Raw genomic sequence first — 144,179 nt, forward strand, 5'->3', positions numbered from 1 at the left:
GAGATCATGCTGTGTTGTTTGATTCACCTCTGTCAGAAATAAAGCAAAGAAAGCTATTCATGCTTAAGACATTTGTATCAGTTTCTTTGCAAGTATGACTCTTAATTTGTATTACCCCAAAACATACAAAGATATATTGGTATATCTCAGTTTTTAAGCATTATATTACTCCAGGTCACTAGTTATAGACATTCCAGTTGTTTCCAATGTGTTGTAAATGGATATTTGATGCTAAACAAATAACGTTACAATAAAACTCCTTTTTAATAACTTGGCATGCTTTTAAAAGTATATTTAGGATTGAATTTTGAGATTAATGGTTGAGTCAAATCATATGTATGTACACTTTAAATTTTGCTCCATATTACCACATTACCATACAAAAGTTAGAACAATTTATAATGCCACAAATAAGAGTAAGAGTGCTTATTTGCCCACACTTTCACCAAATCTTCATTTTATAAAATGTTTTCAAATTTTTCATTGTAACAGACTTATCTCTTTTATCCTTCGCTGTGTCTAATTTTCTTGTTTTTTTTTTAACAGTGTTATTTTAACAGTGTTAGCCACAGATACGTTTCTTTGGCTCTAGAATTTCTCATTTAATTTTAATCTCTCTCTCTCTTTTTTTTTTTTTTTTTTTTTTTTTTTTTTGGTTTCCTTCATGGGTTCTTATTTTATTGAATTATTGTTCTGACTACATTTTTCTATAGAATTATTCTTAGGGCATTTTGTAATTTTGCTTGATTCTATTATATAATGAATTCCTAATCTACTGCTTGCATTTTTTTTATATTCTTTTGTTGTCTTCTTACTGAAAATGATTTTATATTTAATCATGATTTTTAGGCTTTCCGACTTAAGAGAGACAGTTCTTTCACACTGATGTATTGTGGGTGAATTTGTCACCACTTTTTCACATTGAGCTACAATTTGAGAATTGTGTTTTAAAATGTGCCCACTTTTTCTTTAGAAAATTTGGTTTGCAGCCTTGGTTAAAGAGCCTAGACTCTTGTTTTCACATCTAAATTTTTATTAAAGCCCCGATGTAAGGGCTTGCTCCATCTTTGCAGGAGGAAGTTTTATTTCCCTGGAGAAATAGCCTTGGTTTTGAATCACTTCTCTAATTTAGCACGGAGACACAAGTCTCTGCTTGTATCAACAAGCCATCTCAGACATTTCCATCTCCCCATTTTGTCAGTCTTCCCCCTGCATTTTCTCCCTCTATTTCCCCCTCCAAGCCATAGTGGAAAATAAAGATTTGGTTGAAAAGGAGTATGATATCTTATCTCGTGTGCCAGGACAACCTGTTTTTCCAAAGTTTTATGTATTTTTTTCCCTCTTAATTATGCTATAAACATAGGTTCTAAGAGTGTTTATGATGGTCCCTCATTTCTTCTCAGCTGTTTTACCAGCTTGGATACATACATCAGAATGATAAGCTGTCACTACTTTCCTGTTTTTGATTGGAAATGAAAGTTACTTTTTCATGGAAATTATCAGGTGTCTCTCAGGCTGCCCATGTAAAGCCTCATTTTACCTGTCTTGAAATAGAGGCATTCATGAGATGTTTTCTGAATTTTGTCTTACGAAACAAAGATAATTGCCATACACTCTTTCAAAAGCACATCCCCCATCACTATTTCTAATATAGCCTGAGTTTGAGAATTAGAGCCCTACTTGGACACCGGTTTGAATGGAGGCATATTTTTTTATATTCCTTTGTAAGCTATTGCTGTACATCACCTAGTACTCATTAAAGTGAACCCCAAACTGCCATTCCCTCCTCTCTTTGCTTCCCACTGAAGTCCAACCTCTAATAGAACTGCACATACCCTAATTTGAGTATATTGAAAACAAAAGCAAACCCACAGGAGACAGCTATCAGAATCATTCAGAACTTGTTTCGAATCCCAGTTTGTCATCTGCTTCTTGTCTAAAATGAAGCAGATTACTTCACAATTCTGAGAATATTTCCTTAAAAGCCAAATGAGTGTAATGATATGTACTTCACAGAAATTTTGTTATGGGTAAGTGAGATATTTTATCAAGGTAGTGATAAACACTTGAACAATTAACATGCTTTCCCATATTTTCCATTTCTCTAAGCCAATTAATTTTTCTGTACTATATTTCATATCATATGAACACTACTTTCATTTTATGTAAACATTTGTATACACATCATACATTCTGAGATGTACAATGGCTTGTGATGTATATAACTTCACCTTAAAGAATCTAGAGAGATTTATTATTTTCTTTTATTCTTATAATCTAGTTGGTATGAATAAAACTTAGATAGATCGAAATGAATTTTACTCTAATCCACCTATGAAAAAACATCTGCAATTTAGTAAACGTCAAATCTCAAGAAGGGTGAACTCCTCTGCCAAGTACCTAAAAGAACAGATACTTGGGTTGCAGACATTGACAGAACACTGACATTATTTGGAACTCAAGCATTTGATTTCCAAGCAAATGTCACTTTAAGTTATGCTTTCTAATGTCTTGGAGAATATTGCCAGGAGGGGCTAATATTTTATAGCAGATGTTAAAATTTTATTATTTTATTACACGAAGCTTATTTTATTGCTGTGTATTTTAATTTAATTCATACTACAGTTACATATTTGCTTCCATCAAGGAGAGAATATTAGAAATTAGAATTTTCACTATAATTTTCTTCTTTAATATTTCAATATTGTTTAATTTTCCAGAAATTACTTTAGAAAACAAACTTTTTACATTTTATTTTGTACTTTTTGGACTATGTTTGTTCTACCTTTCAGAAATTCTCAAAATGGTTTAAGATTGGTGCCTTAAAGATGTAAGATAAAAAATAATAATAGGTTTCTTGTTATCTTTAAAAAATCTCTTGAACCCTGAGGTAGGGAGTTTCTGAAATTAGATTTTTTTTCCTAAGAAAACAATATACTTGTTATGCTGCCAATAGATTCATTTTTACCATGGAAAAGTGAAGCTGTATCTTACAAAGATCTAAGAAATATTGATGGAAAATCTGGTTATAGATAACATTTAGGCATTTTACATTTTTAGTTTTGGTACCTCACCTTAGTAGGATATGGTTACTTAAAATACGTGCACACAAAATTCTGAGTGTCATTTGCTTTTAATATGAAAATTTAAACCATTTACAATATTGTCGTGAAGTCTAAGTTTGGTTTTGGTTCTCTCAGTTTGTTATAAGTTCTTTCTGTTTTCTTTTGCTGTATATATTTTGTTAGTCTTTTTTTATGTTCTCCACTCATTTTACTGTTTTATTATTATTAATTACTCTTAAATAACTTTGCAAAATATGATTTTCAGCAAAGAATTTAGTATTGCTTTTCATTAATTTACCCTCATTTCTCAATGTTCTATTATATTTTAGAGTTTACAGTCAGATACATTTATTAAATTTTATATTACATGGTTTATATTTCATCTCTCAAATATTGTATAATATTTCTGCACTATTTTTACCACTTAAAAGGGCACTCATATCCCTCCTACTTTCCCATCTATTTACCCAGGAATAAGATATTTTGCATTTACTGTACCACTGGAATATTTCTAGTAGGACCATCATTAAATTTATTTTGCACTGCCAATTCTGATCTTTCTCACACAATTATAAATATTAATTCTTCTGTGAGATTTATTATATTTCTTGAAATTATTTCTGATGTCATTCACACCTCTTTCCAATTTATCCTACTATGTATTCTTCTTTCCCTTATTTTTTCCTTGTATTTCTGCTTCAAGTTTATTGAGGCCACATATTTAATTATTAAACTTTTTCCTAAAATATTTTTCTGATAAAGCATTTTCACAATCTTGTTTTCTGATTGAGTAATAAAAACATGTGTAGTGTTGTTATCAGCACTAACCTATTGTGTGTGTGTGTGTGTGTGTGTGTGTGTATGTGTGTGTAAGCTTATTTTTGTGGCTAATGTATTTTTATTTGCATTTCAAAAATTACTATATACCACACTGGATATATTTTATAATAGACAGGGTGAAAAGTTAGTATATTTCCCTTTTGTTCAGATGGCTTATGATATGAAGATCCAGAAGTGAGAAAAAGCTTTGCTCATTTAAATATTTCTATCACAACTTCTTTCCAACTCTTGCATGGCACCAAGTGGAAAAGAGAGGACTAATAAGTAATTGGAAGTAAATGATCTAATGACCTGAGATAAGTCATTCATTGAGAGTATGGGGTTATATAAGTCATAGTGGAGAAAGACAGATAAGTAGATCAAATCATAAGGGACATGGTAAGATAAATTAAAGATAACTATAATTCATTTTAAGACTAGGTTAGGTAAGGGAGTGACATAATGCCTGTGTATTTTATGCAAATTACTCTGGCTGCAATTTGAAAATACTGGAGAATGGTGATCAGTTAGGAGGTGAGCATAATTCAGTTTAGAGTTGATGAAAGGCCAGACATAAACAATGTAAAGACTATTAGGGAATTCTCTGGGCAAAATGGCGGAATAGGAAACACTGTGTTTGCCGCCTCCCATGACCACATTAAAATTACAACTAAATTACAGAACAGTCAACCTGGAGAACCATCTAAAAACTAAATGGAACCCCTATAACTAAAAGATATGAAGAAGAGGCCACATCAAGACTGGTAGGAAGGGTGGAGATGCAAAAAGGGTTGGCCCCAAACCCACATTTGGTGGTTGAGCATTGGAAGGAATACTTCCCTGGCAGAGGTCCTCCTGGAGAAGCAAGGGGCTCCAGGTGCACTCTGGGCTCCCCAGTCCAGGGTCCCAATGCTGGGAAGAGGAGTCCCCACAATATATGGCTGTGAAAATCAGCAGGGATTCCCGCCATCCAGGCGAGATATATAAAGCTGCTGAAACCCAAATAGTCCGTCAAAAGACTCACTTGCTGTCAGGCACTCACCCTGGGCTCCAAGGGAGAGATGACAATTCAGTTTAGAATTGCCAGAGACATACAGGGAAAGACTGCATTTTGTGGCTTCAGGTTGAAGGCTAGAGGGACAGCCACCATTGTCCCAGTGTTGAGCCCTCCTCCCATGTAGCCTACAGCTGAGCACCATCTTTCCTGTGGTGAGGCCCCCTCAATATGGCCAAATCTGAAACTGCATTAGCCTGGTGAACTCCCCTAGCACTCAACCTGGGTGACATCCTGGGAACCCTCCCTGCCAACTCGAAGAACCCCTGAGGCACTTTTTGTGCCTGAGCAACCAGCCCACGTGCTGCAGGAGGCCCTTTCAGAAGCAAACAGCCAACCTTGGTTTGTGTATTGCCTGAGGCACTTTCAGTTATGGGCAAACAGCCCCTACCACACTGTAATCTTTCTTGGGGGTCTGTAGGCCCAAGGTGGGTGGTGGCTGGCCTTGGTGTGCTCCTGGCATTTTGAGGAGTGGCCCCAGGCTCAACACTAGCACTAAACGTGAATCTGCATTAAACTGGTGAACAATCACCCTACCCTAGTGACTACCTGCGACCCTGCCTCACCCAATTCATGCACTGCCCAAGACTCTTATAACAGCTGAACCGTATGGCAGCCGACACATGGCATCAGGCCTCGGCGTGCTGTGGGTCTTGTGCTGAGTTACCCCAGGCCGGGTATTGGTGGAGCCATCTTTGGTTCTTAGCATGGCCTCTTCCATGCAATTCCAGGTCCAGCACAGGCAGTGACTAACCTCAGACTGCTTTGTAGCTCCTACCAGGTAGTTGTGGGCTGGTCACAAGCAGTGGCTGAACTTGGCCTGCACAGGAGCCCCTCCCAAGAGGCCTCAGAACCAACATATGTGGAGGCCAGTTTCAGATCACAAACAGCACTACCCAATTAGCCCCACAAGCAGCAACCAAAGGGTGGTTTCAGCAGGCAAAAGAGTCCACTGAGGCAAATCCCTCTCCATGGGGTAAGCCCTTTGCATAGCAGCCTGTCAGATGTGCATGTGTCAGCCTGAAGAACAGTCCCACCCACTGATGTGCCAAAAGCAATCAAGGCTCAACTACAGCAAGCAGGCACACACAACTCACACAAGAGACACTCCTGGAGAACATGGAGCTAGTTATCAGAGAAACTGCTCCACTGGGCCAGACAGGGCATCTACGACAAAAAAGCACCTGGCAAAGACTGAGAGACATTAGAGATCTACCTAATACACAGAAATGAACACAGAGAGGAAGCCAAAATGAAGAAACAAAGAAGTACATCCCAAATGAAAGAACTGAAGAACATTCCAGAAAAATGGATTTTTAATTCTATTTTAAAGATTTCTTTCAGTTTTCACTTATTCCCTAGTCTTTAAATCAGCTGGAAGAGGTTGTCTTAGGATACATTAGTCATAAGTTAAACCCCTTTGACATTAAACATTTCTTTTTTTTTTTTTAATTAAGGTTTATTGGGGTTACAATTGTTAGTAAAAATACATAGATTTCAGGTGTACAATTCTGTATTACATCATCTATAAACCCCATTGTGTGTTCACCACCCAGAGTCAGTTCTCCTTCCATCACCATATACTTGATCCCCTTTATGCTCATCTACACCAACTCCCCCCTTACCCTCTGGTAACCACTAAACCATTGTCTGTATCTCTGAGATTTTGTTTCTGATTTGTCTTGTTCTTTTATTGTTTTTGGTTTATATACCACATATCAGTGAAATCATACGGTTCTCTGCTTTTTCTGTCTGACTTATTTCACTTAGCATTATAATCTCAAGATCCATCCATGTTGTCACAAATGGTCCTATTTCATCTTTTCTTACCGCCAAATAGTATTCCATTGTGTATATATACCACAACTTCTTCATCCATTCACCTATCGAAGGACATTTTGGTTGTTTCCATGTCTTGGCCACTGTAAATAAAACTGCAGTGAACATTGGAGCACACTTGTCTTTATGTATAAATGTTTTCAGATTTTTTGGATAGATAGTCAGGAGAGGGATTGCTGGGTCATGGTAATTCTATTCGTAATTTTTTGAGGAACCTCCACACTGCCTTCCATGGTGGCTGCACCAGTCTGCATTCCCACCAACGGTGTATGAGGATTCCTTTTTCTCCACAGCCTCTCCAACACTTGTTACTATTTGTCTTGTTGATGATAGCCATTCTAACTGGGGTGAGGAGATATCTCATTGTGGTTTTTATTTGCATTTCTCTGATGATTAGTGATGTTGAGCATTTTTTTATATGTCTATTTGCCATTTGTATGTCCTCTTTGGAAAAATGTCTCTTCAAGTCCTCTGCCCATTTTTCAATTGGTTTGTTTGGGGTTCTTTTTGTTGTTGTTGAATTGTATGAGTTCCTTGTATATTTTGGATATTAGCCCCTTATAGGAGGCGCAGTTTGCAAAAATCTTCTCCCATTCAGTTGGTTGCCTCTTTATTTTGTTTATGGTTTCTTTTGCTGTGCAGAATCTTTTAAGTTTGATATTTCCCCTTCCTTTATTTTAGCTTTCACTTTCCTTGCCTTTGGAGTCAAACTCATAAAATGCTCTTTGAACCCAAGGTCCATGAGTTTAGTACCTATGTTTTCTTCTCTGCAGTTTATTGTTTCAGGGTTATATTTAGATCTTTGATCCATTTTGAGTTAATTTTGGTACATGGTACCAGATAGCAGTCCAGTTTCATTGTTTTGCCTGTGGCTTTCCAATTCTCCCAGCACCATTTATTGAAGAGGCCTTCTTTTCTCCATTGTATGTGTTTTGCTTCCTTGTCAAAAATTATCTGTCCATACTTATGCGGGTTTATTTCTGGGTCCTCAATTCTATTCCATTGGTCTGTCTGTCTGTTTTTATGCCAATACCATGTTTTTTTAGATTATTGTTGCCCTGTAGTACCAGGTGAAGTCAGGAAGTGTGATACCTCCAGCATTGTTCTTTTTTCTTAGGATTGCTTTGGCTATCCGGAGTCTTTTGTGGTTCCATACAAGTCTGATGTTTTGTTCTATTTCTTTAAAAAATTCCATTGGGATTTTGATGGTCTACCCTGATCTTTATTTCCTTCCTTTTTTAACTTTGGATTTAATTTTTCCAGTTCCTGTATGTGTAAAATTAGGTTGTTTAATTTAGATCATCTGTTTTTAAATGTAGGCGTTCATGTATAATTTTCTTTGTTATAACTGCTTTTAATGCACCCCATAAATTGTGGTATTTTGCCTTTTCATTTTCATTTGTCTCAATATATGGTTTGATTTCATTTTTAAATCATTGGTTGTTCAGGCGCATGTTGCTTAACTTCCATGTATTTCTGAATTTTCCAGTTTTCTTCTTGTAATTAATTTCTAGTTTTAGACAATTATGTTTGGAAAATATGTGTGATATGACTTCTTTTTTTCTTTTGTTTATTTTATTTTTCAATTACAGTTGACATTCAACATTATATTAGTTTCAGGTATACAGCATAGTAGTTAGACATATAATTACAAAGTGATACCCTCGATATGTCTGGTATGCACTTGGCAACCTATGTACTCATTATAATATTATTGACTGTATACCCTATGTTGTACTTATATCCCTGTGCCAATTTTGTAACTGCCAATTTGTACTTCTTAATCCCTTCACTTTTTACCCAGCCCCAAAACCCCATCTCATTTGGGAGCCATCAGTTAGTTCTCTGTATCCATGAATATGTTTCTGTTTAATTGTTCATTTATTTTGTTTTTATTAGATTTCACATATAAGTGAAATCATATGTCTTTCTCTTTCTGACATATTTCACTTAGCATAGTACCCTCTAAGTCCATCCATGTTTTTGCAAATGCTAATATTTTGTTCTTTTTTATAGCTAAGTAATATTACATTGTATATATATACCACATCTTCTTTATCCAAATGTCTATTGATAGGCCCTTAGGGTGCTTCCGTATCTTGGCTATTAATATATGAAATGTCCTTCTATGTATCCTGTTATAGCTTTTGTTTTAAAATCTATTATGTCTGATATAAATATTGCTACCCCAGCTTTAATTTTTTCTTTTTCATTTGCGTGGCATATCTTTTTATATCCCTTTACTTTCAGTCTCTGTGTGTCTTTTGATTTGAAGTGAGTCTCTTGTAGGCAGCATATGTATAAGTCTTGTTTTTTCCTCCATTTGGCCACTTTATGTATTTTGATTGAAGCACTTAATGCATTTACATTTAATTATTGATATATATATATATATATATATATATATATATATATATATATATCATTATTGCCACTTTATCATTCATATTATTGATATTTATTTCTTCTTCTTAACATTTCTTGTAATACTGGTTTGGTGGTGATCTACTCCTTCAGTTTTTTGTTGTCTGGGAAACACTTTATCTCTCCTTTGATTCTAAATGATAGCCTTGCTGAGTAGAGTAATTTTGATTGTAGGTCCTTGCTTTTCATCACTTCAAATATGTTGTGCCATTCCCTTTGGCCTGCAAAGGGAATGGCAGGCCATTTGTTGATAAATCAGCTGACATCTTATGGGAGCTCCCTTGTAGGTAACTAACTGCTTTTCTCTTCTTACTTTTACCATTCTCTCTGCCTTTAACCTTCAGCATTTTAATCATGATGTGTCTTGGTATGTGCCTTTTTGGGCTAATCATGTATGGGACTCTCTGTGCTTCCTGGATTTATGTGTCTATCCCCTCAGCCAGGTTAGGGAAGTTTTCAGTCATTATTTTTCAAAAAGTTTTTCAATGCCTTTCTTTCTCTTTCCTCCTTCTGGTACCCCTGTGATGCAAATGTTGTTATGCTTGATGTTGTCCCAGAAATCCATTAATCTGTCATTTTCTTATTCATTTTTTTCTTTTTGCTATTCAAATTGGGTGTGTTATGATACCTTGTCTTCCAGATCGCTGATTCAGTTCTATGCTTTGTCTAATCTTCTGTTAGTTCCATCTAATGTATCCTTCATTTCAGTTATTGTATTCTTCATTTCTGACTGGTTCTTTTTTACTGTTTCTGTCTTTTTGTGTAAGTTCTCAATGAGTTCATCTATTTTTCCCCTAAGTTCATTGAGCATATTTATAACCAGTGTTTTTAACACCATCTCGGTGCCTCCATTTTTTAAAGTCTTTTCTTGAGTTTTCTACCTATCATTCATCTAGGATATATTTCTTTGTTTCCTCATTTTGGCTGCCTTCTTGTGTTTCTTTCTATTTATTAGGTAGATCTGCTACATATCCCAGGTTTTGCAGAATGACCTTATGTAGTAGGTGTTCTGTGGGGCCCAGTGTCACAGTCTCCCTGGTCACCTGACTCAGGTGTCCCTCATGTGTATTGTTGTTCCCTCCAGCTGTAGTTGAGCCTTGATTACTGTTGGCACATCAGTGGATGGTACTGATCCTCAGGCTGTCTAGCTGTGAGTATTGACATTGACTACAATAGATAAGTTATTGTGAGGGGCATGACTCCAGTGAATGGGATTCACTTCACAGGGCTCTGATGCCTGCCGAGTCTACCTTTGTGTGTGTTGTTTGTGGAGCTAATTGGGTGGTCCTCTGTTGTGGTCTGAAACTGGCCACTGGGTGTGCGAGTTCTGGTGCTTCTTGGGAAGGACTCATGTTCAGGCCTCAGTCAGATGGTGACTGTGCAGGGCCCAAGGCCACTTGGTAGGAGTTACAAATTGATCTGAGGTTGGTAACTGCCTGTGATGGGCTTGGAGGTGCCTGGGAGAAATTATGCTGTGAACTGAGGCATACTGCCACTAGTGCTATGGACCACTTAGCAAGAGGTCCAGGGCACGCTTGTTTCGGATTTGAAGATCTTTCAGATTTTAGAGAAGTCCACATCATGGGCTATGGCTGACCCCTCTGAGTAACAGCTTCTGAAAGAGATTTAGGTGGTGCATGGGTTGGGTGGGGTAGAGTCTCAGGGAATCACCAAGGTCAGACAAGTGGGGTTAGCTAAGTTGATGGAGACTCAGATATGGTGCCCACCTGTGACTACTGTCTATATAGGGAAGGGCTATGCAAAGGAAATATGGTCTGCCTGCTATGTGGGTGGAGGACTGAACAAAAGAACAATGGACCCTGACAGCACTTCTCTCTGTGAGAAAGCTATCTGTCCAGCCTTTCTTGCCATGAAGCCAGACAAATCAGGTTCTTTCCGAGTATCCTGTTGCTTTTGAGCTGCTTTCTCTTTGCTGGAGTTTAGGATAAGTGTTTGTGAGTGAGTATGTCCATGTGGGGGCCTTTTAAGAGGACACCTTAGTGTATAGTAGCCCTCCATCTCACCCAGATGGAATCCCTCTTGATTTTCATAGATGTTGTGGGAACTCCTCTTCCCAGCACTGGTGCTCCAGGATGGAAAGACAGATGTGGGGATGGGACCCTTAGCTTCTCAGATATCCCTCTAGATTTTTAACTGCCACACATAGGTGTTGGACAAGTCGGTTTTGTGTTTCCTTCCCTCCTACCAGTCTTTGCATGGTTTCAACTTTATATCATTGGTTATGGAATTTCTGTTTAGTTAGACTTCAGATGGTTCTCAAGAGTGCTTGTTGTGTATTTTATTTGTAATTTTGATGTGGTCATAGGAAGAGGTGAGCATGACATTTATCTACTCCACCATCTTGACTGGAAATCTTGATATAATTTCAGCCTTCTCATATTTATTAAGATTGGTTATGTTGCCTAACATGTTATCTATCCTTGGGAATATTAAGTCAGAAAAAGAAAGAAAAGCATTCCAAACCAGAAAAGAAGTAATATTGTCTCTATTTGCAGATGATATGACATTATAAATAGAAAAACCTAAAAATACCAAAACATTTTTAGAACTAATGAACAATATTAATAAATTTGCATGATACAAAAGTAATATACAAAAATCAGTAGTGTTTCTATAGGAAAACAATGAACTATCAGGAAGAGAAAGTAAGACAACAATCTCATTTACAACAGAATAAAAATAATAAAATACTTAGAAATAAATTATCCGAGGAGGTGAAAGATGCATACACTGAAAATGATAAGACTTTGATTAAAAAAATTAAAACACAAATGAAAAGATAGTCTGTGTTCATGGATTGGAAGAATTAATATTGTTAAAATATTCATACTATCCAAAGTAATCTACAGATTCAGTGCAATCCCTATCAAAATCCCAATGTCATTTTTTACAGAAACAAAAAACACCAATTCTAAAATTTGTATGGAAACACAAAAGACGCCAAAAAGTTGAGCAATCTTATCGAAGAAGAACAAAGCCGGAGGTATCAAATTGCTTGATTCAAATCATCTTACAGAGCTATAATAGTTAAAACAGTACAGTCTCAGCATATAAATAGACACATAGATCACTGGACGAGATTAGACAGCCCAGAAATAAACATGATTAATTTTTGACAAAGAAGCCTAGAATATGAATGGAGAAAAGATAGTTTATTTAATAAATAGTGTTTGGAAAACTGGACATCCATATGTAAAAGATTGAAACTGGACCCTTAGTCAAACACAACTCACAACAATCACAATTGAACATAAGATCTGAAAACCATAAAATTCCTAGAAGAAAATATAAGAGGTAATCTCCTTGACATTGTTTTTGGCAATGATATTTTGACTATGACACCAAAACAAAGGCAACAAAAGCAAAAATAAACAAGTGAGACTACATCAAACTAAAGAACTTCTGCACAACAAAGGAAACCATCAACAAAATGAAAGTTCTACCTATGGATTGGAATATTCACAAACCACGTATCCAATAAGGGGTTAATATCCAAACTATGCAAGGAAATCATACAACTCATACATATATATGTATATATACATACACACACACACACACACACATACAAGTAGCCAAAGGTATATGAAAGTGTGCTCAACATCACTGATCAAAATGCAAATCAAAACCTCAGTGAGATATTCCCTCATTCCTGTTAAGGTGACGATGATTAAAATAAGAAATTGCAAATACTGACAAGGATGTGTAGAAAAGGGAACCCTTGTGCACTGATGGTGTGAATATAAACTAGTATAGCCACTATGGAGAACAGTATTCCTTATGAAATTAAAAAGGGAACTATCCTATGAGTACATATTCAAAGGAAATAAAGCATGATGTCAAAAAGCTATCTTCCCCCTCCACTCATAGCAGCATTATTCACAATAGGCAAGGTACAAAAACAACTTAAGTGTCCATTCACACTGTAAATATGTAAAAGCGCATGACCAACCTGAGATCTAGAGTGTAACTACCGTCAGAGGCTACAGTGCATTAGCTGTGCTCCAAGTCCGGTGTGGGGAGAGTAGCTTTTCCCCCTGAGGCCTGCCATGTAGAGCCTTTTTAATCATCTAAGGTTATGCCTGAAATATCACACATAGGTTTTTAATCTGGAACCAAACTCCTCAGTATTGAACAATTGCATGCCAATATATTTTGGAAGATATAGGCAAATTTCTAGAAAACATAATTTACAAAACTGATAAAAATAGTATATTTAATCAGTCCTATATCTATAAAAGAAATTGAATCCATACTTTAAAATGTTTTCAGAAAGAAATTTCTAAAGCCTAGGTGGTCTTTAGTAACAACTTCTTCCAAATGGTTAAATAAATAAAGTCTTTTAAATAAAATTATTAGACAATCACAAATGTAGTAAATAATTCAAGCTTGTTTTTATTGGGTTATCATTATCTGAATAACAAAACTGGACTACAATACTGCCAGGGGAAAAAAAAGTTACGAATAGACCGTTCTCAGGAACACAGATGATAAAATCCCAAATCTAACAACATATGAAAAACTTAAAAATTACAACCAAATACATTTAACCTAGGATTTTATAACTGGTATAACATTAGACATTAAACCATTGCAACTAATCATATAAAAAAAAAGAAAAAAATTTATTTCCAATAAATTGAGAAAAAAAATGTTGCAAAAGATCTACACCTATTAATTAGACAAACTACTAATCAGAAATAAAAATGTTGTTATTCAATAAATAGTACCTACAAAACTGTACAAAAATTTTATGCTTATTTTTCAAATTGAGAACTTTACCCTGGTATTGAGAATGAGAAAAAGATGCGTCTTATCACCACTTGATATTGTATTTGGAGTCCAAACCATCCATGGGATAAAGAGGATTAACAGATAAATAGATAAATGGATGGATAGATGTTGGAAGGAAGAAATAAGATTGTCATTATATTTACATTACCCAATTGTACCTTGACAAAAAGTCTTAAGACAGATACAAAGTCATTTAGTAAACAAAGTGAGTGAGGTGATTATTATATGAGATAGATTCAAAGAGGGATTGAATATAGTTAATCCAGAAATGAAAAGATCAAAGAATGAGTATTTACATGAAAGTGGAGAAGAAATAGTTTGAAAGCATCATCGAAGAGCACTAAGCAAATTTGAGGTGTTTTTTTGTTTTGTTTTGTTTTAATTGGGGAGCAGTGTGTTTCTTCGGGAACCATCAGCTCTAAGTCGTTGTGGAGGACGTAGCTCAGCTCCAAGTCCAGTTGCCATTTTCAATCTTTATTTGCAAGGGGCACAGCCCATCACCCTATGTGGGAATTGAACCCGCAACCTTGTTATTGAGAGCTCGCCACTCTAACCAACTGAGCCATCTGGCTGCCCCTCTGGAAGTTCAGCTGCAGCTCGTTGTTTTCAATGTAGTAGTTGTGGAGGATGCACTCACTGGCCCATGTGGGAATCGAACTGGAAACCCTGTTGTTCAGAGCTCACACTCTAACCAACTGAGCTGTCTGGCTGCCCCTGAGGTGTTTATTATACATAAAAATCATCAAAATTTAGTGGAATATTTTGGATAATCCTAGGATATTTAGATAAAGAAATGTGGCATATAAAACAAATCATGGTAGTTGGAATTCATGTAAGTCCTCTCCATTTCACAAAATCAATATCTAAAAGGAATATTGAGGGGCTCCCTTGTTTTAAACATCAAACTTTTGTTTTCATCATTTTGAATGTCAATTTTTCTTTATTGGGTACATACTATATAGTCTTTTTGAAAAGTATACCCTATAAATTAAATTCAGCCAATCAGCCCTTACTTCATAACCATATATATATATATATATATATATATATAGTTTTATTTTATTTTAAACAGTTTACATTTGTAGAATACAGAGCCCTCCAATATTTGGCTATTTTTATACAGGTATGCTATAATTAAAAGTTATTGGTTTTATTCCTTCTATGTTTATTCAATCATAGAATCCTATGATGAGTTTATTTTAAATGATAAACTGAGACACATTAAATTTTCAAGATTTTGAGAATACATTGATACAAATTAGGCAAAGCCAAACCAAAAGTGTATCACTCCCTGATAGGACCTAAAGGAGAGATTTTTTTGTAGAGAAGACTCGAAGGAAAGCAAGGAAATTACTTGATTGACTGTAGCTTAAGTGGTAGCCTTATTTGAGAAAGCCTAGTTCGTTGGTTGGTTGTTATTGGTTGTTCGTAAGTTTCGTTTTCTCAGATTTGAGTGCACTGACTTTGGCTTGGGTTTAGGTGTGCTTATGAAGGCTGCCTAGGCATTAGAGCCACCCCAGTCTAATGGCCTCCTCTTTTAATTACTTTAACAACTGCAATGCAACTTGACCCTCTCAATAACTCTATGCAGAAAATCCATTCAAAGTGGATTATTTATATAAATATAAAAGAAAAATAAATCTCAAATGCATCTAGAAAATGTTAAGAGAATCCATTCCTTAATTGTGGTGTAGACAATTTCTCTAAAAAGGTATATATAAAATACTATCCATAAAAGAAGGGAATTAATATATTGAATTGCATTTAAGTTAAAAACTTCTCCTCTAAAGACAGCATTAAAAAGAGTACGCATGAAAGCTATGGACTGGGAAAAGGTGTTTGCTATATATGGAAACAAAAAATAACTTAAATCAATAAAACCATTCTGGATCTCAAACGCATTTACACCCGAGGTCAAATTTTACATATTTTAAAAGTTTGGGAAGAACTCTTATTTTAACTTAACTCCTTCAGCTCTCCTAAAAATAGATCAGAAGTAAGAGTGCAGATTAATCTGTACAATGAGCAATTAACTCAATAACTTTAATGACCATAAAAAATGGATATGTTGATTTTTTTGAGATACCTCCATACTATTTTCCACAGTGGTTGCAATCCCATCAACAGTGCATGAGAGTTTGTTGATTGTTGTTTGTTGATTTATTGATGATAGCCATTCTGACAGGTGTGAGATGGTATTTCATTTTGGTTTTTATGTGCATTCCCTTAATGATTAGTGATGTTGAGCATTTTTTCATATGTCTGTTGGCCATCTGTATGTCTTCTTTAGAGAAATGTCTCTTCATGTCTTTTGCACATTTTTTAACTGGGCGGTTTGTTTTATTGGTGTTGAGTTGTATAAGTTTTTCTATAAATTTTGGATATTAACCCCTTATCAGATGTATCATTGACAAATATCTTCTCCCATTCAGTAGGATGCCTTTTTGTTTTATTGATGCTTTCCTTCAATAATGTTGTAAATATTTTGTAGGGTGGCAGATGGGCACTTGTCTTCTTAGGGAGACCACTTCATGGACTGTGTAGATTCCTGTCCATTGTGCTGTACACCTGAAGTTGAAGGTGAATAATATTGAATGTCAACTATAATTAAATATATAGGAGGTCTGACAATTAAAGTCGCATACTTGTTGCAACGATGTTGCTAACCGTTTTTTGATATCAGAGGGATTATTCATTATGAATTTGTACCAACTGGGCAAAAAAGTTAACCAAGTTTAATATTTGGAAGTACTAAAAAGGCTGCATGAAAAAGTTAGACAACCTGAACTTTTCACCAACCATTCATGGTTCTTGCATCACGACAATGCATCAGCTCACACAGCACTGTCTGTGAGGGAGTTTTTAGCCAGTAAACAAAAACTGTATTGGAACAACCTCCCTGCTCACCTGATCTGGCCCCCAATGACTCTTTCTTTACCAGAAGATAAAGGAAATATTGAAAGGAAGACATTTTGATGACTATCAGAACATCAAGTGTAATACAATGACAGCTCTGATGGGCATTCCAGAAAAAGAGTTCCAAAATTGCTTTGAAGGGTGTACTAGTCGCTGGCATCTATGCATAGCTTCCCAGCGGGAGTACTTAGAAGATGACTGTAGTGATATTCAGCAATGGAGTATGTAGTACTTTTTCTAGGACGAGTTCGCGAACTTAATTGTCAGACCTTGTGTGTGTGTATATGTGTGTGTGTGTGTGTTTGTGTGTGTGTGTGTGTGTATGTGTGTATGTATTCATGTGATGTGGAGTACAGCATAAGGAATAGAGTCAATGGAATTGTAACAGCTATAGACCATGTCAAAGGGCATTAGAGCCACCCCAGTCTATTGAGGGAGTGGGGTTATCATTTTGTGAGTGGTATAAATGTCTATTACATTGTTTTGTACACCTGAAACAAAACAAAACAAAACAAAAACAGAAAAAAAAAAGAAAAAAAGGTATGTGGATATGTGGATATGTCCAGGACTCTGAAGCACAGTCTCATCCAGGGTCATAAAAGTCATTTTATGTGTTGTCAATCTCATGGTAGATGTGACATGTGTCCCCTGTCCCAGTCTTATCTGATTGCCCTTTACAATCAGTGAGGTTAGTATATCTTCCCTATAAATCTCTTGCCTATTTTGTAAGAAATGCAGATAAAGACAGATTGTGAACTAAATACTCACATTTGCTACTATACAGATATTTACTCAATCCCCTTTATCTAAATATCATTAAATTAAAAATGATCTTATGTCAAATTCTTTCTGTTCTTAAAAAACAATCAACCTTATGTTCATGACGGTACATTTCAGGTCAAAAATTTAAGTTTAATCCCATGGTCTTGTAATCAAATATTATTCATTCTCACTAACAATATGGGAGAATGACAAATTAATAACTATATGAAATTTGTTTTAAAGGCATGAACACTTCTGTACATAAACAGTTTAGTCAGTTAAGGGGAAAAACAGTATCTATTTTACTCTGTATAATGTCTTTGGTTATTTCACTTTGTATGTGTCAGCAATGCTTATGAAATTAAGCTAGCAAAACAAATGTGAACATCTGACACACAAAAATCATACTGACAATTCTTTACCAACCTTTTTCCTCTGTTAGTTAAATACAAACATTCCATTTACTATAGGAAAAGGATAATTCTTTAACGGTTTCAAAGTATATATCCTAAATGGTGAAAGAAATCTGTTTATTGGCTATTATTTCCCATAAAATCTCTTTAACTGTTGCTTATTATAGCTACTACTTATGATAATGCAGTTGTATGCCTTATTACAACCCTGTATTTCCAGTAAAATGTCAAATAAATGTATTTTAAAAATGCATTCTTTTCTAACTGCTTGAGATAAAATGTTGCTGTCATTTTACTGAACTGCACAAACACATAAATATGGCAATAATAAATGTTTTAAAGTTTCTAAAGCACTGAATGGTAGGAAATTAATCTGCATCATCACAACTTCTTTCATAACATTTTTTAATGAGTCAGATTCATCTACTCCATTTTGATGGCAAAAAGTGGATCGTTTCTTGAAGAGATATGTCAGCACAAAGAGCAAAATGAATTTTCCCTGTACTTTGAAGGTCTGAAAATAGGGAGTAAAACTTTTCAATTTAGTTCAGAATATAACTCTTTATCTACCTTGGTTTCTTCCAAGATAACAGATTCATCATTTAACCTAGAACTAGAAGTTCTAAATGAGAAAAGGGAAGGAAGCATTTTAAAATTAATGTTACAAAGTGGTATTTGTTCCAGTGAATTTAAAACAATTCACTTAATCAGCATATGTCCTGATTTGACTGCTGCAAGGATGAAATAGAGCAACTGAGATCCTAAGAAATAGTACTATTTATCACATTACACAGAGATTTCAGGACAAGAATTATACTCCTGACTAAACTCTTCTAGTATACTTCAATATAGTCACATTATATAAGGTCTGCATAGTATTTTTAGTCCTTTGCCTATTTGGAAGTAGTCCTTTATTTTCCTGATATGTATTATAATTTCTTCATGCTTTTTTAATGAAATAATTCCTATTTATATAGCATATAAAACCTGAAGTGGTTTATCTCTGTGACTAATGCCAGCGTTTTAATGAATACTGTATTTACTAATGATATACAGGTATTTGTAAGTAATTATGTATTGAAAATAAAGCTCATATAGCAAATCTGGAATATGAAGTTAAAGGAAGACCTGGTGTACCTTGTACAGAGGTGAAATTCAACTTAGGCATTTTATTTAGTTTTGACAAATTCAAAGCTTTTATATATAGCCTTTATTGAGGCTATATTATATGCCAAGAGATAGTCTGTGCATTTTGAGTACCAAGTGATTTAATTCTAATAACAAAATTTTGCTGCATATTACTTTTATCTACATTTTACACCTGAGAGGAATAAGTTACAAATAAATTAAGTAATATGCTCAAAGTTACAGAGGAATAAATAACAGAGCTAATATGGAAACTCAGAAAACTAGTCCCAGAATCCATACTCTTAACCACTATGCTATACAGCTTTGTATAATAATATATCTACATATGTCTCTGTGTCTGTGTGTGTATGTGTTTCTCTGTGTTTATATATGAATTACAAAGTTTTATATATCGTTCTTGCTACTAAAAAATATCTGATATACACAAGTAAGAGCAATAGTAAAGGTAGCAAAAATAAGTGATGGACGGAGGCATATAATAGTGTACTGCTAAATGTAACTTTTAAAAAACATATACCTAAACATGACTAATTTTTTGTTGTGACATAATGGTACTATCTACATCTCCTAATTTACCACCAGAAGAACAAAGAGGAAGTACAAAAGAAACCTAAGGTAGGTAGATTTACTATGTTAAATCTTCATGACTGTGGGGAGTGTGATAGATATACTTGAGTTATCAAGCATCTCCTTATGAATAAAGACAAAGGTTATTTCATCTTAAACAGATAGCAGTGAGCACTCTGCTTGTAAAGAGCGCTTATTTCCAAGTAACTAGAGAGATTGCAGTCTTATATATGTAGAGATCACACTACACTAGCACTCCTGTTGAGTATGTGTCAGTGGAAACAATAAAGATGCTAGCAATTTGAATTACCCCATGCAAAGTAATATGCTGAGAGAGTGTTTTGCTCTACTAAAGTGCTTCTTTTTTGGCCAGAGGAGAACACAACTAGAGAATCAGACATATAGTAACCAGTGACGATGAGAAGTCATGATGTTCTTTCTACAGTATCTTAAGTTCCATTTAAGAAACTAAATTGACAGGGAGCGCCAGGCTTTTATTTCCAAACAGAAACATGGAATAAACAACCACAGACTGACTGAAATAATTTTACAGGAGCACTGGAAACTAGTCAGAAATATACATCAACTAAGCCAATGCCCAAACAAGAAAAAGTCATTCGAAATGGTAGGAAATGTCATGGCATTTTTTACTCACCCTTGCTTCACTGCTTCCCCAGCATGGTACAATCGGGAGGAAGTGGCTCAGTTCCACATTCTTTCCCTCAGACCAGAAAAAGTAGAGTAAAAAAATGTTTGTAATATCCTGGCCTGTAATATTTGGGCTGTCTGAAAGACTGGTATCTGTCTTGCCTGACTTAGAAATCAGACAGGAATGGCAGCATTGTCAGGTTCTTGGACTGGAAGCCACAGAAGCATGGCAGGTGGTGCAGTCCTGAAAACTGGACGAGGACTGCAGTCCCGCAGATGCCTGGGGGCAAGAGATTATGAGCAGAGGAATACAATAGCTCCTTTAAGGCCCTGAGAAGATTTGGGGTGTGACTCTTTGAGAAATTATTTCATTTAAAAGCAGCTGAAGGAAATTGGAAAAAGAAGTGCTCACGTGCTCATGTATTCATGTATGCACATGAGTGAGTGGGTGCGCGCACCCCCTTCCCCCCCACCACACACACACACACACACACACACACACACACACACACAGGTCCATATAAGACTTATGCCAAAAATATACCTGAGAGCCTTTACGTCGGGCTGATTTCAAGGTTTTGGAACCTCCTAATACTAAACGTCTTCGACACCAGACTGCAAAGACTGGGAGAATTTGTTGTTTTCTCAGATGCCTAATTTTCAACAAAAGATTATAAGGCATATGAAGAAACAGGGAAATATGGTCCATTTAAATGAACAAAACAAATCTTAAACAGTCTCTAAGGAAACACATGCTGGACACATTAGACAATTACTTCAAAACAACTTCCTTAAATATGCTTAAAGAGCTAAAGGAAAACTCAAAACTGAAAGAAATAAAACTGTTTATAAACAAAATAAGAATATCAACAAGAGAAATTACAAAAATATTGGACTTGAAAAATGTAATAATTGAATTGAAAAATTTACTGATAGGGTGTAATAGAAGATTCAAACCTGCAGAGGAAAGAATCAGCAAACTTGAAAGCATGCCATTTGAAATTATTGAGTCTGAGGAGAAAACGGAAAAAAAAAGAAAAACAAACAAATGATGAAAAGTCAATAGAACCTAAGAAACGTATGTAATACCATCAAGCAGACCAACATATATATTATGGGAATACTAGGAGAAGTGAGAGAGAAAGGGACAGAGAGACTATTAGAATAAATAGTGGCTGAAAACTTCCCAAATTTGATGAAATACATGAGTAGAAACATCCTAAAAGCTTGACAAACTCAAAGTAGAATAAATCTAGAGATCCATACCAAGACATTATAATCAAACTCCAAAAGACAAAGAGAATCTTGAAAGCAGGCAGAACAGTGACTAAACACACACAAAGGGTCCCAATCAGATTATTAAAGGATTTCTCATCAAAAATTTTGCAGTCCAAAAGGTAGTGGAATGAGATATTTGAAATACTGAAAGAAAAAACTGTTAGCCAAGAGTTATATCTCCAGCAAAACTGTCCAAAAATGGAGAATTTAACATTAGATAAACAAAAACTGAGGCCGTTTATTATCACTAGATCTTTCCTACAAGAAATGCTAATGTGAATCCATCAAGTTGAAATGAAGGGACTCTAGACAGTAATCAGTAATTTGAAGCAAATGTAAGTACATGGACATATATGAAAAACAGTATTGTTATAATTTTGGTTTACAACTCCACTTTTTTTTTTCTACAGGATTTAAAAATCAAATATATAAAGAAATTGCAAATTTATGTTAGTAGTACAATATATAAAGATGCATTTGGTGAAATCAATACCAGAAAATAGGAGAGTGAAAATATAAAAGTAGAGCTATTGTATGCAGTTGAAATTATGTGAGTATCAATTTAAGATAGATTATCATAACTTTGGGATGTTAAATATATTCCCCATGGAAACCACAAAGATAATGTATAAAATATAAACAAAAAGAAATTAGAAAGGAATCATCATATGTCTCTAAAAAAATCAAATAAACACAAAGGAAGGCAGGAATGAGGGGGCAGAGTAAACAAAGCATACCGAAAACAAAATTGTAAAAGTTAAGTGTTTCCCTGTTGGCAATTACGTTACATATAAATGGATTAAACCCACCAATCAAAGGATACAATTTGGCAAAATGTATTTTAAAATGCAGAATCCATCAATATGTGGTCACAAGAGACACCATATCAATCTAAGGACACACATATCTAAGGATAGGTTGAAAGTGAAAGGGTGGAAAAAATATTCTTTGTAAATAACACCAAGAGAAAATAGGGATGGCATTATTAATATCGTATTTCCCCGAAAATAAGACCTAACCGGACAATCAGCTCTAATGCATCTTTTGGAGCAAAAATTAATATAAGAGCAGTATTGTATTATATATTAGAATATATTATATTATATTATTATATTATATCATATTATATTACTATATCCAGTCTTATATATAAAATATATATATATATTTTATATATATAAAATAAGTAAATATAGTACTTATTTTTATATATAAAAAATAAGTAATATAGTAAAATAAGACCGGGTCTTATGTTAATTTTCCCTCCAAAAGACACATTAGAGCTGATTGTCCGGCTAGGTCTTATTTTTGGCGAAACACGGTATCAGACAAAATATACTTTAGGTAAAAAATTGTTACAAGAGACAAAGAAGAACAGTATATAATGATAAAAGGTTCAATTCACACAGAAGATTTTAAACATTTATGCACCAAAAATTATAATCCTATGTGGACAAAACATCAGACGTTTTGATGTAAAATATGTAAAGTAATATTGACAAAATTGAAGGTAGGAGAAAAGAAAGAAAAAAAAATCTCTACAATAATAGTAGGAGACTTTAATATCGCACTTTCCGTAAGGGATAGAACAACCATATGGAAGACTAATATTGAAATAGAGCCCTGAACAGCACTATAGACCAGTTATACCTAACAAATGTATACAAATTATTCCATCCAATACAGCAGAATACATAATTTTCTCAAGTGCACATGGATAGACAATATCATGTCTCCATGATAGACAATGTGTTAGGCCACAAAACAAGTCTTAAAAGTCACGTATTTTCTCTCTGCAGGAAACAAGAATATTTGGGTCACAATTTTCTAGAACAGTGATTTAAGGACACTTGAAATATGTGATAAATGAAAGATAGAAATGTGAGAGGAATTTATTTCTTAAAATCTGCTACAGCTTTATGTGAGAAAATGTTGAGTTTTTGGCCAGCTCACCCATTTCCTTCTACTCCCATCAGCTCATTAGATTCTTGGCTGAGAGTGGGGGAGACATCTGCAGTTGCAAAGGTGGAGAATTCAATTCAGAATGGGGAACAAAAACCAGTGCCACAACTCAGGACAGACAGGAAAAATTGGCAGGTTTCCAGTTTGTTTTGTAGTATTTGGCAGACCAGTGAGAAATTTAATGGGAAGAATCTGGAAGTAAGAAATCCATAGGGTTAAAATAATGTCTTCACACACCCCTGGCTAACTGATAAACTATTTATATGTCCAGGAAACCCAAAAGAGCACAGCAAAATACGAAACTCAAGAGATCCTAGAGAACAAGTTTAAAAGTCTTCTTTAAGCAGTCAGCAGAGCTTGAAACATTTGATCACAACATCTGCCAGAATATTGGCTGACCACTAAACTGTGCATCAAAAGATTGGCCCCTCAGGAACCATGCTAAATAAATATGAATTACAATTTTAAAAGCTGATGGGAGATACCAGCTTTGGAGAAACAATGCAGGGGAAACAAATATCACACTTTAATTCCAGCCAAGTTAGCAAAACACATTAAAAAATAAAATAAAAACCCTGAAAAATAAAATAAATTCTATTCCAGAGATGCTACAAAATATTACATAAAATATATGAGTTTCAACGCAAAATCAGATTTACAAGACAAAGGAAATTGTGATCTGTCCCACACTCAAGATAAAAATGTATTTAATAAAAACTGACTTTTGGTGGGCCCAGATATTGGATATAGCAGAAACAGACTTTGAAGCAGCTGTTATATTCAAAAAATTGAAGTAAACTGTGATTTAAAAAAAAAAAAAGACAATATACAAATAACGATTCAACAAATAGGAAATATCAATAGAGTAAAAGAAAGGAATAGAACCAAAGGAAAAGTTGAGAGTTGAAAAGAACAATAAAATGAAAACAATAAAATGAACAATAAAATGTCCAATAGCAATTTTGTGAAGGCAAAAGAAAGAACCAAATAACTTAATATAGAAAAATGAAAATAATCCGATGTGAAGAACAAAAAGAACAATCATCAAAGTAAAAGGAAGAGAGTCTCAAAAACATCTGAGATAGAATGATGTAATGCAATGTATGTGTAATGGCAGCATTAGAAGGATATCAGAGAGAAATATATATATATATATATATATACATATATGCATACATATATATGTATATATATTTGCATATGTGTGTGTGTGTGTGTGTGTATATATATATATAATGTGTATACATTATTTTGGCTATATATATATATATATATATATATATAGCCAAAATAATGTATACACACTTTAAGAAAGGAAAAACTATATTAAAATTGTGATACTCAATATATACTGATAACAAAAGATGAATACAAGTCATGTGTATACATTTTTTTTTGGCATATATATATATATATATATATATATATATATATATATACACACATATATATATGAAGAAAGGAAAGACCAAGCATCACGGGAGGGGTTCACATGGAGAGAATTGAGGTCAGTGAACTCAAGCAGTGGCCTCACTCACCATTATCTTGCCAGCAGTGTGAACGAGCCAAATTACCAGTGGATATTCCAATCCATTCCTGCCCCACCTGACCCTGCATGGAACAAAGACCAAGTAGTCTAACTAAGCTCTGCCCATATTAAAGATTTGTAATCAAAATGAATGATTGTTCTCAACCATGAAGTTTGAAAGTGGTTTGTTACATAATAATACATAATTGAAAAAACATGCATAATTATTAAATTTGTAAATCATCTAGTGATATGTATATAACTAATTAAATTATATAAATTAGTAGTTACATGTACATGATAATTTAATATAATAAATAAATGTATATATACTATTTTGGGCCTTTGGAGTTTAGAAGAGCCTAATAATTTGCAATTGTCAGGTAAACAGTGACAAATATACACCCTAATAAGCATAAACCTGAATGCCTCAGGAATGTACTTTATTGATATATGACGAGTTTAATTAGATGTGTAGTTTGTGAATGTTATGTCATTTCAATTTAAAGATAAATAGTAATATTACACTGTGTGCTATAATGTAACAAGAATGATAACTGTGGATATGTGCCATTTGATTTATAAACATCAAATTCTGTAAAACAAAATTATAGAATGTAAATATTTTAAATAAGATTCTTATTTAATATGTTACTATTTTTTCCCTTAGAAACTATGTGGAGAGGTAGGAAAAAATGTTATTTAAAGATGTTAATTCTTGTCTCTTTGTGAAAGTAAAATGGTGGGACCTTGTATATATTGTCTAGAGACCAAGAAAATACATGGCCACTCTGCCCTTTACAACAAGCTGTTAGGAATTTGCTGCTCAGAGAAGGAAAAATGTTCATTATAAAAGGGAGCAGAGACTTAAGAAGTAGTCAGTGATGGGTGTTGTGAAGAAAAATGGCATCTAATAAAACATTTCCCAGTTTGGGCAAAAATGTATCATTTCCATATTATTTGCTATCTGGCAATTTGATATGACTTCATTATCTCAACCCAAGTTTCATTAGATGCAGAAATGCTGAGTTTTTTGTTTGTTTGTTTGTTTGTTTGGAGGGGAGGGATGGTGGTGGAGTGAGAGAAAGTAATTTCAAAGGCATGGAGTGAATTTCACATATGAGTCATATTATGGACAGGTTTGTGTTCTACCCTCAATCTGTTGAAGCCCTAAACCCCAATATGTGTGTATTTGGAGATAGGGACTTTAAAGAGGTAAATAAAATTAAATGAGGTCATCAGGGTGGGACCTTAATCCAATAGGACTTGTATCTTTATAAAAGGAAGAGAAATCAGAGATCTTTGTTTCCCTCTCTGTCTCTTTCTGCATGCACACAAAGGAAAGGTCATGTGGAGATACAGCAAGAATTTAACCATCTTCAAGGCTGGAAGAGAGGCCTTACCAAAGACCAACCATACAGGGACCTTGGTATTGGACTTCCAGCCTTCATAACTGTGAGAAAATGAATGTCTGTATTTAAGGCATTCTGTTGCTAGTATTTTGTTTGGCTGCCCTAGAAGACTAATAAAAGTCAGTAGTTTAGGGTCATCTAAGAACTGTAGAACAGCCATCTCAAATAAAATAAAAGAGAGTTTGGTGGAAACTGAAAATTTAAACTAGAGGTAATTTTGAGAACAATTTCACAAGAACTTAAACTTCAGGAGAGCATTAGACTTCTCCAAAAAGTAGTTCAGAGAATTTGAACCAATTTAATTTAATGGACAAAATTAAATTATCTGATACCTAGGATTTACTTTAAATGATTTGTTTAAGATAAACTCTGGATTCCTCTATTAAAAAACCTTGAGGAGAAAGAGTACCATTAGATTTCTTGACACAATATGAATTATTTGTTTCTATTTTATTTTATTCTGTTCCAAAAATCTATATATATAATATCCATTTTTTTATGTTTTTCATATTTTGAAGTACAGTAGTAATGCACATAAACTTCTTTTATATTTTATTTCAATTATACCTTTCAATATGGGATCTTTGTTCATTCAATTTGATTTGAAATTGACATAATTTGGATATTGAGGTGGAGGATCTTCAGAGTTAGCTGCTTTTAGTTTAATGAATTTCATTATCTATGGTATGAAAATTAAGTGCCTCCTATCTCTTTCAACTTCATAATTGGACACAGATATGTGATCATAGCTTTTAAATAGTGGATACGTGAAGAGGATTACGGGTGGCCATACTTTATAATTTTAGATTGTAAAGAAATTAGCAAATGCTATTTTGTATGACCAAACAAAATAAAGAAATCTATTCATTAAGATTGGTTAATCAAATTACTTGACAGTGGAAGGAAAGCAGAAGACGGGAAATTGATGAAAAGGTTTTGCCAAATTTAAAATCAGAAATCTGGTTAAAACCCTATATAATGAAATTGAATGTGCTATATTTTGATTGTTGCATAATATTTTAAAAATAATCAAAACATCTAAATCTAAATCTAAATTATATTCATTCATTATGCTTTCAGAGAAGCAAAATTAATGTTTGTGACAGTTCTATTTCCATGCATATATAAACTTTAAAAATTATTGTCTTAAACATAATATATTAAAGACTAATCAATAATTTTTGTGTAACATTTAATTACTTTCCATATTATCAAATATGCACAAACATATTTTTTGTACTACATACGTTTCATTAGATGAATTAATCAGGATTAATTTAAATATTCTTCCATTTTGTGTGATAAATAATAATGCAACTAACATATTTATGATGAGATACCTATCTGTGTTTCCCTTAGATGCAGTAGACTTTTTAATCTATTGATAGTTCTTCCAATACAGCAATACATTTAATGCTTCTCTTCGTCCTTCCTAACTTATAACAACAACAACAACAACAACAATAACTAAGTGTTTTGCCTGGATACTTTTTTTGTTGTTTTGTTTTGATTTTTTTTCAACTGATTCTTGTCCAGGAAACTATTGTGTAAACAGAGTAGTTGAAAGTAACCTAAATTTAAGTGATTTTAAGCAGGTTACCTTGGATGAAGAGGTATGATGAAAATAAAAGGCATCAGTAAAGTGCTACCATCCCTAATTTGGGGAAGGTGATTTCCAACGTAAAAAATAAAAAAAATAAATAAATAAAAAATGGATTTCTTCCCAGGAAACAAGCAAAACATGATTTTTGCTCCATTGTGACTTGTATTTAAAACAGTGGCCAGGCTTCTTCTTAATTCTTTGTATGCTGCTTGTTCTACCCTGTTATTGACTCCAAGAAAACAAAGGGAAAATTGTAAGATAAAATAAGTAAATAAATAAAAAGAAAAAAAGCAGTTTTGAAATAAAAATAATAAGGCTACATAGTACATGTAAATGCTTATAAGTTCTTTTAACAGTACATCTAACCTAGTGTACTGCTTAAAATGTATTTGTTAAAGATCAAGTTGTATTGATTTTATTAATAATAATTACCAGGGAAAGAAATTATATGAATCCTAAATCAAGTGATAATATATATTAAATAAACAAACACTTTTATTTTTTTAGACGTACATAGATAACATTTCAATGAAATCGCAATAACTTCAAATTATGAACAAATTCTTCATTGTACACTTATCTTTATGTATTTTTCATGGCATCTTTCAATAGATGTTAATTAAGATAAATGTGCTACATACATTTATACCTATGTATAGCGAAGAATTACTTCAAAGTGTATAAAAAGGAAACAGCTAAAGATGTAATCAAATAGCATTTTAAAATTATTTATGCTTGTTTAATTAAGGTAGAAATAATTCAAGATACATGAAATAGAAAGCACAAAATGAATATCAAAAAGTACTTTCTATATCAATAAGTGCCTACAAGACATTTAAAATAATTTCATGAATACAAAAAGGAACAGTAAGCAGCAAGCCATTTGTAGTTGTTTCGCATCTCTTTTTAAAAGCAATTTATCTGCTTTGAATAAAATCATATTCACCAATAAATGCTAAAAGCTCCATAAATAAAATATTAAAAATAACAAAATTTATGTCTTTGAAATTTCTTCATCTAAATGTTATTTTCTTCTCTAACATAAAGAAAAAAAATCACACATTAAAAAGCACCTGAAATTACTTTAAATATCTTTTTTGGAAGAGTTGTTTCATGAATCATAACATGCAGATATTTGAGCTCCTTTAAATCTAGATTAAATTTCCAAAGAGATTGGAAACAAAACAAAACAAAACAAAAAACCTTCAAATTGCTTGTTAACTACATTGAAGTGGAACATGATTTTTTAAACTTCTATTTTGTGTCAGTTGACTCTGCTTGAATATCTCCATTTCATGCTGGGTAAATAGAACCTTTTTTGTACTATTTTTCTCCACATTTTCTATATTAGTCCAATCTGGAATCCTTGCAACAGGCCACTTTGCTATGTGCTATTTCTCTTTTAGAGCAAATAGCAAATAACTTTTAATTGTCAGATAACAGAGATTCAGTAATGAATATTACTAAAGGTTTGACAACAAAACGTTTAGCTACCTGGATCATCAATTTCTCCCTCCAGAATCTTAATAGAAACCTTTTTATTAAATCACTTAAACATATATGTAAACAATTCAATTTACTTTTTTATTTAAAACATTTAAAAATGTATACATCTAATATGTGATAAGTTTTGGCAGAAAAAAACAAACAAGCTGTAATGATAGCAAAACTATGTGAATGTCCAACTTTGGTCTCCTAATATACGTTCCCATTTTTCAGCCTCAACCACAGACCATTAACAATTCGGTTTGTGTTACTATAACTTGGTCCTTTCTCTATGCATATAACAAATGTAATTATGCACATATCTCCTCAAATAATCATTATTATAAAAAATTGTATCATTCTATATTTATTCTAATACATAGTTTTCACTAAACAATATGCTTTTGAGACTTTTTCATATCAGTACTACTTGGCACAAAGTATGTATTCAGTAACTGTTACCTATAATTTTGTTATTGTTATTCAAATATAAAAATGTGGTGCACTTACATCAACATTTGTTTCTCTTTGATAGAGTTTTCAGAATATAATTATGTGAATGACAACTGCATATGCAATATTAATATGATTTTTAAAATAATTATTAATGTGTTTTATCCATTGGCATTTCTGACTACAAAATACTTAACTAATGGAAGATTAGAAATTTTCCTAGAAAAATAAGAGAAAAAATCTAACCTTCCAAAGAAGGATTATGCAGTAATACAATAACTTTGAAAGTGGGCAAATTTTTTTTGAGAGATTTTTCCTGATTATTTTAATACCCATGTAACATGGTCAAGGGAGTAGAACCACAGTTGCAGAGTTACATTTTGTTAAGTAATTAAGATGACCCCTTCTTCTTCAGCAACAATGCCTTGAGGGTGTGGTGTTCTACAGTAAAAGGATGCAATGTAGGATGCAACTCCTAGAACCACTTTTCCAGTTCTAGGAGTTGCAGAGCCACTGAGGCTGATCAGACGACTGAAAGTAGAATTGAGTAGAGCTTTAGTGCTTTAACAGGGTACAAGTAAATAAAAAAAATATATATTTGACAGGGATGTTCAGGTAGTAGGAGGTCCTAAAAGTTAGTGTCCTAGTGTTTCTTAGCCACCCTTAATTTCCTTGAGGAATGGAATTGTACCAGAAAGCTGAAAGTGCACCTGGGAGTTTGTGAAAGGAAAGCATTCTGACAAGGTCTCGGTTGCTTTGCACGGAGGGCTATATTACAGACCTCCCTGTCTGGAACCAAGTAAGTAAGTCATAGCCAGATCTTTCCAGTGTCTACAGTGCTGCAAGGGGCTGGAATGCCATTGAGTCATCTAGGAACTCATCCAGGCTCTGACCAACACAGTATCATGTTACATCCTTTGCAGATATCAGTGTTGAATGCAATAGTGCATGAAAAAGGAGGACCAGAGCCCCATAGAACACAGGTAGGATTGGATAGTAAAAGACTTTCATTTTGGGCTTTTTTCCCCCTAAATATTATTAATTCATTTTTCATTTTACTTTAAGTGTTTTCTTCAAAAACAAAGAAAAGAAGAGATAGAGATAGCCACTTTTAAACAAAAAATGACTGTATAGGTTTAAAGGTATCTTTTAAATTATTAAAAACAATAACATAGTGTGATAATATAATATTATATCAATTATTAATTTATTATAATTATATTAATGTAATACTATAATTATAATAAAATAATTTAAATAAGAAAGTTTCTTTTAACAACTGAATTGAAGACACTTTTAGCTGAGTGGATGTTTAGTTAACTGTCCCTGCTAGCCAGCACGGTGACAGCTGAAGAGAAAGGTCAAATATTGAAAGGAAAAACCAAGATTATAAATGTTCCTTGCACAACCAAATTGTAATATGAGTGAATCTAGCCAAGAAGATTTCTCCTTTTAAAAGCTTGCTAACAAATGCTTTATTGTTCTTATTATTATGTCTTATTCTTTTCTTTCTTTATTCAGGAATGGATTTTGCAAATATTTTTGTTTTAGCATTGCTGGTGATAAAATATATTTTGTTTTTATTAACCTTACCTTATAGTTGGTCAGCATTTCCTCAAATGTGCTTCACTAACTACAATTCAGGAATATATAAATTCAGTGCTCCATAAAGAAAAGGGTCCAGGAGAGTTAAAAGGATGGTGAATAAGAAAATTACATTTGGTTGATAATTGGTTTTTCTTGAGTGCTCAAACCTCCCATAACTTTGGTTCATTCAGTTTTGAATAGAAAAGTGTGACTGTTACAGCAAAAGGCATTGCTGACCTCTATCTTCTCAGTCCTATCCCTGACAGCTTTTAAAGCAGTCTTTGTTTAGTGGAGATGCAGAAGCTCAGCAAAAATTACAGTAACCCTTCCCATTATATGTATGTACACTAATCATAATTGTGTGTGTGTGTGTGTGTGTGTGTGTACACACACTATTATATATACAGTTTCATAGTCTATATTGTTTTATAGACATAGTCTCCCAAATTTTAAAGAATAGAAAACCCTATGGTATTAAACTAACCAGGATGCTTTCCACAAAGTCTATAATAACACTGATATCAAAATTGAGCAAGAAAAACAACAGGGAGAAATCACTTAGCTAATTTCATTTGGAGTTCTGGATTGACTAAGATATTATATGTCATTATCTTCCTTGATATATCAACTCAGTTTTCTTTAAAAATATTTTAAATAATAATAATGAATGTTTATTGAGTCTACCTGGCTGGATATATGTTACATGCATTATCTAATTTTTTTCCACATACCCTTATAAGGCAAGGATTATTACTAACTCATTTTACAGGTGAGGAGACATACACTTTAAGCTTTAGTTCTTAGAAATAAACACTATATATTTAAATTAAGCAAACAATGCAAACAAGAAACTCTAAATATTTTCTTCTACAATTCTTGAAAACAAAATAACATTGGAAGTGTAGAATTAGAAAATCTGCAATGCAGTGACACTAAATATAAAACATGTGATGTATTTTATAAGTAGAGGATATATACTATTGAAATCTGTATCATTAATAAACACAAAAGAATAAAATGTGGTGATAAAGATCCGGTATAACATGTTAGAAGAATAATAATAATGCCCAAATCACTTCATGTAATTATGAGGGGAAAAATGACTTAGAAAATAAATGAGAATATCAGGAATAGAGAAAACATAGCCACAGACAGGATAAAAAATATATCGCATAGAACAGTTGACAAAATTTTGTTAAAGGACTATTTTTTACAGAAATTATAAGTTGACAGCAAAATTGAGCAGCAGGTACAGATTTCCCATCTATGCCCTACCTTCACACATGCACAGCCTCCCCCATTAGGAAAATTCCCCACCAGAGTGGTACATTTGTTAGAATTTATGAACCTACACTGACACATCATTTTCATCCAAACTCTTTATTTTATATTAGGGTTAACTTTTGGTGTTTTACATTCTATGGATTTTGACAAGTGTATAATGAAATGTATCCACCATTGAGGTTATCAAACAGAACAGTTTCACTGCCCTAAAAATCCTGTGTGCTCTGTCTATTCATCCCTCTCTTCCCTGTAACCACTAGCATCCATAAATCCTTTAACTGTCTCCATAGTTTTGTTACATAGTTTTATAGATGTTATATAGTTGGACTCATACATTATGTTTGTTTGTTTTTTCAGATGAGCTTCTTTTACTTAGTAATATGCATTTAAGGTTTTCATGTCTTGTCATGGCTTGATACTCATTTCCTTTTAGCTCTGAATAATATTCCATTGTCTGGATAGACCACAATGTATCTATCCATTCACCTAACATTTGGTTGCTTCCAAGCTTTGGCAATTATGAATAAAGCTGTTACAAACATTTGGGTGCAGGTTTTAGGAGGATGTAAGTTTCCACTTCTTTGGGTGAATACAAAGGAGCATGATTGCTGGATAGTGTGGTAAGAGTATGTTTAGCTTTTCAAGAGTTGCTAAATTGCTTCCCAAAGTGGCTACATCATTTTGTATTCCCACCAGAAGTGAATGAGAGTTCTTGTTGCTCCACATCCTCCTCAGCATTTGCTGTTGTCAGTGGATTTGGGCCATTCTAATGGGTGTGTAGAGATATCTCATTGTTGTTTGATTTGCATTTACCCTGTGACATATGATGTGTAGGATCATTTCATATGCTTATTCGCTATCTGTGTATCTTCTTTTATCTGTTTGAAGATTTGGTCAATTTTTAAATCCAGGTGTTCATGCTCTTATTGTTGAGTTTTAAATGTTCTTTGTGTATTTTGTCATTTAAGGCCACTGTTTCCTTGTTGAATATCTATCTGCATGATCTGTCCATTGGTGTCAATGGGGTGCTAATGTCCCCTACTATTACTGTATTACTATTACTGTATTACTGTATGTACTATTACTGTCCATCTCTCCTTTACATTCATCAAATATTTGCTTTATCTATTTAGGTGCTCCTACCATTGGGTGCATAGATATTTACAAGGGTTCTATCCTCTTGTTAGATTGATCCCTTTATCATTATGAAGTATCCTTCTTTGTCTCTTGTTATAGTCTTTGTTTTAAAGTCTATATTTTCATATGTAAATATTACTACCTCAGTTGTTTGGTTTTTTGTTTGTTTGTTTGTTTCTATCTGCATGAAATCTCTTTTTCCATCCCTTTACTTTCTTTTGATCTGAAGTGGGTCAATTGTAGGTAGCACATATACAAGTCTTATTTTATTTTCCAGTCAGCCACCATATGTCTTTTGATTGGAGCATTTAGTCCATTTATGTTTAAGTTAATTGTTAATAAGTAGGTAATATTGCCATTTTATTAATTGTTTTCTGATTGTTTTAGTAGTTCTTCTCTGTTCCTTTCTTATTCTCTCTTCTTTTGTATGCTGATGATTTCTGTAGAATTATGTTTGGGTTCCTTTCTCTTTATTTCTTGTATACCTCTTGTAGGTTTTTGGCTTGTGGTTACCATGTGCTTCATATACACCAAGCTATGTTTATAACAGTATATTTTAAGTTGATAGTTGCTTAAATTTGAAACCATTCTAAAATTACCATAATTTTTACTCACCCCTTCAGTGTTTATATTTGTGTCATTCTATTTTACTGTGTGTGTGTGTGTGTGTGTGTGTATCCCTTAATTTATTGTCCTAATTACACATAATCTTCCTACTTTCACCTTTTAGCCTTTTTACTAGCTTTATAATTGGTTGAGCCACTGATTTTGCTGAGTGTTTGCCTTTGTAAGTGAAAACATTTTTCTTAGCTATATTTTGTTATTCCTATTTTTGATCTTTTCTTTTCTACTTAAAGAACACCCTTTAACATTTCTTGTAGTACTGGTTTAATGGTAAAGAACTTCTTCAGCATTTTCTTGTCTGGGAAACTCTCTTCTTCCATTCTAAATGATAGCCTTGCTGGGTACAGTAATGTTGGCTGTAGCCCTTTAATTTCATTACTTGGAATATTTCATGCCGTTTCCTTCTGGCCTGCAAAGTTTCTGTTGAAAAATCAGCCGATGTTCTTATGAAAGCTCCCTTGTAGGTAACTAACTTCTTTTGTCTAGCTACTTTTAAGATTCTCTCTTTGTCTGTAACCTGTGGCATTTTAATATGATGTGTCTTGGTGTGGGTTCTTTAGGTTAATTGTATTTGGGACTCTCCGAACAAGTCCAGGCCTGTCTATTTCCTGTGCCAGGTTGGGGAAGTTTTCAGTCATTATTTCTTCAAATAGGTTTTCAATCCTTCTCCTTCTGGTACCCCTATGATGTGAATGTTGGCACACTTGATGTTGTCCCAGAGATCCCTTAAACTATCCTAATTTCTTCTTCTTCTCCTTCTTCTCCTTCTTCTTCTTCTTCTTCTTCTTCTTCTTCTTCTTCTTCTTCTTCTTCTTCTTCTTCTTCTTCTTCTTCTCCTTCTTCTTCTTCTTTTTTATTATTATTATTATTATTATTATTATTATTATTATTATTATTATTGTTTTCAGGTGTACAAAACAACATGATTAGAAATTTACTCACCTCACAAAGCGATAACTCCAACAAGTCTACTACCTATCTGACTCCATATAGAGCTATTACAATGTCATTGATCATAGCCCCTATGCTGTACTTTACATCCTGTGACCATATATATACATATATATATGTATAGTCATATATATATAGTCATATATATATAGTCATATATATATATACACATATATACATATATACATATATATATATATATATATATATATATATATATATATATATATGGTAGTGGATATTCAATATTATATGTTAGTTTTAAATGTACAATGCAGTGGTTAGACACTTGTATAATTTATGAAATAATCTCCCAATAAGTCTAGAACATATCGGATACCATATGTAGTTTCTACAACATTATTGACTATATTCCCTATACTGTATTTCACATCCCTGTGACTATTTTGTGACTACCAATTTGTACTTCTTAATTCATTCACCTTTTTCACCCATTCTCACAATTCCTCCTCCCATCTAGCAACCATCAGTGTGTTCTCTGTATCTGTGAGTCTGTTTTTTTCTTTGTTTGTTTGTTTATTCTGTTCTTTAGATTCCACATATAAGTGAAATCATATGGCACTTGTCTTTCTTAGTCTGACTTATTTCACTCAGCGTAATACCCTCTAGATCTATCTATGTTGTTGTAAATGGTAGGATTTCATTGTTTTTATGGCTGAGTAGTATTCCATTGTGTATATGTACATCCCATCCTGTGCCATTTTATGTGGAAGAATTGGGGTTCAAGCAGAATATTTCCTATCTCTCTCATATCCTACCAAGATTCCAATCCAAGCAGAATTCACTGTAAATGAATCTATAATGCTGTGTGGTTCAAAGAACGGGCTTAGAGCCTGCCTCCTGCTTTCCACTCTTACTTCTACCACATTCTAATGCTAGAAACCTAAAGCTTGCTGGTAACTGCTACTCATCCTTTCTGGTCTATCATTTCTTTCGGGAAGTAGTCTATTATGTCTTGTCACAGTGGTGTTTTATTTGTTGTGTTTTACTTTCATAGAATTTTAGTGACTATTAAAAATTTTCCTTTCGTCATTAAACTATAAATTTATGAGAGTGGAAACTGAGTGTAGTTTATAAACATTACATCTGTCATCAACTAACAGAGAAACTGACCATTAGTAGGCACTCAATAAATATGTGTTGTGTAAATGAATGTACCGCTTCAGACTTTGAAAGATTGTTCTCACATAGAATCTTCATTTGTTACCATCAATACTATTGTGTTAAATTTATGTGTAGATGATATATTAATTTAGATGTGAACATCATTCATTATAAACTGATGTGGATCTATATGATTTTACTGAAAAATATTCTAGATAAAATATTAATGGCTATTTAGACATGTTAACTGTATTTTAAGTGACAAAAACTGAGTCTATATAGAGAGGATACTATAAACTAAGGAAGCAAATTTAGTTATTGACAGAAAAAATGATTAAAATCTTTTTTTCTTCCCACCGCCATCTTCCGCCTCCCTCACCCCCCTACCACTCCATTTCAAATCACTGTTTCTCAGTCTAGTTGTGTAGGACACAGCTCCCTGGCCCATGCTGGGATTATGAGCCTTGCGCTCCTCCTGGCTGAGACAGTCGGTTGCCGGTTGTTGGTTGGCTGCTCACAGCAGTAAAATATTTTTAGAGCAGCATAATACCTATTATTTTCTTTGAGATAACATAGGCATTAAAGAAACTTTCAAATTAGTTCAAACACTAGGAGAGAAAACTACTTTACCCACTGAGTGATTTACAAGGAATTTATTGCATGTTCACTATTTTACTGATTTTACTAAAAAATAATCTTTTTTGAAATAGTGACCTATTTTTTATTAAAAATAAATATTTCCTTCTATAAATTTTGCATATGTGTATTTATACCATAGATTATGACCATGGTCATTAAAATTTTCCATCAAAGTATCACTAAAACTTGGTACATAGTTGAAATTTCTTTGAGTAGCTATGTTTTATCTTGAAATATTTAGACAAATTGGTCCTCTGCTCCACAATAAACAGAATCTCCTGTTACATTCTATAATGCATACTTATATTTTAAGGACATTCCATAGAGTAAATTTGACAATAAATGCTGCACATTTGTCCTCTGACTTCTTATATCTATGCAAAAATGCCTATATGTCTGAGATAAGACATCTCAGGATATCATACGTTTTGTACCAAAGAGAAATCTCCTTAGAGAAATTTGACCTTTATACTTTTATTGCATTAATATATTCAGGAAAAAAAGGACCAGAATTTAATACTTCTACAGATGTCAAGCTCGAGAGTATTTTTCCTATTGTAATTTTACCTCTTAATTGTTACCAAAAGAATACTTTTGCTATCGCTGTTTTAAAATTTATGTGAAGAAAACCCATTTAAGGTGAAAAGCAGTATTGATTAGTCTATATCTATCTAGCCAAAGTAATTTTAATCTATTTGTGCATTTGCATGTTATGTCTGTCAACTTATAAATGGCCAAATCATTGATTCAGGTCTTTATACTGAAAAATTATGAAAATGAAGCAGAGAGTACAGATACCATTTATAATAAGAGAAAGAGTATAGTTGGAATTATTTCTGTTTGGGGACCTTCATTTAAGAAAGAAATCCATTCCTTGGGTTTCACAATCATGGGGTTTGTAAAAAATTCATTATGTCATCACATTGAAGGATGCTAATATATAAAAAGATCTTTGACAAGTTTTGGTTCACAGGTATCTACACAGTCTAATCTGAAATGTCCTCTCAATTTCTAAATAATGTGTCTCTCCTAAATTTTTCTTATATTCTTTATTGCCTCCCATAGAGTGACCCTGCTGAAGGAGACCAGCTGGACTAGCCACAGGCATCACAGTGTGGTTTGCCTGACTCGTTTGTTATTCATGGCTTTTGCAGGTTATTCTCTATAACCTAACAAGACCCTGCAAGAGCCAATATCAGACCCACATCCACCTTAAAGCTTCTTTTTACTCTCTGATTTGAAAACATTGACACAGTGAGCTTTTACTTTTTATCCCCTTGAACCTCAAACTCATACCTATAATATCTGGGAAATGGATTGAGTTTCATTAGTTCTACTTCTTTCTCTTGGTATTTGTCTTGCCCGAACTGTCTGATAAGACAAGGAGTAGTGTAGCCTTAGTTTAGGTAGAAAGGATTGCTAAAGCAAAGTGAAGAAGCAACATCTCTGGTTTGTGCCTTATGTGTTTTACATAACAATCCCAGAGCTTGACTCGCTCCTATGAAATTGACATAGCGATTAAACTTCTTCCCACTGGGTAATTTAAATCTGAGGCAGAATTAAAGATTATTCATAGGTATATGGTCATTAAATATCACATCACAGCTGATATATACTTGTGTATAGTTGACAAAAAATTGGATAACTCTCTTAATTCCCAAAAGAAAACTTAAAACTTGTTAATAAATTATAGATGAATGTGTTTTGAATTAGAATCACTCACCTTAAAAACATATATGTTCCCGTATTAATTTTACATTGGAGCCCCAATATAAAGAGTACCTGTTGTGATAGGAGAGTGGCATATAATTTTGCATGATCTTGTTTATTATTTTAAATTTAGGTTTTAATACTGCTTCCATTATTTTGTAATTATTTTCATTATTTTAGAAAAGGCATAGAAAAAGGTAAAAGGTATTTAATAAATATATATAATATGGAAAAGTTAAGTAAAATAACTGTCTAATCTTTGAATTATTGAAGAATACACCACAGTTTTGTCTTAGATATGAATGTCAGTAGGAAAATGATCAACAAATAGAAATAAATATGTTTATGATGTTCATCCTATGGGCTATTGTATCATTCAATCTCCATGTCAACTTTGGTGTTTATTTTTTAATAAAGGGATTAAGTTTGTCTGTCTAGATGTATTCGATAATTTTGTCACATTGATAATTAAAATCTCTGTATCAAGTAGGAAAAAGATATTTGCTTATATTTATAGAAAATACTGGAAATGAGATTTAGGAGTAAAGAAAATTATAATATGTGTGATCACAAAATATGCAAAAAATTTGTGATATCTAATCAAGTCCCCATATCAACTCATTATTTCCAAGTCCACTGAATTTAGAAAATTAGTTTTGAAACAGAGTTGAAGCTAAAATTTAGGTCAGATTAAAGTCTTTTGTTAAAGGTAAACTTTTCAAACTATTGGTGGTGAGGTGAACCTACTGCAATTCTAATTTATGTCAATGGAAAATTTGTTTACCAAAAGAACTGTATAAATTATATTTGTCTACAAGAACAGTAAAATTGACTAAACAGTGATTTAAACAAAGCTGTATTTAGATGTTAGAATGGAAACTACCTTTAGGGAAGGATGTCAATCAGGATGGAGACATCTGGAGTGTTGCACATATCTTGTTATCAGTGGTGGTTACATAGGTGAATACATATGTAAATGTATCTATACTTAAGATTAGTATACGTTTATGTGTGTAACTTATGCCTCAGTAATGAAAAGGAAAGAAAATAAAAGAATAAAAAGGAACAGAATTTACTCTTGTGCAACAAGAAGTCAAATGATGGGTAACACTCACCGAGCCTCAACTGTCTCTGGGACTCTCTTGGACTTTTTCTTAGTTGCATTATGGTTTCTGTGGCTTCAGCTAGCATTTGTGTGTGTTCCAGGCAAAAAGAAGTAGGAAGGAACAAACTGGGTAGGTTTATGAAAGGATTGCGGAGAATCTTCGGAAAGAAATACTTTAAGAGACTCTCCAGAAGGCTTCTATTGAGGTTTCATTAGCTGGTCCAGTCACATGGTCAAATCTAGCTGCAAGGGAAAGTGGAAAACATTTTTCATTGGATTCATTTCTTTATGGGGAGGGAAATGGCCTTTGTTAGTAAGAAAGAACAGAACTCATACAACACAGACAGCAATGCCTAAGTACCATACAAAAAATGTGTGATTTTCTTAAACCTATTCTAAGAACATATTCTCTGAGCCAATAATGGATTGAATGAAATATATAAGTGAGTGATTATCATCTCCTAAGGAATTTGGATTAATATGTATTTGAATATCTTGACATCTTATTTCCTTGAAAATATTTTATGATACAATTTTCAATCCTTCCAATTAGTTGGTCTTCTGCTGGTTTGAACAAGTGACACTGTCGGTGTTAGTGACAGTTTTTTTGTATTTTTTTTTTTTTAACAGAATGTTGAAGGATAGCCAAGTAACAGGTAATGGCAAAAGCTAAGGTGATACAGATATGTGCATTTGAGGCCAAACCCAAGTTTTGTGGAAAAAAAATAAAAATTCTGCCATGCATGGTAATCCAATACATTCATATTGTTGAACTTCTAGTTTAAATCTGGTTCAAAATTTTTCTTAATTAAAAAAAAAAGCTTGGATTTTATTATTTGAATTAATGTGCAGATATATAGATAACACTCAGGCTTGGAATGGCCATGAAACTGTCTCCAACCAGATGACATAAAAGACTAGGTTTCAGATTTATGCTTCCATATCATCTGCCAGTCTGGCAGCATAATTCCCAATCCTCTCAGCAGAAAATCTTTCATTTGAAGCGAGCTTCTGTTATGTGATCTTTTTCCCCCTGGCAGATGATGTGTTAAAAATGTACTATCTGGGAGATGGACCAGAGGCAGGTGCACAGGTTTTGATGTGGCAGGCTTGGCAGGTGTGACCCAGAATGGAATGTATTCTCCTTAGAGGGACCCGTTGAGATTAGATGTTCATCAGAAAGACAATGCTCAAATTATTCTAACATGCATATAATTATTTCTTAACGTGGTATTGTGACCTTGCTATAATTTGCACACCAGCAAATACATTTAAGCCATGTTAACAACATCTGAACTAGGATGTTTCTGGATCTGTAAAAAACATGCAATTGTATCTATAATCTTTTGCTGCACGTATATTATGCAATTAGTGAGAATAAATTAGCTGCCTCGATTTAAAGGGAAACATGATAGTAACTAAAGTTACTTATAATTTTCTGCCCAATAAAATGTCACTGTCTAGGAATTTTGCAGCATGGCTTTTACTCTCCCTTCCCGCTTCTTCATAGTCAGTGTAACACCCTTTCCCAAACACGTGACCTCTGTGCAGATCTTCCTCCTTTGACCTTAGACTCAGCTTATCTGAGTTTCATACTTCATCTTTCTTAAGGTGATAAAGTTTTTTAACATCTGGGATTTAAATGAACTTCTACCAAGTGTGTTTATGGCATGTCACATAGGTATTCAGTATACATTTTAAAAGTAATACATGAATACATAAATGAAGAAAGACTCTCACCACACTGTAAGGTAAACTAACCTCTTTTTTTTTTTTCCCTTTTTATATTCTCCGGAATATACCAGGCTCTGTTTAGTATTCAAACTGGTATAAAGCCCTGTAAGCAAACATTATTATGACTTTACATATATTCTCATTAACATTTGCAAAAATAAGTATAATAAGCCCCAAACTATATGGCACACCATAATGAAAATTATGGTTAAATCATTAACAACATACTTCAGTAGATTTTCATAAAGAAGGTACTGACAAAAATCCTGGTTAGCAGGCAAAGCACTAGCTTTGTCCTTGGGATTTGTACAGAAAATTTTTTAAAGGTCAGCAAATATTTGCATGTTATAAAAACAAAAGGATAGCAATGTATACTTTTTGTGTCTTTTCATTATATTAAGTTTCTATTTGTTTACTAAAAAGAGCAAATGTTTTCCTGAGACAGTGAATAGATGCTTTAACAGTTAACTTCCAAGACGAATAACTAGTAACTTTGAAATTACTCATAAACATATAAGAAACAACATTTGTTAGGATGTTCATTTTGGAGAATTGTGTTTATTTACATAAACTCGTATAACACAATTGTCATGAGAAGTTGGATTTGCTCATTTTTTGTGTGTGATAATTAAATTACTGAACTGGTCATAACTTAGTGTATAAAAAACTATGTATTTTTAGATCAAGAATATTCTCATAGCCATGTTGCATAAAGTTTATGTAAGGCAAAATTTAGTGCCTGACTTATGAAGATTAATTTTAACAGCAGCAAACTTGTCTTTCTTCCACAGCATGGAATTTCAGGGTTTTGTTGATATTAACAAAATATTACATTCGTCCAAAATGGCAAGTATATGTTATTTTCTTGGGGGACTTCACATTTCAATAAACAAACCTAAGGCTTGCATATTCAAAACTAGCCAAGACTCAGTTATAGCAGCCCTTAAGAGTTCTTTATTTGACAGCTTGTATCCTCTTTTCTAATTTATAATCAGTTTTAAAATATTCTGGAGTTCTCCTCTCCATATCATTTCAGCATCCATCCTTTTTCTCCTGCCAATTTGTCTCTTTTCTGAAGCCCAGAGTAATGAAAAATCATTATCATGTTTTGCTTTCCCATTTTCTTTTCTGTTTTATTTTTATATTTACTTTGTTTCTCATGTTTATATCTCAGATGAGTGAGTCTGGGCAGAAGTGCTTATAAATTATAGGCTATGAGGAAAATATGACTTTTTTCATTAGCTTATTCTTATTGGTCAACAAAATTAGGAAACTTGCAACTCTTCCAAACTAAACATTTCTTAAAGCCAGCAAACAAATAGTAGGAGTTTGAGCATTGTTATGAATTTAAATTCATGATATTACTAATTTATCAGTAAATGCTCTACCATTATGTAGTTCTCCTTTATCCATGGTTTCAATTACCTGTGGTCAACTACAGACAGAAAACATTAAATGGAAAATTGCAGAAATAAACAACTATTTTTAAGTTTTAAATTGCATGCCATTCTGAATAGCGTGATGAAATCTCATGTCATCCTGTTCCATCCCACCTGGGACATGAATCATCCCTTTTCCCAGTGTATCCACACTGTATATGTTACCCACCTGTTAGTCACTTAATATCTGACATGGTTATCAGATTGATTGTCGCAGTATTGCAGTTCTTATATTCAAGTTTACTTAATGGCCCCAAAACCATTCACATGATTTTTGCTATTGTATATTGTTATAATTGTTCTATTTTATTATTAGTCATTGTTGTTAATCTCTTACTGTGCCTAACTTATAAATTAACCTGTCATATGTATGTATGTATATGTAGAAAAACATATATGAGGTGTGGTGAAAAACAGTTAATGATCAAATTAAAAAAAAATTATTACAGTAAAAGACACATTGCCATTAATCCCCTTCAAAATACTCCCACTACTTCGAATACACTTATCCCATTGTTCATGGCACTTTCTGAAGCAGTTCTGGAAGTCCTTTGTCGTGAGTGTCTTTAGTGGTGCTGTTGTGGCTGCCTTGATTTCCTGAATCATTTTGATTTTGGGGAAGAGCCAGAAGTCACACAGTACCAGATCCGGTAAATAAGGTGGATGAGGACACACTATAACGTTTTTATTTGACAGAAATTGCTGTATACCAGAAGCGATGTGAGACACAGAGTGTTGTCATGATAGAGGATGATTTACTGCACACTTTAAAGCACATCTTCTCTCAACCATAGCTCACACCCAACTGATTGCACTGAACAAGTTGAAAGTTGCCACATTCTGTTACTAGGCTTTGATGTGCCACTTCCCGTACTGAAATCCCCTGCCTTTCTGTTGGATGGCACTCAGCCACAGCATTCACCATATTTTGTGATCACAACAGAAAGACTCCATGTCACACATCGCTTCTGGTATATAGCAATTTCTGTCAAATAAAAGCATTACGGTATGTCCTCTTCCACTTTATTCACTAGATCTGGCACCATGTGACTTCTGGATCTTCCCCAAAGTCAAAATGACCATGAGAGGTAAATATTTTGAATTGATTTGGGACATCAAGGCAGCCATGAGAGTGTAATTAAAGAAACTCATAAAAGCGGACTTCCAGAACTTCTTCAGAAAATGGGATAAGTGTGTATGAAGTTGGGGGGGGGGGTTTGAGGGGAGTTAATGGCAATGTGTCTTTTACTGTAATAATTAAAAAAAAAAAAACATTCATTATATTGTTTGATCACACCTCAGATAGGGTTCAGTGCTATCTGTGGTCTTAGGCATCCACTGGGAGTCTTGGAATGGATCTCCCATGGATAAGGGGGACTACTGTATAAGAAAACAAGTAGTCATTGAATCAAAGAGTATCACAACAGGAAAGGAATGTGCTTCTAAAACAGCTCCCAATAAACTTCATCTTCCAGTATTCATTCTTTTGTGTCATCTCCATTTTGTGTGTACTGGACCTAATGAGTTGCTTCTAGTAAATAGAACATGTGATAAAATGATGGCAGGGCGGCCAGATGGCTCAGTTGGTTAGAGGGCAAGCTCTCAACAACAAGGTTGCCAGTTCAATTCCTACATGGCATGGTGGGCTGTGCCCCCTGCAACTAAAGATTGAAAATGGCAACTGTACTTGGAGCTGAGCTGCACCCTCCACAACTAGATTGAAGGACAACAACTTGGAGCTGATGGGCCCTGGAGAAACACATTGTTCCCCAATATTTCCCAATTAAAAAAAAAATGATGGGATGCGATGTCCAAGATTAGGTTGCAAAGATGTCTTTTCTCATGTTTCTCTTCTCTTGCTCTCTTGCTTGTTTGCTATGATGATAGGCAGTTACCGTGTTGGCCTATGGAGTGGTCCAAGTAGAAAGAATCTTTGTGGCCCTCCAGCTAATGGCAGTGAGAAACTAAAGTCCCCAGTAATAGATAACTAATACAGGGACAGAAGAGACCAAATCCATTGTTTATAGACAAGGAAATCAATTATTTTAGTTTTTTACTTGTTTTGTTTTATTGCCTTAGTTAAAGTATGCAATTAACTTGTGGTAATATAATTTCAAATTACTATCAGTATTCTGGTATATTAAAATGTTTTAATAGATATTTAAATTATTCTATATTTAACAACTTTCTAATCTCCTGTTTTCAACTATTAAACAACAACTAAAACAACAACAGCAGCTTCAAAACGCTTTTAAAAATGTTTAATCTATATGTTTCATTGTGGCAACTATCCTTTGTTGTATTGTACATTATCTTTCATACCAGGTCCTGTGTCCAGACTCTGGGAAATACTAACTGATCTAGGATGGGTCAGCCGTTAGGGACCTGAAATTTTGCCACCCTCAAGTTGCCTTTTGGGATATTGACTCTAATATCCCAAAGATTAAGAAACAACTCTCAGAAAGAACTTTTGGCACTGTCCCCTTTTCCTACCCAAGAGATTCAGACACAAACCTGCTTAGAATGCCACCTTAGCGTAATGTAAACTAAGTTTGGTAAATAAGAGGACATCAGGCAGGCAAATGTTAGCTAGCTACCCTGTGTGTCCCATTGATTCCGAGTTGCCCAGCAACAATTTTCCTGCCATGTATGTTCCACTCTTCCTTAAATACCTGTAAATTGCCCATTCTCACTTATGAAATTAATATCCCTTCCTCTCCACCTTTCTCCTTTGTCCAAAAATGTCATATATACCTAGTGTTGCCTCACTGTCTTTGGAATTTTTGGTGCCTATGCAAATTCCCTATGTGCATGTATTAAACATTTGATTTTCTACTGTTAATCTGTCTTTGTTAATTTGGTTATTAGCCCAGCTAGGAGAACTTTGAAGGTGAGAGGGAAAGTATTACTTTTTTTGGGGGTCCCCTACGAGAAGAGATAGTGAATGGCAGGTAAAACATAGTAATTGACAAGGAAGTTGCTCAGATGCTTTATATTTTATGGGTCTTCATGCCTTTACATATTTGAACCTCTGTGTCTTTAGCAGGCTTGTGAAACTTTGAAATGTGTTTCCTGTCGGGGTAATATGCAGAGTAGAAAATGGTGCCAAACTAACACCTGAGATTCCTGGGTGGACACTGGATTGGGCTCTAACTCCTATCCAAGGAAACTGAGAAGGCACAGAAAGGCTAACCAACTTTTTTTTTAATGCAGGAGCCAGCAGAGGGCTGCTCCACAATATCCAGAGCTGGGGGAACAACGGTTACATGGTAGTTTACCATGGAGTATATGTCTGCCCTATAGGAGAGAGAGCCAGGGTAAAATTATCTTGAGTATTTTCAAGGAGAGCTAGGAGATGGACAGAAACCTTGGCAGAAAGTACTCAGATTTGAGGTGCCTGTATTGAAGGAATTGCAAGATAGGTAAGTTTCATAGGGACGTCTGCAAAGTGCATGAAAACTTCCCACAAGAACAAAGAACTCTGCCTTTAAATACCTACTATCTTCAGAAAGGGCAAAAGCAGGTTAGAAAATGTTTAGCTCAAATGAGACCCAACTTCCTCTGTTCCTCTACCTGCCCTCCAAATGTTAGCACCGGAGGGACTTTGTTAGCAAGGTAGGAGAAGCAAGACAAGAAACACAAAAAGGAAATTATCTACGCCTTTCCCACAGCAGGGAGCCAGCCTGAAGCAGGACCAAGCAAGGGAAGAGAAAAAAATAATAATGCTTGGTCAAGTTTTGGGTTCTAATTATTTCATGGGGCTAGGCATTCTAATTTTTAAGCTGAGGCTGTTTCTGACTTAATGTGATGACAGGAATGTCTACAATCTAAAAGTGAACAGAAAAGTTATGGGCTTGCTGGGGTAAGGTTACCTTCACGGAATAAAACTTAATGGGATGGCAGAAGAAAATCATATTGCATTTTGATGATAATCTAAGTGTCATATTTATTCAACCTACTACTTTCACCTGATTCTCTACTGTCTTTCTATGCTGCCCAGTAGAAAAATTTATCATAACCCTTATTACCGATTTATTTGTCTCCCTAATTTAGAAGATGAATGACAAGCTAAAAACTCATTCTAAAGAAAAGCTAGTAGTAGCAAAATAGTTACATTTCACAGAAAGTTTTCTATCAGGAATGAAGCTCGCTTGAAAACATGAAGGAAACTGATCTGCGAACATGTTTAGTTGAAATTTTTAAAAAAGGAATTTTGAAACCATTGGCAAAATATAAGCGTTTATTGTGAAAAGACTTCCTAATATACAGCCTTAGCCTAACACATTCCTCTAGCAGTTGTTCTACACCCATGTCAAAAATGCTCAAATCAGCAAGCATTCATCATTTGATCTTGTGTTTAAGTTGTAGGAATAGATATACCAGACTGATATCCTTGGAAAGTTTTATGATCCATATCAAGCTTACTTTGAGTTTCAGTACTACTGACAGAAACAAATAGGAAAATGGAAAAATCAATGATGCAAAATCTTCAACATTATACGCAAGTTATTGCATGTCTAAATCATTCTGAATCCTTGGAAATAGAACTACATATTTAAAAGAAACAAACAAAAAGGACTCTTCAGTACTATTAACCTACCTTATTTTGAGGTGAATTACTCCATGCATTCATTTATTGATATACTTACCACAGTGTTCTACCAAAGGAAGTGTTGATCTCCAGTGAAGAATATTTGTTGTAGGCTGAATTCTCCAAAATTAGATAGGCTAAAATGGGGGAGGGGGAGTGGCGTGTAAAATGTTTATCAGTGATTAACACCAGTGCACTGTTGATGTAAGAACTTCCAAATCTGTAGAGAATTTTTGTAAGAGTTTATTTGAGCCAAACTGTTGACAGTTGCTGGGAAGCAACATCTCAAACGCTCCGGAGAATAACAGTTTTGCAGTTTCTTTCATGCATTTGAAATTAAGTAGGGAATGTAAGGAGGATGATAGGAAGGTGGGAGAAAGCAAGGGAGGATTGGGTTACAGGACAGTTAACAAGATTATGTGCTCTCTTGAGGGTGAAGCCTATTTCAAAGGTGTGTTAGCGTAAATGCACTAGACAATGGACAGGACTTGCTTATGGTCAAGACAAACCTTTTACTAAAAAAGTTATATACCTAGGGTGTGACTGCCCACCATAGTCTGCCCAGTTATGAATTGGTGATCAGATCATCCTGTGAGGTTACATTCCTTAGATACCCTTTTTTTTAACCAAAGAAGGGAAGGGAAGAAGCAGGATTGGGCAGAGGAAGAATTCAAACTGCAATAGTGTCCTGACAAAGTCAACCTTGGGGGCAACTGAAGCATGTATCAGATTGCTTCAAATTAGGCCAAACGGCTAAATACTTTTATCTTCATTTTGCTTAATCAACAGACATGGGCTGCTTTGGGAAGGGTGTGACTTTTGTGGGTAGCTGTGACTGACCCTGAAACAGCTGACAGCTAAAAGGCCGTTTGATGACCAACCTCTTTACAGCAGCTCAGCCATTTTTTTCTTGATGAGGAGTGGGCAGTGCTTTCATGTATCTATTGTATTATCTGCTATAGGTTTTGTACACAGGAAGCTGAACTGGTGTAGACCTGTGTTTATTAAAGGCGGTTCTGTGTATTCAGCATTCTCTGAGTGGTAAGTCATATTATTCAGAAGTGTCTACTTGGGAATTATTCAAGAAATGCATAGTTAAATCAACCTCCTCTATCTCCCTTAGGTTAAGGTGTTCATGACTTCGACTTCATGATGTATTTGCTGAATGAAAAAAAAAATTAAGCTAGGAGAAATTTAAAAGACATTGAATACTGAGAATATGTATAATAGCTATGGGCCATTACTATCATATAACATGACGTGTGTTCTAAAAATTATTGTGCTAGCACACTAAGTACTATATGCCTCATGGAAAAAATGGGGTTAGTTACACATCACTCAAAAACTTCATCGGTGACTCATTAATACGATCTGAATGTCTGTGTTCCCCTAATCTTCCTGTTATGATCTTAACTCCCAAGATGATGGTATGGGAGGGATTTAATGCCCTTTTAAAAGAAGCTTGAGATAGCTGCCTCATTTCTGTATTTTCCTCATTGCAGTCGCAACCCCGAAACAGACCTTCACCAGAACCCAGTTATGCTGGCTCCCTGATCTCAGACTTCCAGCCTCCAGACCTGTGAGAAATGTCTGTTGTTTTATAAGCTATCCAGTTTGTGGTATTTTGTTACAGCAGCCGGAATAGACTAAGATACACACACACAAAAAAGATGGGCCATAATAGAGACATTAACACAGTTTTACATATGCCAAAGTATTAGGAAATGCACAAATACTACAGTTGAATATCTCACTTTACCTTGAAAAAGACCTAAAGTTTGCTTGTGGAAGTGGTCATAGGAAGGGTTGCAGCTTGTGAGTTACAGATAATTGATGGGGAGGTTATCTGAGATCAGACAGAAAGTCCCAACACCAGATGTGGATGGGTATACCTTATTACACACACACACACACACACACACACACAGTGTGTTTGGATGAGAGATGTTATTCCTGTGTGACTTGGTTTACCTTGGAGCACTGTTCCGTATTTACCTAGTTTTTCTCCTGGACTAAATTATGTATAAGCAAGCTCGACATTTGTTTTATACTCAAACTGTTCCCAAGTATTGGAATAAATGTGCATTCCCCAAATAAGCATTATAGCAGAACAGACTACCTTTAAGAGTTGTTGTTTCCTTTTTGTTCTGTAATGGGAAAACATAGCTAATAATGTGCTAGATGTTTTCACTGAATAACACCATTTAATCATCTCATCTCATTCAATTTTCTGGGTAGCCTTGAGAAGTAGATGCTTTTGTCTTCACTTTTAGAGATGGAAATAAATTGAGAGAGATTAAGGAAATTTCCAAAGGTATGATAATCCATCCTCACGGGGGCAGACATAAACTCAGATCTGCCAGGTTACAAAACCCATGTTCATTTGTCCAGATTACACTATGTCTCCATTATTAAACAAAGATAATGGTGGGGCAAAAGTGGTTAGTTTTTTTTTTCCTACTTGGATGGATCTAAATTTTAATACAATAGGTAATTGTATTTTCATACACTATAAACATTAGCATACTGTCATATTTTTTATGTTTCTTTATGTTAATTCTTCGCTATTTCCAAAGACGCTGCTATTTCCCCAGATGACGTTAAATATTTTTCTGCTGAAAATGCTTTTCCTTATCTACTCAATTTGCATAACTCTTGGAAGAAAATGAAATTATAGATCATATATGGGATTGTGAAAAAGGAAGAGTCTTGCACCACATATACACATTTTGCTCAATTTTGAGGTATTATAAATAAGTTTTATGTTATACTGAAAAAACACTTAAAAGAGAGCACTTTAAAACACATTATTAATGCAGCTCAAATGACTTGCAAACTTCTAAATTTGTTACTTCTCATAATCTAGTCTATGAGATATAACACAATTTTATAGCTAGCATCATTCCTATGTGCCTTACTTAGGTGCATGATTTTAAGAAATTTTAAAGTACTACTTTTTATTTCATTCGATTCCCTAAATGATTGTTGAGGCCATAATTGTGTCCACTGTTTTGCTGTAGAGCCGTGTCACAATCTCAGAAAACATTTTCTTCATATATCAAAGTGCTTACTTCGACATATGCTGCTTCCATAAGTGCCCGGCTCCTTTGCCAAAGGGCAGGGATTACAATTGGACAAAGTTTGGGAGCATTTAGAGTATATAATATCAAGAATACAACTGAGACTTCTTATCTCAAAAATAATTTTAAATAACTGACAACTATATTCTAATTAATACATTCATCTGAACAAATATATGTATATTTATTTCCTTAAAAATGAAAATTATCTGCAAATGATTAAGCGGCTATAAGCCATTAATATTTTTATGTGCATATGCTTTCAGATATCTCTCTGTTTCTCTTTCACTGAGTTTTTACATTAATGTGCACATATATAATACATAACCATTACACATATTCACACTGTTTTGAAACTACTTTTCATCTACAATACCTCATGATAATCTGTTATGCCAGTATATTTTCATAGGCAACATTGTTTCTATAGGCTGAATATTATTCTACCACAGTTAGCCCTTGAACAATAAAGGTTTGAACTGTCCACTTAAACATGGGTATTTTTCAATAAGTACATACAGTACAATAAATATATTTTCTCTTGTGATTTTCTTAACATTTTCTTTTCTCTAGCCTACTTTATTGTAAGAATACAGTATATAATACATATAACATACAAAATATGTATAAGTCGACTGTGGATATTGGTGGGCTTTCGATCAACAGTAGGCTATTATTAGTAGTTAAGATTTTGGGGAGTCAGAAATTACACACGGGTTTTTAACTGTGTGGGGCTTATGGCCCACCACAATTTGAACAGATATATTTATATAAATATCAGATAATTCATTCTCTACTTTATCACCATAATGGGTCCTACAGTTTAAAAGTTATATGCATTCCTTGGTTATTTTATATGACGCTTTGTGTGTGTGTGTGTGTGTGTGTGTGTGTGTGTGTGTGTCCCATTTTTACCTTGAAATTTCACCTCTTTTTCTCATTCTTCTCTTCCAAATTGATGTTTTTCTAAGTTAGTCTGTTTGAATTTGCCTATTCTAAGCACTTCATGAAATGGAATAATGTAATTTGCTGTCTTTGATTGTCTTCTTTCATTTAGCATGTTTTCAAGGTTCATCCATGTTGTAACATGTTCACTACTTCATTTATTTATATTGCCAAATAATAGTCCATTGTGTAGCTATGCCATCTTTTATTTTTCTGTTCATCATTTGTTGGGCATTCAATTTTTTCCCATTTTTTTATTATTATGACTAATGCTGCTATAAATGTGCTGTGAACCTTCACATACAAATTTTTGTATGGAATTGCTAGTGGTGGAATTGTTGGATTATATCTGTTTCAATTTTTGAACAACTGCCAAACTTTCACATAGTGTGAATGAGTGTTCAATTTCTCCACATTGTCATGAAAATTTATATATATTTTTTTTAGCCTTCTACTGTGTGTGACATGGTATCTCATTGAAATTTTGATTTGCATTTTCCTACTCACTAATGATATTAAGCATAATCTTATGTGGTTAATGGGCATTTGTAAATCTTCTTTGGAGTATTGTCTATTTCAATCCTCTCCCAATTTTTAAATTGGGTTACTTGTCTTTTTATATTGAGTTGTGAGCGTTGTTTATATGTTATGGATACAAAATTCTTATCAGATATGTGACTTGGAAATATTTTCTCTCATTCAGTAGGTTGCCTTTTCACTTTTTTCATGATGTCTCTTGAAGCACAAAGTTTAGTTTTGATGAAGTCCCATTTATTTCCTGTTGTTCTTCTGTTGCTTGTGCTTATGCTGTCATATCTAAGACACCATTGCCTAACCAGGTCAGAAACTTCTATGTTTTCTTACAGAGTTTTATACTTTTAGCTCTGATGTTTATGTCTATGATGCATTTTGAGTTGATTTTTGAATGTGAAGTAGGAATCCAACTTCACTTATTTGCTTGGGGATATTTGGTTGTCCCAGCATGATTTGGGGAAGAGACTTCTTTCTCTATTGAATTGTTTTGACACACTTGTTAAAAAGCAATTGAGCATACATGCAGGTAATTATTTGTAAACTCATTTCTATTCTACTAATCTATATGTCTCTTTATGCCAGTACCATATTGCCTTTATTACTGTGGCTTTGTAGTAAGTTTTGAAATTGGGGAGTATGAATGTTCTTTGTTCTTCTTTATTAAGATTGTTTTGGCTATTCTGGGTTCCTTGCAATTACATATGGATTTTAGATTCAACTTGTCAATTCCTGTTTAAAAAAAAAAAAATCAGCTGGGATTTTGAGAGGGATTGTATTGAGTCTGTAGGTCAATTTGGGGATTATTCCCTTTTTACCAATATTACATCTTCTGATCAATGAACACAGGTTGTCTTTCTATTTACCTGGGTAATTTCTTTTAACAATGTTTTTTTGTTGTTGTTGTTTTCACTTTTTAGTGTATAACATCTCCAAATTGTACCATCTAGAAAAATGTCTCACTCAATCACAGACTTAACAAAGAGGTGGTTGTGGGATCATGATCCAGCCTCTTTAAACTTTGGCTACAAAATGAAATATATCATTCTGTCCATATCCAATTGGACATAGATAATTACATAACCCTGCCTAACAGCAAGGGCCTAGGGAATGGGAGACAATGGTCAGAACACTTCCTGAGCATCTGTCTCTGATACTGAGCTGATGAGGGAAAGAAGCATCAGGCTTTATTACCATGTGGGGAAAAAAGAGATTAAAAAAAAACATGTATCTATTATGCTAACATTTGTGCAAAATAGTTATGTGCATTGATTTGTTTGAATTAGTACGGAAAATAAATGGTGTGACATACACAAAATCTGTAATTGCCTCCAGGAAAGTGAACTTGAGAACTGAGGGACAGGACTGGAAATGAAATGTACTTTTAGCCTTATACCATATTATACTTTTTGAACTTTGTGCATTTGATCACAACAAGTAACCTAAAAAATATTAAAACCTGGCATCGGTTTCAATAAAATAAAAGAATATGCCATGCATACACAGAAACATTTAATATTATTATAAAGGCTCAAGAAAATATTTGAGAATAAATATACTAATAAATATAACAAAATGAAAAGGAAAAGGTTTTATTTGCAGATGTGATGGATTTTATTTGCAGATACGATGGGATTCTCAGAAAATACAAGTTTTAACTATAACTATTACAGAATTAATTTTAAAATTTTGGTCATTTTCCTAAAAATAAGATGTAGATTCAAACCTAGGTTTTCTGTACACTGGCATTAACACTGTAAATTAATTAAAAACCTATATAAGTAACAATAACTAAAAAATTTGTTAAACCAACTGGGAATCTATTTTACAAAAAAGTTACAAGATCTATATGACAAATAATGAAACTATTATAAAAGATATAAATGAGATGCGTTCAAGTATATCATCATATCATGCTCCAGAAGAAGGTTTAATATCTTATAAATGTCAAATTTGAGAATTGAAATATAATTTGAAATATTTCCACTCAAAATTTTATTTGAATAATTTTAGGAGATGGGAAATATTTTTACTATACAATAGCTTTATATTCAATTTAAGTTTGAAAGTAATGAAAATATGTAAAAGGAGGGAAGTGAGACAAGAATTATCAGTTATCAAAACTGGATACAAAGCTACAGTAAGGAAAATCGTATCACTGCATAGGAATTAAGTATATTAGTAGAACAGTGCACTGGAAATAATTATAAGTATACCTGAGACTTAAATATATGATGAAAGTTATGCTTTCAGTTCAGAAAGCAAGGATAGCTTTTGCAATAAAAACATAGAGGCATAACTTTTTATCCTTCTGGAAGAAAAGGATCAACCTCTATTACACTGTCCATAGAGTTATTTAATGTGAGTTATAATTTCTCAACCAAGGCAGCAAACACAGTAGCCAATAAGAAAACATTGAGAAAGAATGCACCAGGAATTTAACCTCATTCAAATCATTTTGTTTTGTTTGAAAAACATTCAGTTACTTTGGGTGGTGAGCACACACTTCAATATAGAGGTGATACATTATAGAAATGTATACCTGAAATTTATATAATGTTATTAACCAATGTTACCACAGTAAATTTATTTTTTTAAGAAAGCTTTCATTTAGACTATACATCAAATAATAAAACATTGATATAAAATAAAAAATATCCAAAATATACTTATCTTTTTCTATAAATGAGTTGAAATCAATTTATGCAATATCATAGCACTTTATTTTAACTACTATAGAGAAAAATCAAAATAAGTCTTGTAAAAATATAATAATATGAAATCTATTTAGACATGTTTATGTTGCCTTTGAATTTTGGAAACTTAATTTTTGTAACTGAAGTAATATGTGAGAAAATTATTTTCTAACTATCCAGTCTTAAATTCCAGTTGAAAAAAATAAACAATGAGTATTAAAAATTCAGTAACTCCTTCTTCTGTCATACATAATGGAAGAAATGCAATAGTAAAGAATAAAGAGTATAGAATCAGATCACTATAAACATGCACTCACTTTAAGGCAGAGGTCTAGCCCAGGATAATTTTGGAAAATATTCTCTGCATTTATCTGTTTAGTCATGTAGAAGTACTAGAAGGTTCCAAAGAGAAAAGGAAAAGTGGAAACATTTCCTATAAAGTGGAAACACAATCCTATAAGCATAATACTAATTTTCAATTCATGTAGTGAAACTAAATGGAAATATTTGTCTCAAATTAGCCCACTACCTTCTTTTTTGAACTTAGCATTTCAGGCATTCTTATTTATTCATTATCTTTATGTATTTTTTAAAGTCTTTATACCATCTTTTCAATAGCTGTACCATATCAGATCTGCAGCAAGCCCATCTATCAGGACAGCAGATGTGCATGTTATTATGCATTTAAACAGTGATTAAAACATAGGAAGGTAAAGCAGAAGTAAATAGGTAAGGGTTGTCATCTCAGGGCTCTGACATGAAAACAATTTTTGAATGGAAACAGTTCTTAAAAATAATTCCATTTTCTAATCTAAGGCAAAATATTCATTTCCTATACCTGTTATGTATATGAATTTTCAATCTGACTTTCTCATTAAGGTTTTAGTGAACAGATTCTCTGTAAAGATGAACTTGAGTAATTCCTTTTTTTGGACCAGTCATAAAAACCCTATCAAACCGGACTGAACTCAAAATATAGTTACTTGTCTGGTAATCTGTACTCAAACTTATGTGATATATAGATTTTTCTAAATCCTGTGGCCCACTTTGTTCAGTAATCTTAGCTTTATATTTCACTACTAACAATGCTAAAAAAAAAAAAAAAATGAATGAAAATAGATTTTCAGATCCAATCTGGAGGAAATAGATGTAGGGATTTTCTGAGTCTCTGTAGACATTTAAATTCTAGTTACATCAATATGTTCTATTCTGATAGGTATTAGTGTATGGATAGGTTTGCCATCAGTCCTTTCATTTTTTCAAGAACAACACAACAAAATAAATTATTTTTAAAGAATAAAATAAGTCTCCAATTTTCTTTAAAGTATTTATAATTAAGGAATCATGATTTATTTTAGAACTATTGGGAGATTAAACTATTGGAGTGTAAAATGTTAATTCCAGCAACTAGAAAATTGTACTAGATTTTTAATGTGTTATTTTTAGACGTAGAATTTGCTAGGCCAATATATAATAAACTGACACCCCTAAAAATTAATAATTAATGCATATGATAAGCAGTAGTCCATATCTTTCATTTGTTGGTCAAATTTAGGTCTTATCTGAACTATTTGAGAGGTCCAAAGCCTGCCATCTCCATCTCAGAGTTTTTGCACATTCAGATCTTTTTCTGTTTTGATTGCCAAAACAATACCTTTTAGCCCAACTCCTCATTACCTTTTTCCTTCCGGAATGATCTCTATTTTAATGATCACATTATCATTCACCAGATATTTAAAAAAAAAAAATAGAAGGGTGGTCATACCTCCTGGTTTGCCTTAGACAATCCCTCATTGTCCAGGCATAATTATTAATACCTCATTTTCCTTTCAAAAGTGTCTCATTTTGTTGAAAAACTGTGGTGACATAATCATTTATGATTATCGCAGAGCTCACCATTATATCCTATCAATTTTATCTTTAAAATATATCTGGATTCCAGTCTCTTCTCTCCATCTCTACCACCATCATTCTAGATCAGCTACCAGACACCTGAAAGTTTCTATCTGCATTTTCACCCTTTCCCTCCTTCAAAACTTTTGTCTATACAAGGGATAGAGTTATCTTCTTACAGCAAAGCAAAAACCTATCTTTAGTTATTTCCATTGCTATTACAATAAAAACCTAAAGTTCTTACTCTGAGCCCCTGTCGGACCTGGCTTTTGCCTCACACTAGGCCCCTGTCTTCTTACAGTTTCTCAAACACATCTTGCTCTTTTCTGTGTCAGGCCTTACTGCATATGATTCCTTCTTCCTATACAGGTCTTCCCGCAGGGGTTTATATGACTGCTGCCTCGACCTTACGGTCTTTGTTGATGTCACCACCTGAGAGGTCTTTGCTAATAAAAAAATAAAAAAAAAATCTACCTAGTTTCCTTTTTTATTCTCTATCCTATGAGTAATACCACATTCAGTTCTTTCATACTTTTATTATTTGGGGGGAAATGGCTTTTTGCTTATTTTCTTTCTATCAATCAGTTCTATGAGGAAAATTATTCACTAGTGCATGTTCAAAAGTAGTGAGCAAAGGGTTAGGTACATAGCAGTTTTTCAAACAACCAGCAAGTATATTTTGAACACCTAACTTTTCCTAACACTCTTATAAGTAATGGAGTATGGTGATGAAACACATGTAATCTTTACCCTCAGTACACATGTTCCAGTGTAGTAAAGATCTATGCTACAAAGAACATAGAGTACTATATTAAAGAGAGACCAGAGGAGAAGCTTCTGCTTTTACTTCAGTGCTCCAGGAAGGCCTCCATGAGAAAGTGCTATTAGATCTGAGACCTATACAGTCAGTAAGGGGTTGTTGTGTGAAGAGAGTTTCAAAGAGATGGAAGAATGGTGTAAAGCCCCTGAAAGCAGAAGTAGTTTGGCATATTAAAAACAGAAAGAAAATGAGTATGACTGCGTGTGATAACCAAACAAATAATTCATTCAATATTTCGTATAACTCAATAGATATTTCTAAAATATCTACTGTATGCCACTGATTGCTTTAGGCATTTGACATACATCAGTGAAGACAATCAGGAAAAAATTTCTATCTCTGTGAGCTTTAAAGTATTTAAAGTATTAAAGAAGAAAAAAAATAAAATATTAAAGAAGGAAGAGTAAATTATGATATTTAATAGCAAAATAACTGGGATTAAAGAACAAATATTTCTAGCATCGCTTCCAACACTCAAAAGTGTACTAAGTGTTAAATTATAACACAATGAACTGTCTTCACATGTCACATAATGACTGTATGCCTAGAACATAGATTGCATTGTTTTATTACATTATCACCTCATTGTAAAGGTAAAGGAATGAACAATTTCTTACTGTATGAGTCGTAAGCATTTCTTGGATTGTCAAATCTAATTTTATGTTCCCCGGTATGCCGAATTAACTTCTTTTTACCATTCTAGTCATCTTCGCATTAAAAGAAATTGAACATAGTCTGGCATGCTGATTTCTGTTTGATTTTCCAAGACTTAAGAATCCGTAGACAATTCATCATTTTCCACAGGAGTAGAAAAACAATAGTGTTACCCAAAGACCAGATATCATACTGAGGAGGCCTCCAAAAAGCAGAGAGAGAGTTTACCTTAGGCCTGTTCTGTTTATGATAGTTACTCCTTTCATTCATGCCTTACTGCTTTAAGCAAAGACTACTTGAATATAGCTAAATACTCCATCCGTTCTATGAGAAAAATAAGATGTTTTGTTTGTTTGCTCATTTGTTTGATTTTTGAAAAGGGAAAAAATTGAGTCGCAAGGCCTGAGGCATTTTAGAGCGGAAGTTATGACCTGATGGTCACAGAAGTTTTTAGCCTGCAGAATGTAAGCACAGGAAATGTTTTTTATTGTAACCATCTATATTTTCCATTTCAGCCAAAACACTATTCGTGCAGCAGGAAAAAGGGGTGTTGTCCTGTAGTTTCATACAAAATGATGTCCTAAATCACCTTTGTGATTAAAATTTTATCTGGATTAAAATAAAAAAAGAAAGTATCTACTTATCTTCTATAATATTCTGATTTAACCTTATATTTTTTAAGTTATGAAAATAAGATTGTGAGTGACATGCTGATCAAATATCTGAAACATGTGACCCTGAGAAAGCATAATGTAGTGATAATGTGGCTTCCAAAAGTTAAAATTTGGACTTAGATCGTATTAGTGGAAATATAGTCTTTAGAGTACAGAAGGTAATAATTCAGCTCTACTGTTCACTGATCAGGTTACCATTGTAGTATTATGTTCAGTTTTGGAGAATACTCTCTCCAAATGTTTAACTGTCTGTGTCAACTTGATGAGGCCACGAGATGCCTAGGTATTTGATTAAACAGTATGTCTGTGAAAGTGTTTCTGAATGAGATTAATATTTGAATCAGTAAGCTGAGTAAAGCTGATTGCCCTCCCCAATGTGGGTGGACCTCATCTAATCCATCCAAGGCCTGAAGAGAAAAAAAAAGGGGCAGAGTAAGGGAGAATTTGATCTCTCTGTCCATCTGTAAGCTGAAACATCAGTCTTCTGCCTTTCTCAAAACTATACCATTGGCTTTGCTGGGTCTCCGGCTTGCTGTAGATCTTGGAACTTCTCAGAACCGCATGAACCAATTCCTTGTCCTAAATCTCTATCTATGTATCTATCTGTGTATCTATCTATCTATCTATCTATATCTATCTATCTATCTATCTATCTATCTATCTATCTATCTATCTATCATCTATCCATCCAGCCCTCCAGCCATCCATTCATCTTCCCATCCTTTTGGCTCTGTTTTTCTGGAGCACACAAACTAATACACTCCTTAAGAATGGCATAGATAAAATGTAAGTTATTTATAGGATATATTCAAGCTGGTTATGGGGTATATTAATTAGGGAAGTCCAGGCTACAATTATATAACTATCTGACAATTAAGCTCACAAATTTGTTGCAATGATATTGCTAACCTTTTTTGATATCAGAGGGACTATTCATTATGAATTTGTAGCAACTGGACAAACAGTTAACCAAGTTTACTATTTGGAAGTAATGACAAGGCTGCGTTGAAAAGATAGATGACCTGAACTTTTCACCAACAATTCATGGCTCTTGCATCATGACAATGCACCAGCTCACACAGCACTGCCTGTGAGGGAGTTTTTAGCCAGTAAACAAATAACTGTATTGGAACACCCTCTCTACTCACCTGATCTGGCCCCCAATGACTTCTTTCTTTATCTGAAGATGAAGGAAATACTGAAAGGAAGACATTTTGATGACATTCAGGACATCAATGGTAATACGATGACATCTCAGATGGCCATTCCAGTAAGAGTTCCAAAATTGCTTCGAAGGGTGGACTAGGCGCTAGTGTCGGTGCATAGCTTCCCAAGGGGAGTACTTCGAAAGTGACTATAGTGATATTCAGTAGTGAGGTATGTAGCACTTCTTCTAGGATGAGTTCATGAACTTAATTGTCTGACCTCATATATATATATATATATATATATATATATATATATATATATAAAATATATGTATATTTACATATATCATAGATATCAAACTGTATAGCTGTTTCAGCATAATAGTTTACCTCTAGCTCTCATAAGACTTCAACTTGATTCCAAGGTGGTTAGTGGATTTAATTCTACACATTCATTTAGACACCCATTTGACAGAGGCTGTGATGTTTTCAGTATCAGCTGTCCACAGTTAACTTGGGTATTGCCATCTCAGGCAGCCAGAAGCATAAAGCACATAGGTACAAGCATAGATTCTCATGAGCCTAGCAGGAGAGACAGACTCCAGATCTCATATGAAATCAGAGTAGTTGAGAGAGCTCTCTCTTTTGTAGTTGGGGAAGAGGCTCCAGGGATGATGCAGAAGTTGAGCCTGATAATGAAGTAGAATTTTGCTTAATTGAAAACAGAAAGAGAAAGGTATTCACAAAAAGAGACAGATACAAGGCAGGCATCTGAACTTTAAAATTTTGAAATTTGTTAATTATGGTGGAATCAAAATCATATTGTTTTCCTTTATGGGACCTGCTCAGGGCTATCTCAACACATTTAAAATCAAACGCCTTGTGATTCTTATAGATATTGATTCTCATCTCAATAATAGTCAGTCTCTTTCTCTATATATTTGTATTATTCTCTGATCCATTACGATGCCAAATCTTTGAAAGAAGGGACTTTTCACGTTTAATATTCTGTTAAATCTTCTGCCACTAGTCCAATGCCTCTAACATAGATGTTTTGAACAAATATTTGTCTCTGGTGTCCTAATGTCTCACTATCCCTCAACACATACACATAAAATTCTGTTCCATCTGGTGACTGCTACTTGAAATATATTAATAGAAAGCAGATGCTTCTATCTCCTAGATAGATAGCACCTCAAATCCTTATTCTCATAGATGAAACATTTTTTAGAATAAATTAACAAGAGTTTAAATGATTTCCATCAATCTCTGACTTAAAGAAGTTTTTGCAAAGTCACTTATTTGGAGAATTCCTGAATGAGAAGGAAGACATAAAATAATTAAAGAATGGAAATTAGGGCTTAGAAGTCTTTGCCTGCCTCTATTCAAACTAAAGACTTGGTTTATAGATTTTATATAATGATAGTACATTGGATCAGTTCTTTGCTGGAATATTGAACTTAGCGCCCTCGTTAGCAAGTGGGAAAGAGAAATATCCATCTACACCCTGTGTATGTTACAGTGTTCCTGTTAATCATACATGCTGTAGTACATTACGTTTATTAATGGATAACACAGGGATATATTATAAATTCCCAATAGGATTTAGAACTAATACAAGGGAGCACAGAGGAAATAAACAGTAGTAGCAAACTAAAAATATCTTGTTTGTTAAGAAACATGCTACATGTGAGAATATCTTATTATATAAACATGTGTTGAATGTAACTTCAAAAAAATCTGAAGAGACATACTAGATCTATTGAGCTTCTGTTTGACTCATTTTTACAGAAAGGGGCTGTGAGTTGATTCCAACCCATTTTTGAATAATGTTTGCAATGATTTTCCCTTGGAAAATTTGGAGCTATGTTTTTCTTGAAGAGAACTACAGGTTATTAGTGAATTTTCTGGTGCTATTGGCCTCAAGTTGTTCTCTGTCGGCTGCCTCATAGACATGCTGTCCTTCATCTATGCAGACGGCACAGATGACCCACTATCAGTAGGACATTGCATCAATTAATGGCACATAATTGAGAAATAACAGATTGGGGTTAGGGGTGCAGTCTGTGCATAGAGAACAGAGTTTTCCCAGTTAGAAGTATACTGGCCCATATGGAAATTAAATATGTGACCTTGACTTTAAAACCACCAGGATCTAATTGAGTTAACCATCTCTGTTACACAATGTCGCAGAAATAACTAATATTCTTGTCATTATCACCCCATGAAGTCTGTTAATGTTATAAATTTCTAAGTTTTACTATTCAAATAATACTGTTTCTAGGATGATATTTTTGATGATGCATTCTTTTTTTTTCATGTAGTGCAGACTTAGTATGGTCCTGGAACCAGTTTAAACTTTTTAAAGTTATAATTATTAAGTATAATTTAAATTAAAATTTATAATTTAAACAGATGTTCAAAACAATTACAGAAAGGGTTTCTAAATTCTAACTCATAAGAGGTAATGCAAAATTGTTGCTTGCTGTTAATAAAATGATAGCTATTGCATTGTTGGGCTTTAAGGAGATAATACACCCTCATTTTTCTCACTGAAGTTCAGAAACCTAATGAGAAATAGACAGGAGCCACCATTAATCTTACAACATAGGGATTATCAGGCCAGAATGCATTTCTTCATTCAACATAGGTAGGCTGATTCACAAGAGAGAGAATCTAGAAAAGGCAAAGAAGCTGAGTTTCTTCATTCACGCTTACCAAGTACAGTGAGGGATAAGGAAAGAATTCAGATCTTCTCTTCTTGAATTCACTTCAGGAGGAAACCTGGAAATTAGAAGATCTGTCTCCAAACACCATAATTAGCATTCTCATAGCAGACATGCAACATGTTTGATAATATATTAAGCAGTTAACCTGAATGGTCTCTTTTCACCATCCAGGTGTGTCATGAGTCAGGTATTGTTATCCCCAAGAATAGAAGAAGGATCGGAGACCCAAAGAAGTTAAACTTTCTCATATATTAAATGAGAGATCATGATTCTGAATTCAGGGCACTCTGATTCCAAACCCTATAGTCTTTGTTTCTATTAGTATACTTTTCTGTGAATAAGTTATTATTACACATAATCGCAGCAGCCAAATGCCAGGCAGATAGGGGATAATCATTCTTTTTGAATGAATTTGTAACTTTGGATTTGCGGAAATATGTTTTAAGCTGCTCATAAGCTTTATAAATATAATCTCCCTGTCCGTATCCCCACTTCCCTACCACTTTCTTTTCACTTTATCTCATGTAAGAGATCCAGAGTCAGGTTTGGGAAGCATGTGCTAGAGAAAATAGGCTCTGTTTCTTTCACCACTTAGTATAGCTCCAAATACTTACTCTATGTGTACTGTACAGTCATGCTCCACATAACAACATTTCGGTCAACAACAGACTTCATATTCAGTGGTGGCCCCATAAGATTATAATGGAGTTGAAAAATTCCCATCCCCTAGTGATGAGGTAGCCTTTACAACTTTAGTGATGTTCTAAAGTTGTAGCATAATGTATTACTCCTGTGTTTGTGGTGATGCTGGTGTAAACAAACCTACTGTGCTGCCAGTCATATAAAAGTATAGCACACACAGTTATAGTAGTAGGCTATACCGTCTAGGTTTTTGTAAGTGCACTTTATGATGACAAAATGACATAATGACAAAATTGTCTAATGATGCATTTCTCAGAACATATCCCCATTGTTAAGTGTAGAATGACTGTATACAAATGTTTATCTATCTATCTATCATCTATCTTTCTATCATCTATCTATGTTTCTATTTGTCTTCATTATCATCATCTATCATCTAGCTAGCTATGACATTTAAATACACCTTGACAAGAGCTTAATTTTTTTGACCAATTAACTCTGCTGAACATTTGTGACATTATTGGTATCCATTTTGACTGGTAGTATGAGCAATCTAGAGTTTCTTAGATAACTGCAGTTTAAAAAGTCTATCTCTGAGTAATTCTGCCATTGATTTTTCAACGAAAATGGTATATTTTTATAAGTTCCTTATGGTCACTGATCTTATATTTCCTCATGGTAAAAATAAACTTGAACACATCATACAACTTACATTTCCAATCTGAAAATGATGTGTGTTTCACATCTCCCTGAACTGGCCCAGCTGTTTCCTCTGTTTTAAATCTCCCTCTCTTTTTATGCGTCCATGAAACTCCTACTCTTTATTAAAGAAGTTAAAATGTTTTAACTTCGTTATCCACTTCATGTTGTATTCTTCCATCATCAGTGCTTCTATATACTGTTCACTTCTTCTATTTTTTATTAACCGTGTACTAAAATGAAGAGATTACATCTCAATTATTTCTCTATAACCCACACATTTATTCTAGCATATATATCTTTACAGAAAGTAGATATAAAACATATATATAAAATGAATATTATCATAAACTTACTCAAATCCATCATTCACTTAAACATAATTGCACTATTTTGCCAAATATATTTACAAATAAAAATGCTACATACAAAAAGTCTTCTAGTTTTGGTACAATAATTCACACTAAATGTGAACAAATAATACATTTCTCAAATTATAGATGCTTTCTCTTTTTTTTTGCCACAGACACAATAATTATGTGTTGTGGAGAAAGCTTCTGATTTTTAATAATTGATTATACTCTGATTCCATCATTAGCTAAATAATATTTGGTCATTTCTTTTTCTTTAGCAGATGTGTACTTCACATCTGCACTGTTTTATTTTCATCTTTTTTGTTCCTCAGCACTAATTTTTTTAACCTATGAAAAATGAACTAAGTCATGTAGGTATTTTTCCATTTCAAAGTTTGAATTAACACTTCTCAACAAGCTGCCTCATTTTTTACTGTTTCCTCAGTACTTTATTTTCACCACTGCATAACCATTCATTATGTTTCTGTATGGATTTTAATCCTTTTATAACTTATTCATTTCTAAATTTGGCATTGCCTAAATATCATAATTTGTTTCCATTTATTGTTATGCCTGTAAAAATAATCAATCCATTTTATGCTTTATTCAAATATAGCCTATTAATCTTATATGGTGACGTCATATGATAATCTAATGAGAAAAAATGTAGTGCAATGTAGACATGACTAACTCATGCATTGTCATTAACTTCTACCAGAACCTTGCAAAATGATTCCTTTGCTTTATCTTCCTTGTTTGTTAATCTGATTCCTATCTTAGGAGGATGATTCTCAAATTAGGTACTGAGTAATAATGCATTCTACATGATTGCACCATACAAGGTTCTCCTTGAAAAACTGGAGAGAGGCCTAACAATGTGTACACACACACACACACACACACACACACACACACACGCACGCACACTTATAGTCTTCATCTCTGGTGATATTGCTCTTGTAAAAACATTGACTAGCATTTAGAAATGTAGTTTACAGTAACTCATGGACTATAGTTCATTATTTAGAAACATTTCTTGCTGTATCTTGATGATTGATTTTACCTCAAAGTGAGATGTTATAAGTTTCTGCTGTCCCTCAGACACTGTGACAATCTAATCAGAAAACTTTCTTCTTAAAAAGTTATTGTGGATTGAGTTCCATTGCATTCTACAAAACAATTCTATGGAATCACAAACTCCAGAGGCTTAAAATATATATCTGGGTTTCTGAGGTGGAATTGTATTTTGAAAGACTTTCCAAAAGGCAACATACCTTTCCAAATAGGTAGCAAGTAGAACTGTTTATCTGCCACTTACAAGATACATTTGCAAGCATGTGTGCCAATATGTGTGTGTATGTGTGTATCATGTATACAATCGAACTGTATGTAAGGTACATGTACATAGCACTACTTCAGTAGTACACAGTAGTTATGAGTGGGTTTTCACATACCAGACTATATTTTCTTTTGTTCCAGCACTAATAAAATTTGTAACCTTGAGCAAATTATTTCATATTTATCTATCCAATTTTCTTCATCTTTAAAATGCAGAAAATAATATCTCCCCAGTGTTTTTATAAACATTTCGTGAGATAATACAAGTAAAGCAAACCTTCAGACACTGTTAGATAATGCTATAGGCAAAGGGGACATGAAGATGAAAGGATACAATTTGTATTTCCTCACTTAAATCTAGATCTGATTATATAAACTGAAAAGGAAGACGTTAGAGGCATATCTTAGGGAAAAAATAAATTATATAATTGATAGAAGATGACAATATTTAAACCTCTTTTCATGTGCTAGCTGTTAATAGTCTTCCTCCCAAACACTTAAATACTTTTCCTTTAAAACAAGCATTAAAGCAATGTAAACTAGAAAAGTACTCAAAGGTCAAAAGTTTGAAGGCTGTCAGCACCACTGGCTGAAATGTAAGAAACTATTCACATCAGAGTTTTTGTGCTATATGCATGTTTGGTATTTTAGCTTTTAATATTTTTTACATATATGTATAGTACTTAATAGATAAATGTGTTTATGTCAGTGTATAAAGAAAGAATCAAATTCCTGGCAAACTCCTCAAAGGGAGAACTTGATAAAGACTGAGAGAGCTGTAAGAATATGCATTTTGTTGTGCTGTCTATCTTGCTAAACCAGATGAGGAAAGATGGGGAATAAAATGAGAACATGACAGTATACCCAAGCCTGGCTCAGTAACAAGGAAGGAAACCTAGTCAATGTCAAAAACTAGAAAAAAAGAAAAAATTGGGGTGGTTCTAAAAGAAGAGGGTTGGTAATTCTGAGAATATTTTTCTGACAATTTGTACAAGTTTGGTTATGCTTTCTTATAAAAATCAAAGCCTGCTCTTGTCAGTATTGAATGACCCCTTTCCTAATAGAGTTAGAAAATTTGTATGCACATTCCATCGATTTACAGCTAGAGAAACACAAAGAGAAAAAAATGGCAACTTTCTGACATTTTCTCTTTTTTTAATATTATTTTTATTTTTCATATTTATTTTTAATATTAATATTATTTTTATTTTTATTTTGCAGTTGACATACAATATTATATTATTATAGTTTCAGGTAACTAACAGCTTTTCTTTTGCTCCTTTTAAGATTCTCTCCTCGTCTTTAACCTTTGCCATTTTAATTATGATGTGTCTTGGTGTGGGCCTCTTTGGGTTCATCTTTGTTTGGGGCTCTCTGCACTTCCTGGGCTTGTATGTCTATTTCCGTCACCAGGTTAGGGAAGTTTTCCATCGTTTCTTCAAAGATGTTCTCAATCCCTTCCTCCCTTTCTTCTCCTTCTGGTACTCCTATGATACAAATGTTATTACGTTTGATGTTGTTCTAGAAGTCCCTTAAAATGTGCTCATTTTTTGTTTTGTTTTTTTCTCTTTCTGCTGTTTTGATTAGGTGTTTTTGATACCTTCTCTTCCAAATCTCTGATTCGATTCTCTGCTTTATGTACTGTAGATTCCCACTAATATATTCTTCATTTCAGTGATTGTATTCTTTATTTCTGACCGGTTATTTTTTATGTTTGCAATCTTCATTTTTATGTTTCCTATTTTTATGTTGAAGTTCTCCCTGAGATCACTGAGCATCCTTATAACCTGTACTTTGAACTCTGTGTCTAGTAGATTGCTTGTCTCCATTTTGTTTAGTTCTTTTTCTAGAGTTTTGTTCTGTTCTTTCATTTGGGACATGTTTCTTTGTCTCCCCATCTTGGCTGCCTCCCTGTGTTTTTTTCTATGCATTAGGTAGGGCTGCTATGCCTCCTGGTCTTACTGTAGTGGCCTTACGTAGTAGGTATCCAGTGGGACCCAGTGGTGCAGTCTCCCTGGTCACCTGTGCTGGGTGCTCCAGGTGTATCCTTTGTGTGGGTTGTGTGTGCCCTCCTGTTGGTTGCTGTTTGCATGTCAGTGAGAGAGATTGGCCCTTGGGCTGATTGTGATGACTGGCCTGTGGAGGACCTGTGGTTGACCCTATGGAGCAGGATTTTCTTTAATGGGGCTCTAGTACCTGCTCAGTCTTTCCTTTGGGTGTGTCATTTGTGGAAGTGGTTGGGTGGCACTCTGATATGGTTTGAAGATGACCATAAGGTGTATTGATTCTGGGGCCTCTTGGGATGGGCTCTGTTGTAGGCCAAGGTCATTTGCTACCTGTGACCTGTCCAGGGTAACTGGGGATTACCTACAAAGTGATTTGCAGATGGTTGTCACTTGTGCTGGGCCTGGAGGTACCTGGGAGAAGCTAAGCTGTGAACTGAGGGCAGCTGTCAATAGTGCATGGCTTGGGGATGCTTAGCAAGTGGTATGGGGCATGCTAAGGCCAGCTGCTCCTTGTATGTTGTTTGTGAACCTTTGAGAGATTTTTGTAATTCCACAGCACAAGCCAAGACTGGCCATTTGTACATAAAAACCACTAGAAGTGGCTTGGGTGGGCCCACATGTTGGGTATAGTAGAGTATCAGGGAATCACCAGGGCAGGGCAAATGGTGTTAGCCAGGTTAATGTAGAATCAGATTTGGCATCTGCCTCAGTATGCAGTCTGGGTGGGGGAGGGCTCAACAAAAGAACAATGGCTTCTGCTAGCATTTCGGTTTGGGAAAGAGCTACCCCTCCTGCCCTTGCTTGAAGCCAGATAATTCAGTTCCTCCCCATATGTTCCTGGCACCTTTCCAGCTGCTACCCCAGCACTGGAGCTCAGAGTAAGTGAGTTTTGCAGCAAGTAAGTGAAGGCACAGATCCTTTAAGAGAAACGCCTGGGACTCCAGCCTTTCTCCATCTCACTCAACCATAATCTCCACTGGTTTTCACAGCCAGAAGTTATGGGTACTTCTCTTTCTGGAATTGGAACCCTGGGCTGAGGAACCTCGTGTAGGACTGGGACTCCTCGCTCTTCATGGGGTCCCTCCACAGCTGAGATATCCCTCCTACTTTTTAATTGCCACATGTGGGTTTGGGATCAGCCCACTCCATGTTTCCACCCCTCCTACTGTAAAAGCACAAGAACTTCATTTCTTTAGTATCAGTTTGCTTTAATTCACATAAGCGTAGTTTACAATACATTCACAATAGATTGATACAATAGATTCACACTTGCATTTTTTCTACCAGATCCTTTTACCTGTATGCATACTGCATGTCCACTTTCTTAAATCATTAAGCTCTTAGGACATTAGGTTCTAGTCAGTGTCAAACTCACTTATAAATAAAGTTTCATGTCTACCAAAGATGACTAACATATAATAACTAAATATCAAACTAGAATAAGGTTTTAGTCAAACAAAGATAACATCTTGGCCTCAGTTATGTTTTGGCTCTGGACTCATGAAAGCAGAATGGCCCACGGACCACATCCCCTTGAAACCAGACAGAAAGACACCATGACTGACATCCGGACCTACTGCCATGATCAATTTTCCCCTACCTTAGCCCACCAATCAGTAAAGCCCACAACCCCAACTCCAATAGTAATCATGATGAATGATTTCCCCCTATATAACCTATCCACTAGAGGCCATCAGGGAGCCAGGTTCTTGGCGGCACTAGCTCACCTGTGTCACCAGGTTTGGTGCCAATTCTTTAAATAAACCTTTACTTTCTTTGCTTCAGTCTCCTGTTTGTGTCTTTAAGGCCTGGATGTGTGCAGGCAAATTGAACCCTTGAGTTTCAGTAACAATTACCAGTCTGGATGTGGCTGCTTCTGTATAACCTTAGTTATAAAACTTCTGTTCAGCTAGACTTCAGGTGATTCTCAGTGAAACTTGTTCTATAATTTAGTTGTAATTGTGATGTGGTCCTGGGGGGAGGTGTGTATAGCATTTACGTGCTCCACCATCTTGACCAGAAGCCTTTTCAACTTCCTGCCATTTTAAAATTCCTATGAAGTTTGTGCTTTTGAGCATGGATTTCTTCTCCTCAGAAGAATATGACTTGGACAGTTGCAATTTTTCTCATTGGCCTCTGGCCTTTTCCACTTGTCCCTTGTATAGAACTCTAAGGCCCTGTGTTAAGGATGTACTTATTATGCAATGGGAACTTTGGTTAATGGTAGAAAATACTTTGCCTACTGTACGTTTCAGTGCCTATAATTCAAGACTTAGGTATATGTTTCTAATGATTTTGTTCAGTAATAATTAAAATGATTTCGCTACTGACCAATTTGGAGTGAATAAGTAAGTCACTCACTATATATTTTAGATTATGTCACAGTGGAAAAGAACTCTTAGGAACCTAGAATTGTATATTAAGAGAGATGATTCTTCTTAGTCCCATCACGTGGTGATGAGGGTGAATTCCTTTGAGTTTAAGAAATTTGAACATCCTATCATGTGATGTTTTGAAGTAAAACCAAGAAGTCCTGATTTTTTTTAAGCAATGATCTGATGATATTAATATGTTATAATACTTCTTAGATTCTGTGATGAGTTCTTGAGAAGTTAGCAATCTGTTGATGAATGAGCAATAAGAAGTCAGACACAAGAAGAGATTAATTTCCTAGGTGAGTGAGAAAAGATTTAATAATTAGCTGCAGATGTAAGCTTAAGGCATATTGCCAGGAAGCTCAATAGAGTCCAAAAGGTGATCCATGTAAACCTTAGTTCAGGACCCTTCCAGTAAAGTGATATTCCCCTCCTCTTAGTAATCATAAACTCTTTATGGTCTCATGGTAACAAAAAGGAAAGAAATCCATGTCATAAAAAACCTCAGGAGCATTGTTCCCATTGACATTAAAAAGATGACTTGATGTGGCATCACAAATATTTCACAAAATGTTTCACAAAAATAACAACATCTATAGCCTATAAAAAGGAAGCCAAAAATATAGGTAGATTTTTGTTGCAAATCAAGAAAAAACTATGAATATCAAAACTGTGTCATATGTCACAAAATGATAGACTTCTATTCCTTCCTCTAAATGGCAGACTTGTAATCCTTGTCCTAAATGTCAAATATAACTGTATTATTTGTGTATCCCTCTTTTTAGATCATGCTAACATGAAAAATAGTCTGAGGTAGAAAGATTGTGATGATGACTCTCTAGTTTGTGGATATCCAAGTCATTGATATGGCCCCAATTCTAGAAGAATGCTGGAGTAGTGAGCATATTAACAGAATAATAAAAGGAGGTGGAGAGTTGGATGGGAGACTTAATGGAGACATCGCAGAAGGCATGCAGGCACCAAACGGTTGTGACTGAGCAACCCAATATGACTTTTAATGAGTATTACTCATTCTAAATTTTTGTAGATGCTGAGCAGAAACTGATGAGCTTATGGTTGTAGGAATTTCTAAACTCCTGAGTGGGTTTCCTATTAGATTTGATTAAGGAGAAATGACACAAGTATTAAATTGGAGCTAACATGAAAAAGTCATTTATTTTCAGATGGCTTGTGCAAATGTGACAAATACCCAGTTATAATAACAGCTACCTTTTTCCGGTGGCAGGGCATGCATGCCTACTCATTCAGGGTTATCTTTCTATTACTCATATATTACCTTAGTTATCAGGGGGAAGGGACTTTGTGGTTGGCCTTGCTCTGCACAGAGTACAATATTACATTGTAGAAATACTTATTTTCCCCTAGATGGGAACTTGTAGCATAAACTAGGTATTAGACAAGGTAGAAGATAAACTTCCTTTTGGTTTGTTCATTGGTACAAGTTTTAAACCGTTCCCTGCTTGTTTATGTCAACTTTTCCAAGTCTTTTTGTAGAATCAAAACACAAAAGCCTTTGAGTCATGATCTCAGAATTACAATTCCCTCTTTTCAATAACTTGTTATGTAAATTTGACAGTTCATTTCTTCATGACTCCCTTTCTCATTTTAGAAGAGGAAATAATAACTGTCATTCATCTCCATTCTTACTGACATTGTAAAGAATTAATTATTAATGACTATAAAACACTTCCCAAACATAAAGCACTAGATGTTCTTTAAAATACAAAGTCTTTTTCATAATACAATTTACACTGCTTATTTGTATTTGGTAGAAATGTTCATTTATTTATGATATATTTTAAAGAAAATGAAATATTTTACAGGGAAAAAATTAAATATCATCACCAAAGAAATAGTTAAAAGCTTCCAGCTAGAGTTTTCATTTTTTATCCCTTTGTGTACAGTCTGCAGTAGTCCATACTTTCATTCAGTAATTTTCATAACATTGACATATAAATGAAAGGAGTTAGAACTCATCTTGTGCGTATTTGACAAGGTCTAACAGAATTGTTTGCCAAATTTTATTGAAAATTCCTGCTTTCATTTATCTGTGTTAGCACATGCCTCAGAAATCAGTGGTATGGAATTCTTGTATAATTTAACTCTAAGAGAATTAAGTGTGCAGGTGTTCAGAGAATAGCCTATTTTTCTAAGTAAATAAAACCTTTTGGAAGAAAATATATTGTTTTTATTACCTTATAAAAGAATATTCAATTTGTTTGATTCATTTCTAAAAGAAAAACAATGTATTACAAAGAAGGTGATGAGAAATCAAGAAACTGAAATGCAATTTGTTGCCAGTAATCTAATGAATTTGAATTAGTAAACAAGCTAAAATTGCTTGAACAGCTACAATGAGTTTCAAAGTTACAACACTTTTAAGGTTGTCATATTAAACAAAGACATGTGCACACTTAAAATAATTTCAAATATTTTAATTTGTGAGCATTCTTCTTGCTGAGCACCACAACCAATCCATAACACAAACATTCACAATTTGGAGAGTGGAGGGAAACTTAGGGGAGACAGTCCTTGTAAAAACTTGAAGTGTTTCTTTCCTCTCCTTTTGTTAGGCTGCGCCTCGTGTAAATTTTCCTAGACAAATGAGTTTCAAGAGCATTTTGAAAGGTCTATACAGAAAGAAATTTAGTACTTTCCATTTTAATGGCTTGCAGTCCTGGTGGAAGTTTTTTTGTTTTGTTTTGTTTTGGTTTTCGTTCAGCGGACCTAAAAGCTTTACACAGCATTTCAAGCTCACTTATTCTTGTTCTGCCCTCTGTGGCATCAGAGTACCAATCAGTACTTTCTATGTAATAATCCTTCACGTAATTGAAAACCAACTTGTTTCCCCAGCCTATTTTCCAACTTAAATAATATTAGTTCCCTTAACCTTTCCTCTGAGATTCTATTTTCCAAGCTATTAATCATGTTTATTGCTTGTCCTTAAACCTTCTTCAAGTTTCCCAAGGTCTTTTTAACTTAGTGAGTCCAGGCCTGTACACAGCTCTGTGATTATGCTAGGAGAATTACTTCTCACATTGTATGCATTGTTCTTCTGTTTCTGTGCCCAGGTAGTTCCAATTGCTAATTCACCTTTGAGATACGACTCCATCATTATTGCGGTTGCTTTTATTCCCACCAAATCCATTCTCTCCCATATAATGATCAGAGTTTACTTCTAAATACACTACATCTGCATTTGCTTAATCTTAAACCTTTCTAGTTTCAAAAAACATTTTCAATTTGATATTTTTTGTTCAAAATGGGGTCATCCTGCCCATCTCACCTAACTTAGTATTTGTATTTTAAATTATAACGTGTTTGGGAGTTTAAAATACATAAATAATTTTATATAAAAAAGACACTGGTATCAGATTAAAAACAGTCTCAAATATTTCTTTATATGGAAACTTTCTGTTTCATTTGTTTTCAGATTGTATGTATCATTTTAAAATGAAATACAATTGAAAATACAGGTACATAGTGCTTGCATAGCTATCATCGCCAAAATGTTTTTTACTTCCAGTTTTATTGTTGCCACCTTCCACAAAATTGCTTCCTACAAATGTCTTAGCTGTATTTTAGACTTTCTCCACTCACACAATGGAGCATATTTAGCTCCCATTAATACTGAGAGTACTCAGCACACTTACTCCAATCTTCCTTATAGTCTTCTTTCCAATTTTTTCACACAAGAGCAATAGGAAATACAATTTCACTTCATTTCCATCTTATGTAATTTCCTGCATATGATTTCCGCAGATATTTTTTTTTTTTTTTACCATGGCTCACTTTCCAGTTTTCAGTCAATTTTCTAAGCCATAATAAATGTACATGCATTAAACCAATATACAGCAATTTTTTCTATCAATATATTTTAAAAGCTAAATAGACCATCCATGCATTTTACAAACACATCTACATAATGCAGTGCATCATTTAAAAAATGAGTCACATAATATTAAAATTTTCTATAACTACCCAATTCTGAAACTAGTTTGAAACTCATTTGCTTAGGAAAAAGAAAAAATTATCACCTTGTAAAAACAGAGGTGTTAAAATGATGAGGTATTCTTCCTTCCTTGACATGGAGAAAAATCTATTGAAATTCTGATTCCTTAAGTTAAGATTTGTCTATTTTCCTGGAGAAAAAGTATATTAATTAAAGGCCCAATTGTTTATTCCTCACCATTTTTTTCTTATTCTGAACAGTACAAACACTTGGAAATTTATGTAAACTAGCGATTCCTCTGCGTCTCTTTCCAGTTCTACTAAATCTTACAGTTCTTGCTCTGGCTTTAGATTATAAATAGATCCTATCTTTATGTGCCTGTTGTTTAGAGCATTTTGCTTTAATTTGATTTCCAAGAATCTGGAAGATATACGAAATTCTTGAAACCTAAATACAAATAAGTGAAATTGTATGCTAGGTGCCACAATTCACATGTTCACTTAGTTTTACAATAATTGCTGATATTAGACACTTAAGTATAATGTTTAAGTAGATAATGTTATGCATACTTTCAACAAGCTACAATTAGTTACTACTATAATCATCCCTGTTTTACTGAGACATGAAATGGTCCTACCTCATGACTCTGTACGAAAGTCACAAGTGGTAAAGCTGAGATTTCATCCCAAGTACTGAAACACCAGGGCCCGCGTGCTTCTAACTAAATCACCTAGCATGGAGAATTGGTGTTTAAAATGCTATTGATATCAGAAGGCATGTCTAACTGATCCGTGATCAGCCTTTCAGTACATTGCTTGTTAATTCTCTTATGGGAGAAAAATAAATGAAAGTCTTCATCAGTATTTCGCTGCTGCAATTATTTGTCAGTTCTCTAAACAATTTATTGTATCATTAGTTTACAAAATATGGTCACATTAAGTGTTTACAGTCCTTTTTAATTGGTCCCACAATAATGATGTATTAGAAAGATTTGACCTCCATTTAAAAGTAAGACTAATTGACACATTATATTTATAAACTATATATCATTTTGCCAAATAATATTGTAAAATAATTAAATAATCATGATACATTATAATTTTAGTTATCAAAAACTTTAAAGTGAACTTTCTTATGCTGAATATTTTTAAAAACCCATTTTACAATTAAGAACTCCTGAGAGTATTCTAAAAATTATGGGCCCAAAACTGTCTACCTTGCTTTTATCAAAGATTGAAGTCCTCTACTTTCCATTCCAAACCCAGTACCAGGCTAAACCAGTCCTGGCACCAATATTTATGATCTCATTCTTCATGTCCAGATAAATTGTAAGTATGTATAGGGGGCAAACGCATGACCTTTTCGTCAATCTTTTAATTTAGACTACTAGTATAGGGATTGCTTCAGGATTTGATATGCATTGGCAAACCTACAGTGAAGGTTTAGTAAATAATATAATCACAGCAGCAGCTGGCTTTGGGGCATGCCAACAGTCAACTTAGAGCTTCCTAGGCAGCTGGGGCAGGTGTTAGTTGATCTAAATGAGGTTAGTGAAAAGACTTTTATTACTTTGCAATAGTTCTGGCAACTAGACCTATGTTCCTGCCACTCCAGTCCTGGTTCCCACTTTGTTTTCTGCAGTTTTCCAGCAGGTTTCAAAAAGTTTTATATCACCCCCAACAGCTTTATTACTACCTTTCTCTCCAGGCCAGATGAAGAAGTAATGCACAAAATTGTAGTACTTCATTGTGCAGTACATGTTAGAAGCATAACCATAATTTAAACATCTTGCCAGCAGTTCTTTTAATAACAAAGTGACCCCAGCCATAACTGCAAACTCTCCTTTGCTTTGTAACAAAAAGGATGTATTGTCTTTTTCTCAAACACTAAATCAATAAAATTCATGGAGAGCCTACCATAAATGAGACATTTTTATAATAACTATTTAGAAGTAGTTTTCCTGTCTTTGAGGATCTTAAAGACATTTGGGGAAGTAGGCTATAAACTATGACATAAAACTACAATAGATGTGAGCAATTGACCAGTGCCAAATTAATGGTTATAGATATCATGTGCTGCAGAATTTTCAAGGAGAGAGCAAGTATACAGAAAATTCACATAAAGAGACTCCACAGGCTTGGTAAGGCATAAAGAAGCTTAGAATTTAGATAAAATCAAGAGGTGTAAACATTGAACAGAATTGGCATCTATTCCAGTTTATCTGCTGCAGATGGTCTGTGTACGAGAACAATGGGAGATAATAGGAGGAAGTAATGAAACAACAGTGATGACAGGGTAACAATAATTATAGTAACAATAATGATATTAAAATAGCTAAAGTGTGTGTTATACTATGAGCTAAACACTATATTGTAAATAGCCTCTAGTTTAATCCTCGGAGCAAAATCATAGAGCGGGTAGTGTGATTGTCTAAATCTTATGTATAAGGAAATGGAGGCTTAGAAAAAGTAAACACTGGCATAAGAACAAGTTTCCTTAGTGGTGAAGCCAGGGCTTGAATGCAAAGTTCTCTGATGTTAAAGCCTTTTCATTTAGCAAAGGTTCTCTTCACTATCAGAGAAACAACTTAAGGCAAGGGGTCCTGAGGACACAGAAGAAAAGAAAATTCTTTAAGAGGATTAAGTTGTCAGATAGACAGATAGACATATAGACATATACATCTCAGATATGCCTCAGACAGATATAGGAGGTCGGACAATTAAGTTTGCGAACTCATCCTAGAAAAAGTGCTACATATCTCATTGCTGAATATCACTATGGTCACCTTCAAAGTACTCCCCTTGGGAAGCTATGCACTGATGCCAGCACCTAGTCCACCCTTCAAAGCAATTTTGGAACTCTTATTCTGGAATGGCCATCAGTGCTGTCGCTATATTATCCTTGATGTCCTCAATGTCATCAAAATGTCTCCCTTTCAGTATTTCCTTCATCTTCAGATAAAGAAAGAAGTCATTGGGGGCCAGATCAGGTGAGTAGGGAAGATGTTTCAATATAGTTATTTGTTTACTGGCTAAAAACTCTCTCACAGACAGTGCTGTGTGAGCTGCTGTATTGTTATGATGCAAGAACCATGAATTGTTGGCGAAAAGTTCAGGTCGTCTAACTTTTTCACGCAGCCTTTTCAGCACTTCCAAATAGTAAACTTCGTTAACTGTTTTGCCCGGTTGGTACAAATTCATAATGAATAATCCCTCTATATGAAAAAAAGTTAGCAACATCGTTGCAACAAGTTTGCAAACTTAATTGTCATATCTCGTATCTGTATTTCAAATAGATATATGCGAATATCCGAGTGGGAAGAGACAAAAACTCATTTGGAGTACTTTGGACTCTCACTTTCTCTTCTGCTTCCTTGTTCTTCCCAAATATGGCAGGGACCTTAGGGCCACTATAATGGTTGTTCCCTCTGCCTGAGATGTACGTGTTGCTCTTTCTCCCTCTGAATGTATACATGGCTGTCTTTCGATCTCTTTCAAAGTTTTGCTCAAATGTCACTTCTCAAGGGGGACTTTCTTGACAATTCCATTAAATTGTAACCAGTAATGACACTGAGATTTTATCCCAAGTACTGAAACATCAGAGCCCACGTGCTTCCTACTTAACTACCCAGCAGGGGAGAACTGGTGTTTAAAATGAAACTTGTTATCAGAAGGCATAGCTAACTGATCTGCAATATTCCATTCAATACATTGCTTGTTAATTCTCTTGAGGAGAAAATAAATGAAAGTTTTCATCAGTGTAACCACCTCCTTCCCAGCACTTCTGGTCTCCCTATGTTTTTTTTCCCTTTTCCCATAACATTTTAACCTTTTTGATATATTTTATAATTTAATTACTTAGTATGTGTATTGCTCATTGTCTCTCTCTCTCTCTCCTCTCTAAAATATAAACTCCATGAGGGCAAAAGATCTTTTCTGTTTTATTCACTGATACATCCAAGAGCCTAGAAGAGACTCAAATGCATATAGTTGCTCAATAAATATTTTTTGAGTGAATGATTACATTACTAAAATTTATTATACAAATAAATGCTTGTTCTAAAAAAATTAAAATATATACAAAGCATAGTAAAACATTTAAAACAATCATAATCTCACCAATAATAAATATTATTAACATTTATATTATAATTTTATGCTAAAATTAGTTTTGAATTTATTCATTTTCAAAACATTGAATACCAAAAATAACTTCTTGTTATCAAAATTATTTTTCAGATGCTATCCGTTGGAAGAAATGTTTATTAATGTGTATTTTAATTATTCAAAGGTCAACTTGACTTTTGTTTTTTGCAATTTAAATGCATTTTATAATATTTATAAGTAATTGTGAACGCAAAATACAATTAAAGGTATGATGATCAGTAAGACTTTTGCACTGAACATGAAGGCAGTGTTTAAAAATATTATCCAAAGGTTTATAATCCCAAATGTGATTTCAAAGTAAAAGCTTTCATTGAGATGAGGCAGGAAAGATTAATGTAGAAATAATACTATTGCTAAAACACTCTAAATGTCCAGATCGGTAAACTACTCAAACAAAAGCCTTTCAACATTTCCATTGCATTTATTTGCCTTTAATATAGCATTTATCATCTTGATCATAATTTTTTTATTTCTACATCTCTCTGTCATGTATATTATTTCTCTCTAAATCATTCTTCATAATGAAAGGAGTGACATATCTGATATAGCTTAAAACCAAATATGTGACCTCCATATTTATGTGAGCATTTACAATTTAAAAGCCTAAACTAAAATAGCAATAAAACATAAGAAATACTACTTTATGAAAAAACTAAAATATTACAAATATTATTGCTATGATTAAAGTAGATAGAGTGCTTCTAGAGAATGAAACACTGAAAAGTGTTTTAGATTATATGATCAGTTAAACACTTTCTGAGCAGGCTGAATACTATAATAGCTGAGAACTGAAAGACAAGAAAAAAATCGTCAAGGAATCTATGGAAGAGACTTCTAAATCAACGAATCTTTACATGAAGAGTCTTGAGGAGGAGTATGCAGTCCATAAAATGGAACTGGAGCTCACTGAATAAAAGCGAGCAATGTGAACTGAGGTTGGCGAGGCAGATGAGTGCAAAATGATAGAGATTCATAATTTCTAGTAATGAGTTTGAATTTTACTCTCTGAGAAATCAGAAGTCCTTGGATAATTTTAATCTAAGGTGTTGCATTGTCTAATTTAGGATTTCAAAATTTTAATCTGTTGCACATTATTGGATTGGGCAGGGGGATGGCTGGGGCTGGATATATAAGATTAGAAGCTGTACATTAGAGTTAACAATGTGGTGTTATATACTTGAAAGTTACTAAGAGAGCAGAGCTTAAATGTTCTCACCACACAAAAAGTGGTAAGTATGTGGTTATGTGGTGTGATGGATATATTAAGTAATCTTACTGTGGTAATCATTTTGCAATATACATTAATACAAAAAAAAGATTAGAAGCATGGTCATCATCAGTTGGGCATGAATAAGTCAATTGGTTGGTCTAACCAAGACTTTGAATCTTGAGACCAAAATTGAAAGAATTATCATATTTTATGTAATTCCTAATACCTCATCATACATTTAGATGATTAAGAAATTGTTTATTTTCATACTTATTATTTTTATAATTAAGTGAAAACATTATGTTGACAAATGTGTATAACAATGAATTGCAATCTTTTAGCATCTTTTAGATCAACTCTGTGTTTTTAGATAATTAAATATCAGTTTTTTTAAATGACTTCCCCCTGTATGAATGAATTAAACCACCTTTTACTTGCAAAATTCTGTCTTTAAATAAACTCTTCCATAAGCGATTACATTGTTGAATTATTAAATAGTTCAAAAATATTTTCAATTCCGTTTCACATAAAAATATACTTAATCAGGTAAAGATTCATCAGCATGTGTCTTTTTTCCAATACATACTTGTCAAAGTTGATCTATTGGATTCTGGTTTCTGGAGTTGTTGAGTTGATGTTGAGAACTATAAAATAACTTCATTTATTTGTTTTCTTTGTGGGTGACCTAGTTTTCTGCCTAGACCTTTGTAGGTGTTGGTTTGGTTTTTTTGAAGTTTAGTCACTTTACAAGGATAAGTCTTACTGTGCACTTATATATTAAAGTTTTATAGGTAAATGAGCTGTTTGGTAGGTTAAGACAACTTGCTTTTCTAAAGTTTGTTTTCTTATACCAGAGAAGAGTTTTGCTGTAGTTCAAATGTGACTAAACAAAGTAATGATAGCTATTTAAACAAATAATTCTGGTGTTGTATAATTCCGGTGTTTTGTTTGTATCATGGACATTTTTACTAGGATGAAAATAGCATTTCTAATTATACATGCTTCTAATTTTAAAATTTAAATTTATAAATAAGTATAGAAACTAAATATTTTACAACCTTTTAAAAGTAAATAATAATCAATTTATTCTGAGTAAATGATTTCAAATGAGTGAAAAACATGCATAACACGGCAAAATGAAAAATAGTTATTTAGCTAAGAAGTTACTAGTGATTGTGTACCTATATCTATTTAAATGATTTTGATGGTGATTTTATAATATCTTGCATTTTCCGAATTTTTTAAATAAGTGTGCATTTTATTTATAATTAGAAAATACAAGCTTATATTCAGGAATTATCTTTGAGAAAATATGGTTATTTATAATGTTTGGCAACATTTTGCCTATTGAAAACAGTAAATTTTTTGACAGGCATGAAATTAAGCACTGGCTCACTAAACCTTATATCTAAGTCAAAAAAATTAGGCAATTAGTCAAAATGAAATGAAATAAACTAGTGTTTCCTAATTCCCTTTTTGTTATGTTTCCATGGAAATCAGCAGCTCAGTCTACAAGTATTTGAACGTTTAAAAATAAGCTAGAATCAAATACTATATGATCTCACTTATATGTGGAATCTAAAGAACAAAATAAACAAACAAAACAGAAATAGACTCATAGATACAGAGAACAAACTGATGGTTGCTAGATGGGAGGAGTGTTGGCAGGGATGGGTGAGAAAGGTGAAGAGATTAGGAATTGCAAATTGGTAGTTACAAAATAGTCATGGGGATGTGAAATACAGAGTATAGGGACTATAGTCAATATTGTCAAAACTATGTATAGTGTCAGATGGATACTAGATTTACCAGGGGGATCACTTCATAAATTATGTAAATGTCTAACCACTACACTGTACATCTGAAACTAGCATAAAATAATATTGAATGTCAACTATAATTTTAAAAAAAATACCAGGAGTGCAAAAAAAAATGTATAGAAGTGAACACTTTGGTCAACATTGCTCAAGCAGTAGTTCTCCATAATCAGAAGTGTCTAGATGCTGACGGTAATCACTTTGAGCACCTCTTGTAATTGCCGAAGTCAAACGTGACTTGTATTCATCTTTTGTTATCGGTATGTATTGAGCATTACAATTTTAATAGTTTTCCTTTCTTAAAATGTGTATACCTTGTTTTAGCACCCTCTGTATGTAGTCATGGGATGTAAAGCACAGCACAGGGAATATAGTCAGTGGTATTTGTACTGACTATATTCAGATGGTTAGTAGATTTGTTGGGGTAATCATTTTGTGAGGTGTGCAAATGTCTAATTACTACATTGCTTTGTACACCTAAAACTAATAATAAAAATAAATAAATAAAGGAATTCAACATTACCAAAATTAATAAACTAGAATCAGTGATTTGATGTTGTTGTTTTTTGTTTTGTTTTGTTTTGATTTTGTTTTTTTACTGGATATCAATTATATGCTCATTATAGTTTTTTAAGAAAAAGTACATTTTCCTTTGTTCCAGTGTTCCTGAGATGAAAAATCTAGTTAGCTAGTGGCTAGAATTGATTGGTAGATGGGAAATTGTAAAGCCTTTTGTGAGGTCTTAATTGGAACCTTGGTAGTCAAGTTCACTTGCCTGAAGATTATTAACAAATGGAAATTCTCCTTTTCAAAATGTCAATTTATAGTTATGAATACACACTTTCTGTTATGATTGTTCACAAAATGTTTGACCAACATATTTGTAATAGAGTTCCACCTACTTAGCTCATATGTATTGGAAGAAATTTCTCTGGCAAACATTTCACACAGATGCTTAAATTTGTTTGCTAAATTAAACCAGTTGGGATTATATTCTATGATGAAAGAAATGCAAAATAACTGTGATGAAAAGAAGACAGAAAAGTTTACTTCCTTCTCAACTAAAAGGCCTGAGGTAGACGGTCCAGAGCTGGTGTAGTTTTCTGTGGTGGTAGTTATTTAGGCTTCTTTTATCTGTGCTTGGCTGTGCATGTATTTAATTTCTAGGGTCATTTCATGGTCCAAGGTGGTAGTTCCAGCTCTGACATCACATATGAATTTCATGAGCAAGAAGCATAACAGTTATGTTTACCTCCCACTGGCCTGAGTATAGTTGCAAAGTACAGGAGTAAATGCACTCTTTAGGCTAAATGAAATGTATCCTAAAATGTAGGGCTGTATTTCTAAAGAATTTGAGCACTTGATATTGGGAGAAAAAATTCTCTGGCAAAAGCCATTGTTAGACAGATAAGGGATTTAATACCACCTTATTTCAATACACTTCCCAAATTTAAAAAAAGTTATAAGGGAGTTGACGCTGTTTTATTTTTCCCCCATACGCTGTACATCTTATTTTCAACACAAGTGAGTATTCATATTAAAACATAAGGTAAATCATATCATTTATCTCCCTGTAAACCTCCAGTGACTCCCATCTCATTCAGAATAAAAGCTATCTTCACCATGGCTCTTAAGTCCCTCCATGAGTTTGGCCCTCACTATTTCTCTGACCTGCTAACTCTGAATCGCCTGCTCACCATTTCTTTTTAGCTACTTTGACTCCTTTTTATTTCCCAAATAAGCCTTGCATGTTTCCAAATTAAGGCATTACCATACCTTGTGAGACACTTTCCCTGGACCACCCAGTAATTCTCAATCACTTACCCTGTTTCATTTTTCTTAATAGGAATATCACCTCCTGAAACATTAAGTATGAATTTATTTTTACCTCCTCCCAGTAAAACATAAGCTCCATGCGAGCCTCGAGTTTTGTTTACTGTTATTTTGTGTCTACTCCGATTTTTCTATTCCTTTAAATCATGATCATCTTTTTACCTATTCTCCTAATCAGATATGAATGTCTAAGTTATTTTTTTAAGATAACTCTTTTTCTTTATTACTCAGATGTATTTTTCCTAAACTATGGCACTTTAGTTTATTTCTCCTCTCAAAAGAGGGACATAATCTTTATAATAATTTTGTTTTCTCTCCTCCCACCCACTAGTTTTCTTATCCTTTTCCATGGTACCTTTAAAATACATTTACTTAACTTCCCCCCTCTTAATCATTATCTTATAGCTTTCTTTTTCTTTCCTGATCATTAATACCTAATAGAAATAATCAATGACTGTTCTGATTCAGGAAACTTTCCTTAATATTGATATTACATATTTCTAAAGAGGTTATCATTGTAAATTACATACCCATAAATCAAGGTTAACTTCTTACCACTATTTCCTCTGCTATTAATCTTTCCTCTGTTGAGCTCACTGTTTCAGTTTCTTCATTATTTTGGGTGATGCCTTTTCTCAAATATGAGAGTAAAAGTTTTCTCAATTTTAAAATTGCCTCATATATCTTCCTCCCCCTGCTCCATGACAGGTATGGTATTAGGAAAGATCACCAAGAGAAAAGTTGTGTCATTAGAGACCAAAGTTAAGGTCACCCACAACCTCGTATTCCCAATTACTTTATACAGATGTGAAGTTGGACAATGAAGAAGGCTGATAGGGAAAAAATTGATTCATTTGAAATGTGGTGTTGGACGAGAGCCCTATGGATACCCTGGAGCACCAGAAAGATGACCACGTAGGTTCTAGAGCAAATTAAGCCTGAAACGTCCCTGGAGGAAAAAAATGACAAAACTGAACCTGTCCTACTTCAGGCACATCGTGAAAAGGCTGTGTTCTTTGGAAATGACAGTAAGGCTGGGAAAAGTATAAAGCAACAGGAAAAAAGAAGATATGAGATGGACTGGCTTCATAAAAGAAGCCATAGGCATGAGTCTACAGAAGCTGAGGGGGGCTGTCAAGAACAGGACATTGAGGACATCACTCATTTGTAGGGTCACTCAGAGCCAACTCCACGGCATGTAACAAACACAAGGGTAAAATTTCTCATTTGGTGAAAGGCAGAAAAGCTAATGGATCTCTTATGTGTTCCTGTGGACTAAGGGGAGGGCATCAAATGCCTCATGCAACACATGAAGAAATAATCTATTATCTTAAATATAATGCATTATCTCACTTAGGTAGTTAACAAAGTCCATCCATTTGGCTCTCTTCTGACCCTTTTCATGTCAAAGACACCAACATACTCATTCCTGTGCGGGTTCTATTTAGACTCAGACCTTTGACTGCTAAGCTCTTCTCGGGATGTTCCTTCCCATACCCACCTTGCTCTCGCCTATTTCGTTCCTGCTTTCGACTCCTTTTTACCCCAAGACTACTGAGGAGGGAACCTTTTGAAAATTTAAGAGTATTGCCACTTCAAGTTGTTTTCCAGTTTTAGCTGAATCCTGGCTAACCAGAGGGAAGTAGATAGTAGTGGGGGTTTGAGAGTAAGGAAGGTACACTCAGGTTGCCATAGTCCCAGGATCCCCTCAAAATAGATCTTTTGTTAACAGCACCATATTAGGATTAAAGCGTGTTTATATTGAGAATGTTTACTTTCAAGTGAATGAATTATTATATTATGGAAATAATTTATTCCATACACTAAATTATGAAATAATTAAAATGATTTTATTTGAAATAATGAAAATGATTTCATTCTTGAAATAATGAAAATGATTCATTTTCCATTTAAAGTGAAGAGAAGAAAAAAATTAGATTTAATTGTTCAACATTGAGAGGGTACACTGATGTTATTATAAATCACCATGACTTTTACAAGTGAACTTTTGAGCAAAGAAAGGTTAACTTAATTATTCTGTTCTGGCAAGGTTGGGTTTTTTTTGTTGTTGTGTTTTTTTCCCCCGAAAAAAAGGAGCTTGCTAGGAAATCTAATTAAGAAAAATTCATGGATTTTAGAGAAAGATGGTAGCATAAGAATAGACTTACAAAGATACACTTTAAAAATGTGACCTAAATGAACAAAGACAATGATGCCTAAAGTTATTTTAACATAATTTTCTTTCTACCGGTGAGAGAGAATCTCATGAAATTGCTTATATTTAACCATTTTTGACCTACAAAAGTGACAGTCTTATAGAACTTATAAACTTAATAAAAAACAAATCCTTAGGGAAAATTCAAACCTACTGAAATCTCCACAAAATGTATTTGTTCCCCTGCAATCTCTCTTTTTTTTGCTTCCTGCCCAGAAAGGTATATCCGGATGCTTTTACTTATTATACTCGTCGTGCACTGAACATTTTATGTGCCATTAAATAGTCCTTTAAAATATGTTTAATGCAGTTTGATAATTGGCTCTTTACATAATGTACAATTATTTACTCTACCGTCCCCTTATCTGTAAAGCTATGATAAGCTTTTAGATGTAAATAATTGAAACCTACTCAAGTCAACTTAAGGTTAAAATACAAGCTGCTGTAAGGATACTGGAATGTTTCACACAATGAAAAGAAAGAAAGGCAGAAAGTGACGAGAATGTGCAACGGACTGCTCCTGGTAATACTGTCTCTGTCTCTTACTTCTGCTTCTCCACCTCCGTGCTTCCTGCTCCTCTCTCTGCAGACTGGCATTCTCTGCTCTTCAGTCCACCCAGAGAATAATAGCCTGGTACAGTACTGGAATTTTTACATTCCTTGCATGCAGGATATCAGCCCAAACTAAACTAGAATTCCTAGGTGAAAAAGACTGTATAATTGACTTAGTCTGTTCTAGTGTCTATACTGGTCCAATCAGCAGTGGCCAGTGGATTAATGTCCCACTTTTATTTTATTATTATCGTTGTTTTTTTTTTTTTTTAATTTCCATGCCCCTACGCTCTTCTCCTTTAGCAACCATCAGCTTGTTCTCTGTATCTATGCGTATGTTTCTATTTTGTTATTCATTTTTAAGATTCCACAAATATAAGTGAAATCATACAGTCTTTGTCTTCCTCTGTGTGACTTATTTAATAGTACCCTCTGGTTCATCCATGTTGTCACGAATGGCAAGATTTCCTTCTTTTTTATTGCTGAATAACATTCGTGTGTGTGTGTGTGTGTGTGTGTGTGTGTGTATGTGTGTGGGTGTGTGTGTGTGTGTATACCTTTTCATATGTATGCTGGCCATCTGTATGTCCTCTCTGGAGAAATGTCTATTCAGGTCTCTGCCCATTTTTAAATTGAATTGTATGTGTTTTTTTTGGTGTTGAGTTGTATGAGGTTCTTATATATTTTGTTATTAATCCCTTATTAGATGTATCATTTGCAAATATCTTCTCACATTCAGTAGGTTGTCTTTTCCTTTTGTTGATGGTTTCATTCACTGCACAAAACCTCTTTAATATGACCGTTCCACTTGTTTAATTTTTCTTTTGTTTCCCTTGCCCAAGGAGACGTATCCAAAAGTATATTGCTAAGAATGATGTCAAAGAGTTTACTGCCTACATTTTCTTCTAGTTTTATGGCTTTCAGTCTTACATCTAAATCTTTAATCAATTGTTTATTTTTGTATATGGTGTTAGAAAGTGGTCCAACTTATTTTTTTGCCTGTATCTGTCCAGTTTTCTCAGTACCACATTCTGAAGACACTGTCTTTATTGCCATTGTAAATCCTTGCCTCTTTTGTCATAGATTAACTTACCATATAAGCAAGGATTTATTTGGGTTCTCTATTCTATTCCATTGATCTATATATCTGTTTTTATACTAGCGCCATTCTGTTTTGATTATGGTAGCTTTATATGGTATAGTTTGATATCAGGGAGCATGAGATCTCCCACTTTGTTCTTTCTCAAGGTTACTTTGGCCATTCAGGATTTTTTGTTCCATAAAAATGTTCTAATTCAGAGAAGAATGACATCGGTATTTTAATAGTGACTGCATTGAATCTGTATGTTGCTTGAGGTAATAAGAGCATTTTAACAATATTAAGCCTTCCAATCCATGACCAAGGTATATCTTTCCCTTTATTTGTTTCTTCGCTTTCTTTCTTTAATGTCTTTTATAGTCTTCAAAGTACAGGTCTCTCATGTCTTTAGTTAAATTTATTCCTACATATTTTAGGCGTTTTTGAGGCAACTGCAAATGGGATTGTTTTCTTAGTTTCTCCTTCTGATTGTCCATTGCTGGTGAACAGAAATGCAACAGATTTCTGTACTCCCTATCCTGCCACTTTACTGAATTCATTTATTTGTTCTAATAGTTTGGTGGAGTCTTTAGGGTTTTATATAGAGAGTATCATGTCATCTACAAATAATGAAAGTTTTACTTCTTCGTTTCTGATTTGCATGCCTTTTATTTCTTTTTCTTGTCTGATTAATGCGGATATTCTTACATTTTGAAAAAAAATGATTGTGTATTTTATCATATAAGGTATAGTTTTCAGTTGTAGTATGATTTTTTTTTCATATATTTCTCAGTTTTTTACTATCTGGTTTCCAAATTTATTTAGGTTCTGTCTAACCTGGTTTCTCTCTCTCCCAGTCCATGCATTCACTATTTTTTAAAATATCCCTCTCAAATTGCCTTCCTCCCTATTTCCTAGATGAATTCATTGTTTTCTCTTTATAATTATTTATATGCAATTCTGTTTTTTGTGTTTCACATTTTACTGTGTTAGTCTTTTATCTTATATTTTATTTTTATACATAAAACAATCTTCCCAAAGCAGTTATTAAAATTATCAAATATGATTCACTCCTTTCAAATTTCACCAACACATATACATTTACATGTGCATTCCACAGTAACTTTATATTACTCAAGACTTCCTTTTCTATAAACACATCAGTAGCTACAAGTTTAATTTTTCTGTTAAATGACTTGTGCAATTTCTTCTGCAAATATTCCTTTACTGTACTTGCTGATCAATGAGACCTACAGGTAAGAGCAACCATATGGTAAACATTTCTCTGACGTGTTTATTCTATATGTGGCCTGAAATGAAGTCTCATAAGAATATTTCTTTCTTTAACTTTTCTTCTTCTTTATTCCTTTCATTTAATATTAAAATGTTACAGTAAGTTATTTGTGCCTGTTTTATCTGTTTTTCCTTGCATTCTATTCTACAAGTTATATAATTCCGTTCCACTTGTCTGGTATCATTATCCAAGTTACATTTAACTTTGAATCATGTAATTTTTATTCATTACGTATATTTTGTCTGCTTTTTTCACTTTTTTCTGGTGGTACCTCATTTCAGTTATTAAAAATCCACCTAAAATATTCTTGGTAATGACATTCTCCCAATCTCATAATATAAACCAGCTCAAAATTTTGAGTCTTTATTTTTCAAGTATTTTTCCCCCTTCCCAATCTTCTCCTAGTAATATATAAACAATGATTTCATTAAATTTATTTTATCTTTTAAATCTCTTGTTTAATAAAAAATAACTTTAGATAGATATAGTTCTTTGCAAATTTCCTTCTCATACTAATACTTATACATTGTTTTCTTATTTACATGTGCACAACTCTATCTCTTGGTATATAATTTCAGAGGTGTGATGTGGTAACAAAAGAAATAACATCCATGAATGTGTTCTAGCAAACTTTCAAAAGAGATAATTTATAATAGGGTTACCAATAGTATATGGATGCCCCCCAGTAATAATTAGATGATATATATAGAACTCAAAAGAAGTTTGACTTTAAAAATAATTGGGTAGGCCAAAATTAAGAGGAGGTGATTTAAGAATTATTATAGTTATCTCACCTAGATTGAAATGTAAAAAAATAAATAAATAAATAAAAATTACTTACAAGGAAAAGTATTTACCAAAATATAACAATGTATCCAAATTACTGTTCTTGATCAGAAATAGTCAGTAAACTAGAAAATAACTATTATTGTACAAAATCATTTTTTCTGTATGTTCATAACTATTTTTTGCTATAGTCAACATTCATTGAAATATTGTTTTGTGTTCTGTGACATTACAGCTTTCCAGTTTTGTTTTGTGAAAATTGTCATTATGACAGAGAACTTAACCTAGACAGGAATTGCGAGGGCTTGCAAGAGGAGCTCTTATGCCATATGTTCTCCCGAGAGTCCTGAGGGAAGAACTCTATATTTACAATGGAGAACTATGGTTGCAACAAGTCCATCCCTTAACATCCTTTTCCCCTCTATAAAATACTTCCTTCATTTTTGTTCTGGCAGAACTTCCATGTGGCTTCATCATGCTGCATGTCCAGATTGTAGTCCTTTCTTTTTCTCAAGTGCAACTTTTTTGGTGACAGAATATCTAGTTGACTTTGCAGTGGACAGCCTCCAGTTTTCGAAGTTTTTATTATGTTCATTCACTAGCTCATTTTATTTCTCTAATTGTGTCTGGATGACATTCCATACAGCTCGGTCTTTCCAAGTCCCCTGTAAAGTCACTTTAACCACCAAAATTCATCTCTTCTTCACTTCTCATTATAAAAAATGCTATTCTCATTGGTTTAGAAATCCAATGTCAAATTTAAGATTACATTAATATTTTCTTAATTTATTTTTTATTGCTCCTTTCATAACTCCTTTTTGATTAATGACTAAATTGTAAAATATCAGCACTGTGTTGACAATCATCATGCTTGTCTACATTTCTGTAGTCACCATCTTTTTCTAACTTCATTATTTGATTCCTGTATTGCAAAATTCTCGTCTGTTCTTTAGTCTTTTTCTTCATTACTCTCTAAGACAGGGTAAATGTAACTACCAGAAAAAATGAACTATCAATGTCAACTAGATTGAGGAAATGATGAAAGATGGACATAATCATTAAATATATTAGTTTGATCAATTTAGTACTTTGGAAACAAGTATAAATATGCTTGCTAAAAAAACAAAACAAAACAAAACAAAACAAAAAACAACAACAAAAAAACAGTAAAAAACAAAGCAAAAGCAATAAGGGCTACTATACAAAAAGGACAAAAAAAGAGTAATAGACCAATTTAACACTACCTGACATTTATCAGAAATTATACATTTATACTCTGCAGAATTTGAAACAAAAAATAAAATATGGTGGTTTACTTCAGGTATTTCAGCTAAAAGACATATGTGAATGATTTAAATATCTTGAAATTTATTTCGACTTGCTGTATGACCAGCATATGGTCATTTTATTGTATACAACATTCTGTGTGCTCTGAAAATAATGTGCTCTCTGTAGTTACGTAAATTAGGTTAAGTCAAAACAAAATTCCAACAACAGAAGAACAAGAGCAGATCACCTACAGAAAACTGAAAATAAGCTTTATATCAAGTTTTAATACCTGCAACTTGGTTGCAAGAAGATAATGGAATATTATTGAAGTATTGAAGGAAAACAACTCTGATGTAGAATTTCACATCAACTAAAATGCTATTGAACATTGAGAATATTAAAAAAATACTCGTAGGAACACTCAGCCTCAACTGGCTTGGTATAGTAAACATACAGTGAAAAATTTTTAAACAAAGTATTCAAGTAAGAAAATCAAATATAGATGGCATGTCAAGAGATATAGGATATACACATCATAAAATGTTTTAATAAAATTTATCATTATTCATTAATTTTCTTTTTAATACATGTCTTATTGGTATTTTACATGCATAAAAAAAGACAAATTATAAATATATATCTTAATGACATCACACAATAAACATTTTAGTGGATATCAAAAATAAAAAGAAAAGTGGACTATAAGTTGCAGTAAACATAAGTAACAACCACCCAGGTCAGGTAATTAAAAGTTACTATCAACCAAGAATCCCTCCCAACTCCTTCTCAGGAGAATTTTCTTCTACCTTTCCAAGTAACTAATATCCTGATTTTCAAAAATTACTACATAATGCTTGATAGGTTTATGTTTTGAAGTTTTGTACTCTATCTAGTACATTAATTCCTGTATAATTTTTATTTCTGATTTTATTGTTAGTGGCATCTTTTTTCAAATTTTATTTTTTAAGCTCCCTTTTCCTGGTAAATGGAAATACAATTAATTTCATATCTTATAGCTAACTACCTTGTAAATCTATTTATATATAAAATAATTTATCTGTAAATTTTTAACATTTTCTCTTAAAATGAGTTTCATTCCTTTATTAAAAATATTTTTAATAATACTTTTTTATTTTTCAATTACTGTTTTGAAACTAATAACATATTAGTTTCAGATGTACAATATAGTGATTAGACAGTTATATAACTTATAATATGAAGTGAGCATCCCAGTAAATCTCATACCCTTCTGACATCATGCATAGTTATATTATTGACTATATTCCTTATGCAATTGGTGCTTCTTAAACCCTTCCCTTTTTCACCCACACACCAAACACCCTCCCTCTGGCAATCATCAACATGTTCTCTGTATCTATGAGTTTGTTTCTGTTTTGTTTGTTCATTTATTTTGTTCTTCAGATTCCACATATAAGTAAAATATGACATTTGTCTTTCTCTGACTTATTCCAGTCACCACAATACCGTGTAGGTTTATCCACTTTGTTACAGATGACAACACTTCATTCTTTTTCATTGCTGAGTAATATTCTGTTGTGTATTTGTACCAACTCTTCTTTATTGATTCATCCATTGATGGACATTCAGGTCACCTCCATATCTTGTCTATTGTGAATAATGCTGCAATGAACGTATGGATACACATGTCTCTTGGAAGTAGTGCTTTAGGTTTCCTTGGGTAAATACCCAGAAGTGGGATTACTGGGTCCTTCTTTGTCTCTTGTTATAACCTTTGTTTTAAAGTCTATTTTGTCTGGTATAAGTATTGCTGTCCCAGTATTGTTGTTGTTGTTGTCTTCATTTTCATAAAATATATTTTTTCTGTCTCTTTACTTTCAGTCTGTATGTGTCTTTCAATCTGAAGTGAATATCTTGTAGGCAGCTTATGTAAGGGACTTGTGTTCTTATCTATTCCATTTAATCCATTTATGATTAAAATAATTGTTGATAGAGGCAGTCATGGCACCGCCCCTGAGGTACTTACTTCATCCCCAGCAAACATCTGTGTAATTTGGAGGAGGCCAGCCGGGGCAGCAACTCCTACACCCAGCACGGCTATATACTGGCTGCATGATGAAGAACAGCGAGAATGGTGCACTTCCTGCCCTGTCTGTGATGAAAGAAGCAGTCCCAGTTACTGCCAGATGTGGAGGCTATTGTAACCTGTAAGGTGTCTAGCATCAATTCATGCTTTGCCAAAGTACACATTCTGTATGTGGGGTCCACACCATTTAAGAACTTTTTACAAAGAACTATCCACAAGGAAGATGTCCGAGCTACTGAAAAAGACAAGGTTGAAATTTATAAGAGTTTCCACCCAGGTGACATTGTCTTCACCAAGGTGATCTTCCCAGGTGATGCACAGTCCAACTACCTCCTGACCACTGCTGAAAATGAGCTAGGAGTGGTGGTGACCCACAACAAATCAAGTTTCCAGGTGGTTCCCATCAGCTTGTGTAAGATGCAGTGCCCTAAGGTCCACACTAAAGAATTCTGGAAAGTGGCCTGAATACAGCCTGAATTCTTGCAGATCTAAGAAGCCACTTTTACCCCAAGTGAGGGGGAGGGGGTAAGCTGTTTCCAAGAGTACCTGTGTGAAAGTTACAGTAAGATGGCATTGTCTTTATTCAAACACCTGGGGTCAGCCAACAACCACTTCTAGAAAAGTCTGCCAGAAACTTACTATGTAGGTGAACTATTTTCCTTGTGAACCTTTCAGTGGGTTTCATTATCTTGAGTGATGATTTCTCTTTTGGGGGCTCCATAAAGTGTATAATGTTGGAAATAGCCTATTCCTTCTGACAGTCTTATAAATACATACTTTTTTGCTGTGAAAAAGAAAACATTTTTATTAAAAGAAAATAAATAAAGTAATTGTTGGTAGATATATAGTTATTGCCATTTCATTATTCATATTTTTGATTTTTTTCTTCTTTATCTTAAAGAAGTCTCTTTAACATTTTTTGTAATACAGTTTTGGTGGTGATGAACTCCTTTAGCTTTTTCTTCTCTGGGAGTCTCTTTAACTGCTATTCGATTCTAAATGATAGCTTTTCTGGGTAATCTTGGTCCTTGATTTTCATCACTGACTTTCATGCCAATCCTTTCTGGCCTGCAGAATTTCTCTTGAGAAATCAGCTGACAGTCTTATGGGGGCTCCCTTGTAGGTAACTAATGGCTGTTCTCTTGCTTTTAAGATTCTCTCTTTGTCTTTAACTTTGGCATTTTAATTATGATGTGTCTTGGTGTGGGCCTCTTTGGGTGTATCTTGTTTGGGACTGTCTGTGCATTCTGAGCTTGTATGTCTATTTCCTTCACCAGGTCAGGAGAGTTTTTCATCATTATTTCTTAAACTAAGTTTTCAATCCCTTGCTTACTCTCTTCTCCCTCTGGTACCCCTATGATGTGGATATCAGTAAACTTGAGGCCTCTAAAATATTCTTTTTTTTTTCTTTTCTGATTAAGGTTTTCTGCTACCTTATCTTCCAAATTTCTGATTCGATCCTCTCTTTATCTAATCTACTGCTAATTCCTTCTAATATATTATTTATTTTAGTTATTGCATTCTTAGTTTCTGACTGGGTTCTTTTTTATATTCTCTCTCTCTACCTTATGTTTCCTATCTCTTTTTTGAAGTTCTCCCTGAGATCATCGAGTATCCTTATAATCAGTGTTTTGACCTCTGTATCCAGTAGATTGCTTGTCTCCATTTTGTTAGTTCTTTTTCTGGAGCTTTGTTTTGTTCTTTCATTCATAGTAGGTAGGGCTGCTATGTTTCTCCAGCTTAGTAGAGTGTCCTTATGTAGTTGGTGTCCTGTGGGGCCTAGTGGCACAGTCTCCCTCATCACTTGAGCCAGGTGCTCCGGGTGTGTCCCTTTTGTGGGTTGTGTGTGTCCTTCTGTTGTAGATGAGCCTTGATTGCTGTTTGAACATCAATGGGAGGGATTGACCCTCAGGCTGATTGGTTGTGAGGACTTACATTGGAGGAGCTGTTGTGCAGGGGTTGACCCTACAGTGTAGGGTTCTCTTTAATGGTGCTGTGGTGTCTGCCAAGTCTGCCCTTTGGGTATATCATTTGTGGAGGTGGTTCCATGGTAGTCTGGTGTGGTATGAAGCTGACCACCAGGCATGTCATTTCTGGGGCCTGTTGGGGGGCCTCTGTTGCAAGCTAAGTTCAGCCATTGTCTGTGCCCTTCCCAGGGCCACTTGGGATTACATACAAAGTGATCTGCAGATGGTTGCCATTTGGCTGTGCTTGGAAGTGCCTGGGAAAGACTAAGCTGCAAACCAATGCCAGCTACTGCTACTGCTGATCTTGGGGCTGCTTAGCAAGAGGAATGGGGTACACAGAGTCCATCAGTTGCTTGTTTGTTGTTTATGAACCTTTGAGAGATTTTCGAAAAGTCCATAGCATGAGTCAAGACAGGCCATTGGCATGAAGAAGTCACTGGAAGCAGCTTGGGTGGCCACAAATGGGGCGGGGCTGGATCTCATGGAATCACTGGGGTGTGGTGAAGAATGTTTGCTGGGTTGATGGAGACTCAGATATGGCACTCTCCTGAGTGTGCAGGCTGGGTGGGGAGAGAGGGCACAACAAAGGAACAATGGCTTCTGCCATCACTTCTCTCTCGGAGAAAAGCTGCCCTGCTAGCCCCAGCCCTGAAGCCAAACAATTCAGTTCCTCCTCATGTGTCCCTGGCATCTTTCAAGCTGCTGCCCCAGCACTGGAGCTTAGAGTGAATCCATCATTAAGTAAGTCTGTGCACAATCCTTTTAAGAAAAACACCTGGGACTCTAGCCACCCTCTGTCTCACTCGGCTTCAATCTCTGCTGGTTTTCATAGCTAGAAACTATGGGGACTTCTTTTTCCAGCACTGGAACCCGGGCTGGTGAGCCTTGTGTGGGGCTGGAACATCTCACTCATCAAAGGGGACCTCCACATCTGAGATATCCCTCCTGATTTTCCACACATGGGTAAGGGTCATTTCTATTCTGTGTCTCTGCCTCTCCTACCAGTCTCGAGGTGGCTTCTTCTTAAGTATCTCCTTAGTTATAGGACTTCTGTTCAGCTAGACTTTAGGTGGTTCTTAATGGTGGTTGTTCTGTAGTTTATAATTTTGAGGTAGTGATGAGAGAAGGCAAGCACAGCATTTGCCTACTTACCATCTTTACTGGAATCCACTATATACTTCCCTTTCAAATTCTTACTTTATTTTTCTTCTTTGCCTTTTAACTAGCTATATTGTCATATATAATGTTGAACAAAATTGGTAACAGAAGGTATAATATTTTCCCAGTATCTAAAGGGAAATGTCCAATATGTTACTATTGCAACAATGTTTTCTACAGCCACTTGGAGATAGCCTTAAATAAATTATGGATTTTTTTCCCCATTCATAGGTTTCTGTCCTCTTCTTCTCTCTTCCCCTCCCCAACCCTAAGTTTTTCAAATTAGTGATTTTATTTTCCTTAACAGGGGACAACTTTAAAAAAATCTCCTTGATTGTCTGATTCTTTCATAATGTACCCTTCCTGTTAATACCTGAATTTTTCACATGGCTTCTATTTTTATTGTATTTGGTTTACTGTTTGGTTTCCAGCTTCTTTTTGTTAAGTTTCTTCACCTTATTCGGTTTTGAACTGTTGATTCAGGTATTTAGATTATTAAATTTAGCCTTACTTTTTCCTTTTTAATATGTACTATTAAGGTTATAAATTTTCTTGATTTTCAATATGTCATATTTTTATTCTTATTCATTTAAAAATGTGTTCTAATTTTCATTGAAATTTATTTTGTGACTTATGAATTATTTAGAAATAGATTGCCTGACTTTAAAACATCGAGGGATTTTTAAGTTGTCATTTCTAATTGATTTATAGCTTAATTCAACTGGTGTCAGAAAATGTATTATTTCAATCCTTTAAAATTTGTCAAGACTTGCTTTATGGGACAACATATGGCTCATTTGAATAAATATTAAATTTACACATCAAAAGAAGTTATTGAATGCAATGCTCTGTATATTTTAGGTCAAAAATTCTAATAGAGGAATTTAAATATTCTAAAATTTTACTTATTTTTTCTATTTCTTCCAATAATTAATATGAGAAGTGGATAAAATTCCTAAATGATTATGGATTCATGTATTTCTTTAATATTTCTTCCTACTACATCATACAAATTTAAAAGTGCCATATATGCCTTGTATTGTGCTCCCTTTGCATTATGGAAAGTATTTCTTTATCCCTAGTACTCATTCTTGCATAAAATGTGTTTATCTCATATTGGTATAGCTACACTAGCTTTCTTTGGGTTGTGTTGCATAATAGAGTTTTTTCATTTTTTGTTTTTAGACTTTCTGTATTCTTACATATTTTTTGTTAAGAGTACTTAAATATTTTTTAAATTCATTTTGGAAATTTTCCTTAATTGGAATATTAAAATCATTTACATTTGGCTAAAGATATTTACGTTTTAATATGCCATCTTGCTATTTTTTTCCATGTGTTATATATGTTCTTTGTGTTCTCTTTTCTTGCCTTCTTTTCAATTAAGCATTTTGTTCTTTCATTTGCCCCATTGTTGTCCTATTGGTTTTGGTATATTTTCATTTTAGCCCTAAAATTATTACATGATTTCTTGACTTATTAATGTCTAATATAAAGTAATATTTTAATCACTTTTCTTAAACTATAAGGATCTTAGAATACTTTTGATATATATTATTAGGTAGTTTTTGTTGATTTTTATTTTAAGTTTTGCATTACAGCATTTTTTGTTTGTTTGTTTGTATAGTCAATATTCATTTAGGTTTATTCACATATTTTTATCCTTCTCTAAAATGATAGTTGTTTCTGAATTTCTGTGTCTGTACATATAGAATAAGTTTTCTTTTGCTTGAAGAATATCATTATTTCCTTTAGTATATAACTGATATAGAAAAATACCTCATTTTTTGCTTTTCTGAAATGTCTTTTTTTTCTTTATAGTAAAGGATATATTCATTGTGTGTAGAATTCCAGTTGACAGTTGGCTTCCATTTCTGAAGTCATGTCTAAGTCACTTTGCCACTCTATTGAAAGTAATATGCCTTTTTCTGTAATTACTTTTAAGGTACTCTTCTTGTCACTATTTTTCCTTAATTTTACAATAAGAGATATCTGGTTATCCTGCTTCATTATAGCACTTCTTGAATCTGTGACTTAATTTTTTTCATCATTTTAGGAAACTCTAAGTCTATTTAAATGTGGCTTTTGTTCATTGTATCTCTTATCTCTGTCTGGAATATGACTTACTAGTTAATTATTGTTAACTCTAAACATATGTTACTGCATATAAGTGTTATTAGGCCTACCTGTACATTTCTTAACCTTTTCACTGCGCTAATTGATTTCAAGTTTGTTCTCCAAAATGTGTCAAAAATCCACACATTTCCACAGGAAATAATTAAAGTATTTATATTTTTAAGTAAATACAGTTAAGGTGCTACATTTTATTAAAATAAACGATTACTTTAAAGTACAAAAATTTCCTATTATGATTCATTTTTTAAAAAAACACGAGAAATATAGAAAAATGTAAATCTACTTTCTGGAACACTGAGCTCGTGGGGTAAAATTGAACATCGCAGTCAGCAGTATGGAAATATCATTCAACTATAGGTGAACATTGCAGTGAAAATGTTAATATAGATTATTTTATGCTTGGAATTTCCATATGTTTCTTTATTGAATAACAAGTATTTAAAGTCTATATAAATCTGATGACCCCAGTATTTGGATCTGGGCTTGTTTCCATTGTCAATATTTTTTTCTTGTCGTTTTTTAGTCAAACTTATCTTTTATTATTTTTATTGTATGAAATATACATATATGTAAATACACAATGTTATACACACATATTTAAACGATGCTCATTGCTTATGCAAAAAAATTTTGATAATGTAAAAAAAGCTGGTTTACATTATCTTTATCCACAGAAGACTAATTTTGTTTTTTGGGGGTGGTCTAAGGGTCGGTGGAGATCACTTTCGAGCAGCAAGTAAGCTGGTTTATGGTTGGGCTGCAAGTCTTGTGAATGATAATCTATTTCATTTTTATCTGGTCTTAGGCCTTTGGGGTTTTAGATGAAAGCGTTGGGTGTTTAAAAGGGGCCTTTGTACTTGTGAGTCCTGAACCATATTTTTTTTATCTCCTTAAGCACTATAAGACTATTAGCATTTCTGCTTAGCTTCTCAATCTATCAATAGACATTTATAGATGGGAAAATCCTTCTAGAGGTAAGAATTATAAATAGTGCTCTCTCCTCTCTGAAATGTTCTTTTCTTTATTATTTTAGTACTGCGATCTTTAATGGCTTGATATCTTTTTGACACCTCCTTACATATTTTTTATAATTTATCTCTAGGGGAGAGTTGAATTCTGTTAGCTTTTGATTGATAAGAGAGAAAAAAAAACAAGAACAACAAAAATAAAAAGGATATAAATTAAAAAAAAAAACAATTGAAATTAGAAAACTGCTAGTATTTTCATCTTGTAGATTACAGAACTTTCCTGAAAAAATTCTATAGAACCATGAAAGACAAAAATGAAGTTGTATTGAATGACATTACAATGACTGGTTTGTCATTCAAAAAACTGGATCATTGCTCTGTAATTTTTATTAAGTTTTAATTTCCTGAATTCTTTCCATTTTTGTTATATAGAAATATAAGTTTCTGATATATAGCTAAGATATCAGAGAATTTTTAATAATGGCATTGAGAAATATAAAAATATAATTTTAATATGGTATTGTAACCAAATAATATTATAACTCACCTGTATTTCTGCTTTTAAAATTGGTTATAGTAGAACTCCAATCTGTCACTAAGCAGAAACTAAATGGAATTTTAAAATTATATATGTTAAAATTATTTGGGGAAGTGTGATATTCATTTGTTTTTATTTTCTATCACTAATGCAGGTTTAAATAGTAACTGAGGTCATGTAATACAGAAGTATTATTTATGTATATATCACATAACCTGAGCAATTGGAGTTACGCACTAAAATAACAATAGGGGGAAATGGTACAAATAAACTCTTTTAAAAAATGAACAGAAAAGACAATAACCCAAATGGTGGTGCTTAAATGGATAAAACTGGAAGAGGATTGTTATCATAATTATTAGAATGTGTGTTTACCTTTCGTTATATTTCATTACAAAAAATGAAATTCCATTTACAATACTGAGTGTATTGGATTTTCAGGAGATTTTTTTGGTTTTGTTTTTTTGTTATTTTAGTAGGTTGATATTCATGCATTACTGACTAAGAGAATTATCAGGACTTTTACATTCTCTGTCAATTCTGAGATGGCTAGGCAATGGTTAAAAAAACAACTTGATAAATTTGAAAATATCCTAATTTTTAATAAGCATTCAGATTGCTAACAGTAATTAGCATATATGCACACATACATGATTTCATAGTTATTAGGCTTTTCAAAAATAAAGTACATTAAAATATGCATGCAGTAATTTGAATGTTAGAAATTTTTTTTAATCTTGCTGCTGAGTGCAGACTGTGCTGTTTCACCTTTTATTACAAGACTCAGTGAATAAAACATATTTGATAGCTTGGCAATAGAAGAAAAATTTGTATTTAAATGAGGACAGAGACATTGGGCAGGAATTGATATGATTATGCCACAACTGATGAGTCATAACTAATGACACAGTCTAGTGCTAGTGAAGCAGATTTTCTGATGGGAGTGAGAACAATGCAATCAGTAAGCCCAGAGATATACAGGCTCGAGGAATACAGGAGCACATCCACATGTGTGCTGGGGATTCTTTCGCAGAGAGCCTTTTCCTAATGGTGCATCTGTAGGAAACAATTTGTTTCTCAGCAAAGATCTTTGGAGTGAAAAGATAATATATATCGTACAACAAAACAAAACAAAACAATGAGTCTAATGGCAATTGAAAATGTGCTGGTCTTGACATACAGTTAAAGACAAATCAAATGGATAGCCAACAGACAGTTTGGGAAATTTAAAACTCAGATTTTGTTTTATGTTCTCTTATATATAATGGTGAGATAATGGATAGAAAAAATGAATTTTTCAGAAATAGTCACTCTCCTTTCATCATACATTTTGAATGAGTCAACATTGACATTGTATTATGACTATTTTTCTTCTTTCTTATTGAAGTTCATCTTCTATCTTGTCTAATGTTTTCCTTTTCTTCTCCTGATAATTTACATATGAGTATAACAAAACACTAGCAGCCCCATATAATTTTGTTTTCCCTATCCAAAGAAACTCAGAGGGAATATATTGTTTCTTTTATATTTTTGTATCTGGGACAGAGTGGAATACCTTGCTCATTGTAGTTGAAACATGATAAATGTGGAATGACTAAAAAAGATATATGAAAATAGCTTGAACAGGAGAAGAGGCTTGGAATATTTATAATATAGACATCTGTTTTATTTTTTTCATAAAGCAAAGCTATTACTATTAGAGGTTGTGTTAAATTATTTTATAGAAGGTAAAATAAAACTAGCAGATTAAAAAAAAAATAGCCCCCCTGCTCTTGTGACCATTTTTCCCCCAATAAGATGTCTGTAATATCTAGTCCAGGGCCGGTGCAAGGATGAACAAGGATGATCGAGGACCTAAATTCTTGAAATCTTCTCTCTTCAGTATTCTTAAAGTCTTGCTTACTTCTCATGGCTAACATTACTCAACATTTCATCTATAGCCTAGGCAATAAGGAGAGAGAGGGACACAGGACAAACGATGCTGGATGATTGCATTTCCTTTTTTTTTTTTTTTTTTTTTTTAAGTTAAACGTATTGGGCTGGCATTGATTAATAAAATTACATACTGGAAGGTTTCAAGTATACAATTCTGTAATACATCATCTGTATATTACATGATGTGCTCACCACCCAGAGTTAGTTCTCCTTCCATCACCATATATTTGATCCTTTTTACCCTCATTTATTACCCCCTCCCCTCTTACCCTCTCATAACCACTAAACTGTTGTCTGTGTCTATGAGTTTTTGTTTCTTCATTTGTTTTTCTTATTTCTTTGTTGCTTTCAGTTGTATATCCCACAAATGAGTGAAGTCATGTGGTTCTTGTCATTTTCTGTCTGACTTATTTTGTTAGCATAAATCTCAAGATCCATCCATGTTGTTGCAAATGGCAGTATTTCATCTTTTCATATGACAGTGTAGTAGTCCATTGTATATATATACTACATCATCTTTATCCAATCATCTATTGAAGAACACTTTGGTCATTTCCTTTAAAAAAGGTTTCCTAAAAGCATCATCTAGTACCTTCTATTTGTTTTTCATTTGTCATGGCTGGATCAAATAGCTTCTTCTAACTACCTAGGAGATTGGGAAGTGTCTTTTCAACATTTACATATCACCTCAAACACAATCAGGCTTTTCTTAATGGATAGAAAATTGAAGTTGGTTGGGGAGGCAACCAATGATATCTTTCAAAGTCATTAACCTAAATAGGTTTCTCCATGAATTTCCTTGATGACAGGAAATTCTTTTTAGATAAATGTGGGGAAGAATCTCTTTTGATTAACGTGTCAGGGAACATTTGGCATTATCTAAAAAAATGTTTGGTTGTCACCAATGTGTATGTGTCTGGGGTGGGGGGTGCCACTGGAATCTAGTGGACAGAGGCCAGGGATGCTGCTAAACCTTCTATAATACACAAGACATCCTCCAACAACAAGTAATTTTTGGCCTGAAATGTCAGTAGACTGAGGCTGAGAAAACCTGGTCTAATTTAGGTATGATTGTAACTAAAGATTAGCAGTCCCATATACTTTTGTTTTTCCTATCCTAAGAAATCAAGTGGCATTTGGATATGATCTCTAAGGGAAATATTAAAAGAAATATAAGAGGAAGAAGAAAGTGGGGTAGCAAAACTGTAGCTACCACGATCAAACACAGAACTTAATAGTCTTCAAATGTCTGCAAGATTATTTAACCTGTCAAAAATAGAAGCAAATTCCTCAATATTACTTTAGAAGGCAAACCTGAAACAATGTTTAAGATTTGAAAAGAATATATTAAACTTACACAATCATTTGAACTGTCCAACAGTAAAACTTTAGGCACCTTTACAGCACTGAATAGAATTGGAGAATATTATTGTGTCAATTTGTGAAGAATTCTTTATATTAAAAAAGTTTTGAAATGTATGAGCATTTCAACCAAATCAACACAAACTTTATTTCTAACTCTTTAATATAAATCACTTTTAGACAGAGAAAGACTTTCAGTGTGAGTCTATAGAGGCCACTAGCCTTGCCCCAGATAATTTATGCACCAGGAGAAATGTGATTGAGGAATAGGGTAAGTGCCTTCTGCTGGGCTCTCGTATGCATCCTGGTGGAAAGTGAAAGAGGAGTGGCTATTCTTTTTCTTTTTTTTATTAAAATGTATTGGGGTGACAATGGTTAGTAAAATTACATGGGTTTCAAGTGTACAATCTGTAATACGTCATCTATATATCACATTGTGTGTTTACCACCCAGAGTCAGTTCTCCAAGAACCACACTAGTCTAGTCTCTGAACCATCCATCAATACTAAGCACAATTAGCACTGTATTTCAATTAGCAGTGAGAATTATATATTGAAGACATCATAATAAAACTATGACCCCCTCAGAAGCATTCTCTTGCCAGTGAATGACTTTTTTTTCTTTCTTTGCCTCTTTTTTGATCCTAAGATAGGATAACACTAAACTCAGACTGCAGATGTATAAACTCATAGTGTTTTAAATGAGCAGTAAGAGCAGAATTAAGATTTTAATTCAAAAACTAGAAGTATTTCTACTGCCTTTCCTTTTCTGTCTCTCTTCTCTGGTCTTTTCTCTTTATAGCTATTTACTATTTCTCATTCATTTTTGATGGAATAGTTCATTATGATTTATAATAAAATATTATTGAGAATGCAAATATATAAGTGTCCTATATAATTATAATCAGAAAATGCAATTCTTTAATATATTTATGTTAAACATCAGTCTGTATAACATTCTGATCCATATGAATAATTCTTTTATAAACATATATTAAATATGAAATCCAATTTTTTATACTTCAGTGACTCAGCTTAATAAGGATTATGTAGTTAACAAAATAAATACATTTTTAAAGTTATTATAATTCAATATGCTTTTTAAGAAACACTTCTAAAAAGAGCAAGTCTTATCCACTGAATACACATAACTATTGCTTTCATAATTTTCACTGGTAACCAATCTTTACATCAGAATTTTATCTTTTATAGTATGCCGGCTTTTTGTTGCTGTTTAAATGCAAGATTTTATCTTCTTTATGAGACAGGGACACACCTACTTATTTCATCTGTATCCCTTTCCATCTGTTGGCTATGATAGCATTTATATTAAACCTCTTTCCACTGAAACAGTGGGCTAACTTTTGGAAAGGTGGTAATACAGACTCAGTTTGTGAAAAGATACTTGAAGGAACAGAAGACTTTTTATGAATATATAAGATGGTCACATTATTTGGTGATCTATGACAACTCACCTCTGAAGTACATCTTGTTATAACACAGAGCCATTTACTCTGGACAAAGTCACTTTCAGGAATGGTTTTATTACCATGAAAATGAATAGATGTACTGGCTCTAAAGTGCCACCATTGCCCTTTATGAGAAGAGTGAACTAGATTAGCTGGCATGCTTTCTTCCCTCACTCTTTATGAGCCTTATGTGTTTTGGGATATTTTCAACATTTTTGTCTGGATGATGTTATTTTCAGAAAAATTCTATAACAGTTTTCATCCAATCAAGGAAAAGATAAACAGCAGACTTGCTTAATAAAGATTTAGTCATGAAAATGCGTTTGAATACGTTTGTTGAGCAATCCTCTCATAGTGATCTTTATACTGCCCAGAGAAACCTTCTGAGGTTTCACATTATGGTAACATACAAAATCCTGAATGCAGGGGAGAGAAAATGATAGGAAAACAAAGAGGTTTCAAATGATGGGAGATATTTGTTCATTTGGTTTCCTGATTAAAATTAAGGTTTACAATTATGCAGAACATAAATATATTTGAATAGTCAGATTAAAGCAAATATAAGGCATAAGAAATTAGTATGTCTAGGTAGAGAAAAGACTATTTTATTCTGTTTTTGCTGTGGTTATTGTTAATACATGTATATTGAATTAGTACCTTATTCTCAAAGCAATTCGACAGTAATTTACATATACCTGATATTTTATATAATGTGCTAAAGGAAGCATTGTTCCCATAAAGAAGAACATTGCAGACGGGAAATTGGTAAATGTAATTAGTGAATGTTAATTTTGTTGGATGAATATTTTTGAAATATTCTTGTGGAAACTGATTAGACTAAAATTTTGAGGGGATTATCTCCCCTTATATGATTTTCACTTCTGCTTTTTAAAAAAGCTAACAGTGCTACTGAGTTCTATAGCTTTCTCAAACTTTTTTTTTACTCTTCATATCTAATATAAAGCTATACACATACTTCACTGATTGTGTGTGCAAAGAGTTCTCTATCAGGAAAGTGTCAACATGAAAGCCTCTTCCCACCGAGGAGTCTCTCCATTACTGAAGGTCAGTTAGCAGAGGTTATTAAGTCCTCAGTAATAACAGTTTGATTCTTTGTTAGGTTTTTGTTCACTCCATTGTTAAATGAATCCCTGCTGAACATTCTGAAACCACAAGTATAGTACCATAATAACAGAGAAAGAATGTCATGAGGCAGTTTCTCACCAACAAAGCATAAGGGGAATGTCTTTTCAAAGTGGAAAATATAGTTCATCTGGTTAATAAAAAGGGCAGCAAGTTCCCATATAAATGTAAAATGGAGGCAGCAAAGTAGTGGTTCCTAAGTAGATTCCAAAGTTTCAACTTCTGTGTTAGATGATAAAATATATATCAAGTCTGAATTTAAAAAATGCCTTTAGGACAGGATCCAACATACTATATCAAAGGAGGCTAGTCCTTATCCCAGTAGAGGAATTTCCTTTTTTTCATTTCATTCTACAATTGCAGACTTCCTAAGCAGCATGGAGAAAAGTAGGACAAAAGTTCAAGGTAAACCTTGAAGGATAAGGAGAGTGAAGTAAATGCCATTATAAAGGCTTAAAAGCATGACATTGTGTGTGACCTTTGTGTAAGGAAGGACATTTCCACGCTAAAGGTAAGAATGAATGGACTTTTATATTCTGAGCCCTAAACATCCATTCTCTCTTGGTCCCTGCTTTGATATTCTTTCACTAAATTGGCCAACACGATGTTCAGGATGGTCAGATCTATCACAGGGAGTTGGAACTTTCATTTAATAATATGCATTTCACAAGTATGCACAGTCAAATCCTCACACTGTCTTCCCAAAGTAGCTAATGTATATGATCCATAAGAGCCAGATGTAGAAAAGCATATGTATATGCAGTCAACTGTATCATTGAGAATAGATTTTGTAGTTTTGGAGAAATGATATCAGTCCCTTTATCAGTTGCAAGTAAAGAGTAGTACAGATATATATATATATATATACAACTTAGGAAAAAGCAATGCTAATATTCAACTGTAAAGCATTGTGTTTCTGTATCAGGATGTCACCAATTGAGCATAGGTATAATTTGAATTTTGAGTTTAAACTTTAGAGCAGTGCAACCAATAGAAAATTCTGTGATGATGGAAATTTCTATAATATAAAAACAACCTTTTAAATATGGCTAGTGTAACTGTAAAAGTACATCTTTATTTTACTTAATTTTGATTAACTTAAATATAAATGTAAATAGATGTGTGTGTCTGTTGGTTACCATACTGGACAGCACATCTTTAGAATATCAGTAAGATGCAGATTCAAATCCACAAATAGGTGGAAATACAGTACACTAATTCTAAAGAAACAAATCGGTGGGACATATGCTTATTTTGGAATAAAACTAAGGTGATACATATTTGCTGTGGCTATGCCCATATATGACAACTTGATCAACAGTGTTTCTTAATAAGTGTATGGCTAAAGGAGTTCTAAATACATTTGGCTAAAAGCAAGGCAAACAAATTCATTGAACACAATCTTATTAGGAATCCTGAGCATTCATCGATCAATTGAAGGTTCTGATTTCAAGAAACACATTATTCAGTGGAGTGAAACAAATTAAGAACCAAATAAATTAAATGCAGATGAGTTAAGATCTCTAATATTTGTCAAGCATAGACTTTTAGAACAGGAGTATTTATTTCCAATGTCAGATAAAATAAAGTTTCCTAGAACTTCTGTGGTGAACCTCGAGGATGAAGAGAATAAGAGCATAAGAGAAGTAAACAATATAGTATAAGCACCTACAGGCATGAAATGGTATATTATATTTATGAAGGTTTAGGGATGATTGGAAGGATGCAGTTTAATGTGACGCTAATAGGTGATCTGGAACCAGGACATGAAGGGTCCTAGATGTTATGCCTGGAAATTTGAAACTTATTGTGCGGATGATGGAGCCCACAAATATTTTGATAAGTATAGCAATATGATTTCATCTATGCTTTAGGAAGTTAGCCCTATGGCAACATATAGGGGTGAGTGCCAAGGTAAGAAATTAGAGGTAGTAAAACCAGTGAAAAAGCTACTAACTATAATCCAAGAAAGATGACACTAGGCTAAACCAGGCTAGTATTTTAGAAAGAATGTGAAGGATATCTTTGTGGGACGTTGCAGAGTTTGGAGTTGATTACAATCCTGCCTCCCTTAATGACAGGGTTAAGTTCTGAGAAATGGGTCAATAGGTGATTGTGTCATTGTGTGAACATCGCAGAGTGCACCTACACAAACCTAGATGGTATCTCCTACTACACACCTAGGCCATGTGTCATAACCTGTTACTCCTAGGCTATAAACCTGTATAGCATATTACTGTACTGAATACTGTAGGCAGTTGTAACACAATGGTATTTGTCTATCTAATCATATCTAAACATAGAAAATGTACTGTAAACATATGGTATAAAAGATAAAAATGGTACACCTGTGAAGGGCACTTACCATGAATGGAGCTGGCAGGACTGGAAGTTGCTCTGGGTGAGTCAGTGAGTGAGTGGAGAGTGAATGTAAAGGCCTAGGACATTCCTGTACACTGTAGACTTTATAAACACTGTACACTTAGGCTCCACTACATTTATTTAATTTTTTTCCTTCAATAATTAACCTTAGTGTACTGTATTTTTTTTACTTTATAAACTTTAATATTTTAAAAACTTTTTGACTCTTAACAATAAAACAGCTTAAAATACAAATATATTGTACAGCTTTACAAAAATATTTTCTTTATATCCTATTCTATAAGTTTTTTTTTTTTTAGTTTTAAATTTTTCTATCTTTTAATTTTTAAACTTTTTGTTAAAAACTAAGACACAAACACACACTTTATCCTAGGCTTTCACGGGTCAGGATCATCAATGTTACTGTCTTTCATTTCCACATTTTGTCCTACTGTAAGGTCTTCAGGGGAAATAATGCACATAGAGCTCTCATCTATGATAGCAATGCCTTCTTCTGGAATACCTCCTGGAGGACCTGCCTGAGACTCTTTTTGAGGGGGTGTCATTCTTTTCAGAAATATGTTTATGGTAGTTTGTTTGGTTGGTTTCCTGTTTATCACAGATTTGCTTGTAAGGCAATAACACATCATGAACATTCCTTTCAATCACTGAAAACCTTTGGTCTAAGGGATCCATGTTTTCCAATTTTTAAAGGAGCATGTTGAGGTCTGCAAAAACTTCATTGAGGTCTGCTAAATACTTCATTGTTAATTTTCTTGGGGATTCTTCTTTTTCTACTCCTGCATTCCCTTTTGTTTCTTCTTCAGCTGAGAATTCCTATTCCAATTTCAACAACTCCTCATCAGTCATTTCCTCAGGAACCACTTCTTGAAGCTCCCCAATGACATTCTCATCTACTTCCAGGTAAAGGTGTCTCCCCTTTCAACTGCAGCCTTATTGATTTTTGCAACCTCCTCATCCTTGGCAAATCTTTTGAAGTCATGGATGAACTTCATGAATGTCTTCTTCCAGATACCATTTATACACTTCTTGTGACATCATCCCAATCCCAAGCAAGGTTCTTGATGAGTCATAGATGTTATTATCCCTCCAGAATTGTACCAGTGTCTTCTCAGTATCTTTCTCAGTTGTAGCAATGGCTGGGGCAAAGGTCCTCCCCAGGTAGTAGGCCTTAAAAGCTGCTGTAACTCCTTGATCCATTGGTTGGATCAAAGAGGTGGTATTTGGAGGGAGAAACACCACTTTGATATTGGAATGAGGATCACCAATAAAAGGAAGATGTCTGGTATCATTATCAACAATAAGCAAACTCTTGAAAGGTATGTTTTTCTCCATACAGTACTTCTTCATTTCACTGGCATAGCAATTCAGGAGGGCATCTTGAAAGAGGAGCTGGGTCATCCATGACTTCTTATTGCTCCTGCAGTACACTGGCAGTGTGTGTTCACTGATATGCTTGAAGGGTAGGGTTCTCACTCTACCAGTTCACAAAGGATTCCAGTTTGTAGCCTGCTACATTGCCCCCCAAGAAAGATTGTATTCTGTCCTTAAAAACCTTGACACCTAGTGTTGACTTGGCATCCTTAGGGATGAAAATCCTTTAGGGGATCTGTTTCCAGAATAGGGAGTTTTCATCCACGTTGAATATTTGCTCTGGCAAGTAATTTTCCTCCACATCAGCTAATCTAAATATTTCAAAATTTCTTCAGCTGCTTTCACATCAGCACTTGTAGATTCATCACTCACTTTTACATTTTGTAATGAATAATGATTCTTGAATAATTTAAACCACCCAAAGTTAGCAGTAAATTCAACATCATAGTCAGGTACAGGCTTGTCTTTCAACAACAAACACATTTTTTACTTTGGCCATGATCGTCTTGGTGATGAGAGTTACATACTACTGTGTCTTGTCTTCAATCATGGTCATTAGAAGTTTCTCCATCTCTGAAATACGCCCTTCTTAAATTTTTGTTAGTCTTGTTGACTTCAGTGGAGCAGATTTTTTAACAGCTTCTGTCACTTTGTCCTTGTTCTTCATTATCGTGGATGTGGTGGAATGGGAGGAGCCTGATTGGTGACCAATTAACCATCATTGGTTTCTACCTTTATAGTCTTTAATCAATTTTAATTTTGTTTCCATGTCAATCACTTGACCTGACTGCTTACTGGCAACATTAATGGTTTTGTATTCTTAGGAGCCATGATAAACAAAGCAACACAAGATTAAATCAAATACAAGAGAAAATACTGCAATCAAGGGATGTGGTAAACAAAAGACGTAGGATGCTGCTGCCAGCATAACAGGACATACTTTTTAATAGAAACTTTCTTTTTCTCATAAGTAGAAACAGTACATAAAATGTTAAAAAGTATAGTACAGTAAATACATAAATCAGTAACATAGTCATTTATTATGATTATCAAGTATTATGTGCTTACTGAACATAATTGTATATACTATACTTTTACACTACTGGCAACGACATAAATTTGTTTACACCAGCATCACCACAAACACATGAGTAATGAATTTCACTATAACATTATAACAGCAAGGATGTCACTGAGCCATAGGAAATTTTCATCTCCGATAAAATTCGATGGGACCATTATCATATATGTGGTTTTTCATTAACCAAAATGTCATTAGGCAGTGCATGATCATATTTAAGTCAAACATCTTCAGAAGAGAGGGAAGTATAATATTATACCATCTCATTACAAGCCCTGATATAAAAAGTGATGTCCCTAAGAGAAATGTGTAGCTTACCTTAGCTTACTTCTTTATTGTATGTCTTTTTATTTTGGGATTCTTTAAAATTTGGGTTTTGGTATTTTTGTGAAGTCAGTGTAGAAACTGATAAACAGAAATGCATGTGATTTCTGGTAAAGATGTCATAGTCGGTAAATGCTGTGTTACCTCCTCTCATGACTACATCAAAATTACAACTAAACTACAGAACAACCATCATTGAGAATCACCTGAAGTCTAGTTGAATTGCAATCCTACAACTAAGAATATACAGAAGAAATCACCATGAGACTGTTAGGAGGGGCAGAGAAGTGGAATAGGTGTGTCCATTAAAAATGGGCCTGTGGGGGTAGCTGGGTGGCTCAGTTAGTTAGAGTGTGAGCTCTGAACAACAAGGTTGCTGGTTCAGTTCCCATTTAGGCCAGTGGGCTGTGCCCTCCACAACTAGATTGAAGACAAAGAGCTGCCACTGAGCTGCCAGTGGGGTGGCCGGAAGGCTCAGTTGGTTAGAGTGCAAGCTCTTAATAACAAGGTTGCTGGTTCAATTCCCACATAGGATGATGGGCTGCACCCCCTGCAACTAAGACTGAAAACGGCAATTGGATTTAGAGATGAGCTGCACCCTTCACAACTAGATTGAAGGACAACGACTGATGAGTCCTGGAAAAACACACTGTTCCCCAATATTTTTTTTTAAAAGGCCTGTGACCATTAACAATTGGGAGGGATATCACAGCTATGAAGCCTCCTCCCCGCCACGGAGGAGCAAGGGGTCCCAGCCTGCCAACAAACCCCCTGACCTGAGTTTCAGTGCCAGGGAGTGAAGTCCCCATAACTTCTGGTTGTGACAATTAACAGAGATTGTGGCTGAATGAGATGGATGGGGGCTGCAATCCCCAGGCATTCCTCTTAAAGGGCCTGCACATGGAATTACTCACTGATGGACTTAATTGCTCTAAGCTCCAGCCCTGGGGCAGCAGCTTAAAAGGCACCAGGGACATACACAGAACTGAATTGTCTGGCAACAGGGCGAGAGCTGGAGGAGCAGCTTTCTCCCGGACAAAGGGGCTGGTGGAAGCCATTGTTTCTTTTTTGAGCCCTCCCTCTTCCCAGAATGACACAGGCAGATGCCATATCTGAATCTCCATTAATCTGGCTAACATCATTTACTAGCCCCACCATGATGATTCTAAGACCCCCACCCCACCCAACTTTTGGGCATCTCCAAGCCACTTCCAGTGACTTTTCCATACAAACGGCCTACCTTGGCTCATGCTGAAGACTTTCCTAAAATCTTACAAAGGTTTATAACACCCAAACAAGCAGCATCTGGTTTGGCGTATCCTGTAACTCTGGCTGAGCAGCCCTAAGCCTGGTACTAGCAACAGCTGTCCTTGGTTCACAGTTTGGCCTCTTCAGGCACCTTCAAGCACAATTCAGGCATAGGATATCTGAAGACTGCTCTGTGGTTCATGCCAGGTGGCCCTGAGCAGGGCACAGGCTGAATTTGACCTGTCCTCTTCCAGGAGGCCCCAAGGCTGGCATGCCCAGGAACTATTTTTGGACTGAGCCTGACTCAGCCACCTCCAAGGACAACACAGCCAAAGGGCAGACTGGGAAGCCACCAGAATCCTGCAAAAGCAAATCCTGCTCTGTAGGGTCAGCCTCTGTACAATAGTTCCTCCTCACAACCAATGAGCCCAAGTGTCAATCCTGCCCATAGACATGCAAACAATAACAGCTCAGCTACAAAAAGAGGACATGTGCAACCCACTCAAGGAACATACCTGGAGCACCTGGCTCTTGTGACCAAGGAGACTGCATCACTGGGCCCCACAGGACATCTACTAATAAGGCCACTCTACTAAGACTGGGAGCCAGAGCAGCCCTAGTTAAGATGTAGAAACAAACACAGGGAGGCAGCCAAACTTGGGAGACAAAGAAACATGTCCCAAATAAAAGAAGAGAACAAAGCTCCAGAAAAAGAACTAAATAAAATGGAGACAAGTAATTTACCAAATGCAGAGTTCAAAACACTGGTTATGAGGATGCTCAGTGATCTCAGGGAAAACTTCAACAAAGAAATAGGAAACTTAAAAATGGAGATAGAAAACATGAATAAGAACCAGTCAGAAATAAAGAATACAATAACTGAAATGAAGAATACATTAGAGGGAATCGTGGTAGCTTAGATGAAGCAGAGGATAGAATCAGCAACTTAGAAGATGAGGTAGCAGAAAACACTGAATCAGAACAGCAAAAAGAAAAAAAGAATCCAAAAAAAAAAAAATGAGGACAGTTTAAGGGGCCTCTGAGGCTACATCATGTGTACCAACATTTACATCATAGGGGTACATGAAGGAGAAGAAAGAGAGCAACAAAATGAAAACCTATTTAAAGAAATAATAATGGAAAACTTCCCTAACCTGGTGAACGAAATAGATATTCAAGCCCAGAAAGCTCAGAGTCCCCAAAAAGATGATCCCAAAGATGCCCACACTAAGACACATCATACTTAAAATGCCAGAAGTTAAAGACAAAGAAAGAATCTTAAAAGCAGCAAGAGAAAAGCAATTAGTTATCTACAAGGGAGCTCTAATAAGGCTGTCAGCTGATTTCTCAACAGAAACTAAAGGCCAGAAGGGACTGGCACAAAATATTCAGTGATGCAAAGAAAGGACACACAACCAAGATTACTCTACCCAGCAAAGCTATCATTTAGAATTTAAGTACAGAAAAAGAGCTTCCTAGATAAGAAAAAAGCTAAAGGAGTTAATCAATCACCACCAAACCAGTACTACAAGGAATGTTAGAGACTTCTTTAAGATAGAAGAGAAAAAAGGATAAAAATATGAATAATAAAATGGCAATAACTACATATCTATCAACAATTAATTTAAATGTAAATGGATTAAACGCTCCTGTCAAAAGACATAGGGTAGCTGAATGGATAAGAAAACAAGTCCCTTACATACGCTGCCTACAAGAGACTCACTTCAGATGGAAAGACACACACAGACTGAAAGGGATGGAAAAAGATATTTCATGAAAATGGAAACAAAACAAAAAAGCTAGGGTAGCAATACAAAAAAGTGAGATATGAAGGCAACCCCTGTGTCCCTGAATGGATGAATCGAAAAAGAAGAGGTATATATATATCACCTATTCTTTATTCATCCATTCAGGGACACAGGGGTTGCCTTCATATCTTGGCTATTGTAAACATATATTTACATATTCCATATATATTTGCATATTTGCATACAATATTCCATATATATATTTGCAATATTCCATTATGTGTGTGTGTGTGTGTGTGTGTGTGTATATATATATATATATATTTGACTCCACTCAGCCATAAAAAAAGAATGAAATAGTAACCACCTGCAACAACATGGATGGACTTAGAGGGTATTGTGCTCAGTGGAGTCAGACAGAAAAAGACAAATGTTATGTGATTTCACTTATATGTAGAATCTAAAAAACAAAATAAACAAATGAAACAGAAACAAACTCATATATGCAGGGAACATTGTGATGGTTGTCAGATGGGAGGTGGTTTGTGGATGAGTGAAAAAGGGGAAAGGATTATGTACAAATTTGTTATTACAAAGTAGTCATGGTGACTGTAGAGTATAGCATAAGGAATATAGTCAATATTAATACTAGTGTAATAGCTATGTATGGTGTCAAATGGGTACTATATTTATTGGATTCCATTTATAGATGGAAGAGGGGTTGGGGGCATTGTGAAAAAGATGAAGGGATTAAGAAAAAAAAAAGTTTGCAGTTACAAAATGGTCACAAGGATATAAAGTAAAGCATAGGGAATATAGTCAATAACTGTAGTGCCATGTGGGTACTAGATTAGTCAGGGGGATCACTTCTTAAATTATATAAATGTTTAACCACTATGCTGTACACCTGAAATTAATATAAAATAATATTGAATGTCAACTGTAACTGAAAAATTAAAAGGCGGGGGAGGTGAAGGGATATAAGAGGCTCAGATTTCCAGGTATAAAACAAATAAGTCTTGGGGCTGAATACAAGTATATAACATAGGAAATATAGTCAATAATATTGTGATAGTGTGGTATGGTTTCAGATGGTTGCTAGACTTATCATGGTGATCACTTCTTTGGGTATATAAATGTTGAATAACTATGATGTATACCTGAAACTAATGTAATATTGTATGTTAGCTATATTTTAATAATAATATTTAAAGAAAATAGAAATGACATGAATCAGACATGAAATTCAAAAACTAGAATTGTAATTATAGTTATATTTAAAGAAAAATATTGTGGAGGTAATGCAAATTAAATTGAAAAATTCAAGTAATACAAAGTTGTGCAAAGCAGAATGAAAAGCAAAACTAACCTCACCTCTACCCTTTTAACCATCCTACATGTTAAATGTTTCCACTGTTGATATTTTGCAGTGTTTACTCCTACCACTTTTTCTATATAAATATAAACATATGTACATTTTAAAAATGCTAATCATTGCTCTTCACTGTGTATTTGTATACAAAAATATGTATAATGCATAAATAATAGCACTGTTGAGTTATGTACCTGTTAGATTTGCATAATCCTGCAGCCCTGCAGATGCATAATTTTATCTATACAAATAGAATAACTTTCACTCAAAGAAATAATTTCTCAATTTAACAGGAACTCTTTCAATATATGTATGTGTGTGTGTGTGTGTGTATGTCTATATGTATATATATATAGTGCCAAAAAAATGTACACACATTTTATGAAAGGAAAAAACTATTAAAATCGTAAATACAATGAGTGATGTTCATTTGATTAACGCCATCTTTTAAGCAAACGTCATACTACACATTGCTACCGGAACTCAACTCCGAAAAGTAATACATAGATAACATCTCTTAAAATGTGTACATTTTTTCTTTGGCACCCTCAGTATATATATTTTTAATGGTTTCAGAGTGGTCCGTAATGTGGATATATCACCATTTGACTATTCTCAATTTAACACAGTTAGGTTATTTAAAGTGGGTTTATATTACAAATAATGATGATAATTTAAACCTTGTTATCTTTAAGAATATATTCCTTGCTGAAAAACAAAAACATTAATATAAGCCTTAGTGAGAAATATATAAATAGGCAACATTCAAATATTATCAATGCAAATAAAATTTCTAACAATACTTGCAGTTTTTAGAAACTCTCCCCCCCAAAAAAAAATCAGAGATAATAGTAGAAATGACCAAATATGAAAATTATGATATAAAGATATAAAATTTGCTTTGTGTTATTTCCACTGAAGGCACAATCTCATTTGTAATTATTTGAAAATCATGTTGTATCTGCATATCGTTTCATATTTTGTGTCTATTCATTCACATAGCTTCCATGCAATACTGACACATACAATACACACATGCACATACACTTCAGGTCCTTTTACAATATATCATTTAAAGTGATACGTTCTGTCTGAGGTTCAGTCTATGAAATAGCCACACAATTGCAGTTCTAAGAATCTCCATTTGAATAGAGGTGAACGCAATTTTCACCTTGTAAATATTCAGAAATTGAATCTCAGAAAGACATTTACTCCCAGTAAACACTATTTTTATATGGAAAATGAGGAGGACATAGGAAGTGGCTATTTTCAGAATGATGCAAACCTACAAAAACAAAAAGAAATACTTTTTAGATTAGTGAGAATTGCAAAGAACTTTCTACTTGTGCAAATATAATTCTTCTTTGGCAGGGAATTTGATGCTGTGCTTTCTCTTTAACTTCATTCAGCTTAATTAATTCTCATTTGTAATTACCACTTCCTATAAAAATAATAACAACCTGTTTGTCTGACAGTAGAAATATAAGACTACAATCAAATAATTATCAATATTTTGGAGACCACATCAACAAATTATATAAACCAAATCATTGTCTGCCAATCCTATGATCCTTTATGTCTCAAGTCACAAAAGACAAAGAATGTGCAATTTTTTTTTTCATGTTTGAAATCCATAAAGGTACAGGCCAGAAATAAAGAAATTATATATATATATTTTTGGTACAGGGACTATAACTTGAAAAACAAGCCAGACCACCTACCTTAAGGGGTCTTCTTCATTTGCTTTAATACACTTTACTGTACGTGTGCCTTCCTGTGTTACTAGATAAGCCAATCCACTGTATGCAGGGCGTTGGTCAATCAAAATATTTTGCTATGCCAACGGCACAAGTGTAATTTGGTCAGCCATAGAGGTTCCATATGCCAGGATTTTTCACTACCAATCCCCTCCAGAAAGATTTTAATAACTCTCCCAATACAACTTCTGTGTTGTTATACTGAATTTGGAAGTTTCATTATGTCCTAATTTTTAAAAATCCTGTACATTTTGTAATTCCATAGAGTCAATACCCAGAAATGCCCTGATAGTTCTAGAATCTGTTTAGCTTTAAGCATGTGAGCACAGCCAGGAAAAAAGAAAATTGTATATATATATATATATATATATATATATATATATATATATATATATATTTATATTTATATTTATATATATATAATTTTCTTTTATATATATATACACACACACACATGTATAATAAATAACATATATAATGTAATTTTGCTTACAGTTTCAGTCAGAATATGAAAACTTTCTGTAAGTAATAAGACTCAATACTTTTTACAGAAGCTTAACAGATGGATCCTTAAGTGTCCATCAATAAGGAACTAGCTAAATAAAATTTGACATACTATGGAATGAAATAATAGGCAATTTGAAGAAGGAAGAGGATGAGGGGAAAAAAAAATCTCTACATGCCTTTGGGAATGATCCCCAAATTTGTGGAGAAATACATAGGAGGGGGGAGAGATATATGCACTCACATACATGCACATACATACTCTCCATTTTTTAAAAAAAAGACAATGACTGTACATGATATGCTTGTACATGCACAAGGAAATGCGAGAAGTTAAGACAAGAAACCCAAAGTAATTGGTGCTGAAAAGAAATCCGGTATGTGTAGTCAGAGAAAGCCATCCATTTACTGGCAAATTATTTGGCACTATTTTATTTCTTATCTCCTTCATACATCACGTTTCTAATACAAATTTGGATTTTTAATTAAAAAAAAAACTCTTTTTAAAATCTGGGAATTACTTGCTTCGCTTTTTTACACATTAATGAAGTGAATATGATAATATGCATGTGGGTATTTTATGTTTCAATTTTGAGAAGTAGCAAATTAGCAAATATGTTACTAGGCAGTTGTTATCATTATAATGAATAGATTTATTCACGTCTCTTTTAGATAAATTTTTCTTATTGATTTGTCAAATTATCTACTTTCATTAAAATTACCTTACCTTGGTTTCTAAAACACTGCATTTTTCTTATGCCTCTAACCCTTCACACTACTTTGACTTAACTTTTTATTTACCTTATATTTGTAATCTACCATAAAATAGAAATATTCACTGAGTAATAATTTATATTCTCTGCTTCTCTTGATCCAAACACACACACACACACACACACACACACACACACACACCTACATGCACGTACAGACTCCCACAATCCTGTGAGGAAGATAATATCATCAATTTATAGATGAATAAAATGGCACTGACTAGTTAAGAGAAAAATCTGCGATCACAAAATTAGTATGTACTGAAGCTGTAACACAAATAAGTCAGTCTGATTTTAGAGGCTATGTTCTCTCATCATACCATACTGCATCGTCCTTTAAGGCTAGCGTTTCTCAACAGTCTTTGGTTCTCTTACTGTCATCACTTCTAATTACCCTTTCAGAAGTCTCACCTGCTCTTATGATTCGAATGTCCACTTCTGTGTGAGTGACACTTAAAGCAGTATCTCCAGTCCTGGCATTTCCCATATGCATTGCAATCCCAGGTTTTCAAGAGTACTGACTTTTAATAGTCACCCAATGGCCAGCCATTATTTTAAAAATATGTCTTAACTGGAAATTATTTCTCCCATCCCAAATTATTTTGTTTTGTTTTAGTTTGTTTTGTTGTTTCACCTAACCTATAATGTCGCTTGTTATATAACTGTTCCCATTGCCAGGCTAAATATTTCTAAATCATCTTTTCCACATCATTCTGCACTATAAAATGTATTCTATGATTGACTTCTTCCATTTATCAGTTTAATCTCATTCACATTTGTCCACTTTTATTTTCAAGATCTGTGGGGACAGAGCCCCAGAGAGCAGTTTCCAGGCTTTTGGTCTCACGTCGGGGGGTGTTGACTCGGGTAGTAGATGGCCATCGATTGTGTCTAGTTGGCCGTCAGCTGTAGCCAGTTAGACAATTGGCCCCTGATATAGCTGCCGCGGCTGTGCTGGTTGGGGAGTCGAGGGGAGTCGAGGAGAGAGTTGGTCGTTTGGCAGAAAGCGGACAGCAGGTCTCACGTCGTGTGAATCCAGCCTCCAGTGAGACTATATCGGTATGACTCCCCTACCTATGGCTCCATGGGTGTTCCTTTTTGGCCTACCATATCCTGTGTTCTTGTGTGGGGAGCGGGACCAGAGGCCCCGCAGGCCACCCCTCAAGACAAGATCTTTATCCAAAGACTTCCCCCTACATTTTGATTATGAAATGTCTTCCAGTTAGTCTTCCTATTTCTAAATTTTGACTTCAAATCCATAGCTTATAAAACCGCCAATATTTCTGTCAATATTTTTACTGTATTCAAATTTTTATTTTTTTGAACAAAAAACTTAAGACAGTCATTTTAAATAATAAAATATGGTATATTTGAGACACTTTTTTTAGACAGTTTATTAAATTTGGACTCCTACAGTTCTGCTATGTTGCTTTCTTCAACATGTATATTATTTCTTACGATTTTATCATCACTCTAAATAATTACTCCATCTGCTTAAGTGAAACTTCACTTTAAGGAAGTACTACATTAGCACATAAAATGCACATAAAGAACAGTAATTTTTTATATTTGCAAAACACAAGTTTGCGTAACCATTTTGGTTTTGTTTTTACATTACCCATACTGAGATCAGTGAAATGCTAAAGTAATAGGCAAAATTTTCACTTCAGTAGTAGTAAGAAAGAAAGTAAAGGCTTTCAAGAAAAGTAGAGTGGTCAGTTCTGACAAAGGCTCAGTATGAAAAGTTAACATGAAAACTGAAAATGGTTAACTGGACTTGGAAGTCAAGAAGATAGTGGTGCCCTTTAAGAGAATAGCTTCATCGGACATGTTTAAGTAGAAACTAATTGGAATGAAAGAGTGGGGAATAAGCAACTGTCGTTTGAGTTAGTAGAACAGTGGTTTTCAAACCTGGCTATATAATGGAATCATATGGGGAGTTACAGAAAAAAGTACCAGTACCTGTGTTCTACTCTAGACCAATTGAATCAGAATTTCTGGGGTGTGGGATTGGGTGTCAATATGTTCTCAAAATTCCCCAGGTGTTTCTAATATATAGTCAGGTTTGAAAACCATGGCTTAGAGCAGGGGTGTCTAAACTGCAGCCCGCGGGCCAACTGCGGCCCGCAATCCATTTTTAATTGGCCTGCAGAAAATTCCAAAAATATATTAGGTTTACTTAAATAAACCAGGTGAGGCAACACGTACTTCACCTCGAGTGAGTGGCCCGGCTGTTTGTGTATTTTACCGCATATGGCCCTCGGTGAAAAACGTTGACAAAAGTTTGGACACCCCTGGCATAGATTATTCTTTTCAGGAGCTTGATTGTAAATAGAAAGAGAGGAAGCCAAGAGAGAAAAATAAGACTTGATCATAGGAATTATGACAGAGCCAACTGTGTCTGAACGAAGTTGAAAATACTTGAGATTAGGACCAGGTTACAGAAGAAATAAAAGTAAAGAGATCAAAGTCATCGGTGGAGAAATCATCCCTAAAAACAGAATGGTGAGTAGCTTATTCCCTCTAACAGGAGGATAAAAAGATGTGAAAGTGAGTAAAATTGTAATTCTGTTGTTTTTCTTTTTTATTTGTTATATGAGGAGATTAAGACAAAGTTGAGGGAATTTGATAGCCATATATTCCCCTAAGGTTCTATTCACCTTGTGTAGTAGTAGTGATAGTAATGTGAGGGATTTGAAGATATTGATAAATATTTGAAATGTTATGTGGGAAATGGTATTGATCATGATAATTTTCTGATTCAATCGGTCTGTCAAATATTGACCAGGTGCTATTTAGAGCATTGTAATCTACAAAAATATGTGATTTTTATCTAATAGTATTCTGGTATCAAGATATAGGAGAAGAAAAAGAGAATGGTTAGAGAGTTCTGAAACTTGTCATTATCAAGAAAAATATTAGACAGAAGATTTAAACATTGAGAATACTGACATGAACTTGCTTGAAATAGACCATCATTTGACTAGAGGAAAGGTTGAAGTTTCAAATTTGAAATAGTTCTGGATGAAGTAATATCCAAGAATGGTCAGGAACACTATAATGGTATGGTCCTATCGTGGGAAGTATGGAAGAAAATTAAGAAATTTAAGTCAAAGATTTGAAATTATGTCATTTATTTTTATCAAACTAGATATTATCCACAGTAAAAGCAAAATTTAGAGTGGAAAAAAAGGAGTAAATGCTCAATAAGAGAGGAGAGGATGGGAGTGAGAGAGGAAGAGGAATGAAGAGAGAGGAGGTGTGGGAGAAAGGGGGAGGGAGGGAAAATGAGAGAATATGAATAACCTGGGTTCATGAGGTCTCAGCTTTCAAATCCTTCCTTTGTTTTTCTCAGTTTTCAGTTGTTTCTTTTCCCTTTTCCCTCCTTTCAAAGGCCATTTTTCCGAAGCTTCTGCTCTTGGCCCCCTGTTTTTCTTCTTTCTTCATAAGGGCCCAAATGACTCCCTCCTCTCCAAATGTATTATATTATTATAAATATGTTTCCATAATTCACATTTTTTTTATCTAGACTTGTGCTGTATAGTTTCAGATTATTTGTCAAGTGTCTACAAAGTGCTTCCAGCTGAATGGGGCAGATCCAATTCAAATCTAGTGTTTCTAACAGCAGCTCCTTCACCTAAACTACTCTTCTTCTTGTATCATGATTTGTACTCCTGCCTCCCATGGTAATCACCTGTGGAAATTTAACATTCCAGAACCCACTTTCACAGATGTTGATTTAATGAATCTGGTGTACTGCTTGGGTACTGGGATTTTAAAACTGTTTCATGTGCCTCTAATGTTCAGGCAGGGTTAAGAAGCACCATAATGTGTTCTAGGTTCAAGATTCTCAAATCTGGCTTCACATTAGAATTACCAGATAAGCATTTTTTAAATACCATTCTAAACCCAACCCCTTATCAAGGGAATGCAAAATATCTGAGATTGTATTTCAGGCATTCATACTTTTTTAAAGGTCCCAGATGATGCTCACATATAGCAAAGATTGGGAGCCATTGCTCTAGAAATTCCAATCTCAATGAATGATATAAAGTAATAACTTTTACTCATCCAGGCCTGGGAGTCATGATAAACCCTAAATTTATCCCCCCTTTCCTCTGTTTCACACTCAATTAAAAAACAGTTCTTGTGCATTCTACCTTTGTAAAAGATTCCTTAACAGTTCCTGCTTAAATGTCTAATAGTCATTTTTAGCTTAACATGTATAAAACCAAAGTTTTGATGTTCCCAACCAAAACTAGGTTTGCAAAGTCCAGAAGATCATTTGACATTTCTTTTCCTGAAGTAGTACTCTAGGTAAAAAAAATATAATTAAAAAATTTTAATATTGTCAACTTAATTAAATCTAACTTATTTGAATAATATTGATTTTTTTTTAAAAAATCTGCTGGGGTAAAAGTATTCTTTGGATTTTGTATCTTTTTCCCCTCAGGATAAATCATTAGATAATAATATTTTAAGATTCTAGTACTTTGAGTATACTTATGTAGAATGACAGAACAAGAAATTTATAGCAACTTTTTTTTGAAAGAAAAGAGCTTATAAATTTGCTGCTTCGCCTCTTTGTCATGAGTCAAGAATGGATTTTAAATGCCAATGAATTGCCAAAGGCAATTTCTTTCACTCATCCGAAACAGGGAGAAGTACCGTGTTTCCCTGAAAATAAGCCCTAGTGTGATTTTTCAGGATGACATCCCCTGTACCTAAGCCCTAATGCGTCTTTTGGAGTAAAAATTAATATAAAACCCGGTCTTATTTTCGGGGAAACACGATAATATTACATAGTGAGTTGGTCTGAGCTTCCTTGAACTTTAAATGTTTTTAATACCTACTTGCTATTTTTTGTAAGTTTAGAGCAATAATAAAAGTTATATTGCCTTCTTTGTTGTTAATATTGACTCATATAATTTGAGTATGCCACTGCTTTGTTCTTTCAAGAAAAATGAAAACCACCCCAACATGGGTTTTTAACACAGGTTTTCAATACCTTTTATGCCCTGAATCAATGAATTCAGCTTGCTCTGATAATATTGTAGCAGTGGCAAAGTCCAGTCACTAAAGGAAAAAAAATGAATTGTTGATAAGAGAAATATGTATGTATTTGTGCAGATATCAGGATCTATCATATCCAGTATTTATTTGGTGGTGTTAATGTATAATATTCCAGTTGCTTAACCTTCCATAAAAATGTAAATAGGCAAAAGGAAAGAAAAAATAGTTTTCTAGTCACAAAAAGACCTTATCAATATTATGTACAGTTTCCCCATAATTCTATATGTTTAGCTTTTAGAAATCTATCTTTTATATATATGCTATTTTTCTTAACGTGGAGTTAATCAACTAAAATAGGTTCATCCCTTTCATTTCATCAATATCACAAAGTGTCTGGGAGACTGAGTTCTAATGAGGCAGCCATTCCAAACACGTACAGACAAAGCAGTGGTTTCCCTAGCAACGAGCACCATGAAAAAGCTCTTAGAATAGTTATTCCCACCCTTACACATGAGTCCTTTTCATTTCAGTAAAGCTTCCTGTCAGAAAGCATTCATCAATGTAATTTACCAATGAAGTTTGAGAGATTAAATCTCTCTCTCACAAGAATTAAAAAATAAAAACCACACCTAAAAATCAACAGCTATGCTGGAATTGTACTTGTGTTGTCAAATGATGCTTCAAAGGAAGTAAAGGACATCGTAAAATTCCTGAATTTAGTTAAGATCACTTTGAACCTGTGATTGATTTTCATTTGATTTGTATCTGAGGACATACATAGAAGGTAGATGTACTGGGAGGAGAGGCAGGTGTATTTAATCACTACCTCTACTAGTATCCTTTATGATCCAAAAGCAATTTTTATTAAATAGTAAAAGTTCATAAAAATTGAAATTGCTATATATATATCAAATTAAGATTTACGGTATCTTTCATAAACTTTAAACTTTAGTTAGTAAAGTTTACCAAGAAAAGCAAATTCTGAAAAGGTGATATATTAATATTTTCAACCGATGGAATTAAGTAAAAGATTTTTGAATGAGGTACTGAACCTACTTTCCATCTATGTGTGCAGTATAAAAAGGCATACATACCAGGCAGTATTTTATGTTATGTAGCATCTCAAACAAGGAGAAAAATACACATGTGGAAATAGAAGTTGTTCAATTGAAAGAATGGTCTTTGCCCTTCTTTCAGTTGAAAGAATAAAACAATTGCAACACTTTAGTTTGCTTTCTTGCTAGGAATAATTTTTTTTGAGTTTCAAATACACCCACTATGTGTAATACAAAACAAGAATAACACAGTCAGCATTTCTCAAAAATGTTAAGGCACCCAACAGATATGGTTTATAGTGCTAGTAATTTACTCTGGACTCTTCCTTAAGCATGTATCTATGCCTGTTTTTCAGCAAGCATACTACAACAAAGGAACATTCATGATGTTCGGGGCTATTTCTTTAGAACAGTATCAAAATTATTTGTACCGTAGATTAGGTTGTGTTTTAATGCTGAGAAAAGTCTATCTTGCCTTCTTTTTGACCCATAACACACTTAGCCTCATAATAGCATTACAAAGTCAGAGCTACTATTGCAAAATAAAACAGCACACATAACTGCACAAGACTTCATAAGAGGTAAGAAAAAGAAATTTACATTGATAGAGGAAGCAGGGCATTTTCACCACTTTTTTCACCTGAAGATTGAAAAGGAAACTCATTTCAGTTTGTAACATTGCACAGATTGCTCCAGACACAAAATGAATCAAGCCTCCTGTTGGATTATGTGGGTGGTATTTCTTCTCTTCCTAGTGAGATAATTCGTTGCTTACAGCTGTAGCATGCAAACTCAAATATTCTTTCTCAGAATGGTTTTGAAAAGTGGGTCCCTATTTTACTGTTGTTTGGGGATAATAAAATCACAAACTTCATTAAATGTCAAAAACAATGGAATAAAATATCAGTGTGAAAAAGTGACAATCTAGGGTACAATAGATTAGAATTTTATTCAATGAATATTCATCAGTTACTTAGAATTTGCATATTAGGTACAGGCTTCAGGAAAAAAATGTAGCCTATGTGTTGACATCTCAAACTTTATTTCTTCCTACTGCTTTATCTTTTCAACATAGGGAGACATTCACATTACCAGATACAGAGAACATATTTTTAAATATTCAAATATGTATTCTAATTTAACCAATCTGTACCTGTAATTTACATTAGTTATCAAACCTTTTAAGAAAAGATTTGGTTCATTTGTTTATTACAATCTTTTTTTGAAAAAATGGACAGTCACAATTCTGTTTACAAGAGAATACATAATTCAAGTGCTTCTATGAAATGAAGTGCCATAACACACAGTTCTCTTCAATTAAACCTACAGTGCAAAACCTCAGCTGAAAATTACTTATAAAACTTCCAATTACAGTTTTACTAGTTCAGGTATTCTCTTCACAGTTGAGAAATATAATGCAAGTAAAAGTAGAGTGTGCTTCCCTGCCTCCAACTACAACATAAAGTTGATCTTCCATGTCATGTTTCTTAAAAGCAACTCTAAAATAAGTTTCATCCACATCCTCTGAATTATTCTCTTTCCCTAATGGCTTGTTGTATTGTTCCCCAGCAGAATGACTGGAAAAGCCCTATTGCACTTAATCTAATTAGGGATTTTTGGAGAAACAGAGGTTACATAGTTCTCAATAATTGACAAAAACTGTACCATCTCCAGAGGTATAGAAACGGAACACAACAACAACAAAAAAGAAAAAAAAGAAAAAAAGGATGCTTCCTTTTAAAGTTCCAGAAATGAATGTAAGTGTTCATATTCTGGTACATTAACAGTTTGTTCCAGTACATTGATATTTTATGTGGAAGCCCTACTCTGCAATTAATATGCCTGATGCAAATTGAAAAACCCATAATCCATCCTTCTCTGTTGGAATGTAAGAGTATATTATTATTGAGAAGCTACAGGATACCAGAGCCATTTTTTAAACTTGAGTGCTCATTACCTTAAATCTGCATATAAAACAGTTTTGCATTCAGACGAGGTAATACATAACGGAATATATTGTGGCGCACATAAAAAAAGTGCTCCAAATAAAAACGACCTGTGGGCTTCCTTTGTAGAAGAAATTTATGCCGTTCCAGGCATTAGGGATTAATGATAGTTAGCAGCTATAGAGGAGGAATGAGCATTAAAATACTGTGTCTAACTTTCCTGACTACCCCAAGGCTATAAGACAAACTGAATTGTCTAAATCTCCTTAAAGATAAGGACTAGGTATTTATCATTAAGCAAATACGGTATTTGGGGATTGCGTTTGATTTTGTCACATTATTATTCAGATTATTTCTTACAGCTTTAAAGGAGAAAAGACAACCTTAACGGAAGTATGAGAGAACAAAGAAAGAAAAAGAAATCCTTTGTTTCTAACAGCTCAGAGAATCTCTGTTCTTGTATCTTGCTTCCAAAAGTATGCATACAGTTGTCCACAGGCCATATAATTCTGTTGTCTTCTATAATTGACAGAAGTCCAAGAAATTAATTAAAGTTTTATTGTAACTATGTTAAAGGGAATATTAACCACATATCACTGTGGAAAGAATTCAGATGTAATAATGTTCTCAAAAAGTGAAAGATCCTATGGATACAGGTTTATGTCTTTCATGGATCTCTCCTAAATCTGTTCAATTCACTTGATTCCTAGTCATTTTAATTCACTTGAAATCTGTTCAGTTCTTATACTTCCATCACTACGATTTAAGATCTGGGACTAGTTAGTATTTTAGCATTTGCTTGGAACTTTTTAGCTCCCTCCTATCCATCACTTAGGACATTTAAAGCCTTCTACTGGCAGTTATCTGTATAATTGTTTCCTTTCACTTACCAAGTGATAAGATTCTTGAAGCAAGAAGCTGTGTGATGTGGCCTGTACCTTCCAAAACAAGTAATCATACTGATTATCACATGATTCACACACAATACATTTTAGTTGAAAAAATAATTTTATATTTATCCATTTTTGAACACACATTTTATCTCCATGACATAAAAAGGGGGGAGTGGGAATTCTACACATTAAGACACTTAGTGGTATCATTTGGTAATATTCATGGACAAGCAGTACAGTTTTCACCTGCTGCTATTCTCATGAGGTAGACTAGGATAGAAAATCAGCTAGAGCTTTAAAGAATGTCACAGAAAAGAGACATTTTTCAGGACTATGTAAAATGAAATACATTTATTTTACTGATGCAGATATTTACATCTGTAAAGACTATCAATGTGATTAAGTTCACATGATAAGTTAGTGGCAAAGCCAAATTATTCTCATGGCAATGTAGTTTTTATTTTACAATGATACAACTGTTCGGAAATATATATGCATATACAGATACACACACATATATGTATACATATACATTTTAATTAGTCTACATATAGTATGCATATATGTGTGTGTATATATATTAGATTTTATCAGAATAATATGTATTTTTATATTTCAGATCAGCATGAAATTTCACTCACTGATATATAATAGTTTATGTCAGATGAATACTTACACACACACACACACACACACACACACACACACACAACTAACTTTGGCTTCAATAAAATAGGACTGAGTGGTTAACATGTTTCCTCTTAGTGCAAATGTTTCAAGAGGGCTAAAGAGATTATTTATGTAAAATTTCCTTTGATAGAAGGAACATGATAAAGGTCATGTTCCCCAAACTGACTAATACATAATCATTACTGAAAAAATACTTTAGGAAGAAAGTGAAAATGAGAATGCAAAAAATGAGAGGAAAAAAGAATAAGGCAGAGAAAGAGATTCTCCGACAGATCAAATTAACTGCATATGTATGTGTAATCAGAGAATAAAATTGACTGCCGTGTGATTTTAACACATGCTAAAATGACTCTCAGAATCAAAACTGTCTTTTAATGGCCTTCCACAGTGTTTGACATTTTCACTATTAAAATGAAATTTTTGGTTTAAGATGCTGTATCTTATGACATCTTTCTTTTTTTTTAAGTAAAATTAAAGGAGGACAATGGATAATATACCAACTCTGCAGGGGTTTGCAGAGGATTGGGGAGCTGTGAAAGAGGAACTAGAAACAATTGCCATTAATTACAGCTAAATCTTTTCTTTTAGACATAGAATATTCTGAATGTAAATAACATTACATATAATACTAAGGGAAGTTGTAGAATTGTCTTCCCTTGACAATTTTAAAGAATCATACAACTTCCCAGCTGGCTAGAGTGGTAGAGATAGAGATGTGGGCAAAACTGAAAAATCCTTAATGATAAACCCAAACATTAAATTGTTCTTCCAGTGGGATGGTTCTTATTTCATGCAGATAATCACTTTATATTTCATTAAATTGGTTTCAGAATTTCTGAATATCATGGGTATAATTTTAAAGGCAAATAATGCATCTTATAGCATTATAAAAGTAGTTTACAACTAACAACCAAGTAGACTGGTGCCATTATGGAATAACTTATACTCTTTTATTATATACATATGTGTGTGTGTATGTATGTATGTATATATATATATATATATATATATATACACACACACACACACACATATATGTATGTATAAAACGGTTATCCCCCGTATAATACGACACTTCTATAATACAGTTTCACTCTAACATTGTTCGAGAATTGGGAAAACCTTCATGCAACATGGCATCCTAGAACACGGTTTCACTCTAACATAGTTTGAAAATTAGAGAAATCCCCAAACAACATGGAGTGTAATAAAAGCTTTTAAGAGCAAAAAATATCTCATTCCAAATTAGGGAAATCCCCAAGTAGCACGGAACGTAATAAGAGCTTTTAAGAGCAAAAGATATCTCATTTGAAATTTTTCATTTGAGCTTGGATGTCGTATCAGATTTGACTGCTGAATTTTAAAATTTATTAGAATTTTAAATCCATTTTGTTCATGGAGTATTAAGTTCAGAGGATGAAAATATCTTGTCCAAAAGAAAACACCCTCAGTTAATGGTGCTTAGTAGTGATGACAAAGAAAACATTATTTAATATATATCAATATTTTATACTTTTGGTGAAAATTGCTTTATTAAGGATATTTCTCTTTATTGTAAAAATATAATAGTATTTTTTTGATAATTTTTGGAACCTAACCCCCTTTTTTGTACTAGTTCTTTGTTTCGTATAACGGATTCGCATAACACGGCATTTTTTTTAGGAACCTAACAACCGTGTTATATGGGGTTTACATATATATATATATATATATATATATATATATATATATATAAAACTTTTACATAACACTACATATATACACACACATATACACACACATATATTGTGTGATATATGTTATGTGTATATATAAAATTCAGTGACATAGAATGCAAATAAATAAGGGAGGGGCTTGAAATCATGAGCAGCTATTCTTTTTTTTTAATTAAATTTATTGTGGTAGCATTGGTTAATAACATTATTTAAGTTTCAAGTGTGCAATTTTCTAATACATCATCTGTACATTGCACTGTCACCACCCAAAGTCTAGTCTCCTTCCATCACCATATATTTGAACCCCTTTACCCTCTTCATCCTCTCCCACCTCTCTCCCCCTCTGGTAACCACCTTACTGTTGTCTGTGTCTATGAGTTTCTTTTATTTTTTCTTCTGTTGCTTTCTGTTTTATCTCCCATATATGAGAGAAATCATATAATTCTTGGCCTTTTAGATCTGACTTATTTCACTTAGCATGATACTGTCAAGATCCATCCATGTTGTCCCAAAGGGCAGTATTTCATCCTTTTTATGGCAGAGTAGTATTCTATTGTTCATATCTACCACTTCGTTATCCAATCATCTGTCGAAAGGCAGGTTGTTTCCATGTTTTGGCCATTGTGAATAATGCTACAATGAACATAAGGGTACATGTAGCTTTATAAATAAATATTTTCAAATTTTTCAGGTAGATACCCAGAAGAGCGATGGCTGGCTCATATGGTAACTGTATTGCTAATTTTTTTGAGGAACCTCCATATTGTTTCCATAATGGCTGTACCAGTTTACATTCCCACCAGCAGTGTTCTTTTTTCTCCACAACCTCTCCAACAATTGTTATTCCTTGTCTTGTTGATAACAGGCCATGCTAACAGGTGTGAGATCGTATCTCATTGTGGCTTTAATTTGCATTTCCCTTATAGCTAGTGAAGTTGAGCATCTTTTCATATATCTGTTGGACATTTGTGTGTCTTCTTGGAAAAAGAGTCTATTCAGATGCTTTGCCTATTTTTCAATTGTATTTTTTTGTTGTTGTTGTTGAGTTGTTATGAGTTCTTTATGGTTTTTTGGATATTAGCCCCTGAGATATCAGTTGCAAATATTTTCTCCCATTTGGTTGGTTTCCTTTTTGTTTTGTTGATGGTTTCTTTTGAACAGCTGTTCTTTCTGTTCAATGAGAACAAGAAACTAGGAATGTTTTTTTATTTACAGCAGGCATGGTTGTCATTGAGATATTCAGTAGATCGTTTTGATTGTTAGGGTTGTTAGACCCTGTAATGTATTACTGTGGAATATTTAGGAGCTTCCTTTGGATATGTTCAATGCTTAAGTAATTTTCTTTTTCTGATATATATAATCAGAAGCTCTTATAATAGGAAACTGTTTAAATATGATCTCAGGCTCACTTCTAACACAACAGTTAATTGATGAACAAAATTAAAGATAGTATATATCGCATTCTTAGTAGATTATACTATAAAATCAAAGTGGATTTTACTTCAGTGGATATTCCTATCAGTTAAGCTGATGTGCATTGTTGAGGCAGAGTCAATTTGCCTAATTCCCACATCTAAACTCTTTTAACATCTTGTATATGTAGAAGACGTATTGCTCTATGCTTCCTCATTAGCTGATAGTGGACATATATTACTATCAAAATAAACTTAACAGAAAAAATCTGACATGCTCATCTAGGAACCTATATATTCTACATGAAATAACTCCTAAATTTTAGGAGTAAGATAATACAAAGAATCAAACTGTCAAATAAGACTCATGTAAAACAGGGATGTACCAATCATTCTGAGGACAGAAGACACCAGGGTTAGAGAGGCCCAACAAGAAGCACAGAGAGATCTATGACTCTCTGGATCTTTTTTTACTGCATCAAAAAGACTCTGGTACATTACTTACACAAAATGTAAACAGTAAGCGTTATGAAACACCTCAGTTTTATATTCAATTAAGCACATGACATAATATTTCTTAGGAATCGATGCCAATATTTACACAGATGTTAGGTTTAACCTAAGGAATCCTTAGCAACCAGGTACATCCAGCTAAAAGTACCCCATAGATAAGAACTTTACCACCAGCTAATACCATTAGCTTGTTTACCAAGAAATCTTTCATTAGCATATTTATTAGTGTATTAGTCTTTTAGCACTGCTATAACAAATCATCACAGACTGGAAGGCTCAAACAACAGAAATTTATTTTGCACAGTTCCAAAGGCTGGCAGTCCAAGATCAAACTGTCAGTAGGTTTGTTTTTTCCTGAGTCTTCTCTCCTTGACTTGCACCTTCTTACTGTGTTCTCACATGGCCTTTTCTCTGTGCCTGCCTCTGGCATCGCTTCTTTTCCTTATAAGAGAAAAAGAGTCATATTGGATTAGGGCCAGCCCACCCTTATGACTTCATTTAACCTTACTTACTACCTCTTTAAAGGCTTTATCTCCAAACACAGTCATACTGGAAATTAAGACTTCAACATATAAATTTTGGGTAACATGATTTAGCCCATAACAACAAGAATATGATTTTATATCCTAGGTGTCCCCCAGGTAAAGGAAGAGTACAGGTAGAATAACTACTTCTTATCCCTTAGCTCCTAAATGCCTCAAAAGCCTATAGAATAGAGGGGTTTCAAAAAGAACAACCAGGAAGTAATGAAGGAGAGAGTAAGAAATAAGCTAAATATTTACAAAGCTGTGTTAAAGCAACCAAGAATACTTACTAATAAAGAATTCTGAGGTGATATAAAATACTCCATTTACAATGCAAGCATCAATTTATGTGTAGTAAAAGTGTAAAATTTATTTTTTGAGTACTACCCAAGTATCTCTTCCTCTAAAAACAAATATATTCCAAATAATAATACCTCTGTAGTTAAAGTAGTCACCATTTTAAACATAACTTTGAATTAAGGAAATAAATCTTAAGAAACGTGTCATAATATAGAGCATAACATAAAATGTGGATTCATACAGTAACCCATTTCACTTTTATACCATGGTTAAACCATTATTTTGACAAGTCATTTCCATAATTACGACAAATATGTTTTTATCAGCTAGTCAAAATCTTAGGTTAGAAAAGGTTATCAAGTATTTAGCTGCCATTCTGGAAACAGAAATTAGTGTCACAAAACTGCTTCACACACAGATAAATTGTATTAGGTTTAGGAAAGTAGATCAGCGATAAATATGGAGCGGGATGTGTAGTGAATGTCCCTAATAGAATTCTTAAAACAACATGTAGTGGGCACTACTGGCTGTCTAACCCACATATACTTTTCTTTCTTAACATGGCCAACTACATTCAGATGTTCACCCTATTCCCATATAGTCCCTGTGACTTGGGAAAGGCTGACTAATTTCCTAGATCCAAACTTGAGCCCTAATTACTCTAAGGTAATCCTGGTAATTCCCTTCCCATTGCTCATGATTATTTCAGAAAATCAGACATTAGTCAGTACATGAATTTGTCGCGTTGTTATCCAGGATAAGTAGGTAGCACAAAATTATCTCCATTATATTGAAGGGAAAGACTTTTACTCATAAAAGTGTAACATCCCTTCCCTTTTATTCACTGGATTTGAATGAGAAATCCTGTAATATTCAATACCCCTGGCAGCCATTGTAAGTTACAGGAGGAACCAAATTCAGGATGAAGCTGATGGGTGGACTGCAGGATAGAGAGGTAGAAAGAATGTGGTTCCTCGCTAATATCCAGGAGCAATGAATCAACTAGAACTGAAAACTTTTCTATCTATTATTCTTAATATGTAATTTCTTCATCACTGAGTTAGACTTTCTTTCACTTATAGCTGAACATAAGAGATAAAAGTTATAATAAAAGAACCAAGGATGTAAATAAATGTACCTGATAGAGAAGAGGAATATGATTTTTTCTTCAGGACCATGTATGAATTTTAATAAATCCCTTAATTCTAGAGAGAGTCTGGACTTGTTTTATTTTCCAACCAGAATTCTACAAATCTGAAGACTTCCCCATTTTTACAATATTTTAATCTTGTAGGCTTGAAACTTCACAGTCAGCTTGTACTTTCTGACCTTTCCTCAGCACATAATATGGAAAATTGTGTGAATGTTGTTACCTCGAACATTTCGTAAATCAGTTTCTTTCTAATCTGTGCCATCACCATATTTCAGATATTTATCATTCCCTATCTCTTCTTAATGCTAATTCATCCTTTAAAATGCCATAGGTTATTTGGAACTAATGCTGCATGAGTGAAATATAAAATATAGTACATAAAAAGAAAGGTTGATGAATGGAAAAAAAAATAGAAAATCCAGAAACAGATAAATACTAAATCTCAAATCAGTGAAGGAAAATGAGTTACCATTTTGTCAAAAACTAATGTGAGTGGACTTATACCTGTTTTTGCTTATAATAAGATTATTTCCAATGTGTGAAAACATTAAATGTAGAAAAATAAAACTATAAATGCTCTAGAAGAAAACATGAACAATTTCCTTTATAAACCTTGAAATGGTTAAGATCTATGTAAATTTGACTAGAAGTCTAGAAACCATGAGATCAAAGACATATATACATTAAAAATAAACTTATTCATGGGAAAGCAATACTGTAAACACAGTGAAATTGCAATATTAAGAAACAATATTTGCTCTTTATATATTTATAATTTCTCCAATATTTGAAGTGTTTTTAGAAATATATGAGGAAAAGATTCACAACACAGTAGAAAAATAGGCAAGCATATAAACAAACAATTCATAGAAAAGTAGATACAAGTAACTTTTAAACGTATGAAAATATGTAAACATATTTAAGTTCACTCATAATAAGAAAACTATAATTAAAACTACACTTTGATAATATTCTTTCATCTATCAGAATGATATATCAGTTGATAATACAAACTCCCACAACATATCGAAAAACAGGTGCTCCATTCCATGCAAACCCAAAGTTGGAATATAAATTGATACATATCTATTGATGGCACCTTGGTAATAGCTACCAAAATGAAAAATACATACATGCATTTCCAATTAATTGCACCTTAGGTTAAGTTATCCTAAATAACTACTTATGTGTGAAATGATTTATGAATAAATATATTCATTGCAGAAAAATATTAGCTAAATTCTGGAAACAACAAGACCATCAATTCAGTGTAATTTAATAAGTCAGCAGTACTTCCTTTTGATGAAATATTCTGTAACTGTAAAAGTAATGAGAATTCTCTGGATATATTAACATGGAAAGCCCTTTAAGAAAAATTTTAATGAAAGAGTGAGGTACAGAAAGGACATAATATGCTGCCAAAAAATGGAAATTGATTATTTATATTGTTATTTCTTATATGTGCATAAAGCACTTAAGACAAGAATAGCATTCAGTCCTGATAAGATATGAGAACTGGGCAGACGAGACAGGATAGAATGGAGAGATTTTCTGAGTTTAAATCATGTAACTATATCATCTTTTCAGAAAATAAAATAATGTTCACTCATTCCCCTAAACCTACTAATATCAATTTTTTAGCCAATCATTTATAGCCCTTCACAATTGTTCCAGTAGTATTTCTTTTTTCTTGCCCATACTAAACCACTTACTCATCAGATCTTCAGTACCTTAAATTTGCCTAGCATTTTTCTACCTATGTGATGTTCCACAAATATGCCTTTCAATGTCTTCTCCTTTTATCTGTTATCACCTATAGAAACTCTACATATCTTTCATGACACCTCAAATGACAACTCTTTCAAAAAGCCTTCTTTGATCACCCGAACAGAAATGATTTTTCCCCCATCTAAATTCCTAGTGCTATCCTCTCTTCTACCCATAAGACATATTCTTCTTATGTGTGAGGCCTGGCTATAAGAATTGAAAGTCCTTAAGACCAAGAATGCTATTCATGCATCTTTCTTTTTCAAAGCATTATGTGTAGGAAACTATGCTAGGCACCACATTTTCGCAAAAAAATTTAGCTTAATAAATAAAAAAATAACTAAAAATGGAATGCTAAGTTGTTCCAGCATATGTTAAGAAATAGCATCTGTGGTATTTACACCAACAAACTAATTGGTAGCTGAAGAGACGGTAAAAAACGTGACTTTTAATAGAATTGTTAATGGACTCTGGAGTATAGTCTATTGAGGGGGAAAAAAAAACCACAGGGGAGAATCAAGAACTAGATTTGCCATCAACTTTAAAACTTTTGAAATCTAGGGACATTACTGAAGATGAAGCAAGCCATTGCTCTTCTGGTAGCTGTAGCTCACATTCAGTGATGAATTTGCAAGATATGCCTCCTAGGGTTTGACATTTTCTCCTTAAAAATATGCCAATATTTTCTATGAGAAGAGAGTGGTCCTGGTTCTGTTTGTTTAATTCCAAATTTATTTTTAATCCATTAACAAACAACTCATACTTAATATATTATAAAAATTTTTAAAAACCTACAACATACTCTAAAATTTCCTGATTCTTCTGTGTTGTAATTACGTAACAGAATGTGATTACATAAAAGCGTGTCCTGGTTTTAGGAAATACACAACAAAGTATTTAGGGTTAAAGGGTCATGGCATTTCCAATTTACTCACGAATGGTTCAGAAGGGAGAGAGAACAATATATCAAATATATTGATGACAATACATCAAAATGTAATACATTACAATGTATGATGTGATGACAGTATATCAGGAGTGAATCTGGATAAAAGGTATGTGGGTATTCTTTCTACCAGTTTTGCAATTTTTGTAAGTTTAAAGTTGTATCAAACACTCACACGCACACACACACACACAGACAAGTGAACATCCACACATGCATGTATAGCCTGGCAAATTGAATCTGTAATGTTAAAATTCAGGTAAATTGCTATCTTTGATGGCAGAAATGAAGTTGGGAGTAAATAGTGACAAGAAGGGAGTATTATGGGGTCTTCATGATTTCATTCTTTTTTATGGCTGAGTATATCCCATTGCATATATGTACCACCGCGTCTTCATCTGTTCACGTATTGATGAACACCTAGGTTGCATCCATATCTTGGCTATTGTAAACAATACTGCAATGAACATAAAAGTGCATATATCTTTTCAAATTAGTGTTTTTGTTTTCTTCAGATAAATCCAAGAACTGGAATTGCTGGTTCTGTTTTCTATTGTTTTAAACTTTTTTGAGGAATTTCCATACTGTTTTCCATAGTGGCTGAACTAATTTACAATTCCACCAACGGTGGAATTGGAAGTTTCCCTTTTTCTCCACATCTTTGCCAACACTTATCTGTTGTCTGCTTGATAATAGCCATTCTGACACATGTGAGGTGATATGTCATTGTCATTTTGATTTGCATTTTCCTGATTATTAGTGATATTGAGCATCATTTCATGTGTCTGTTGGCCATCTGTATGTCTTCTTTGGAGAAATGTCTATTCAGGTCCTCTGCCCATTTTTCAATTGGATTGTTCGTTTTTGGATATTGAGTTGTATGAGTTCTTTATATATTTTGGTAATTAACCCCTTATCAGATGTATAATTTGAAGAGAGTGACTTTTCCCCATTGTATATTCTTGCCTCCTTTGTCATAATTGACCGTATAAACATCAGCTTATTTCTAGTCTTTCTATTCTGTTCCATTGATCTACGTGTCTGTTTTTGTGCTAATACCATACTGTTTTGATTACTATAGCTTGGCACTATAGTTTAAAATTAGGGAGTGTGATACCTCCAATTTTGTTCTTCTTTTTCAAGATTACTTTTGCCTTAGGAAGTTTTAATGAAACTGTACATACAGTATATTTTTACACATAAACCATTATGTAAACAGAAAACATTTTTAGAAACTTGTCTGCTATCATGAACTCAAACTAGGTCTAAAAAAAGCATTCAGAGGTTGTAATGTGTATGTATTTATTTTGCAGAACACTGAAAATAACCCCGACAAAAAAATTAACCTTCTTTGAGATTAGTGTAGAATATAAGGTGTTGTAGATTCAGAAACAAAGTCAGCATATACAACAGTAAGTTCATTTGCTTTGAAAATATTAGACAGTTAGATACAGGTGGATCCTCTCACCTTCTAGGGTCTTGTATTATTTTTCATAGAGACCCCACATTTTATAAGCTTCAGTTCCCACAAAGCCTGGATCCGTTCCCTTTAAAAATGTTCCAGATAAACTTTAATTGGAAAACCAAAACTGTGGCAGTCCTAAAATGAAACGAATATATATGGAAAAACTCCCCAAGCCACACAGTCCCTTCTTTTGGTGGAAATGGTGATAGAAACCAGAAAGATGTTCTGTAATGTAAAAAGCACACACAGAAAATGCACATTGTGTCTAAATCTGCATTCTCCCTCCTAGACTGAGCTTAAGAGAATAAGAAACATGGCTAGTGTTTACCCAGGGCTTAGCACAAATTCTGGCACATAGTAGCTGCACACTAAATATTTATAAAACAAATGAATCAGCATTTTTCTGGCCTGCCATTACTCTCTCTACATGGAAAATTTATAAAATACCACCAACTCTAGAAAATCCTCACATCTAAGTATTATAATGGTAGGAGGCCCTCTTGCTCCCAGTATGTGATAAGTAACCCAAGGAAACAGAGGAGCAAATCTGAAAGACTCTGTAACACTCACTTTTCAAATAATTTTTATTCATAATCAACTGCTTATTAAAAGCATCCCTGGGCTTGATTTCTTCTGAGGCTTTTATATATAAAGAGATATAGATATAGATATATAGATACATACAATTTTTTTCTATAACAAGGAGAAATTATTTACTCTTGATTTGGATATGTGTCATAAAGCAGAAAGGGAACTAAATGAACAGTTGCATTTCACTTGTGGCCACTATATAGCTAATAATTTATCGAAATTCTCAAAGGTTTGGTCCCAAGATTCTAGTGCAGGTTCTCCCTTTGCCAACCTCTTACGATCTTTCTGTCAGCATTTTGATTGCTACTGATTCTGTGTGGAACATTTGCAATAGAGGTCAGGCAGGCCACTAAGTTCAGCAGGCCCTCTCACTCATGAATTCTGCTTCTTTTGTGGCTTTTCACTGTGAGTTCATATGTCATGGCCTCTACATCCCAAACTGTAGTAAGCAAATTCCAGTTCTGAGTAAAGGAGAAAAAAGCAAATCCTAATGGATTATTGCTAGTTTGTTTACAATACAGGTCTAAAGCAAGCTGAAATCAACGGTGTCTAAATAAAAGAACATCCTCTTTTCAGTAACATCCATACTCAAACTTTCAGGTTCACAGTTTAAACGCTGTCTTTCTTGTTGTGGCTAGCACTGCATTGTTTCCAGAGGACTGGTATCCCTCTAGTTGTCAGTTGTCAGAACTGTTACCAGCTCTACCAATGCTATTCTGGGGCTTTTTCCTGTTGCTTATACAATCTGTGGGCTTGATAACATGGCGGTGGGCACAAAGTTGGGAAGAGCTCAAGCCAACAGGGTCTCCCCACTGGTAATCTGTGTAAATACTTGAGATCATTGCTGTTATAGGTTGTATTGCTAATACCCCAGAATGCAAACGAACACCTGTGCTGCCTTCACTGTAGCTGCACAGCAACCCACTTCCAATGCTGAAGCACATGAAAATCCTCTTGTTGCTGATCTTCCAGAGTGAAATGGCCTAAAAATACATGAAAATCCTCTTGTTGCTGATCTTCCAGAGTGAAATGGCCTAAAAATCAATGCTAGGTTACGTTTTCCTTCTTTCTCTAAACTTTAATCTAGGGATGGTGACAGCGATGATGGTATTTCATTTACACTTAGAGTAAGAAAGAAAAGCAAAACAAAGCAAGGTACAAAAGGTGAATGAATAAGGTCTTTGTAGCATCCTCGCTATTTGCGTGGGCTTTTAAAATATTTTGCTACTTTTTTTCCAGCTGCAGTTACTACAGCTGCAGTCCACACAGAGTGAAATTTTAATCACATAGTTGCACTGAAACAGGTTAACAAAGGTAAAATTAATAGATGGACCTGCAGCAAGATGTATTTCTGTGGTATCATTAATATACTTCAGAATTTTAAAGTAAGTGTGTTTTTATTCTTCCAATACATTGGAATTGGAATTGGAGTCATGTCAAGGAGGTTAAAATGGCTCTATGTAGGGTTCTAACCTCAGGAGAAAAAAGAACAAAGACGTAATAGAAAATAAATGGTAAGTATTTTTTTTGCAATCATTTGTATGATAAACTTATAATGCAGAAAGTATAGGGAAAAAATAAATATGTGCTCAGCGTGCATGGGTAGACAAAGCACTAAGCACGTATGTTGTAAGAAATTCAATATCCCTTTCTTTCCTCTATATCCTGTACCAAACAGAAGATTTCATATAAATCAGAGACTTCAGATGTCTATGTGACTTGAGTACAATTTCCTTTTTCTTTGTTTTTGTCTTTTGTTTTTGCCTGAGACTTAGAGATTGGAGGGGGGAAAAAACGGTAAAATCAACCGATTTTTTCTGGGTAATTTGGAATAAGTTATTCAAAACATAAAGAGGATAATGATGGCATGGCATGAATTTGAAAACCAAAGTTTTCTAGATAAAATGTTTTACTTACCTAGATAATGATTTACTTCTGATTGGGAACAATTAATACGTTTGAATAAATTAAAAGTAGTCTTAACAGTACAACAGACAGCCTTTATGAATTATCTTATTCACTTCACATACTTAATTACTATAATTTGCACAAAATCTAAATTAGAATGTAATTGTTTTCTCTTCAAAGGAATCATAATAGAATTTTTTTTTTAGTTAAGAGACTAAGCACATAAAGTTATTTTGTGGACATGCAAAATGTTTTTTGTTGTTTTCTTTTTGCAGAAGACATTTATATAAGAATGTCAGTGGTCAAATACTGAGCAGCAAAAAAATATATTAAAATTTAAAAACCAAACAAGCATTTGTAATATAAAAGTGGATACAAAAAACAAGCATTCCTCTTGTGTTTATAATTATGGTGTTTTACAATATTTATAAAATACTTTCATAAATATTCATTGCCTTTTATTCTTACAGAAATTCTGTGAGCCAGGCAGAGAAGCTGTCCCCACTTTACCTCTATAAAAAATAAGCCTCAAAAGAAATGTGCTCCTCAGAATTATATAATGATAAAGAGCCAGAGATACCCTGTGCACATTTTCTTCCCTATTTGCCATTCTTTTTTCTTTTTTTCTTTTTGTTGTTCAAGTATACTTTTGCTTTTGGGGATACTTATTTCATTTCACTGTTCATAACTTTTATATTTGTGTTCTTATAGCAAAGTAGTTGACAGACTCCATTTTGGGGGGAATAGAAATGAGGATCTGTAAACTATGAATTGCTGATACTTTATCATTGGCTGTGTGATATTTCAGAAAAGTGCACTGAGTATATTCATCATAGATTCAACTTATAGGGAGCAATTATAAATCCAAGATTAATCCATAATTAATTAGATTCTTGAAATTTTAAAAGAAATTTGCATAAATTGGGAGTAATTTAAAAAGATAATAGACATGAAAGATTTGGATAGCATGAAAGTTTTAAAGTAGACTAAGCTAGGCTTTCTCTGATAAGATGGAAAACTAACATGATATGAAATCACTTCCATGCATACAACCCTGGAAATGTCACAAAAATAAGGAAGGCTGATGTATCGAATACTAATATTATGAGAAGCTCTTAGTTATCAACTACAGTGAGGTCTTTGAACCTCACTGGAGGAGAAATAACGGCAATAAGCTGGAATGAAGCTCTAAGGATACCAAAATAGGCAGAGGCAGAGGTTTTCAGTTGTACCAAGTTCTTTTCTTTGTATTCTTTTTTTTTTCCTGCTCATTCCAAATTTAGAGTACCCATTATATACAGAGTTTTCTTCTAAATAGTGAGACTACAGTAGAGTAATTGGAGTGGGAGGAAGATGGGGGCTAAATAAGAATAAAAATTGAGAGGAGATGTTAGGGCAAAAAAAACACAATTAGGTGAAATAAATCCAGTAATGTACCTGTTACCCACTGTGATAAAAATGTACTTTTACAAAAGTATGACTAACTCAGTTCTTGAATGAATGAATGCAGATTGGTAAAACTTGACTTGTTACTTCCAGGATATTCTTCCAGCTTTAACCAATCTCCTTAAACTCCTGATTACCCCACTTCCTTTATTCTTACCAGGAGGGCTCATCTCTATTTTATTGAGCCATTCTATGACCATCTTTGGAGAACTTCCTCACACACCTACAGTACCCATAGTTCTTACCATCTCCCATTTTCCTACATTTGATTATCATTCATCCTTGAATTTTCAGGAGGCCCATTACCCAGACTAACCTTCTTACCAGAACTTTCAATCTAATCTCCTTTCATCTCTAGCACCAGATCTTTGCCTAGCAACTTTTTTGAGCTGCTAATCTTCTGTGGTTCCCTCTTTACTACCGCCGACATATGTATATATGTATGTAAATATGTCATGAAAGACGTCAGTTGATATGGCTACCATTTCATACTCCTACCTTCTTTCATTAAAAATCTTTTCCCTCTAACTGCCTAATGTAATCATTGACGTGCAATTATGTCCCCTGTTGAGTTTCTTCTCAAAATGCATCATTAAAAACATACTAAGACGTCAAGAATGGAAATATTTCAGTCTGCTATGCCTAGAATATCTGAAATTTGGTTTGATAGTTCATTCAAGGAGTATATTTCTCCTTCATTTTCCCTGGGAAAACAGGACCTCGCCAACCTACCTGTCCCCTCATTGTAAAGTCCCATTAGCCTCCACTGGATTTGTGTCTCTATGTGAATCAATAACACTTCAGGAAGGAAGTATGACATAATGGTTGAGAGCATAGTCTCCAAAATCAGACAAGGTAAATACAAGGCCCAGCCTTACCACTCATTAGCTGTGCAAAGTTGGCTCCATCTTCCCTGCCAGGTGCTATGGGTAAAAGACAAATTCCCTGTTTCAAGTTTCCCCTATTTATGTCAATCTATTGTCAATCTAATCCCAAATTTAGAGTTAGGCTCTTTCGTTTCCATAGTTTTTCCCATATCTACTCATCATGTATTAAAATTATTCATTTCAATGGTTTCTCAAATTCATTTCTACTTTCTTTACCTACTGTGGTCCTTATACATACTAGAAGGTAAAAGTGAAAGTGAAGGTGAAGGATGAAGAAGAGTTAGTATTCCTGATTTCTTTTTGGAGATACCCATTACATGTTATTGTTCCATGACTCCTTTTGTAAGTTGGTCCATTTTTTTCTATCAATTTTTAACTAACCTTTTTCTTTCCTCTTATTTATAGAACAAAGTCCAAATTCCTGAATCTAATATTCTAAACTATTAACTTCTAATCATATCTTCAAATATTCTGAAACAATCACATTCTTCTAATTCATACATTTTGTAAACCTCTGTGTTTTCTATAATCCCTTTACCATAAATTTGCCCTTGTTTCTTTTTAAAATCATCTATAATTCATTCCTTCCTCTTCCTCATAAAATCAACTCCAAAGACCACATTCAAAATTCAATTCCTCTGTTAATCTATATTTGATCACCATGGCATCCCCTCCTAGAAGATTCCTAGTACATATTTTACTGCACTTTTCTGCAAGTTACCTTTTTTTGTGTGTGTGTTTTCGTCTTACATTTAGACCTGGGTAGTAAGTTACCTGAAGGTAAAGACTCTATGTGCTACCTTTTCAGATCACACAAAACACTTGGTAAAGAACTGTGCACATACCAATTTTATAAAATATGGAGTGTTTTCTTTCCAGTTTCAGAATGAGTGACTACGTGTTAATATATCTCCTTCAATTTTATTAGTGAACTTTCATTTATAAATAGTTATTAACAGTGTCTTTGAGCTCCCTTCATATCTTTGACTCATTCTATGGTAAAAATAAACAGTAGAGAGGAATAGCAGCAGTGCTGCACTGAGACACAAGAGAAGAGGGGCTCATGTTCTAGCCCCCCCTTTAGAGTGCACCCCTCCTTTCCTTATTCCAACATGGTATGAGGAGCCCACAAAGCCAGGGGATATGTTCACATGAATCAAGAGGCATATCCATGCATCTCTGTTGATGCCAGTGTATGGTACTTAAGACTCTGTAATCCTCTGTAGGAAAAAAACAAGATCCTAAGATTGCTTTCAACATCTATTCAGGCTTCTCCCCAAGTCCGTTGTTTTGATGGACTGGTGTGCACAACCCTAGGCCAAAGAGATTGCTAACTGAGGGGAAGCTGGAGAGTAGGCTGTGGTACCTTCTTGCATGTATCTAAAGCCCATCATCATGCAAGGTAGGAACAGGAGCAGGCAGAGAATGGAAAGAGACTGCAGGCCTAGAACTGCATTCATCAATCCCCACTTTATAGCATGGAATTCCAAGTGATCCAAGAATTCAGGATTTGAACTTGGCTTTCCACGTCATTATGAAGTTGTATTTGTCAATGTAGGATGAAAAACCAATTCTTAAACTTGATTTATAGCTTTTAAATATTTAGGTATGTGATATATGGGACTAAATTTATACTTTCTTTTACGCTATTTTATATGATTTTTTTTTTTTACCATTTCTGACTTAATGAAATCCAGCCTATATTTAATGTCTTAAACATTTGTATATTAAATATAGCAATATCTCCTTAGAGGCAGC

The 144,179-nt window shown here is 33.9% G+C and overlaps 1 pseudogene; it reads left to right on the forward strand.

Annotated features, from left to right (window-relative positions):
* Positions 1-92,874: 92,874 nt before the first annotated feature.
* Positions 92,875-93,451, forward strand: LOC117023195 (exosome complex component CSL4-like; annotated as a pseudogene).
* Positions 93,452-144,179: the final 50,728 nt, after the last annotated feature.

This window comes from Rhinolophus ferrumequinum, chromosome 6 (genome assembly GCF_004115265.2).
Source record: "Rhinolophus ferrumequinum isolate MPI-CBG mRhiFer1 chromosome 6, mRhiFer1_v1.p, whole genome shotgun sequence".
Taxonomy (NCBI): Eukaryota; Metazoa; Chordata; class Mammalia; order Chiroptera; family Rhinolophidae; genus Rhinolophus; species Rhinolophus ferrumequinum.